We start from the raw sequence: 144,179 nt of genomic DNA on the forward strand, positions 1-144,179 counted from the left end.
ACCTATCCTGAACATGCTCAGGATTCACAACTCTAAATAAAAAAAAGAGAGATAACTTGCCTGGACTAGGCATTGACCTTGAAATGTAAAACCGGACTCAACAATTGTACTGACCATGATGACTGATTCGCATAGGGGAATGCCCCTAGTTCAAGGATTATGAGAGTGAACTCTGAAGGACTTAGCAAAATATTCTTGAAAAAGGCTGTCCTTAGAGGAGGAAGAGACCAAGGATACAAGCAAGATTGGATCATATGGACCAGGCATGATCAGATCATGAGATTGCATAATCGAAAAATTGTGAGATTCTGTTCCTGCCAGTTAGGGGATGGCATGAAGATACGATCGAATCGTATGACAGAAGAATGAAAGACGCACGATCAAGAAATTAGATGAGATAGCATAAGATTGCTTTCAACGGATAGATCATGAATGACTAATCCTATGAGATCTTTGGAAATGATGGGATTTATATCCTAACCCCAAAGGGAAAGTTTTTAATCTTCACACATTTTATCAGTGTTACCTGAAGGCATCAAACCCTAATCCTAATCTAGCGGAGTGGAGAGAGGATCTCGACTCATGACTTTGTTCGTGTATCTAAGGACCGATCGTAGCCATTGGAAGATGGACTACGGCCTAATCTAGACACAAATGGGTAGGATATCCTAAACTAGGCTCACACACGTGATGCACATGTGTTCGTATACTACATGCATGTGTGGGTTAATCTAGGGGTAAGGCCAAGAGTTCCCTTAGCGCGAATCCCTGTTCGATATACTGTACCAGTGTCCGGCGTATCAGTACGTGAACAAGAGATCCGTTTACGTACCATAAAGGTACTAGGCTAAGTGTGGAATGCTTCTCTAGCACAGAGGCACCAGGTGATGAAATCCCAGTCAACCATGCTAGATAACACTCCGGGTTCCTAAAATAGGACGTGTGTGCACGTGAGATGCAGAGTTTAGATGCAAGTGATGTAAGTGTGTGCAATATGTTTGCGCAATCTATGATGCCTTCAGGTTTTGTTAAATTAAGTTTGAGTAAAATGTGATGAGAAAATAAAACAAGACAAACTAATCTGACAAGTATACAAGAGATAGAGTTTTCATGAGCCAGTTAAAATAGATTCAAATGAGTTATCCTTTGGAATTGTGATGAAGTTAGGTGGTCCCCAGCAGAGTCGTCAGACTGTGGGAGCAGATCCCGCGAGAGGGGTGTGGGGCGCGAGCCGCCACGCGCTCTCTCTTGGTCTCTCGTACCCACGCGATTGGCGTGTGCCTTTTAGTATTGATTTCGTCTTTTATGTGAACTTGGGATCACTAAGGTAATCCGAATTCCACACGAAAGAGAGTGACAGAGTCGCCACCTAGATGTGGGATCTAGGACCCATAATCAACCAGAAATCTAGACTCGCTACCTGGTTACGAGAATGGAAGGTATGGGGAGTTATCCGCCACATGCACCATTCCTGCCCGATAATCGGTCTTCGATTCCAAAAGCTAATTCTTTTAAATTTATTTTAAATAGCTCATTCAACTCTATGTTAATGTGCGAACTAAGTGACATGCATCCTATGATCTAATTTTAATGTGAATCCTAGATGTGTATCTTGATTTATTAATTTGTCTGGATTCATTCTAAGTGAAAGTTCTCCTAGAATTCTAATTTCATGGAAAGCCCTAAGTGATTTGATTAAGCATTTACAAGAAAATTAATATCCAAAACACCACAATTTGTTGTGGTGCCGACTCGCGGGTGGTATGCCGTCAGACATCCAAGCTGCCTACGTACCCAAGCCTCACTGGGATCAGAGTCGACGTAGTTCGGTGCACCTAAGCTAAGTTACATATGCCTAACTCAACTAAGACACCGACCTTGACGGGATTGACTGTTTCAACAGTTTTAAGAGGAGTTGTTTAATTCAAGTTGAGGATTTTATTATCTTAGGATTTCATCTAAGATGCTATATGATTCTTATCTAAATGCAAGTTGTCCCTTAGACTAATGCAGGTTTGCCTACATCCTAGTTTACTAGGCATGTCCTAAGGAAAGATCGGGCGACTAGTGTAACTAGACCTATGGTACGGTTGCTATTCATAGCAAGCGTCCGTGATGAGGCTGGACTCCTAACTCTAGGACTCCTTAAAACCTAGGACACGGCACGACACCAGTGTTCCTAAATTGGGCTCTAATAGTTCTTAGATTGGAAACCATAATCCAATGGTTCCGGAAGACTCGAGACAAATTAATTCAAATTCTTGAAGTTAATTAATTTCAGATTTCATGGATTTTCGATTTATGGACACTTGAGGATTACCAATGGCTCTAGGGTTTACCAATTTCGGCCCAGAATGACATCCAAGGGAGGGAATCGTGCGCTCTTTCCTTGTGCAATTTAATACTTAGGTTATAGCATCTTATTGCCTGGCAGATCTCAGGATTTCCGTGGACAGTAACCTCGGAGCCAACAGCATGCTATAGCTTAAATATTCAAATTGTCAAAGATCGGTTGCAATTGGGATACGATTATGGATGCACTGGCCATTTTTCCAGGGAAATCTAAAGATCCTAAAATTTCTGTTTCAATGGATTAAGGAAGGAACATGTGACAGAATTTAAGGTTCTTTGGAAATTTTCACAATGACTTTTAATTAATTTCGAATTTTCAATGGATTTTATCAATTTTAAGCATATGAGTGATTTTACAAGTGAAATTATTGCAAACGAATTCGAAATGAGTTGAAATTTCAACAGCAGCAAGATGGGAATGTATGTAGCTTACTGGATGAGTTTTGTAGATTTTTACGTTAAATTCATATTTAATTTCGATTTAACAATTAATTGACCAGATTGCAAAATAACACAGAAACTACTAGCAATAGAAATCTAAATTCATGGAAATTTCTAAAGAAATAAGATATGAATAAAAACAGCATACTGTGAGAATTTCATGAATTTTGAAAACCATTTACTATCAATTTCGGATTTTTCAATTTTCAGACCAGATTATGAATTAACACTACATCCCATATGCAAACAGATCCAAATCACTTGAAAGTTTTACAGTAACAAGGAATATGGAATATAAGACTACTATAAAAATTTTAAGAATTTTAATGGTGATCTGGTGTCAGTAACAATTCTCACAAAATCTGATAATTTTCAAAGAAAAATAAAATAATATACCAAACAAAATCCAACAATTCTCAAAAATTCATGGTAGAATGTGTCAGTATCATATTATTTTTCCACGAAATTTCATTAATTTTGGAATCTGTTTAGTATATAATTCATTTTTCTTCGTCAAAAGAGGTTTTTTTTTGAAGAGTTTTCACGATTTTCGGAAAAATTCGAAAAAATTCGGAAAAATTCGAGAACAGTGTACCTACCTGTGGTGAAGATCTCCGCCCAATCCAAGAGTAAAAAAAATCTGAAAAATCCTGCCGCCGCCGATCCGCTCTGCCGTCTTTCGCTTTCTCTTTCTTTCTTTTTTTTCTTTTTTTTTGTTTCTCTCACTGTTGATAGAGGGAGTGATTAGAAGAGATAATGGAAGAAGAATATGTCTTAGAGGGAGTGATTTGAAGAGATAATGGAAGAAGAATATATTTTTTCCTCTCTTTTTTGATATGGATGGGAAGGAAGATATATATAGAGAGAGAAAGAGAGAGAGAGAGATATTAGTGGAGAGCCCATCATGTTGTCCTTCTTAGTGGAGAACCCATCATTGCTCTTAGTGGAGAGCTACCATCATTGCTCTTAGTGGAGAGCCCATCATTGCTCTTAGTGGAGAGCTACCATCATTGCTCTTAGTGGAGAGCTCATCATGTTGTCTTTCTTAGTGGAGAGCTACCATCATTGCTCTTAGTAGAGGGCCCATCATTGCTCTTAGTGGAGAACTACCATCATTGCTCTTAGTGGAGAGCTCATCATGTTGTCTTTCTTAGTGGAGAGCTACCATCATTGCTCTTAGTGGAGGGCCCATCATTGCTCTTAGTGGAGAGCTACCATCATTGCTCTTAGTGGAGAGCTCATCATGTTGTCTTTCTTAGTGGAGAGCTACCATCATTGCTCTTAGTGGAGGGCCCATCATGTTGTCTTTCTTAGTGGAGAGCTACCATCATTGCTCTTAGTGGGGGGCCCATCATGTTGATCCAAATTTAAGCAAATGCTCAATACGGGCCCACCGACGGGTCCAAATTCTCTCTGGCTCGGATTCTCGTGAATAATCACTCTCAACAATTATCAGGACGACGCAAAACATGACAGAAATAACCGAAAAGATTGAGAAAACAAGCGGACACGGGAATGGAAAACACTGACGGACTGACAGCGAAACCCTAATTTATTTATCGATTAAGGCAGAGCAAAATGGGGTGTCTACACTTATATATATGGAATAGTATATTAGGTGAATTATGTGAGTAAGCATATGTGTGAATATATACATGTGAGTATATGTATGTGCCCATAGCAGACTTCTCTATAACAGCTCTTATTTTGTTGAAAGTACATAACAGCCCTCGCAGCATTGAGAATTAGATTTGAATTGGTATCTTATTGAAAATGCATAACAGTTTATTCAAACTCTTAGTGGTGTGAAAAGACACAGGAAAAATTCTATTTCACTAAAGGTTTATACTGATATCATTGCTTCAAGGAACTGTGTTATCTTACACTATTCAGTTAAAATATTTTTTTAGTATGGATAGTTGCATAGAATTACCATATTTTGTTTCTATAGTTTTGAGTACATTTAGTTCTGATAATAGTGCAGTACAAATTCTATTGGTGGCGTATTATTTGTTAATAGTAGCAAGATTTGTTTGTACCTGAATGATTAATAATGGTAAATTTTGGTAATGTAGTACATAACTGATTATACTATTTTGTTGATATCATTGAAAAAAAGATAGCTACATAGTATTGCTACCGCTATGATAATCATTTGTTACCTAATTTTGATGAAAGCTTGATAATAATAGAAAAGGATTTAATCATGCCTTACTTTAATGACGGTGCTGCTAATTATTTAGACATTAGTAGCCTCATCGCTGCAAGGCGATGAAGGCGCTAGCTTAAGCCCGGCCTCAGGGGACTTGCTCAGTCTTGGTGGAGCTTCCCCTCTTTTATTTAGAGATTTCTCTAGTTTTTTAGAAGCCTTTTAGATGATAGTTTCTCTTTCTCATTTAGGAGACCATTGTGGTCTTATTAGTGAGTTTTATCATAGGAGACACGCTTTGTCTCGTTAGGCGGCTCTCCTCTGGGAGCAAGCCTCGTTGCTTAGAGTCCGCCTTTTCCCATTGGAGGCATACAGCGCCTCATTTGTAGAATCTCCCCTGGTTTCTCTCTCTTTTGAGTTAAAAGACATGCTATCTCTTATTTGTCCCCCCCTTATAGAGTGTTAGAGAGTCTACGACTCATTTATCCTTTTTAGTGGTAGTATTAGGGAGTCTTTGACTCATTCCTCCTTTAAGTTGTAGTATTAGAGAGCCTTTGGCTCACTCGTCCTTTGGATGACATTGTTAGAGAGTCTTTGATTCATTTGTTCTTATTAGGGAGTCTTTGATTCATTTTGTCCTTATTAGAGAGTCTTTGACTCATTTCCCCCTTTCCTTTAGTTGTCTTTAGGAGCTTCTCCTTAGTGTGGTCGTCGCTCTTATTCGCTAGAGACTTGCCCAGTCTGATTAGAGCTTTGCCTTTTGGGGTCTTAGACCATTTCATCATCCTTGTTTATTAGTTTATCTTGTATAGGGGTTTCCCCTATTTGCCCTAGGGTTTGGCCCTAGGGTTTTTGCTTTGTATGTTCCCTCCGGTCTTTGACCAAAAGGGTGAAATCAGAAATTTAAAATCCAAAAATATTGAAATACCTTAAAATTCAAAAACATGTTAAAACATATAAAACTCAAAAACATTAGAAATTTGAAATTCAAAAACATTTTGAAAATTATAAAAATATCAAAAACGTTTGAAAAACATTAAAAAACCTTAAATCAACTAAAGTGTTAGGTTTTAGTTAGGAGAGTTCGATTTTCGAACTACATTGGCTTGATCCTCTTCCACGAGGTACGTAGTGCAGCTTGGGATCCGTATCCCAAGTCCAGCCAAACTTTTTGTAAATAATATTTTAAACTTTCTTCAAAAACCTTTAAAACCTTGTTTTTCAAAAGATCTGCCTCTAGAGTTAGGAGTTTTTCCTAGATAGAGAGTTTTAAAGTTAGGTGTTTCTTTTGATAGGTTGTTTGTTTGTTTGTTTGTTGTGTGCTTGTTTTAGAGTTAGGGGTCTGTCCTAGAGTTATAGGAGCGCCTCCGTCCGGTCAGTTGGCGATTCACATCGCCGAGTGATGACTAAAGTAGGATACGTTAGTCCACCCTTGGTTTTCCTTAGGAAATACAGCCTAGTTACACATAGCTTGTAGGAACCACCTGCATTAGCCTAGGGCTAATCTGCATTTAGTTAGGGCATATAGGGTGTCCTAAAATCCACAATTCACTGGAATTTAAATAATCGTATAAGAAACTTTAATAACTGGTTCGGTCTTTTAGATCGAGTCTAGGATAGAGGTCTAGGTGTCTTAGGCATCCTAGCTTAGAATAGGCGCGAAGAACTACGTTGCCTTGATTCTCGTGGAGGCGGGGATACGTAGGCTTCTTTGGATGAATACCAGACCATCCGAGGACTCGGGCTAATAATTTAGAGTCTTAGGATTTGTTGTGTAGTTATTGTATGATTTGATATGTTTTCTTACTTTTTTGTACTAATCCTATACCTTTAGCTATAGCTTGCATGTGTTCGCACATTAGAACTTAGACATCTATTAGGCATGTCACTCATAACCTAGCTATGCTTAGGTGACACATCTTTCATTTTATTTTATATGTGTTTATTATTTTTATCCTCAGGAAATGCATGCTTAGGTAGACGACTCCTGAGGATTGTTCCCATTTCACATGATTTTTACCCAAACTTCTTTGGAGTTAATAATAAATGGCATAAGAGACCAAGTGCTTGCACTCGGACGAATCGGGGGTGCTCTCAGACCTTCCCCATTCGTAACCAGGCACGAACCCATATATATTTCTGGTTATCCATTGCACAGAGGATTTGATTTTAAGGTTCCATGGCATATCCATGGATGGCGACTCTGAGTTTATTTTAGGTATGTCTCGGTTTCGAGCCTTGGTTCCGGATCAGGACATATCTCTTTCTTTTTATATCGCCACTCGTGCTATGCTATGAGGGTGGCATCCATTTTGAGAGTTCCTTGGGAGAGCTCTCCATTCACGTGGATGATCCAGAGGGTGTTAGGGACCAGTTCCCTCACCGCCTTCCTCGGATCGGGGTCCACACATACTCCTAACTCTAAGACACCCCAAACATCTAGAACAGACTCCTAACTCTAGAGGAAGATCTTTTCAAAAACTGTTTGTTAGAAAACTTTAAAAGCTTTTTGTGCTTTTCAAAAGGTTTAAAATGATTTAATTTTTAAGGTTTGACTGGACCTGGGATAAGCATCCCAAGCTGCTTACGTATCCCATGGGAGGGGATCAAGCCAACGTAGTACGAAAACAGACTCTCCTAACTACTCTCATGATGACATTTAACTTTTCAGATGTTTTTGGATTTTCATGTCTTTCAAGTGTTTTTGTTGTTTTTTACTCAAGAGGACAGATTCCTATCATTATAAGGGTATGACAGATTTTTCATATATCGTAAAGGTTGGACAGAATCCTATACTTTGCGGCCGGGAGGGGGGAGGGTGGACAGAATCACGACTCTGCAAGGGTTAAACAGAATCCTATGCCTTGCAAGGATTTGACAGAATCTGAAAGGTAGGACAGAATCCTAACTCCCTATGATGGTAAGACTGATTCCTGAAAGACTGACTCTCTGGCTAAGAACATACTCCTATGCTAATGGATTGACTCTCTGGCTAATGACAGATTCTTATGCTAATGAACTACTGGTAACTCTAAGAGAGGGTGCTATCTAGACAAAGCATGTCTTCTAGAAGAAGGGGAGACAAATAAGGATGTTTATGAGACTAGGCAAGTCTCCTAAAAGAGAGAACACTATGACCGATGAGACAAAGCCTGTCTCCTATAGGAAGAACGACTAACTCTAATGAGACATTGAATGTCTCCTATAGAGGGCTCCAAGTAACCTTATCACTGCCCTTGCAATGACAAATAGGGTTAGGGTAACTACCAGACCAAATTGGTCTTTACCTAATAGGGGTACAACTTATAAGACTTGCGGTAGTCTCCTATGGGTTGACTCACTAATGGGACAAACCTTGTCTCCAAAATGTATAACTTTTCTATCAAGACATAGCTTATCTCCTAAAGGGGCTCTAGATATCTCTTTCATTGCCCTTGCAGTGATAGAGGGTATCTAATATCTAAGGGATATCTAAAGACTGGGCTAGTCTACTAAATAAAGAAGGGAATGCTATTTGGATCGAGCAAGTCCCCTAAGGATGGGCTTGGGCTAACACCTTCATCGCCTTTGAAGAGGAAGGGCTATCTAAGATTCAAAGGTACCTAAAAGGCTAGGAAGATCATTACCTAAAGAAAGAGAAAGAAGACAGAAGACAGCAGTACAACCATGACAAGATGAGTCCCTCTAAAGATGGGCTTGGGCTAACGCCTTCATCGCCTTTGAAGGAAGAATCAGTGTCTAAGAGGTGTTTAAAGGCTAAGAAGACTCTCTATGAAGAAGAAGGAAGAAAGAGGGTATACCATGACCATGTAAATTCCTCTAAAGAATGGGCTTGGGCTAACGCCTTCATCGTCCTTGCTACGATAAGGGCTTGCTAATGTTCAAGGGTATCTATAACGCCAAATACTTTCTCCTAAAGAAGAGAAAAGAAGACAGAGGGTACTACCATGATCCGGTATGTCCCTCCAAAAATGGGCTAGGGCTAACGCCTTCATCGCCAACTAAGCTAAGCATGAATCAAGCATCAAAAGCACACATTTGCATTCTACATGGAAGCTAAAAATTTGTATTGAAAATCACACTATCCAAATGAAAAAAATAGCAAAATTGATACACATCAAAGTCGTAGAAGACACATTAGGGAACATTTGATTAGTTATGTACTTTTGCTGGTTCTCGCCGAAAGTGGCCTAAAATGACAATTTCCGGGCAAATTTCAGATTTCAATTCTACAATTTTGCTTTTCAAAAGTTCTAATTTGGTTTTGCAAAATAGAGGATCAAAAATACATTTTCAAGAAAAGTGTTCGACTACAAAGTTTTTGAAAATTGATCAAATAGACTTTTATCCGTTGACAATTTCGGCTGGATCTTGCCGGAAAACGGCCATTCCCGATCAAATCCAAATCTGGAAATGTAGTATTTTTGGCTGACATCTTAAAAGTAGTATAATATTTTCATTTTTTGTCGTTATGAGGCCTGTAAGATGCCAAATCGAAGATCTCGGAAAGATCTACAACTTCCTTGTGTATCACTTTTGCTAGATCTAACAAGATGTTAGTGAAAAATTAAAAATTAAATCTGGACAGCATGTAATTCAACACAATTTCATGACATTTCACATCAAAACTTCATTCAAACACAAGATTTATGAGAATTTGACACAAATATAAGATAATACATGCTGATTAGGCTTAGATCTAACCATGTTAGTTTCAGTTTTGAAGATCTTTAAGGAATTCTCACAAAAAATGAATAGAATCACCATTTTAACATAAATTTTCAGCTGAAATCTTGAAATTGGCATAACTTCTTCGTTTCTTGGCCAATTTTGGACAATTATTCCAAATCAAAGATCTCAATAGCTCTACACCTCTGTGCGGGAAATTTTCATGAATTCCAACAGAGAATTGATGAAAAATGGTAAAAACGAGGCTGGATAACACCTAGTTTTACTATTTTTCACATCAAAATTCAACTAGAACTCAAAATTTGAGGTGAATTGCTTTAGATCTTTATATGAGACATATTTTTAAACATATCTTGGTAGATTTTAGCCCTAGGTTGCTAGATCTAACAATTTTGAAGCATTTTTTCACTTAGATTTCACATTTTAGACTAGATTTTCAAAGAAAACTCAAAATAAACTCAAAATCTACTAACCTTTGATGCAAAAAAATATAAAAACTCCATCTTTTGATGCGAATTCCCTTAACCTTGAGCTTCTCCTTTGATTTCCTCCATTGCTAGTTCTTTTTCTTCTTCTTTTTCTCTCTTGATCTCCTTCTTTCTCTCTCTAGATCTCATTATTTCTTTCTCTAAATCTCGTTATTTCTCTTGAATTCTCTCTCTCTATAAAGCTCTCTCTCTTTAGAATCTTCTCTCTCTCTATAGAAAGCTCTCTCTCTCTCTCTCTTTAGAAAGTTTTCTCTCTTAAGCATAAACCCTAGATTTAGAAGAGAGATTCGCAAATGAGGATCCTTGATCCTCTATTTATAGAGATTTTCAATAATTTTTGGCTCCATAAGTTTTCTTTGGACACCCTCCTTTGTTAAATTTTACACTTATTTTGTTTGATATTGGGTGGCCATTGGGAAAAAGTTTAATGAAAAATTAAATAAAAGAATTTTTTTTGCCCCTTAAGTTACCTTAGACAACCCCCTAGTCATGTATATGTTGTATTTTAACTAAATGATGGGTATTTTCAAATAAAGCTTTTCATGTGCGAGTTTACAGGGATAATGCACCCCCCCTTTCTGCTCTAGTGTAAAAACTGGCTTGCTTATAGGATATTTTGCTCCCCTTTTGCACTACAATTCTAACTCGGCTCGTCTTATTAGGCATTTTTGCTCGGTTTTCAATTAAATTTTGCAGGGACCTAGGGTGGAATTTGGGGCTCTAAATCACTGATTTGATGGGATTTTTATTTACAGTGTCAGATTTAGGATTCTGTCAAAATCGGATGTCTACAGATCCCAACGAACTGATCCTTTCCACCAACTCCTGCATCGAATCCCAACGAAGGGATTCTTTCCAAAATCTGAATTGGATCCCAACGAACGGATCCATCCCACCAACTCCTGGATTGAATCCCAACGAACAGATTTTTTCTAAAATCTGGATTAGAGCCCAATGAATGGATCCTTTCCACCAACTCCTGGATCGAGTCCCAACGAACAGATTCTTTCAAAAACTCAGATCGGATCCCAATGAACGGATCCCTTCCATCAACTCTTGGATCGAGTCCCAACGAATGGATTCCTTCCAAAATCTAGATCGGATCGCAACGAACGTATCCCTTCCTTCTACTCCTGGATTGAGTCCCAACGAACGGATCCCTTTATCCAACTCTTGGATCGAATCCCAACGAAGGTATTCCTTCTAAAATCCAGATCGGATCCCAACAAACAGACCCCTTACACCAACTCTTGGATTGAATCCCAACGAACAGATTCTTTCCAAAATTCGGATTGGATCCCAACGAACTGATTCCTTCCACCAAGTACACCTGGAATGAGTACCAACAAACGGATTCTTTCCAAATCTGGATTGGATCCTAACGAACGGATCCCTTCCACCAACTCTTGGATCGAATCCCAACGAACGAATTCCTTCCAAAATCCGGATTGGATCCCAATGAACAGATTCCTTGAAAAATCTGGATTGGATCCCAACGAGCAGATCCCTTCCATCAAATTCTGGATTAGATCCCAACGAACGGATCCCCACCTAAAACCTTGGAACCCGTCCTAACACGGTGCCTGTCTTTTGATCAACCCTTAAAGCACCATGCACTGGATGCTAGAAAAGCATCCCACCTTGTAGGTTGCTTGTATCCGTACGAAAACCGGTCTTTTGGTCAATCCTTAAGACAACAACCTTAGATGTCGGAAATGCATCTTCTCTGATCAAAGGCCCGTTAGAACACGATATCCCTTTTAATCAAATCCATTCAAATCCTGGATGAGATGCCAACGACGCATTTGCTTTATTCTATCAAATCTCATACATTATCCTTTATATCAAGCACTGGATGCCACAAAGGCATCCATTTCATAAACATTAGCACTGGATGTCAAAACGACATCCCTCGAGGTCGCTCCGCAAGTCAGGCAACAAACCTGACTTCAGATGACCATCCCGGCTGTTAAAAGCGACGTCCACCCAAGACTCGTTCAAGCAATCGCAATTTTTAAACTCAAAATTGTCAGACAGAGGTTTCCACTCAAGGACCAGACAACATGACTCCTCGGTAAAGGCCGTGTGCCTAAGGATCCGACGCGATTCTTGGAACCCTATCATTAGTCTCCACTGACAAAATTTTGTTGTCTTCTTTCTTTGGCATTCGCGTGCCATGCACCCTGATGCTGATGAAAGTCATGAAGATTGTTCCAGTCATTGGCATTAAACAAGTTTTTATATTTTAACTATTATTTTCGTCATTTTATTTGTAACCTACTTTTTAGGCATCAAATCTCATATGTTTGAAGTGTTTTTGGTATCTTTAGAAATGTTTTTCGATTACCTATCTAACGAGCCCAAGATCACATGATTTGGATGTGTTTTGAGCAAATTATGACTGTTTTTATGAAGGGGTATAGGTCAATTACGAGATTACTATTTTTGGTAAGTTTTTATCTTTATTTAGCTGGGGCATTTGTAGGCACCCAATTTTGTCAAGGTGATACTAATGATAGGTTGTCACGATGATGAGTCCTATGACGAGCCCAAGGCCCTATTATCTTTCTCTCGATCTCTCTCTAGTTTGCAAAACAGAAAATAATTCCCAAAAATAAATTTGTCCTTAAGTTAAAACCGAAAGCCCGTTTTCACACAACACCCGCTTTTTACGGCCTGGCCAAAAAACCCATTTTTACACGGCATTTAATGAAAAATTAACATTGAGTAAAAAATATACAAAAATTGCCTACACCAATTCAGAGCACGAAACTTGGCTCATTAGATTCTCCTTGACGCAAGGAGTCCAACGGATCTGACCGCGCGTGAACGAAGGATTTATGGCCTGTTGAAGTTCCAAGAACTCTAGAAAAACTGCCAAAAACCTCTCCCAACCTGACATTTGTCAGGGTAAAATCGCAATTTGTGATTTAAAATCATAATTTACGATTTAAAATTGCAAATTGCAAATTTTGCTCGAAAATCTATAAATAAAGGGGTAGAAGTAAAAACGAGATCAACATAAGTGAAAAATCAAATCTAAATCAGAGAAAATAACCAGTTTAGTAGATCAGGCCATTTCAATTCAAAAACCCTTTGAATATTTCTTAGTTTTCGACTTTGCCAAGAAAAATATCTTCCAAAATACCCAAATTCTTTCAAAAACCAAAGAGAATAAGTAGAGATAGAAATAATCGAAGATCTCTGGGTGTCGACATTCAACCGAATTTCCTAGGACTCGGAGCCACACCACTTTTTCAAGCGCGGTGGTTCTGCTGAATTTTTGAGAATTCGGAGCGACACCACTTTTTCCAGCGTCGTGGTTCTGCCGAATTTTCGAGAATTCGAAACAACAGCGTTCTACAAGCGTCGTTGTTCCGCTAAATTTCAAAAAATACACTACTCACATGGTAGGTATATTTACATTAATTTTCCAGCTTTCCGTATTTCAATTATAAAACCCGGTAGTGGGTAGTTATAGGGTTTAGGGATCCTTTTGCCCTAAACCCTATAACGTTAATCACTACCTCCTCTTTGTAAATAGAATTACGTTCACTCTTCTTATCCCACCACTCCGTCTCCGGTCCTACCATAGACAAAAGAGATAGAGATGAGAGCCTAGGTACATAAAATCATGCATTTTTTATAATTAGAGCGGTACTACTAAGGTAGTTTCTCGGTTTTTGGTGTTTCAGGGTTATTCTCGAAGTCCTATGGAAAATGGAGCTAAGAAGGTTGAAAAGTAAAGAATTTTCCATCATTTTCCTAGGGATTTTCCTTAGGCTCTGTTCACTTGTTTTCTAGCTGCAGGAAAAGAAAAGAAAGGAAAAGAATCTCACGTGGAAAACTGGAAAAGAAAGGAAAAGAATCTGTGAGAAAATTCCTTTTGTGAGAAAATTCCATTGTTCACTTGGCCGAGAAAGGAAAAGAAAGTATGCAGGCAAAGTGGTTTTCTCAGGAAAGTGATTTTCTCACCCTTTTGGTGAGAAAATTTAGAGGGAAAGTGCAAGAAAGTTGGTTTTCCACGTCATTATTTATATTTTCCACCTGTATAATTATGCTTTCCCGAGAAAACAAGTGAACAGCGGAAAATGTCAAATCATGTCAAATCACGGGAAAATTTGGCTTACTTTCTTCTCCTTTCCTTTCTCAAGAAGGCAAGTGAACAGAGCCTTATGGAAAAATTAGGCTCAAGAGATGGAATTCGGACAAATTGGTTTGGGGGCCTACCAATGAGAAATTGTGATAATTCTAAGATGGAGGTTTGACTAATTAAAAGTTTGGCCCACTAATTGGACATTTAGGACTATCCCCTGAAAAGAATTTGAGAGCGCAACCTGCAATCCGGCTTGACCAAGTCAGTGCACTCAATGTCCATGGTCAATACCCATATCCCATATATTTTTCTTCCTATATCCAATCGGCCATATCCCATCAAAGATTTAAATTAGCTCTTCCGACCTCATCATTGCGAATCTAACTTGGCCGAACATTGCTCCCAATTCTCGATCCCAATTTAATTACTCCATCAATCGAACGGTTCGGATGATTCCGATTCAATTTTGAACTTTCCATTTTTGCCCATTTCTAAGTTTCCAAATTAGATTATCTAATGGACGGCCAAGATCAGTTTATGGAGATGAATTAGAGGGACAATCCATTTATGTCGAAGCCCATCGTTTGAATGGATTGGATCATTCCGTGGAATTGAATTAATGGGCATAATAAAAATTGCAATCAGCCCACAATTTGGACTTTCTAGCGCAATCCATTCACATGTTGACCCATTAAGCGAACTGTTTTGATCATTTAGTTGGAGTAATTTTGGGGTGCAATCTACTGTTCCCATTATAGCTTAATCAAATGAACGGTTTAGATCATTCCATTGGACATGGCAAATTCACGTTTTGACCCCTCTAAATGAACAATTCGGATCATTTTTGGTAAGAACCCACCAATTTTGGCATCTTGCCAAAAAGTGCATGCATGCCATCATATGCCCTTTTAAAATTCTAATAATATGAGAACAGTACATGTGGAAATAGTCTATATGTGCATGATTTGGGAAACTTACTCCACCTCTATTTTCGTCCAGCATGCATAGAAAGTAGAAACCGTGATTTCTAATTACTTCTATATATGTGGGACCCACTTGGAAATACAATTGAATGAAATTTTGTTTTATACACTGCAGCCCACGTTTTCTGGTTTGGAAATAGCACTTTCTAATACCTGTATTGCAAACACATGCAATCATGTGGGGCCTAGTGTGTTATTTTTATGCTTTATATTTTGTTTCTAAATCCATGCATTGATACAGGAACCATTCCCACGTCTAAAGTAGAGAAAAATTGCAAAAAGTAAGTGCAAAGCTGCTGAAATTGTAAAGAAAAGATGAAGAAGTTGCTCAAATGGTGAAAGTTGCTTAAATTACCAAAACAAGGTGGGAGTTGCCAAAAATAAAAATAAAAATTGCCAAGTTTATCTTTTTGTGGACTTCCCTGGGAGCTGAAATTAGAAGTTTATTTTTTTATATTGAAGAAGACTCTCTCTCATTCTCTCTACGCTCTTGCACTCTCTCTTACTCTTTCTTGTTCTCCACTATCAAATTTTCATTCTTTTCTCTCTCTCAACCACGGACCAATCAACCATCATTCGAGGCTCAAGCAAGGATGATATCAAGGCATTGAAGGAGGGAGAATTGGTCATTGCAAGGAAGAGAAAAAGACAAAGTTTATCTTACTTTTGTTCTTTATTTCAATTTCAATTCCATGTATTTTTGTTTTCACATTAATTAAAGATGAGTTATTTTTGTTTCTTTTCCCTTTTTTAAGTTCTTCAATGGCTTTATTTTTCTTTATCTTTGTATCTTTCCCTTTCTCCATGAGTAACTAAACTCATCTACTTGGGGTTTAGATGAAATCATGGAGAATGAGAAATATTATTAATTAAAATCAATGGCATAGAATAACATCATATATAGGGGTTTATATTTGTTGGATCCCAATCACTCATGCCATTGGCTTTCCCCTTTCTTATGAGTAATTGCCTATAAACAAAAATAATTTCTTATATAATCTATAAAAATGAGTAGTATATTTGATTATACACACATGGGGTTAAATTACTCATCCAATCCAAACCCATGGTGAATTCTATCTCTAAGTAATCTTTTAATCGAATTAAGGTTTCAATTAAATTTCTAATCACTTTTATAATCGAATTTCAATTCACTTAGAATAGTTTTTAAATTGAAATGTCCAATCAATTTAGGCTTTAGATTTTGGTTTTATTATTAGGTTAGATAATTAATAGAATTCCTTTTGGTTCACTATGCTTAAATATAAGAGTTAAATTTGTAATCGTTTCTTTATTGTGTTCAACTCGTATCTATTTAGCGTATAAACTTAAACATATTGTTGGATCCGATGTTGTAGTCCACGGAAATCCTGAGTAAATTCCAGGCAACAATATATCATAAGTTTATTTTCTAAGTAGTATAAGGTTAGAAATTACAATAAGCTGTTCTCTAAGTCCGACCCGTATCTACACGCGATCCGTGTACTTGCGGTTATTAATAATATCACAATCATACGGGTTACGTTCCCTCTCCTTATCTCATCACTCCGTCTCCGGTCCTACTATAGACAAAAGAAATAGAGATGAGACCTAGTGCTCCAACGGTGTTGGACAAACGGAGGGAACTAATATCCACATTTTCTTTGTTTCATATATCCAGATTAAGGCGGTCGCTACGTGATTCAGGAGTAATCCCTTGAGGACCCAAATCACACAGTAAACACTCATACTTTGGATAATATTAACTGATTTTTCTCGTTAATTCATTTTTATTCAGAACAGGGACAAGATTAATTGTAATAAAGGCCTAGGTTTTGTTCTCCCGCCACATGGAGGGAGGAAACTACGTATATAGCTCAATTTCTTTCCCTCCCTTTATGATGTGGTATCTCACATGTTAATTTTAGGGACTTTCTAGGAAAATACCTACTTCTTATTGCTCATTATTTTCCTGCTAGAACAGTACTTCATAAGTCAATCTACACCGCTGTACAAATAACTTCAAGGTCCCTAATGTGGTTGGGAAAAGTTTCAAGAGAAGGACAACTTGTTCAACTAATAACTTCAGTGTCCTTAACATGGTTGGGATGTTATATATTTATTAACACGGTTGTTGACTTTCATAGATGCAGAGAATCTTAATTACAAATAGCGACATGGGGAGTCGATTTATCCAATTGGGAGTCGATTTATCACTGCCCTTACCAAAATGTGAATAAAGTTTACACTACATTGACAATTATATATGACAATTATATAGAAGGAAGAAGCGGAAGTAAAGGGCGCTGACATCTCCCCCCGCCTCGAGAATCTCACATACAGAGAATCTTAAATGCAGGTTTCCTATCTACATTTTACCGGTACGAAACTAGTCCGATACGGTCTCTCTCTCGAACATGCATGAACGGTTGGTGGGCTCAGTTAATTTGTTTTAATATGTGAGCAAGGTAGGCCACACCATAGGATGATCCAAACCATCCATTCAACGGCCCACAACGTAGATAGGTTGCACCTCAAAATATCATTTCCAAAGGATGATCCTAGCCCTCCGATCTAAAGAGAAACTGCAAGTTATAGAAACCTCTATAGATTGGAGGGTTGCGATCATCCCATGGAAATGATTTTGCGGGCACAACCTATTTACGTTGTGGCCCATCACATGGATGGTTTGGATCATCCTATGGTTCAGAACGTACAGTAACATTAAGGTCCAATTGAGGCCCTACTAATATTTTTCAAAATGAAGTGTACGGTCCACACAATAAGATGATCCAAGCTGTCCATTTAATGGACTGCAACGTAAATAAGTTGCACACCCAAAATCATTTCCACTGGATGATCGCAACCCTCCAATCTATAAGATTTAAACAAATTAGTTGTTGGGCCTACCAATCGTTCATGGTGAGAGACCAGCTGTAGAGTGGGGGGTGGGGGGAATATCACTGCCTTTTCTGTTTTCCTCAACATCTGTTCATTCTCTGTTGGGCCACAATGTAAATAGGTTGTGCTGCAAAAATCATTTTCATGGGATGCAAAAATCATTTTCATGGGATGATCGCAACCCTCCAATCTATAGAGGTTTCCATAACTTGCATTTTCTCTTTAGATCGGAGGGCTAGGATCATCCCTTGGAAATGATATTTTGGGATGCAACCTATTTACGTTGTGAGCCATCAAATGGATGGTTTGGATCAACCTATGGTGGGGCCTACCTTGCTTGATGTAGTGTTGTATGGCTGTAGAGTAGAAGGGGGTGATTTTATCCTAGAATTGGAGAGGAAAAGCGAGTGACTGCTTAATAGGTAGGAAACGTGCTTTATAGTTAGTGGGTCGTAAGGGGTATCAGCGTCCGAAATAATGGACGATGATAACTTGCATTTTCTCTTTAGATCGGAGGGCTAGGATCATCCGATGGAAATGATATTTTGGGGTGCAACCTTTTTACGTCGTGAGCCATCAAATGGGGGGTATCAGCGTCCGAAAAGTAAAATAAGCGCGAAACTAGAAAAAATATGGAGGATGAAATCAAGTCGATCTGTTGAAGGATTGGGTTTACGTAGTAGGATCTTTGAGTTACTGCCGCTTCCAGAAATTGACAGGTCGGTAACACCGTTAAACTAATAACATTAGGGTGTAACTATTGTGGTTGGGATACTTTTCCAGAGAATGACAAGTAACTAAAAGTCTAAAACTGTTCAACTAATAAAACAAGTGTGTAGTTATCGTGGTTGGGGATGGTATCTATTTATTCAGGTGGTTGCATAAATACCCAGAATCTTCTGTATAAATAAGCCACACTTACCCAAATTAACTTCACTAGTTTTCAGAGTGCATAGACAATTTAAAAGGAAGAAGAAGGAGTAAAAGAATGGAAACTAGAAATAAAATGGTCGATGATATCAAGGGTATGATGAAGGTTTGTTTTTTAGTAGGAGTATCATTGAGCTACTGCTATTTCCTGGTCACCAAATTTCCCAAAGGAAAGTCAAGGTTGTTTTCTCTCCTACCCACCTTCTATCTCTTCTACATCCTCCCTTGGAATTTCTCTTCCATCAATCTTAGAGCAATCTCAGCCTACTATATCACATGGATGTGCAGCTTCAAACTCCTCCTCTTCTGTTTCAACAAAGGCCCTCTTCCACTCCACCAAAAGTCTCTCATCAATTTCATCTCTATAGCTGCATTCCCCATCACATTAAAAGAAAACCCATCTCCCCAACACTTGATATCATCTCCATCTTCATCTCTAAATCTGAAAACACCACTATATATAGCGGTGAACTGCATCCTACTGGCCATAACAGTAAAAATCTTCACACTAGGCAAAGAAACTTATCACTGGAGAGTCATTTCAATCCTATGTTGCATCAACCTATTTTTAGCACTCTATATTGTGATTGTAAGCAATACAGCCCTAGCTCGGGCCGTGATCGGGTTCCAACTCGAGAATCCATTCAAGAATCCTTACCTATCAACATCTCTACAAGACCACTGGGGAAGGAGATGGAACATCGTCTCTTCAAATATTCTACGCTCAACCATATACAATCCGTTTGTACAAACCTTTAAGCATTTCGCAAATGAGGCAATAGTTAAAGAGGTGGCAGTAATTGTAACGTTCTTCGTATCAGGCCTCATGCACGAGCTCATGAACTACTACGTCACGGATGGAGAAGAACCTTCGTGGGATGCTACACGCTTCTTTCTTTTACAGGGGTTTTGTACTTCTCTGGAGAGAGTGTTAAAGAAAGCAATTAGAGGAAGGTTTTGGTTGCACCCCGCTGTTTCAGTGCCATTAACATTTGCGTTTGTTGTGGTGACTTTCGTGTTGCTATTCATGCCCTCTATCACTAGAAGTGGGCAGGCCGCTATAATGCTTGGCGAGTACAATGCGTTCGCCGAGTTTTGGCCTTTGGGTACATAAGCAATTGGATTTGAAGATGACGTTTGGGGATCTTGTGGCTTTGTTTAATTGGAGTTGATATTCATATCGGCCCCTTACTTTTATAAGACCAATCCCTCTAGACCCTACTGGATACATGACTAATGAACTTTATAGTTGATAATTGTGGAATGCTACTCTTGGCCACCCTTGTGGTATACTATGCATATGCAACATCCTCTATCAAGGGATACTTTATATATATATATATATAGTGAAGCTACACATACGTGTAGCTAACTTAGCTACACCGACGGCTTAAAATACAGTGGGCCCACATTATTTGGGTGATCCAAACTATTCATTTGATAGGACCTCACATTGATAGGGTGTGCCCAAAAAATCAGCTGCATTGGATGATCCCAACCATTCAAACTGTGGAGGAAAAAATGAACAGATTTGTGAAGGTTTTTACACATCCATTTTTCCCTCCACAAATCGTAGGGTTGAGATGATCCTATGGGGCTGATTTTTTGGGCACACCCTATCTATGTGAGGGCCCATCAAATGAACAGTTTGCATCACCCAAACAATATAGAGTAAAGTGTAGCTACACATACGTGTAGCTAGCTTAGCTACACCGACGCCTTAAAATACAATGGGCCCCACATTGTTTGGGTGATGCAAACCGTTCATTTGATGAGCCCTCACATAGATAGGGTGTGCCCAAAAAATCATCTTCATAGGATCATCCTAACCCTACGATTTGTGGAGGCAAAAATGGACGTGTAAAAACCTTCACAAATCTGTCCATTTTTGCCTCCACAGTTTGAATGGTTGGGATCATCCAATGTTGCTGATTTTTTGGGCACATCCTATCAATGTGAGGGCCTATCAAATGAATGGTTTGGATCACCCAAACAATGTGGGGCCACTGTATTTTAAGCCGTCAGTGTAGCAAAGTTAGCTACATGTATGTGTAGCTTCACTTAACTCATATATATATATATATATATATATATATATATATATGAGGAAAATGATTGTGAGCTTGAGAGCCCAAACACATGGGTCCCACATTTTTTGTGGTGATCCAAACCATTCGTTTGCAAGGCCCCATCATAGATAGGGTGTGTACCAAAAATCAGCTCCATTGGATCATCCTAACGTCTCGAGAAGCGGAGGGAAAAAATGTGCAGATTTGTGGCAAACGGTGTCTGTCTATTTTGCCATCCACTTTTGATTATATATATATTAATCAAAAGGCTGCAAAGCATTCATCGGATATAGCATGCGCATGTAGTGGCGGGGCCAGGAATTGACACTTAGGGGGGCCAGATTAATTTACACAATGCATGCATTGGTCTTTGGGGGGGGGGGGGGGGGGCAGCTTACTAAATTTTTGTAATAAAATGGATTTTTCAATACCCTCAAAAGGGATTTTGCAAGTCAATGGGGCCATGGCCTCCCTCAGGCTATATGGGCCTCCGCCCTGTGCGCATGAGGTGATAACAACCTCATCATGTAAACCAAGTCACACCATTTGAACAGGTTCATGAATAAAATATGATAGAAGATATGGATTTTTTTATACATATTCAGGAAGTAAAAAGAAAATCAATCAATGAGAAAACGAATGAATACATGAACCACCTACAATTAGTAAAATGAATGAGAGATGTACATACATCTAATATGAAGCAAAGAACCACAATTGGAGGAGGAGATCCTTTTTTAGGATCCTTTTTGAGGTCAGCTAATACTTGCAAGCCTTTTGGCTATTCCACCTGTTTATAAGCCCATAAAAGCCCATGAAGATCATCTAGATTTCAATTGCCTAAAACGAAAGGAAGGAAAATGAACTTAATGCAAACAGGAAAAGCAAAGCACAGTACATCCATTACCATGGAAACCCAGGTCCAAGGTCTGATTCTAAGTTCAGAAATAAGCTCTGAAGTGCATTTTGTAGATTATTGACGGAGATGAAACTACCGCGGCATATCCAAGAGATTCCCTTCGTTGTAGTAATGTTTCCTTTAAAGGTGATTTGAAATGCAGAGAAATTGCAAAAGCCAATGTGCAAATTAGTTTGAAGGAAAGTAGGTAAAAAAATTTCAAATGCAAAGTGATATTATCACTGGTAATCCATATGTTTAGGAATAAAAAAGTAAAAGGTAAATCTATCATAGGAATTTTATATGTTTGCAAAATAATAGACAAAAAGTAAATCTGTCACGGGCTTTTCACCAAATAGGTGAAATTCATAATATAAGAAACAATAAAAATGTGGGAATTGATTTCAAAGAAAGCAGAGAGAACATTGAAAGAAGAAGAGGGTTAAATTCCTGGTATTTTCTTCCCACCCATCTTTAAATTTGTAATTTTCTACAGAGAAGAAGAAACCCTAAATTCGTCACAGATCGTGTATGCATGGTTAGGTTGATTGGAACCAGCAGCTGTAGCTCCGATTCAAATAAAGATCTTCACGGAATCGAACTTTAGGCACTAAGGAAATCCCTAAATCCTCTCAAAAGAGAGAAAACTCTAAATCCGTTTGCAGAAAAACCCTAAATCTCTTGGAAGGCCTAAATCCCTTGGAAGAATTCTGTGACAAAGGTAGAGAAGGAGAGAAAGGGAGAAGGAGAGAAGGGGGAAATTTGCAAATCCCCTAGAACATGTGAGATAGAAGTCGTGAATGCCCTACCAAAAGAAGAAGAAGAAGAACAAAGTTGCATGACAAAAAATGAAATTAAAAATTTTTTTGGTAGGTAAGCTGAGATGTGTGTTTGAACCAAAGCCTCGAAGAACAAAGCCTTGACCATTGAAGAACCAAGCCTTGAAATTAAACTAATATTAAATATGACGAAAAGAAACAGTTAAACCTTTGGTAATGGCATTTTGCTTCGTTAAACTTTTCTTAATAATCAAAGATCCTTTGAAAATATGGGAAAAAAATGTAAAGAAGAAAAATACAACAGCTAAACTCATGCTAATAGCAGTCTGCTTCTGCTAAAATTTTCTAAATAATCAAAGAGCCTTTGAAACATATTGCATTCACGAAAAAAATGTAAAAAGGAACATACTATTCACAAACATGTCATGCTTTTTGTCTTCTGGAGTTGTTTAATTTGGTATTGATGATCTTAGCAGAAATTGGTATTGATGATCTTAGCAGAAATTTTTGGTCAATTTGTTGAAATGTTTAATTGTTTGAAAGTTTTTCTATATTCCACTTGAAAGGGTGCGAAAAAACATCTGTGATTCTTCCAATTTGCCATTAAAAAAATTCAAAAAGAAACATGAAAAAGGCTTCAAATTCATCAAAAACCTTCCTAAATGATCAAGAACAAAACAACCCATGCCTCTATTTTCTAAAGCACACCAAACAGATCAAATTTCTCCAAGAAATTAATAGAATAAAGGCTGAAAATTCCACCAAAATTTCCAACAACCTATGTAGAAGTTTCAAAATAGAAACAACCGTATAAATTTAGAATGAAAATCATACCCAAATGATCAAGAACTGAATTGATCATTTAATAGCCAGTAAATAATCACTTCCCTATTTAAAATACCCTAATATTCGTTTCTTTTTGGTAAAGTAATGAGGGGAGGGGTTAGGCAGACCCCAACCAGGGATCAGAAGAATAACCATCCCCGCAACATCCAAAATCAATACCCTAATAAATTCCTTTCTTATTTAAAATAGTAACCTTGAGAACTTCCCCTGGAAACTTCATGGGTATACCCCTGCATTCCCATCGCACAAAAAAATTACAAAAATTACACCCACAACGATACATGATAAAAGCCAACCAACTGGATAGCAAGAAATGCTACTGTACATATGAGTTTAGTAGCCCTAACCAACGCATACCCATATAAGCATTGTCTCTGTGTGTGATCATAGATAAAACGACAACAGAGGTAAAAGAGCTTATACACCCAAAAGAAATGTAAATGGATAATATTGCAACTTACAGAGGAAGAAATGAAATGAGAAAAAAGAATAAAAGGATTCATCTGTATATATACCATAGATTCTAGTCCCTGCAAGTGAGCAGTTGGAAAAGCAAGAGTGCCTCTTTAAGCCAATAAATTGGACATTGACGGACATGTCTACCCACTGTTAAACATCATATTTATTTACATAAACCTTGGGGATCCATTATATAGTTCCTGTAAGATCAGAGAACAAAAGATTAAGAACGGACAGTGTAATTTTCAATGTCATGTTTGCAGTTTGTTGATAGAGTCAAAATGGCAAAAACAGTTTGCAATAAATAGGGGAAATGAACCCCTAGAAAAAAGATGTAGCAAAATCGAGATTCCAAATAAATTTCAAAATAGAGCAATCAAAAGCTTAGTCATCCCAACTCTCTTTATGATGACGCATGAGCAGAACAAATTTAAAAAACTAAACTATTAATTGTAATATCACATAAAAAAAAGAAAAACAAAGCAAATTAAAAAGCATCAATTAATAAGCAGCCTTTTTAAGGCATTAATAATGGTCTTTGTTGTTTTAATATGCCTAATCAATTGCAAAAGATGGATACAATATTTGAAGTTGATCGAGATAAAAAAAGAACGGTTTGTAAGATATAGAGAAGGATGACTTCCAATGTCCAGGACATTTGAAATGCTTCTCTACAAAGGAGAAGGAAAAAATGAGCATGAATTATTTAAATTCTTCACAAACATTGGTAGGCTAAACTGTCCTCATTCAAATTCAGCCTCCATTAGGAATACGAAATTCTCCAATTGCGATAAGCATCTACCTCATAGAGGGAAGAATAGGAAATGGATGAAACAAAAATGGCATTTGACCATGTGAAATTACTAATAGGAAAATTTGTTAGAAAAATGCAAAGTTTTGGTTAAATTGTCAAGTAAGGGTACGTTCTCTTTTTTTGTGAAATAAAGGCTGTCAGGTGCTTCTAGAAATCCCAAAGGACAAGAATACCCTCCCTCCTCCTTTCCCTTCACCTTTTTAGCTCACTTCCCTATGCATTTTCACCTACCCTATCACCTTTTCCCTCCACCTTTTCACCCTCTTCTTCCCCAAACGTAAGAAACTCCATGGAAGCTTGCCATTGCCAAACGTTCTAAGCTCCATTTCCATTGGCTTTTAATAAAAACCTCCATTGTGAACACCCTCTTCTTCCTCAAATGTGAGATTTCTTCGTGTGCGCCGGTAGGTCCTCTCTTGATTAGGTTAAAGATGTTGTTTTCATGTTGTGTGATTTTTTGGTTTATTCTCATCCTCTCTTGCTTAGGTTTTAGATGAATCTTTTGACCTCTCCCTTTCTCTCTCTCAATGGTTCAATGGTTGTAAAGTTTTTAAATGTTTGTAAATCCAATATCAAACCCATTATCAATCCCATTATCAATCTTATTTGGTTGCTTTATGTACACAATCAATTTATACAATTGGAACCACAATTTAGTGGTTCCAAGAGTGTAAGTAGTGGTTCCAAGAGTGTAAATAGACTTTCATACACTTTATAAGTGATTATGAGTGTATTGATAGTGGTTAAGGTACTCATACTCAGTATGTATATAATCGGAACCATTATGAACCCCTCGGAACCACAATTTGTTGGTTCCAAGAGTGTAAATAGTGCTTCCAAGAGTGTAAAGTATGGTCCCAAGATAGTAAATAGGGGTTCATGCTTTGTAAAAGTGGTTTAATACACTGGGAACCATTATTTAGACCTTGGAACCATAATTTAGTGGTTCCAAGAGTGTAAGTAGTGGTTCCAAGAGTGTAAATAGACATCCATGCACTTTATAAGTGATCATGAGTGTATTGATAGTGGTTAAGGTAGTCATACTCAGTATGTATATAATCGGAACCATTATGAACACTTCGTAACCACAATTTATTGGTTCCAAGAGTGTAAATAGTGTTTCCAAGAGAGTAAATAGGAGGCCATGCTTTATAAAAGTGGTTTAATTAATATTAGTTATGAGGTATAAAATGTGGTTCCCTAGTGGTTCAGAGGTAAAAATTGTGGTTCCCTAGTGGTTCCGAGGTACAAAATGTGATTCCCAAGTGGTTCCGTGGTAGAAAATGTGGTTTCGTAGTGGTTCCAAGATATAAAATGTAGTTCCCTAGTGGATTCGGACTTCCGAACAAAGATTCAGACTTCCGAATGTTGTCCAGTAAAATACCTATTCTACTGGACTTCATTCGGAAGTCCGAACAAAGCTTCAGACTTCCGAATGGAGTCCAGTAAAATGGCCATTCTACTGGACTTCATTCGGAAGTCCGAAATTTGTTTCGGACTTCCGACCAATGTCCAGTAAAATGGCCATTGTACTAGACTTCATTCGGAAGTTCGAAATTTTTTTCGGCCTTCCGACTCGGACTTCCGAACAAGGATTCAGACTTCCGAATGGAGTCCAGTACAATGCCCAGTGTGCTGGGCTCTATTCGAAAATTTGAATCTTCGTTCGGACTTCCGAGTAGGGCTACATACACATTGTTGTCCACAGATGGAAGGGTTACGATGATCTGATGGAGCTGATTTTTTGGGCACACCCTATATATGTGAGGGCCCATCAAATGAACGCTTTGGATGATCCAAACAATGTGGGCCCACTGAGTTTTCGGTAGTGTTTAGATTCGGAGGGGTGTATGGGGTCTTCATTAGCATTGATTGTGTTTCAAAGAGGGGGCCTACCTCATACAAATTCAAGCTACAATAATTTAACTCTTCGAACCCCAATGATATTAGAATGTCCCGAACACAACATCCACTCTTGGAACCAATTTAATACTATTTAAGAGAGAGAGAGAGAGAGATAGAGATAAAGATAAAGAGATAGAGAGAGAGAGGTAAACATAAAATCAATGTACAGTTCTGACCAAATAGTGGCTACAATAGCGTTTAATTTCTACCAATTCCGTGTGAGTAAGTATCATGTGCAGTAACAAGTGTCCCAAAATCAATGCCACTTTGTAGAAAAAACCAACAACTCCATTCCCAAGCAAAGAAAGGAGGTGCGAAGGACACACCGGACCTACAAGAGAAACTTGCAACAATCAATAAAATAATGGGTTTTATACACCGGAACCAGTACGGAACCACATTTTATACCTTGGAACCACTACGAATCCACATTCTATACCCCGGACCCACTCGAGAACCACATTTTATACCCCGGAACCACTATGGAAGCACCATTTATACCTCGGAACCACTAGGGAACCCCATTTACATCCCGGAACCACCAGGGAATCACATTTTATACCTTGGAACCACTAGGGAACCACATTTTATTCCCCGGAACCACTAGGGAACCACATTTTATACCCCGGAACCACTACGGAACCACATTTTATACCCCAGAACCACTACGGAACCACATTTTATACCCCGTAACCACTACGGAACCACATTACCACAGAACCACTAGGGAACCACATTTTATGCCTCGGAACCACTAGGGAACCACAATTTCTACCCCGGAACCACTTCGAAACCACATTTTATACTAGGGAACCACTAGGGAACCACATTTTATACCTCGGAACCACTAGGGAACCACATTTTATACCCTGGAACCACTATGGAACCACCATTTATACCTCAGAACCACTAGGGAACCCCATTTACACCCCGGAACCACTAGGGAATCACATTTTATACCTTGGAATCATTAGGGAACAACATTTTATACCCCGGAACAACTACGGAACCACATTTTCTACCACGGAACCACTAGGGAACCACATTTTATATCTCGGAACCATTAGGGAACCACAATTTCTACCCCGGAACCACTTGGGAACCACATTTTATACCTCGGAACCACTATTAATTAAACCACTTTTACAAAGCCTGACCTCCTATTTACTCTCTTGGAAGCACTATTTACACTCTTGGAACCAATAAATTGTGGTTCCGAGGTGTTCATAATGGTTCCGATTATATACATACTGAGTATGACTACCTTAACCACTATCAATACACTCATGATCACTTATAAAGTGCATGGATGTCTATTTACACTCTTGAAACCACTACTTACTCTCTTGGAACCACTAAATTATGGTTCCAAGGGGTAAATAATGGTTCCCAGTGTATTAAACCACTTTTACAAAGCATGAACCCCTATTTACTCTTTTGGAACCATACTTTACACTCTTGGAAGCACTATTTACACTCTTTGAACTAATAAATTGTGGTTCCGATGTGTTCATAATGGTTCTTATTATGTACATATTGAGTATGAGTACCTTAACCACTATCAATACACTCATGATCACTTATAAAGTGCATGAAAGTCTATTTACACTCTTGGAACCACTACTTACACTCTTGGAACCACTAAATTGTGGTTCCAAGGTCTACATAATGGTTCCAATTGTATAAATTGATTGTGTACATAGAGCAACCAAATGGGATTGATATTGAGATTAATAATGTGTTTGATATTGGATTTACAAACACTGAACCATTTAAAAACTTTACAACCATTGAACCATTCAACCATTGAACCATTGAGAGAGAGAAAGAGAGAGGGGTCAAAAGAGTCATCTAAAACCTAAGCAAGAGAGAATGAGAATAAACCAAAAAATCACACAACATGAAAACAACATCTTTAACCTAATCAAGAGAGGACCTACCGGCGCACACAAAGAAATCTCACGTTTGGGGAAGAAGAGGGTGTTCACAATGGAGGTTTTTATCAAAAGCCAATGGAAGTGGAGCTTAGAACGTTTGGCAATGGCCAGCTTCCATGGGGTTTCATGGAGTTTCTTACGTTTGGGGAAGAAGAGGGTGAAAAGGTGGAGGGAAAAGGTGATAGGGTAGGTGAAAATGCATAGGGAAGTGAGCTAAAAAGGTGAAGGGAAAAAGAGAAGGGAGGGTATTCTTGTCCTTTGGGATTTCTAGAAGCACTGACAGCCCCTATTTCACAAAAAAAGAGAACGTACCCTTACTTGACAATTTAACCAAAACTTTGCATTTTTCTAACAATTTTTCCTGACTAATAAGATGCAAATTCGAGTCAAAGTTTCAACTTTCAACAACATGAGTTTAAATCCAAGAACATCATCAACTGAATGCATCAGTACTAACAAAAAAAGGAGGTTTAATGTGTTGAAAGCATTGCAAGTTGAGCTATAAAATTTAAAGCAACCTCTATAAAAATTCTTGCTATGTTTTTCATTTAAGAACAGGGATTGAGATCAAGAGAGAATACCTAGGACCGTGAAATGCGTTTATAAAAAGAAAGAAAGATGGAAGAAATAGTGGGAATAAATATCAAATGGAAGAAAGATTAAGAAATTACCTTTCCGTGATGTTCTTCAAACCCGAAATGCTTAATAGGAAGAAAAAGGGCAAAATATCAAATGGCCATTGGAGGTTCTCAAAAGCTCCTAGAAATTACCTTCTTGTAACATCATATTTTTTCAGTTTTTTTTTTTTTTTTTTTTTTTTGGGAAATCTAGGAAATACGTTAAGAAATCAGTGACCACCATTGACTCATAGAGTAGGAAACTAGGAGGAAGTGGCTGTTCTCGGTGCCAGAAACCGGCAGCAGCAGGGCAAAATCTAAATGTGAAAAAATAACCATGTCAGTGCAGATACGCTGCTACTAACTACTCTCGGATGGGGAATTGAAATCAAGTATGGCATGTAAGAAGATAAAAGGAAAAAAAATAGTGAAAACTAAATTGAGTAGAAATACCTGAAACCGGAAAGTCAGTAGTTTTAACCTGCATCCAAGCAAAGAACGATTCAGGAAAAACAAAAATTAGAGGAAAAAATCGAAAATTGATGAATGGAAAAACACCAGAAAACCCTAACAATACAATATCCGGAAAAGCACAGCCGAAAGTTGCGGCACCTTTACCTGCATCTAAGCCAAGAACAAATAAAAAAATAGCATAAAAATCCTACACCATGAGAAGGAGAAACCACTAACACTGAAATCTGTGGAAACCCAAGATCAGAAAAAAGATGAATTAGTTGGGTTTGGCAGAGAAGCAAAAAGCAAGATGGAAGAGAGAGAGAGAGAGAGAGAGAGAAACTAAATGGCTTGGGAAGGAGAAACGATACCTAACCCTCTTGGCAAAGGGCTATCAAGCGTCTGCGTCTGGAAGTTTCGTTTGGAAGAAAGATACGGAGAGAGTGTCTGTGATAAGACTGAAAATCTCCTGTGGAGATATTTCGTTTCCCATATGGCCCATAAAAGCAGCGAAAAAATCGCGATAGCTTCTCCTTATCGCGAGAAATTGGGGATCGTTCCTATTTTTACCTTTTTATAGGATTTTCTTTGTCGTAAATGCATAAAAAAAAGAGCAAAAATATAGCAGAAAAGTAAGGAGAGTTTGACACGCAAGCGTGAACAAGAAAACCCCCCTTCCTGCTATTGGATGCCTGAATTTTTTTGGTTCTTGGGATTTTTGTGGAATTTCCGCAGGAAACCCACGTTTGGTTGCTAGTTATATAGTGGGCAAAAAAGAATCCCACAAACCAAAATAATCCCGCACGAAACCCAAAGCTGGAAAAAAAAAATCCCTGGAACCAAAATAATCCCGCACGAAATCCGAGGAACCAAAATAACCAAAAGAAGAACTTTTTCTTCCCAACAGTTCAAGCAACCAAACAAAGCAGGGGATTTTTATTTTATCGGGATTTTTTTTTCCCCACCATAGTCCGGTCAACCAAACATGAGATTTTTATTTTACCGGGATACTTCCAAGGAGTTTTTTTCCCCACCAATCTCCTAGGAAGTTTTTTGTTCCACAAAAGTCCCAAGAACCAAAATAATTCTGGCATCCAAACGGAGCTGTGCACGGGGCGACAAAGAAAAAGTAAAGGATCAATAAAACCATGAGTTAAAAACATTCAAAAACGAAAAAATAAATAAGAGATATCATTGCAAATTTATTGCTACCAATATTTGTTGTTTAAAAGAGGAAGAATATGGATACCACTGGATTTTCCAAAATAATCAATTGTCCACTACAAATTTACAATAGGTAAAAAGTTTTAAGACCAAACACAGATAAAGGTAAACCCAGCAACATAATTGTGAGATCGGAACCAAACTTAAATAGGAAGATCATGGCGTGACAATGCACATGCTGCAATGTGACCAACCTACTAAACTGCTTCAATGAGTCATTCGTGCTATAGAACATAGCTGAAAATCTTAGCTGCTGGTCACCCACATTAATTATTGCAGCTCACGACTTCCAACAGAAGTGGTCACAACACTTTTTATTAGTGCTCTCATCTGGCCTTCCTAATTCAATCGAGCTCTTGAAAGATTGGTCTGAAAGTGGCACAAGTGTAAACATAGAAAAGGACAGAGATAACATTACAAACATTTCACAAATGTGGCATTGAATTTCTACATGATAAATTTTGCAGAGAGATCATATAATATAGAATCTAATTTAAGCTTATGGGCTATGCAGTATGAGTGGATGAAGGATGACAATTGTCGATGATAGTGGTGAGGGGTAAAGTGGCGAAGTTTGGATCTGTGTAGGTTAGTAGGAAGTAGTATTGGTAGATGGGGAAGGCATTAAATGCAGGTTTTGTAGGTGTTGTTGGAGGCTCTATAGGAGAACATGCAGTTGTGTCGGTGGCGTAGACCTTAGAAAAGAGAAATGAAGATATGGGTGCCCTCCCTTGTTTGCTCGGTCCACTTTTCATTTAATGGGGATTTCTAAACATAGACCCCTAAAGAGAAGAACCATCATATTATAGACACAGATCATCGGAAATGAAGGAGAATTAAGGAGAGGCTCAAACTAAACCTCCTTCGGAAGATTGAATTTCTTCCACATACTCTCAAAAAACACAAATAAAAAGCACTGAAACCAAGCCAGTTCCTCAAAGTAAATCTCTGATAAACATAACTTGAAGAAAAAGAATCTTATTTAAAAAGAAATCAAAGTGATTTTTAATAGGAATGGTTGTTGTCCGCCAAACCATATGCAGACTGTGTGCAAATCTGCACAACTTATTAGGAACGTTCTGAATCTGCAGACGATCTGCACACAGCTTATTAGGAGTGTTCTTAATCTAAAAATAGAGTTTATAAAGGAAATCCTGGTAATTGTTTGATGGGAAATATCCCCAAACTTCCTCTCAAGTCATCCATCTTCCAGAACAAAAGAAATTGAAAGAAGTTTTTTGGACCAATAGGGCTTATGATTGATAATGCTAACTACCAAGAGAGAACCTTCAAGGATATTCCCATAATGTGCAAACAGAATCAAATTTGTACAGCAGCGTGAACACCCACTGAATCTCTCAAAGATCTGATTTCAAAATGCTCTTGTAGTGCAAGACAGGGTATTCAAAGTTGAAACAAAAACTAACATACACTAATTGAACGGCACAACAACTAAATCTTACACTACTTCATGCTCAAAGTGAAGCATTTTTTCAGTATATAAACTTCAACAAAACAAAACAAACTCAGAAAAAACGAATCACATTTGGTGGGAAAAGTCTTAGCATAAGAAAATGACTATCAAGAAATTGAATGGAAAAACAATCCCTCCACGAAATGGTCTCAAAGATTAGTCAGCCACTTCCAAGAACAGGGAGCAATAGTATAACATAAGCAATTTTGGAGTCTAAAGCACCGAAGAATTGTGGTTATCCCCAACCCAGGACTACGATTAAGAGCTATTGAAGCTACTGTTCAGTGAGGTTTCCTCTAAGAAAAGTATCCAACCAATATTCCAAATTATTATTATAATAGAATTTCTTGTTTTCTGTGATACTATTTTCTAATCACACAAATTTGTAAAGAAAATACCAACATGAGATCCTTAATTTAGAAGTGGTTGTTGTTTTCCTGCAAATATTTGTCAAACAATTTCTTTACCTAGGAATATGAAAAAGGGGACAAAGGTTGAAGCTGAGATACCCAAAAAGATGCTATTTTCTTATCTGAAATGGGAAGCAGAACAACAACCACCTTGAGAAAATCTCAACAAAAAGAAGAGAAATTTGCTACAGTAACATAAAAATAGAAAATGTAGCAATGAAACCATCATATTTTTCTATTTTACATGCATAAAGTTTAAGTTTGCAATGTTCCCAGAACATTGACAAATATGAGAGCAGTTGGTCACTTAAATTAATTCAAACCTTTAATACACTGAGATGGAAAATGTCAATGCATCTAAATATGGAAGTCAAAGGTTAGAAAATCTCATACATAAATATCACAATAAAATTATTTCAAGAACTACAAAAAGTTGCACAACCAATTGATCAACTTCACATGTATAAAAAATCAATTTTAATGCCACATTTAGACTTCAAGTTCATCCTCAGGTTTGCGAGGGTCAATGAATGGAACGTGTAAGAAAACTAAAGTAAACAAATGTAGTATCCATGACCTGCTGATGCGTTAATGGCTTCTATATCTGGAGATGGTGGCTCTCAGCGTGTTCCTTTAGCCACAATTGAACCTGAAAAACTAAGAATAATTTGCTTAAGATATCCATGTAAGCCATGGTTAGAGGGTCTGTACTCAGATGAGGAAGAAGAACCAGCGACAACCAACAAATGCATTCACAATATTGCTGCTTGGTACAATGTACCTGTCATGTAAGCAGGAATCTTGACCCATGATAAACTCCACCTTGAAATTCTATTTGATTGGCACTGAAATTTTTTGGTTGTTAACAATCTAAGAGTTTGCATAGTTTGCATAGTTACGCTGAGAGGCAAATATGGAAGAAATCAAATCTCCAAAGAGCATATGAAAATCCAACTGTGTAGAAATAAGACTTACTTCCAAGAGGTCACATATGAAGACAACATCTTTGCCCTTCTCAACAGCATGCAATTCGCCCTCTGCAGCACAGTTACAAACTGTAATAAGGTTGAAATCAAAATTAGGTTAAGAATAAAGATAAAAATAGAATAGTAAATCAGTGATCCCTCTGCCATAATAAAATAGTAAATAATGTAACCTGGTCAGTTCGATCCCTCTGCCATAACCTCATCACAACCAACATCTTTAAGTATCTAGCCCAAAATGAAGATTTACAATAGATGACTGATGAAAAGAAAATATTCAATGAGAATGTTTAATGGAACGTTATCAATTAAGGACACCACATATGAAATCAAAGGTGGATCCAGAATTTTTTCAGGGAAAAAATATGCAATTGTGTTAAGATTTGTCAAATCTAGACCGTTGGATTATCTTGGTGTAGATTAGGCAAGTGGGTTGAATGGGATTAGGCAAGTGGGTTGAATGGGAAAGCTAGCTAGATTAGGTAGCTTAATTAAATTAGCAATTAAGCCAATCTTAGTAGGTAGGAATTGTATATTTATCTCTTGCCTCGATTATGCTTATCTCTTACTATGTTTAACCCTTTAAGTGCTCTATATAATAACTCATTGGGCTCTTTGTAAATTATCCAAGAATTAGCGAAATCTTCTCCTAATTTTTACATGGTATCAAAGCAATTCGATCCGACCGATCTTTGATCTCACAACGCACAGAGTTTTGTTCTCCGGCGGACGGCCGATATAGCCGTCCGCCGGGCCACTGTCATCACCATATGAATCTCCATAAACAGTAGAAAAGAGAGGACTCTTTGAGGCTTTTCATCAAGCACCTTCAATGCGGCAACCAATTTACCAACATTGATGGCCAGACGATCGCCAGTTTCTTTGAGCTTTGGTGGAATGGCTGCAGTGCCCTGTTTCTGAACCCCAAAAGTGTCAACTGACTTCTCCATATAACCTGGCTCCTTGAAACCTAAGCCGTTTTGGTTTATCTTATCATCTTTTTCTTCCTTCAAGGGCCAAAATTTGTCTAGTTTCTTTGATGTGCTACATGGGGTTTTGGGATGACGAGTGAGAATTAGGAAGGAGAAGGGTTTATGCAGCTTTTTAAGCTATAAAATCATGTCTTCTCTGTTTCTATTTCTTTGATTGCACGGCCTCTTCATCTTTATCCAAACATGCTAAAATTGACACTGTCTCCCTCTATTGTCTTATGTTAAATTCTTATCTCTTATTTGATAACAACACCCCTCCTTTGTAAATACTAATTTCTTTTAAAAGATTTCGAATGATTATTGATGTTTGCCAATAATCATTGTCATTAAGCCGCTAGTTGCTGTTCTTCTGTATCTTCTTGAAATTCCAAGGGTGGTCTCGAGTACGGCAACTATGAGGAGTGAATATTAATTAGGTTTCTAGCAAGTTTTAATCCTTTTAAAAACTCAAACCCAATTTAGAAATTAAGAGATAACAATGAAATTCAAGCACACAAGTTAAATCTAGAGGTGCAATGCAAAATAAAGAGCAAGAGTTCAAGAGAGAGTGCACCCGAGATTTAAAGTGGTTCAGTCCTCAAAACGCGAGGCCTACTCCACTCCACCAACCAAACCTGTTGATGGCTTCACGATGTGATCTTCCTAACTTCGACGAAGATCGGTGCCGATTACAAATTCTGATTACCTTTAACCTTGGTGGCAATCTTCACCACGGAGAGTGAGCTACGCTTCTCCGAACACTCGCCCAATACAAGTTCTTTGAGTAAGAAAGAAAGAACAAAAAATCCCTCACAAGGGTTTACAAAATGTAGAAGATGTACAAATTTAGCCTATGATCCAAATCCTAATCTTTAGAGGATGAGAGGCATAATCAAGTTTGATTCACTCTTTGGATGTTCAAATGGAGTTTAAGAGTGTTAGGATTGATCGTCTTGAAGTTTAGAATGCCCATATATATAGGAAAACCAAAATATGACCGTTCAGTGGCATTGTGGTAATTCCTGGAAAATTCCCAACGGCTAAAAATCCGACCGTTATAGTGTTCTCGGAGTTCCGAGAAAAAATATCGGAGTTCCGGGAATACAAACAGAAGTTGGAAAATGTCTACTGGACCATTTCTCGGAGCTCCGAGGAATGTCTCGGAGTTCCGAGAAGCCTATGTTGAGCAGATTTTCACTTCTTATTTTTGGGCTTCCAATTCTCAACCAAGTTGGGATTGCTATGAGGGTTCCAAGGTGTTGGAACACCACAAGGACAATCTCTTATACATTTAGGGTGTGTGAGATTAACTTAATTATGCCTCTAAAATCTAAATTAAGATTGGATCTTTTACAATCTAAATTGACTTCGATCTTCAATGCGATTCTTCAAGTCTTCAATCGTCTTGGACTTCGATGTCTTTGGCCTTCATGATGTGGTCCAATGAGATCTTCTTGACCTCAATCCAAGCAATGTTGTCTTAGCACCAATGTGATCTACAACTTAGACAATCAAACACATTAGTGATCATAAATCACTTGTGTATTGGAATCATCAAAATAAGATGGGAATGCCAAGGTGGAAACCATTGGGCTTACAATCTCCCCCTTTTTGATGATGACAAGCACAAGAGATTTTTCAATAAAAGCATACATATTTTCCTTACACTAGAATTCTCTCCCCTTTTGGCAGCAATAAAAAAGATTGGGGTAAAAGAGAAACAAATGGATGAAATATTCAATTTAAGGCTCCTCATTTTTCAAGAAAAAAGACAAACCTAGAACTCCCCCTTTTTAGAATTTTTATTCAACATAAGAGGGGATATTTTAATTATCCATAGAAAGATATTCAATTTTAGAGCAAGCCCCTAATCTAAGCACATATGATGAAAATCATATGGGGGCTTTGGGAACCCAAGCTTTCTTGGATCCACCGCTATCCCTAATCTTAGATGCACATTGGAATTAGTAATGACCATTTATTCCACAATAATGGCATCTAACATGAGAGTTAGATACGCTAGTCCTATCATATGCATGTTTAGATCTTTGACTAGTCTTCTTTAAAATTATGTCAATAATTTTGTCACCATTTAAGAATCCATGGAGACATAATCTTAACCTTTCATTTTCATTATGAAGATGTGTTATTTGATTTAGAAAATCATTAAATTCATCTTCATAAGATTTGGAAGAGCTTGCCACATCTTGGAGTTTTGCAATTTTGCAAGTTTTTTCATCCAAACAACCCTTAAGGGTTTCAATCTCAAGTTTAAAATTTTCAAGTTGAGCTTGAGATTTGGAAGAAGATTTATTTCTCAAAAAATTAAGTTCATTTTCTAATTTTGAAATAGATTTCTTTTGAACTTTATTTTTAAAAATTTGAGAATGCAAGGTTGAGCACAATTCATCATAGGATATTTTTTCACTATCACTACTTGATGAATTATAAGAGAGGTTAGAATTTACCTCGACTTCATGGGAGAGTGCCATGAGGCAAAGGTCATCTTTATTTTCTTCCCCTTCACTTGAGCTCTTTCCCGAGGTGCTAGTAGCATCCCATCCGACGGCAAGAGCCTTATGCTTCTTCCAATCCTTCTTTCCCTTGTACTTTGAGGAAGACGACTTGAGAAGTGGACAATCCGGTCTTTTGTGTCCAATCTTCTTGCAATTGTAGCATCTTAAAGCTCCCTCAACTTCACTTTCTTCTTTCTTCTTCTTTTTATCATTTTTATGTTTCTTTCTCCATAAGCTTTTAAATTTTCTTAAAGCTTCTTCTTCATCGCTATCTGCCTCGCTAGAGGATGATGAGTTCGCTTTGGAGGCTTTTAGAGCTAGAGATCGACTCTCTTTTTCTTTCTCTTTCGGCTTCTTCTCCTCTTGTCAGCTAGTGAGGAGCATCTCATGGGTGATGAGAGATCCTGCAAGCTCCTCCATGGTTAGCGTCTTGAGATTCTTTGATTCTTGTATGGCGGTTACCTTTGGATCCCAATATGGAGGAAGAGACCTACGCAACTTACTCACAAGCTCATCAGTAGGATAAGATTTACCAAGATTGGCTAATTCATTAGAAATTTTAGAAAATCGAGTATACATTTTGGAAATACTTTCATGTTGATCCATTCTAAACATTTCATATTTGCTTTTTAACAAGTTTATTTTGGAATCCTTGACTTGTGATGTTCCCTCATGGGTAACGGCAAGTGTATCCCAAATAATCTTGGCGGAATAAAAAAGAGCAACTCGATTAAACTCTTCCGTAGATAAGGCGCAAAACAAAGAATTTATAGCTTTGTAATTTAAATTTGCATGCCTTTTCTCTACCGCATTCCATTTTTCAAATGGTGTAGAAGGCAAAATGTATCCATTTTCAACAATATGCCAAAGTTCCACATCTATCGAAAGAAGATAGATGCGCATCCTTGTCTTCCAATGTCCATAATTGGACCCATCAAAGAAAGGACGGGTAGTTGTGGAATGGCCCTCCGAAAGTCCGGTTTTATTTCTATCCGTCATTTCACAATTAGAAAGTTGCCAAAGATCTTATGATCATTCCCTTGTTGAAAACAAAAAAAATTTTCCAAAGATTTTTAGAAAAGAAAATCTTTTAAGAGCCAAGGCTCTGATACCAAGTGAAATTCCAAGGGTGGTCCCGAGTACGGCAACTATGAGGAGTGAATATTAATTAGGTTTCTAGCAAGTTTTAATCCTTTTAAAAACTCAAACCCAATTTGGAAATTAAGAGATTAACAATGAAATTCAAGCACACAAGTTAAATCTAGAGGTGCAATGCAAAATAAAGAGCAAGAGTTCAAGAGAGAGTGCACCCGAGATTTAAAGTGGTTCGGTCCTCAAAACGCGAGGCCTACTCCACTCCACCAACCAAACCCGTTGATGGCTTCACTATGTGATCTTCTTAACTTCGGCTAAGATTGATGCCGATTACAAATTCCGATTACCTTTAACCTTGGTGGCAATCTTCACCACGGAGAGTGGGCTACGCTTCTCCGAACACTCGCCCAATACAAGTTCTTTGAGTAAGAAAGGAAGAACAAAAAATCCCTCACAAGGGTTTACAAAATGTAGAAGATGTACAAATTTAGCCTATGATCCAAATCCTAATCTTTAGAGGATGAGAGGCATAATCAAGTTTGATTCACTCTTTGGATGTTCAAATGGAGTTTAAGAGTGTTAGGATTGATCGTCTTGAAGTTTAGAATGCCCATATATATAGGAAAACCAAAATATGACCGTTCAGTGGCATTGTGGTAATTCCTGGAAAATTCCCAACGGCTAAAAATCCGACTGTTATAGTGTTCTCGGAGTTCCGAGAAAAAATCTCGGAGTTCCGGGAATACAAACAGAAGTTGGAAAATGTCTACTGGACCATTTCTCGGAGCTCCGTGGAATGTCTCGGAGTTCCGAGCTCGGAGTTCCGAGAAGCCTATGTTGAGCAGATTTTCACTTCTTATTTTTGGGCTTCCAATTCTCAACCAAGTTGGGATTGCTATGAGGGTTCCAAGGTGTTGGAACACCACAAGGACAATCTCTTATACATTTAGGGTGTGTGAGATTAACTTAATTATGCCTTTAAAATCTAAATTAAGATTGGATCTTTTACAATCTAAATTGACTTCGATCTTCAATGCGATTCTTCAAGTCTTCAATCGTCTTGGACTTCGATGTCTTTGGCCTTCATGATGTGGTCCAATGAGATCTTCTTGACCTCAATCCAAGCAATGTTGTCTTAGCACCAATGTGATCTACAACTTAGACAATCAAACACATTAGTGATCATAAATCACTTGTGTATTGGAATCATCAAAATAAGATGGGAATGCCAAGGTGGAAACCATTGGGCTTACACTTATTTTTGTTCCATTTTTTTCCAAACTATTTCAGTTGAAGTGCTTCAGTCCATTGAGGTATATGCCTCAGACCTTTGGGGTGCGTGCCTGAAATAGTAGATACTCTACTCAATTGAGGTACTTCAGTCTATTGAGGTAATATGCCTCAGACCTATGGAGTGTCTGCCTGAGAGAGTCTTCAACTTCTTTGTGGATCGTTCTCAAAAGTCGATCCATCTCTTTGCCCATTGTGGCATTGGTCCATTGTGACCCGTTTTATGTAGACTCGCTCATCGAGGCCTTGAGTCACATCTAGCCCATTGTGGCTTCCTTTCGGCAACCAGCTTTGGCAAGAAGCATCAATCAAGACATTCTTCATCTACGTGGTGTGCATTACACAAGAAGATTTGGCATTATGCCCACTAAATGTGTTGGGGACATTTTATTGTAATCAATTTGGGAATTTTTATTGTAAGCAAACGAATATTGATTTTCAATCAATATACGTTTGAGGGGGCGTGTTAAGATTTGTCAAATCTAGATCGTTGGATTATCTTGGTGTAGATTAGGCAAGTGGGTTGAATGGGATTAGGCAAGTGGGTTGAATGGGAAAGCTAGCTAGATTAGGTAGCTTAATTAAATTAGCAATTAGGCCAATCTTAGTAGGTAGGAATTTTATATTTATCTCTTGCCTCGGTTATGCTTATCTCTTACTATGTTTAACCCATTGAGTGCTCTATATAATAACTCATTGGGCTCTTTGTAAAGTATCCAAGTTTAATGAAATCTCTAGAATTTAACAAATTGTAATCTTGAATAGAAATTCTCTAAGAGAAAAACACCTAAAACATTCTAAGATTCTATTGAAGAATCAAATTAAAGAAAAGATAACATAGCAATAGAGTTGCGCACCATTTTCAATCCCTCTTGATTTTGGGAGAGAGAACTTCTGGTGCTAGGTTTCTAGGGTTTGGAGAATAAGGGGTTGGACCGGAAGGAAGGGATTTTCGATTTGACTGCAAGAGATGAAAGGGATATTAAGGTTTGGAGAAGTCGGTCCTGACTGAAATAGAGAGAGAGAGAGAGAGAGAGAGAGAGAGAGAGAGAGATGTGATGGTTCTTGGGGACAGATGGAAGAGAGGAGACACGTCTTTGGCTGAGAGAAATGGCTTAAGCAAGGAGAGGGATTTTATAAAAAAATCTCTGACGTTTGAGAGAGAGAGAGAGAGAGAGAGGGGACATGTATTAGGGAGACAAATAAAGAAACTGGGAGGACGATTTTACCCATGCACATAGGCATAGATATCTATAGCAGCTGAGGGGTAAATGGGGATTGTTGTACGTGATGAGAATCAAGGAGGACGTCTGCGGTGAAGAGTAAAAGCATAAGTGGAGAAGAAAAAAAATAAAAACGAAAGAATGATTACGGAATTACAATCGACGTGTTGAATCTACAGAGTTTGAAAAAAATTCAAAAACTTCTCTCCTTTTCTCTTCTGCTACTGGACAGCTGTAAGCTTTAAGGGAAAGTGAGGATCCATTATTGTGCTATGCTATAGATAGTACTATATACGTGGAAGAATGAGAGTGGGTGCGTTAAAAAGAGAGCCTTAAAGACATTCAATGGAAATATCAGGGTGGTTAGGTAAGTTCATTAAAAACCTTATGAATACAAATTTTCCAGGGTCTTAAGGGTAAAATCCTATGAGAGAGAATGCAGGAGAAAAATCCAGAGATAAAAAAAAAATTCCCTTTTTCCTCTTCCTATATTGTAGTAAATACTAGTAAAAAAACCCCGTCCGATGCACGGGCCGACAAAGAACTGTACGGACCACATCATAGGTTGATCCAAACTGTCCATGTGATGGAACACAACATAAATAGGTTGTGCCCAAAAAATCATTTCCATAGGCTGATCCTAGCCCTCCAATCTATAGAGGTTTCCATAGTATGTTGTTCCTCTTAAATCGGATGGTTAAGATCACCCTATAGATTTTTTTATTAAAAAAGCATAAAGGAGGGGGGTAGGATTGAAATTATGTGGCTTTAATGGGTGCCTTTGTTAAAAAGCATAAAGGAGGGGGTAGGATTGAGAATATGTGTGTTGAATGGGTGCCTTTGATAAAAAAAGTCAAAAAAAGTGATGTGTAATTCTCATATAAATTCAAAGAATTCTCTTATTTTCTCTTCTATTATATAGATACTAGCAAAAAACCTTGTTCAATGCACGGGCCGACAAAGAATTGTACAGACCACATCATAGGTTGATCTAAACCGTCCAGGTGATGGAACACAACATAATTAGGTTGTGCTCGTAAAATAATTTCCATAGGCTGATCCTAGCCCTCCAATCTATAGAGGTTTCCATAATATGTTGTTCCTCTTAAGGTGCCAAGAATTCGTCAATATTTTTACAAGTGTCCTGCATTCGTAATATCAAACTTTCTGTAATTTGACTTGCACATAGTGAATAAGGAAAAGTAGTTCCCGATTTCCAACCCGACTGGGTTTAACCCGACCCAACCCGATTTACAATTTCCTCAACCCGACCCAACCTGATTTCCAATTCGGGTTGGGTTGGGTCGGGTTGACCCGATTTGATATGGTACCAATTGTTGACCACCTCAACTCAAGCCAGGTTATTTTGGATTTTGAGAACCAATAGTGAGTCACCAATAATCAGTTTTTAACTAACAATCAATTCTCAAAATCCAAACCAAAAAGGGACTAACAATTAACAAAGGAAAATGTTATCCGCACTACTATATTTTGATGATCACACTCCTCACTTTATTAAAGTACGGTATGGCCCGCACCATAGGATTATCCAAACCGTCCATTGTGGACTGTGGAGACTATTTCAATGTTGAAAAAGAAAAACATATATACAGAACTTCTTCATATGGAACCCAAATTCGGGTTTCGGGTCGGGTCGGGTTGCCCGATAGCCCGACCCGATTTCCAATTCGGTTTGATTTTTCCCAACCCAACCCAACCAAACCCGATTTGCGAAAAAGCTTAACCCGACCCAACCTAAATTCAGGTTGAACCCGACCCGTGTGGGAACATCCAAGTAACAACAATGGTTTCAAATTATATATAGTGCTAATGTCCTCACTACCATATTTTATAATGGCACTATTCACCGTATTTTGATGATCGCACTCCTCACTTTATTAAAATGTACGGTATGGCCCGTAGCATAGGATGATCCAAACCGGCCATTAGATGGGCCACTGCCTACATAGGTTGTGCCCCAAAAATAATTTTCACAGGTTGATCCGAACCCTCCGATCTATAGCGGGTTATAGGTTGATCCAAACCGTCCATGTGATGGAACACATCATCAATCGGTTGTGCTCGTAAAATCATTTCCATAGGTTGATCCTAGCCCTCCAATCGATATAGGCTGATCCTAGCCCTCCAATCGATAGAGGTTTCCATAATTGTTGTTCCTCTTCAGGTGCCCGGAATCTGTCAATATTTTGCAAGTGTCCTGCATGAGTAATATAAAGTAGTTCTTTCATCATTGTCATATGTCTTTACCTATTTTTGGTAGTTTTTTTTGTAATTATTATAGACAGGTACCCGGGTCGGTACTTTTCGTATGTAGATTACGATTCTACCCTCAAATAATTTCTCAAAGAATTGTACAGACCACATCATAGGTTTATATAAACCGTCCATGTGATGGAACAATACATAAATAGGTTGCGCCCGTAAATTAATTTTCATAGGCTGATCCTAGCCTTCCAATCTATAGAGGTTTCCATAATTGTTGTTCCTCTTAAGGTGCCCAGAATTCGTCAATATTTTTATAAGTGTCTGCATTCGTAATATCAAACTTTTCGTAATTTGGCCCGTACATAGTGAATAGGGAAAAGTAGTTCCCGATTTCCAACCCGACTGGGTTCAACCTGACCAAACCCGATTTGCAATTTCCTCAACCCAACCCAACTTGATTTCCAATTCGGGATGGGTTGGGTCAGGTTGGGTCGGGTTGACCTGATTTCATATGGTACCAATTGTTGACCACCTCAACTCAAGCCGGGTTGTTTTGGATTTTGAGAACCAATAGTGAGTCCCCAATAATTAGTTTTTAACTCACAATCTGTTCTCAAAATCCAAACCAAACAGGGACTAACAATTAACAAAGGAAAATGTTATCCACACTACTATATTTTGATGATCACACTCCTTACTTTATTAAAGTACGGTATGGCCCACACCATAGGATTATCCAAACCGTCCATTGTGGACTGTGGAGACTATTTCAAAATTGAAAAAGAAAAACACATATACAGAACTTCTTCAAATGGAACCCAAATTCGGGTTTCGGGTTGGGTTGGGTTGCCCGACAGCCCAGCCCAACCTGTCCCGATTTCCATTTCGGGTTGATTTTTCCCAACCCAACCCGATTTGCGAAAATGCTTAACCCGACCCAACCCAAATTCGGGTTGAACTCGTCGAGTTCGGGTTGAACCCGACCCGCGCAGGAACATCCAAGTAACAACAATGGTTTCAAATTATATATAGTGCTAATGTCCTCACTACCATATTTTATAGTGGCACTACTCACCGTATCTTGATGATCACACTCCTCACTTTATTAAAATGTACGGTATGGCCCGTACCATAGGATGATCCAAACCGTCCATTAGATGGGCCACTGCCTACATAGGTTGTGCCCCAAAAATAATTTTCATAGGTTGATCCGAACCCTCCGATCTATAGAGGGTTATAGGTTGATCCAAACCGTCCTTGTGGTGGAACACAACATCAATCGGTTGTGCCCGTAAAATCATTTCCATAGGTTAATCCTAGCCCTCCAATCGATAGAGGTTTCCATAATTGTTGTTCCTCTTCAGGTGCCCGGTATCCGTCAATATTTTGCAAGTGTCCTGCATGAGCAATATAAAGTAGTTCTTTCGTCATTGTCATATGTCTTTACCTCTTCTTGGTAGTTTTTTTTCGTAATTGTCATAGATAGGTACCCGGGTCGGTACTTTTCGTATGTAGATTACGATTTTACACTCAAATAATTTCTCATAGAGATAGATGTTAGATATCAGCAAAGGGGTTAATGGTAAAAGAGTAATGCTGACGTGTAAATCTCACAGAAAAAGAAAAGAAATTCCTTTTTCTCTAGCTATATATATATATATATATATATATATATATATGAGGAATAAGATTGTACGCTCGACCGTACCTAAAGTTAGGTACGGTAGAGTGCCAAATCACATGGGTCCCACATTTTTGGTGAGCATCTAAACCATTCATTTGCAAGGCCCCATCATAGATAGGGTGCATACCAAAAATCAGCTCCATAGGATCATCCTAACCCATCCATTTGTGGAGGCCAAAATGGACAGATAGTGTTTGTCCACAAATCTGCCCATTTTGGCCTCCAGTTTTGGAGGGGTTAGGATGATTCAATGGTGCTGATTTTTGGTATGCACCCTATCCATGATGGGGCCTTGCAAATGAATGGTTTAGATGCCCACCAAAAATGGGGGACCCATGTGATTTGGCACTCTACCGTACCTAACTTTAGGTACGGTCGAGCGTACAATCCTTTTCCTATATATATATATATATATATATATATATATATATATATATATATATATATATATATATATACTACAATAAGCTCGGATGAAAAGAAGATAGTTTTTTTATTTTTTTGAAAATTACATGAGAATTACACATCATATTTTTTGACTTTTTTTCACAAATGCACCCATTCAACTCATATAATTTCAATCTTACCCCCCTCCTTTAGTATATTGCAGAAGAGAAAATGTTGGAATATTTTCATTTCTTTCTAAATGCTGTGGATTTAACAGGTCGCCCACTTTCGTAAGGGTAGTCCTTTTTTTTGTCTCGACTTTCCGGGTACATTCTCTCATCTGAAAGTACCGCTGCGTCCCTCGCATGGCACTCATTTGTCATTTGTAGTGGAGGAGAAAATCGGTAAAAAAAATTTCATTCCAATCTTTTTCTCAAAAGTAGATACCTATGCAGACAACTGTCTCGCTTTTTTTTTATAAGACGTGTCCACTTTTATAAGCGTACCTCTATGTCTCTCTCTCTCTCTCTCTCTCTCTTCTAATTTTTTTTTTTTTAATTTTCAGTTTTCTTCTTTTTCTTTTTCTTTTTCTCTCTTCCACTGAAAACCCATTTTTCAAGGTTGGTGAGAATGAGCTCTCTTCCACTGAATGGAGTTTTTCACTTCTGCGTCCGTTCATGGATTCTCTTTACAACAGGTGCATCAAAGCCTTTCTTTTTTTCTCTCTCTGGAGGCGATATGGTTTATTTTTCATTTTTCTCACTAAGATTTATTTCTCGGATTTCAGCATGGCCGCCAAAATTGGACCATTGACATTTTTTTGAAGAGCGTTTGTTTTCAGTTGGGGTTGGGCATGTAGTTCAATGGTTGAGGCTTTTTTCCTCAACCTTGAGCTCACAGGTTCGATCCCAGCTTGGCTATAAAAAGAATGTTTATTTCAGTTCTTTATGTTTTAGATTCTTCATTCTTCCCCTGTTTTTAGTTCTTCAATTTCAAAATACTACACTCCCTAAATTTGTTATATATATATATATATATATTTGTGTGGGATTTGTGGAATTTTTATTTACTGGATTTTTGTATTATTCTTTTTTATTTTAGGGTTTGATGTGATAGCATGGGATTGTTCTTACCATGTCACGGTTTTCTTGCCGTGAATGCTCTGTAAAATGAGCAGAAGCTGTATTTGCATTGTTTGTTCTTTTATGGGCTTAATGTGGGTATCGATTTGTTATATTTTGATTTATCCATATCTATGCTTTTTGTTTGTTTGTTAGTGTAAGCTCCGAAGCAATTACAATTTTTTAAGGTAATCTGTGATTGAACCTACGACCTTATGTGAATAATAGTTGGTATTCTAACTGCAATCATGCCAACTTAAAGAAGATAAAATATAAAATTATGTGGCCAACAAGTATTATTTTGGAAAAAGGACAGTACTGTTGATTTTATAATTGAAACTGATTCAACCATTGTTACAATTTATTCCAGAGAATATAAAGCCTTGGCAATGAATATGCTGCAAAAGTTAGATTATGAGTGACACCTTTTGATTCTCTTATTCAGCTTTTTGCATTGCAGATGTAAGTTCAAATGATTAATGGACATTTTGATTGTTAAAAGTATGTGAGTTTAAGTACTTAATAGACCTTTTGATCCTGTTATTGTGTTTTATGCAGCAATAGATTTTAATTCTATTATTAGCATTGAATATGTAAGCAAGATTGGAGGCACCCTCCAATCCCTCCAATCTTGCTTCCATTTTCTATCTGTTCTCATTTTAAAGTACAGGGAAAACTGTACTTTAAACCTGTTATTTGCCTAATGAAGTCGGTGCACTCAATTTGGTACTTTAAAAACTGTACAAGAAAACTAACCTCAAATGTGATTTAAACCAATGCTTTTGATAAAAACACTCCTTTCTTTCGTACACACTTTTTGCTTCTATGGTTACTGCTTTTGAGGATTGCTATAACCTCTAAAAGCTACAAAGAGAAACTTAATTGTCATGATCATATTTGTGAGTTCAAATAACATTTGCTTATGATTACTGTTGTTGTTATTATTCTTTCAGATGGATATCATTATTAGGTCGTCGTTAGTCTGCCGGATGACCTAGCTATTGGATGCACATATGCTATATTCTTTATCTTTTGAACCCTCATATCCGATACTTTGAAACTAGGTTTACAATTTACACGTGAGCAATCAATTATATCACCAATTTATACCATTCTTTTTAATCATTTAAGCCATATAATTTCAATCTTACCCCTCTCCTTTATGGTTTTTTAATAAAAAATCTATAGGGTAATCTTAACCATCCGATTTAAGAGGAATTATGGAAACATCTATAGATTGGAGGGCTAGGATCAGCCTATGGGAATGATTTTTGGGGCACAACCTATTTATGTTGTGTTCCATCACGTGGACGGTTTGGATCAACCTATGACGTGGCCCGTACAGTTCTTTGTCGGCCTGTGTATCGCACGGGTTTTTTACTAGTATATATATATATATATAGGAGAAGAGAAAAGAAGAGAATTTTTTGAATTTTTGGAAAATTTTATGAGAATTACATATCACTTTTTTTTGACTTTTTTTAACAAATGCACCAATTCAACTCACATATTTTCAATCCTGCCCCCTCCTTTATGCTTTTTAACAAATGCACCCATTAAAGCCACATAATTTCAATCTTACCCCCCTCATTTATGGTTTTTTAATAAAAAATCTATAGGGTGATCTTAACCGTCCGATTTAAGAGGAATTATGGAAACCTCTATAGATTGGACGGCTAGGATCAGCCTATGGAAATGATTTTGGGGCACAACCTATTTTGGGGCACAACCTATTTATGTTGTGTTCCATCACATGGACGGTTTGAATAAACCTATGACGTGGCCCGTACAGTTCTTTGTCGGCCCGTGCATCGCACATAGTTTTTACTAGTATATATCTATACTAGTAAGACACCCCGTGCGATGCACGGGCGAAAAAAAAAGTTTGGCTTAAAATTGTTTTAAAGACAGAAACATGCATTCGTTAAAAAGAGTAATGCTGACGTGTAAATCTCACAAAAAAAGAAAAGAAATTCCTTTTTTTCTAGCTATATATATCTCGGCTCGGTGAGAATCTCCGGGGGGGGGGGGGCGGGCGAATAAAACAAATGAAGAGAAAGAAGGGGATGGAGAGCTAACCTTCGAACAAAATCTCCTCTCGTTGTGTCTTTCTGAAAATTTTCACCATTTGAAATTCCACTCAGCCTAATCATTGGGATAACGGAAGAGAGGGAGGAGGTGGGGAAGGACCGAAAATCCGGTGCAGAGGATGCGGGGAGACCGGAGAGAGAGGGTTCCTAAGATTTTTTTTCCCAAAATCACGCGAGATTTTCTCCCGTATCGCTGAGCTGTGGTCAAGAAGCTATTTCAGGCGAGATTTTGGGGAGAAAGGGGAGGCGAGATTTCATACGTATCCTGATAAATTGGTAGTCAAAAGCAATTGTATTTTTTTGACCTTTTTCAGGATTATTCGGGACTTTATCCTTTTTTTTTAGATTTTCATGATTTTTTTTTGGAATTTACAAAATGCATTAGAAAAACGAAAAAAATATGTGAGCAGGAACGTGATACTGACACGTGGTGGGGAACAGTAAAACTCCCCTTCCTCTTTATTATAACTAGCAAAAAACCCCATGCGATGATGCACGGGTAGACAAAGAATTGTACATACCACATCATAGGTTGATCTAAACCATCCATATGATGGAACACAACATAAATAGGTTGTGCCCGTAAAATAATTTCCATAGGCTGATCCTAGCCCTCCAATCTATAGAGGTTTCCATAATTGTTGTTCCTTTTAAGGTGCCCAGAATTCGTCAATATTTTTACGGGAGCATTCGTAATATCAAACTTTTCGTAATTTGACCCGCACATAGTGAATAGGGAAAAGTAGTTTTTTCGTCATCGTTAGGAATGCAACTTGAGTCTCAACCCGACCCAACCTGAGGAACCCATATTTTCCAACCCAACCCGATTTTCCAACCCGACTGGGTTCAACCTGATTTGCAATTTCCTCAACCCGACCCAACCCGATTTCCAATTCGGGTTGGGTTGGGTCGGGTTGACCCAATTTGATATGGTACCAATTATTGACCACCTCAACTGAAGCCGTGTTGTTTTGGATTTTGACAACCAATAGTGAGTCACCAATAATCAATTTTTAACTCATAATCGGTTCTCAATATCCAAACCAAACAGGGACTAACAATTAACAAAGGGAAATGTTATCCGCACTACTATATTTTGATGATCACACTCCTCACTTTATTAAAGTACGGTATGGCCCGCACCCGTCCATTGTGAACTGTGGAGACTTTCAATGTTGAAAAAGAAAATCACATATACAGAACTTCTTCAGATGGAACTCAAATTCGGGTTTCGGGCCGGGTTGCTTGACAGTCCAACCCGACCTGATTTTCAATTCGGGTTGATTTTTCCCAACCCAACCGAACCCGATTTGCGAAAAAGCTTAACCCAACCCAACCCAAATTCGGGTTAAACCCGACCCGCGTGGGAACATCCAAGTAACAATGTGTGGACCCCGATCCGGAGGACGAGCGCCGAGAGGGACGCGAGGTCCCCACAGCAATCCTCAAAGATCTCCACAATGGAAGAGAGCTCTGCCAAGGAACTCTCGAAAACGGATGCCACCCTCACAGCATAGCATGAGTGGCGATATAAAAAGGAAAGAGATACATCCTGATCCGGAGCCAGGGCTCGAAACCAAGATATATCCGAAAATAACTCAGAGTCGCCATCCATGGACACGCCATGGAACCAAAACAAATGCTCTGTTTGCAATGGATAACCAGAGATACAGAAGGTCCGTGCCTGATGACGAATGGAGAAGGTCCGAAGAGCGCCCCCAATTCGCCCGAGTGCGAACACTTGGTCTCTTATGCCATTTATTATTAACCTTGAAGAGTTTTAGGCGAAAATCATGTGAAATGGGAACAATCCTCAGGAGTCGTCTACCTAAGCATGCATTTCCTGAGAATACAAATAATAAGCACACAAAATAAAATAAAAGATGTGTCGCCTAATGATTGCTAGGTTATGAGTGACATACCTAACTGGTGTCTAAGTTCTGGTGGACGAACACATGCATGCTACAGCTAAAGGTATAGTTCTGCACAAGAAAGTAAGAAAACACAGCAAAATATACAATATAACAAAACAACAAATCCTAAGACTCTAAACGATTTAGCCCGAGTCCTCGGATGGTCTGATATTCATCCAAAGAAGCCTACGTATCCCCGCCTCCACGAGAATCAAGGCAACGTAGTTCTTCGCGCCTATTCTAAACTATGATGTCTAAGACACCTAGACCTCTATCTTAGACTCGATCTAAAAGACCGGACTAGTTATTAAAGCTTCTTGAATGATTATTTAAATTCCAAATGGATTGTAGATTTTAAGACACCCTATATGTCCTAGCTAAATGCAGGTTAGCCCTAAGCTAATGCAGGTGGTTCCTACAACCTATGTGTAACTAGGCTGTGCGTCCTAAGGAAAACAATGGGATCACTAACGCATCTTAGACCTAGTCATCAGTCGGCGATGTGAATCGCCAACTGACCGGACGGAGGCGCTCCTAGCTAGGACAAACTCCTAACTCTAAAACAACACAAACAAGCACACAACAAATAAAAGACAAACTCCTAACTCTAAAACTCTCTATCTAGGACAAACTCCTAACTCTAGAGGAAGATCTTGTTGAAAACAAGGTTTTGAAGAAAAAGGGTTAAAGCATTTATTTACAAAGTTTGGCTGGACTTGAGATAAGAATCTCAAGCTGCACTACGTACCTCGTGGAAGAGGATCAAGCCAACGTAGTTCGAAACGAACTCTCAAACTACGCTTCTAAAAGAAACACTCAACACTTTATATTTTTTTAAGGTTTTTTATATTTTTAAATGTTTTTGATATTTTTAAAGTTTTCAAATGTTTTTGAGTTTTAAATTTCTAATGTTTTTGGATTTTAAAGCTTTTCCAATGCTCAGGACCTTTAAATGCTTTCAATCTTAAAGGGAACACGCAAGTAATACCACAAACTAGGGCAAAGCCCTAAAGCAAAAGGGGAAACCCCGGATAAGCAACTAGCGTCTCAAAGAGACAAACCACAACACGTAAAGAAGTGTCCCAAGAACAGAGAAAACAATCTAAGATCCCAAGCAGGGAAGGCTCTATATGACTGAGTTAGTCTCAAACAAGGATGAATGACAACAAATCTAAAGGCGAACTACTAACTAACACACTAAAAAAAGAAGAGCACAAATGAGTCAGAGACTCACTAAAAACACTACCAAGAAAGGGGTAAAAATGAGTCAAAGACTCGCCAGGAGGAAGGGTTATTCTAACATGAGGCTAGGTAAGCCTCCTAAAGGAGAAACTCTCTACAGGAGACAAGGCTTGTCTCCGAGACACAAATGACGTAAAAAGGAATAAGAGACCCTGTGCATATTTGGCAAAGGTAAAACACCCAACCGGGCCGGACAGCTACCTAGCCCTAGGGTGCAACAAATGTGCGACCCAATACCCATAAGGGTAGGGGTATGAAGCCAAGCCGAGTAGGATGTTCTCCCAAAACCAAACGGCGCACAAAGAGGAGGTTTAGCAAGAGAATGAGACCGGGCGGGTCTAAAAGGAATAAGAGACCTTGTGCATATTTGGCAAAGGTGAAACACCCAGCCGGGCCGGACAGCTACCTAGCCGTAGGGTGCAACAAATGTGCAACCCAATACCCATAAGGGTAGGGGTATGCTGCCAAGCCGAGTAGGGTGTTCTCCCAAAACCAAACGACACACAAAGAGGAGGTTAAGCAAGAGAATGAGACTGGACAAGTCTCCTATATACAAAGGAGGGGTATGCTACTTGGACTGAGCAAGTCCCCTAAGGATGGGCTTGGGCTAGCGCCTTCATCGCCCTCGCAATGAGAGGGGATTCTAGTATCTAAGGAAATTTAACAGAAAATCTGTAAGACTGTGTTAGTCTATCAAAGAGAGAAGAAAAGGCTACCAGATGATCGCAAACTCCATTCTATTCTTATAAAAAAAAATCAAGTGCTAAGCAAAGAAGAATTTTCAATAAAATAAAAAAATACACAATCTATAGCAATCATAAAATGATAAACAACATTAGTTAGTCCAGACCAGCCGCTGGATAGCCTAATAAAGTAAAAGAAAACAATATCAAACACTTCTATGCCCAACCACAAATACCACCCCAATATGGGGATGAAATCAGATGATGCTAAAGTAATCATCTGATATCATAATACACATGATAATATTTCTACAAACCGCCTTGAAATCAAACAGTACTCATGTCGATAACATCGAATAGAGTAGTCATTTGATTTCCTTCTTCAATTAAACAATTTATTCAACTAAAAAAAAAAGTATGATAAGCTTTCAAGATAGTCTCACCTGAACAGTCCATTCACCTTCAGAACCTAACTCAAAAACTTAACATAAAAGAAGAAGCTTAGATTTTTAACAAATTATACAAATGCATGCAATGATATTTCTGATTTTTATAAATTTTGGTGCATAACAGGGGGCATCAACTTGTGCAGTTTCAAGTGCAAGAATGGTGAGCCACAAAACACAAAGACGGGCTCCAAGTAACCTTATCATAGCCCAGAGAAGGGTTCTTTTTTTTTTAAATGGTTAAGAGAAATCCAAAAGGTTGGGTAGGCCTACTAAACAAAAGAGGGGAGCGCTACTTGGATTGAGCGAGTCCCCTGAAGATGGGCTTGGGCTATCGCCTTCATCGCCCAGACCCGAGGGTAGATTTCTGAATCCCAATAATAATGCCAAACCCTGACAATGACCTGATGAAGAGAATCCTTTCTAAGTTAAAAGAAATGATCATACCCGGGGTAGGTAATTGCCTCTGGCCCACTCACATTCGTACCATCAAACGGACATGAGACCAATAATTGGATCTAAAATGAAGTTGTTGGGTCCTCAAAACATTTTTCCTGGAAAGGTAACTACCTATGAATTCGGTAATTCAATGACAACAAGCTCATATACCCATAATCATGGGACTAAGAAATTGCCCATTGCTTCGCAATCTGACAGACAGACCCATGCATGCGGACATAGAACTAGAGAAAACTTGCAGATGGCCCCGAATTGAAGTGATCGAGATATATATAATGGGCTATAAGCTAACACTCCCACTGCCAAGTGGATTTACCAAAGGAAAATTCTCCATCTACGGGCTCAAACACAAAGCAAACACTCAGAAACTCCATTCGATACCCCTCGCATTTCTTCTTCAACTATAAATCTCAAAACTCAAATAAAATAGCTGAAATTATACTTGATAAACCGGCGAGCATGCGCTACCTTTCCTCTTAGATAAAATCAAAAGAATTAAGATCGAAAGAGAATCCTAAATTTTAATAGCATAACCATTTTTTTTTTTTCAAGAGGTGAAAACAACCAATCAATTCAACCGAGAAGCAAAAAATTCGGAATATAGTAAGATCAAACCTGTAAGTATATCAATCAGGAAATCAATTGAATCACCCTACTATATTTACGACCTGGGGCCAACTAACAAAATCAGAAGATTTGCCTTTTTCAGTTAATACAGCTGACTTGAGAATCCATTCATCAAGGAAAATTAAGCATTAGATTGGACTTAAAAACGAAATTAACACCAAACCCGTAAATTAATGCCATAATTCCGAGCAAAAAGGCGAACAACCGCTCAAATTTCCACAATACAAGTGGAGTGAAGAATATTACCTGAAGGCCCAAACAGGGATGAACGAGGCTCTGTATTTCGGACTCTTTCGTTGATATGGATCCCGATGACGCCGGCCGATCGTTGGGTTTTGCTGGAAAACACGCTTGTCTATAAGGTTGGGAGCTTCGGATATTGATGATGGGCACGATTGGATTCCGACAAGATTGCCGGAAGTTGCAGAGGATTTGGGATTGCCGGAGAGTACAGGGGACGTCGGAAAAACAGGTTGGGGGTACATATGTTCATAGAAAGAGTGAAATGGGTTTGGTTGCTGGGCTGCTAGACACGAGATAAGATTCGGAGGTGGGTTGTAGAGATGGGTTTCAAGGTGGGTTTGGAGGAATGGAAATGGCGGCAATGGATAGCTTGGGATGGGTTTGGGTGATTTCGAGAAGTGCAAACGGGGGAAGGCTGAGAATGGTGGAGATATAGAGGGTTTAATGGAGGAGCAATGGAGGAGGGTCTAATGGTGGTGGTGGAGGTTTTTAATGGAGGTGGTGGTGCCGGTGGAGGAGTAATCGGCCGGAGATGGGTTTGGGAGAAGAGAAGGGGTTTCGAGGGTGGGGATGGAGGTGGCTGTTGGAAGAAAAGAAGAAGAAAATGAGGAAGAAAAAAGGGGTGGTGCTAACCGGTGGTCGGATCTCCGATTGGAGTCGGTGGCTGGGAAAAGGTGGTGGAGGCAGCAACAGAGGTGGCTGACGGTGGCTCGCCGGAGATGGTGGAGATGATCGGCGGCTAGTGGAGATGGGTTTTCTCCACCCTCTTCTTCTTCGGTCTCTCTCTCCCTCTTGCGGCTGCTCAAAAATGGGTTTCCCCTCCTCTCAAAAAACCTAACTCGATGGGTTTTAAAGAAGAGAGGAAAAAGGTAAATTCGCCTCCCCCCTCTTTCCTAATGGACAACCCACTCTAGTGTAATTATGAATACCTTTTTCGCACAAAAAGGGGGGTCCAGGCAACACTGATGGCGAATAAGAAAAGGAATATATTCGCCCCCCCCCCCTTTCTAGTCTGGACAACTACCTATAGTATATTTATACTTTCTTTTTATACCAGCAGGGGGGGACCAAGCAGAAAATAGGGGTAAATATTTATGCGAAATATCTTCTTGAGAATTGATCTCAACCCTTCAAAATCCCTTTTCATTCAATGGCCAGGATTAAAACCCTAAAAATATCTAGGAAGCTTCCAAAGATTCCCCCCCCTAACCAATTTTGCTACACACTGATCAGTATACCCCTAATATCTCTCCGGACAACCCAAAATGGCTAATTTGAACTGCATTTTCAGATTCCAGCACAACCCCTTTTCTGGTTAAATCGCCACCCTTCTAAACTTGCACCCCGACATCGTCTTGGCTCGTTCGCTAAGCAAACGGGCTCGGATTGTGACGAAAATTTACAGGGACCCTGGTGGGACCCTAAGCTAACCTAGAGTGCAATTTGGGGTTCTAATACACTGATTTGAAGAAGTTAAGCATAAAACATGGAGGTGCAGGGCACGGTCAAAATGGGGTGTCTACACAATGATGATTTCAAATTATATATAGTGCTAATATCCTTACTACCATATTTTATAATGGCAATACTCACCGTATTTTGATGATCGCACTCCTCACTTTATTAAAATGAACGGTATGGCCCGTACCATAGGATGATCCAAACCGTCCATTAGATGGGCCACTGTCTACATAGGTTGTGGCCCAAAAATAATTTTCACAGGTTGATCCGAACCCTCCGATCTATAGCCGGTTATAGGTTGATCCAAACCGTCAATGTGATGGAACACAACATCAATCGGTCGTGCCCGTAAAATCATTTCCATAGGTTGATCCTAGCCCTCCAATCGATATAGGCTGATCCTAGCCCTCCAATCGATAAAAGTTTCCATAATTGTTGTTCCTCTTCAGGTGCCCGGAATCCGTCAATATTTTGCAAGTGTCCTGCATGAGTAATATAAAGTAGATCTTTCGTCATTGTCATATGTCTTTACCTTTTCTTGGTAGTTTTTTTTCGTAATTGTCATAGACAGGTACCCGGGTTGGTACTTTTTGTATGTAGATTAAGATTTTACCCTCAAATAATTTTTCAATAAGATAGATGTTAGATATCAACAAAGGGGTTAATGGTAAAAGAGTAATGCTGATGTGTAAATCTCAGAGAAAAAGAAAAGAAAATCCTTTTTTCCCTAGTTTTTTTCGTAATTGTCATAGACAGGTACCCTTGGTCAGTATGTAGATTAAGATTTTACCCTCAAATAATTTCTCAATGAGATAGAGGTTAGATATCAACAAAGGGGTTAATGGTAAAAGAGTAATGCTGATTGTGTAAATCTCAGAGAAATAGAAAAGAAAATCCTTTTTTCTCTCTCTCTCTCTTTCTCTCTCTCTCTCTCTCTCTATATATATATATATCTCTACACACTAGCTTAAAATACAGTGGGGCCCACATTATTTGGGTGATCCAAGCCATCCATTTTAAAGGCCCTCACATAGATAGGGTGTCTACAAAAAATCAGATCCATAGGATCATCCCAACCCTACGATTTGTGGAGGTAAAATGGATGTCTTTAAACCTTCACAAATTAGTCCATATTTTGCCTCCACAGTTCGAATGGTTAGGATGATCCTATGGATTTGATTTTTTGTGGACACCCTATCTATGTGAGGGCCTTAAAAATGAATGGTTTGGATCACCCAAATAATGTGGCCCCCACTGTATTTTAAGCTAGTGTGAGGAACCGTTTTCTCATATATATATATATATAGAGCTTGCAGTTCCTGCGGGTGCCCTCAGCTAAGCTTAGCTGCGGTGGCTCTTTAAAAACATAGGGGCCCCACATTGTTAGGATGATCTGAAGCATTCATTTGAAAGGCCACATCATAGATAGGGTGTGTACAAAAAATTAGCTCCATTGGATCATCCTAACCCCTCCAAAAGTGGGGGCAAAAATGGGCAGATTTGTGGACAAAATGTGTCTATCCATTTTTGCCCCTACTTTTGGAGGTGTTAGGATGATCCAATGGAGCTGATTTTTTGTACACACCATATCTATGATGTGGCCTTTCAAATGAATGCTTCGGATCATCCTAACAATGTGGGGCCCCTATGTTTTTAAAGAGCCACCTCATATAAGCTATATGAGGGCACCCTTAGGAACCCTTTTCTCATATATATATATATATATATATATATATATATATATATATATATATATATATGAGGTTAGTTTTTCTAGTCGGCCCTGTAGAGAAGTTTTTCTAGTCTGCCATTCTAAAAACCGTCAGATCTAAAGAGGTTTAATCTAAGCCCTTGAAATACAAAACCTAACGATTCTCTCCACTCCACAGAGAAAACAGAAATTCGTGCCTCTCCTCTCCACAGAGACCTCACCTCTCCTCTCCACTCTCTCGTGCCTCTCCTCTCCACTCTCTCTCGTGCGATTCTCTCCACTCCACAGAGAAAAGAGAACTTTCGTGCCTCACCTCTCCTCTCCACTCTCTCGTGCCTCTCCTCTCCACTCTCTCTCGTGCGATTCTCCCCCAACGGCTTAGAAGGGTTTTGAAAAAACCCAACCTCGCTGAATCTCTCTCTCTCTCTCTCGTGCGATTCTCCCCAACAGAGACCCGTACTCTCCACTCTCTCTCGCCGTCTCTCTCTCCCTCTCTTGCTCTCACAGTGAGACCTAGTTCTGGGTTTTCCCTACTTTGGGTAGCACAAATCAGAGGGTTTCAGAGACATCTCCCAATCAAAGGGTTTCAGAGACATCTCCAACCGAATCTTGTGAGTTTCTATCTTTTTAATCTTGGATATTTTTGGGGATTTTTTTGTGTGGTTATGGCTGAGATTTTTTAGGGTTTATAAAAGGGCGGATTTTTTTTTCTGATTATGGCAATTTCTAGGCTCGATTTCTGGGGCTATTTTGTGCAAAACTTCCTGAGAAAAACTCATTTAATGGTGGTAAAAATGGCTGGTTGGATATTTTTTGTGGTCATCTGCATATTTTTAGGGTTTATTGATGGCTGAGATTAAATGGAAATTGATCCATCTAATCTCACCCATCTAATCTGTGGATGGGCTCATTTTTTAGCAGATTTTTTCTCTCAATGTTTTCTGATGGATTTTCTCCTCACATTGAATCAATGAGCACATGAAAAACCCCTTCCTCTGTAAGTTTCTTCCTCACCTTCCTCTGCACATTTCTTAGGGTTTATAAATGGGTGGATTTTTTTGTAATTATGGCAATTTTTAGGCTCGAATTGTGGGGCTATTTTGTGCAAAAATTGTTGAAAAAAAAACTCATTTAAAGTTGGTAAAAATGGCTGGTTGGATATTTTTTGTGGTCATCTGCACATTTTTTGGGTTAATTGATGACTGAGATTAAATGGAAATTGATCCATCTAATCTCAGCCATCCAAATGAAAAACCCCTTCCTCTGTAAGTTTCTTCCTCACCTGCTAGCCATTTCATGATTTTGCCAAGACTGGTTGGATACTTCTGACTTACACTTGTAAAACCCTATTTATTTTTGTAAACTTGAATCAGTGTAATTCTACTATTGTGTTTGCCTTGCCCTGTATGATATATTTTCAGATATCCAAATTCTATCTGGTGACGAAGATTCTGAAATGCCCCATTAATTGTTGTTTTTCTTTTAGAATGGACTACTTGATAGATACTAACTTGGAGCAGACTGTTGGGCTATCAATTGATGACATCGATGCTAATAGGTTACTTTTTGATGAGGAGGGGGAAGCTTTTGGGTTAATAAACAATGAATCTATCGGCAATCAATTACGTTTGGATGAGGAAAGGGGAAATCTAAATGATGGTGCCTTACTTTCTATGGTCAACGAGGAGGGTTGTAGTGGTAACAGTAGTGAAGATGATGGTGAGAGTCATGTATTTAAGGAACCCTTTCTTAACCAGGAGTTTGAAAGTGTAGAAGCTGCGTATGAGTTTTATAATATTTATGGGTTGGCCACAGGTTTTGGTATAAGGAAATCCCAGACCGAAAAGTCGAAGGCAGATCATAAAGTTATAATGAGGAGATTTGTTTGTGCTAGAGAGGGGTTCAAAAATACTAAAGATAAGAGGCAATTAGGAAAAAAAGTGAAGTTGCATCGAAGTGTAAGAGATGGTTGTGGAGCGAAGTTGGAGATTAGAAAGAAAAATGAGAAGTGGGTTGTGTCTAAATTTGAAGCCAAACATTGTCATGAACTCACCTCTCCTGGCAAAAGACAAATGCATCGTTCACAGAATAACTTCATTAAGAATGTGGTCGCGAAAAATTTGATAGACACTCTCAGTGGACATGGGGTTCAATCTTCTAAAATTGCTAGGTTTCTTACTTCCACATCTAAAGCTAGTGCTGTCACAGCACATCAAGTTGTGTCCCACGTGAGAGTACGCAGACAGAACAATATGGGGAAAGAAGCATTCCTAGTAGTCCAACATTTTCATCAGAGACGAGCAGAAGATCCAAATTTCTATTTTGCCATGGAAATGGATAAGAAGGGGAATTTGCGATCCATGTTTTGGGCCGATTCACGGGCTAGGAATGCTTACTTGGTCTTCTCTGATGTCATTGTGTTTGATGTGACCTATAGGACGAATAGGTTTCAGATGCCTTTCGCACCATTTACTGGAGTTAACCATCATAGGCAATCTACCTTATTCGGATGTGCGTTGTTAGCAGATGAGAGAGAGGAGACATTTACATGGTTATTTGAACAATGGTTAAAATGCATGTTTGGTAAAGCTCCTGGTTGTATTATCACAGACATGGACATTGCTATGAGAAATGCTATTAGAACCGTTTTCCCAAACACACGTCATAGGTTTTGCTCGTGGCACATACAGAGGCACCTAGTTGAGCATATTGCACCCATGCGAGATTCTGATAGTGAGTTTAGTAAGGATTACAATAGGTGGTATTTCAAGAAAAACATACACGAATGTGAGGAAGAATGGGAAAAATTTGAGCAGAAATATGGGATTGAAGAAAACAGTTGGCTAGGTAACATGTGGCAGCTACGGAGTCATTGGGTGCCAGCTTATTTTAGGGACACTTTCACTGCTGGAATGTCATCTAGTTCACGTAGCGAAAGTATCAACTCATTCTTTGACGGATTTGTTAACCATAGCACTACTCTACAAGAATTCGTCGAACAATATGATAAGGCACTTGAAGATCGTCGAAAAAAAGAAGCTGAAGAAGATTTCAGGACAAAATCTTCAAACGCAATATTATTGTCTTCAAGGAACAAATTGGAAGCACAAGCTGGCAAATGTTATACAAGGTCAATTTTTACGCTATTCCAGATAGAGATCAAGGATAGCAATGATTGTTGGTTTGACTTATTGGGTGAGAATGGCAAAGTGACAGAATACAGTGTAGGATTGAGTGATGAAGAGACTTGGAGATGGTGCAAGGTTGTCTTTGAAGATTCTGAAGAAGGTGTGATGGTTACATGTGAGTGTGCGAAGTTCGAGATGGAGGGAATTTTATGCAAGCACATCCTTCGCATAATGTCCCTGAGGCGTTTAAGTAGCATTCCCGAGCGATATATATTGAGTAGATGGACAATTGAGGCAAGATTTGTTTTCCATGGTGGGATGTCTACGGCCGAAGAAGATAATGATGAGATTACACCTCTTCATAAATGGTTCCTAATTTCAAAGTATCAAAGATATTTAGATGATTATCAATGTCCGAAGAGCTTGTTCAAGAAGATGGATGAAACTCTTAATGAATGGATTGCGGATGGTGAACGACATAAGAAAGAGAAGCAAAATGCCTTGTCAACTAGCGGAAGCCAAGTATATTCTAACATTGTCATGGAAACCACAGAAATATCTATTCACGACCCCCAGCTTGTGAAAACCAAGGGTCGTCCGAGAAATGCTACACGGTTTAAATCTCCGATAGAGGTATCTGAAGCTGGATCCAAGAGACGGAGGTGTAAAAAATGTGGACAATTAGGCCATAATATGAGAACCTGTAACAAGAATTCAAAGGTATGGATTTCTACTTCCTTGTCTAGTTGTTTTAGGAGAGATAACATATATATCACTTTTTTCATTTACTATGTGTGCCAATAGATGTCGAGAAAAAATGATCAAGAGGAATCAAATGAGGACGGACAGGAAAAGGAAGCGGAAGAGGACCTAATGACAGATTGAACAACTACAACAGGTTTCTGTAACTTACATGTGCTTTACTATGTGTCTGCAAATTTAATGTGTCTGCTATATATAACTTACATGTGCTTTACTATGTGTCTGCTAAATTTAATGTGTCTGTTATATATAACTTACATGTGCTTTACTATTTACAGGTAAAATGGCAGAGCGTAGATGGTGTTGTGGACATCCCAAACATACCCTTCATCTGGATTATACCAGATATTGTCTTTTGCTTAGTGTTTTATTGAAGCAGTGTGTCACCTTGTATATTAAACAGAATGTTGAAATATTTCTGCAGGAACACCGGAAATGAGATCCAAAGGCTTGCTAAATCCATTAACAAGCTTGAATCCCAAGCAGCTGGTAAATATGCCTGTTTGTTTTCCTTTGCTAGTGTTATCTATCTATCTATCTTCTTGGTTAAGGTGTGTAAGCACTGTTGAATGGCTCAAGGCTTTACTTGGTTTTTGGCTAGTTTGCTGGGCCGTTGCTTATTTTGGCTACAGATGCTTGGTTATGCAATGCATCTTTTGATCTAATAGACTGTTTTTCTATGAGAATGCACTTTATATGTTAGGCTCCGTTTCTTTCGATGTAAAATGGGTGTAAAAACAAATTTTACGCTCATTTTTAGACTTAAAAATGGGCATAAAATTTGTTTAATGTCCATTGTGGACCATGTCTTTGAAAATAAAACTCCGAGCAGAGGCAAGTACAGTGTCTACTGTGGACCATGTCTTTGAAAATATTTTGTTTCCTTTCTGATATGTGAGCATCTATTTTACCATTCTGCATTATTTGATGTAATGGTTAATTTTGTGGTTTTTATTCTCAGGTTGCTTCGATAGCATCCCTTGCTAAACAACAAAAGAATACACTGGACAAAAGGATCCTGAAGATATCAGAATTAGGGATCTCAGTATGATGGTTTAGATCCTAAGGCTATTGAGGGAAGGTGGTTGTCCAATTCCCTTCTCCATGACAATGCCTCAACAGATATAATAAAAGTTATTTTTTCTCCTTTTTCTTATTCTTTTTTCTTGTTTTGTTTTTCAATATTGGAGTGTTACACACTTTTGCCAGAGGCTCTACTCTGCTTCAAACCATGTACTTTTTGCATAGATGGTAGCTGAGTGAGAAGGTTCCAATTAGCAAGTAGGTGTGCATTATGCGTGCTGGTGAAAGAAATACTAGATCAAGTGTCCCCTACCAAGGAAACTTTGGTGCTTCTCAGTGAGAAAGTCATTTTTGATTGGGGAGGCCCTTTCGGAAGTGTCGGAAAAGCCCTTTGGCGCCTGTTCTCTTTGTAGCAGTGTGACACATTTGAAAGGAAAGAAACAATAATATCTTCAATGACAGTTGAGAAGATAACCAAAAGGGGGGGCATTCTTTTGAAGAATATCACAATAGCCGAGGGGCGCTTGGACTTGTTCTAATAAAAAAAACTGAATTTTGATGGCAGCTCTGAGGGTAAAAAACCGGGACGTAGAGCTTGAAAAGTTTTGGAGTAGAACATGCAGAATCACTAGAGATAGATCTGTTACTCAAAAAAAAGGGGGGGCATTCTTTTGAAGAATATCACAATAGCCGGCATACTTAATAGTTTTGATAGCTTGGTTCTATTCCTCTGATCTGTAGTAGCAGAATTACCCATTCACTTCACATGAAGGGTTGAGAGCAATAAAAAAAAATTGAACATGGCTGATATTAGCCTCCAAAATCAGTTCATTTTTGCGCGAAGAAGCTAGACACAGATTTTAGATCACTTGTTTTTTCTTCTGTGATTCTTGAGCATGTTAAATTCTGTTGGGGATTCTGGAAGAAATAGAATTAACACCCACATGAGAATCAGCCCTCACTTTTCAGGAAGTAACAAGAAGACCCATTAACTAGAATTTCTTTCATTGCTTTTTTAGATGGCAGATTTCTTGTTGCAGAAACAGTCTAAATGTGATAATAAGGAAACATATTTGATCTAAGAACAACGTATACCACTAGTGGCCTACACTGCTCCACATATTTTTGGATTCAACTACAAGTTCTCGGAGTCCTTCGATGAGGTTTACTGCTAAAAAGTACTGTAACTGGTTCGCAGAGCATCATAGTAGAAAAATCAACATGTGCAGATAATGCTTCAGAAGGGATTACCTTTGATGACCATGCAGTAAATAAAAATCAACATGAGCAGCATAAGTTACAATGGAAAATGGCTATAGCCTATTGATTTACTGTCCATGTAACACAGAGTTAACACTGTATTACATATAAATCATATTTTTTGGGACTTAACACATAAAGATCACCGCTGCGATCAGTTAATCCCTGCTAAACTTCGCATAAACAGTTCTAAAATTTGAAGAGCTTTTTGTGAACCTTTAACACTAAGCGACATAAGTTACAATGGAAAATGGCTATAGCCTATTGATTTATTGTCCATGTAACACAGAGTTAACACTGTATTACATATAAATCATATTTTTTGGGACATAACACATAAAGATCACCGCTGCGATCAGTTAATCCCTGCTAAACTTTGCATAAACAGTTCTAAAATTTGAAAAGCTTGTTGAATGAGTGCAAAGATTAATACAGCCCCGAGTGTATGCGAATGAACTGGTAAATCAATGTTGGAAACACAACTAGGTAAGCTAGCGTAGGGAACTGGTAAATTAAAAGAACAACTATTGAAAGAAAGCTTCATTGTGCCATTGCTAAAACACTAATAAAGCATCATAGAATAGCAACCCAATTTACAATGAAGTGTCCATACAACAAACATAAACATAAAAAAAAATTAAAGGTTAAGTTCATCTAATCATAACAGCTTTAGGGTCATGGCAATCCAAGGTAACGGTCTGAAACTTTTGAAGAGATACAGTAGAAGAGGTACCAACAAATCAAGAAAAAAAGGGCAACAACTCCAACTGCTTTATTCCACCCCTTCTCATTCTCTATGACTTTAGAGCGTCGCACCAAGAGCTTCAATTCAACTACCGCTTCCTTCGTCTCTTGAACCAACACGTTCAATCTCGATACCTCATCTCCCAAGGTTCTCAGATGGTTATTGGATTCCCTCTGCCACCCAACCAAGCTAGATAACGCATCTCCCAAATCAGCTACCGCAAGGGCTGTCTCTTGCGTCGACATGTTCAATCTACCTATCTCTTCTCCCAACCTTCTCAGATGGTTATTGGATTGCCATTCGCCCATAAAATCTGGGTTGTTTAACACATCGTCCACCCATAGAAAATAATCGCACCTCCAAGTAATACCATCCTGGCATTATACAGATGTCAGTTCAACCTCTAAAATTGCCTACAAATAGAATATCACTTAAACCATCTTTACTTACGTTGAAATGACATGAGTAGAATACCCGTTCTTGATTACCATGCATATCAGTCTCGGCTATTTTCAGAGTAGCTTTCTTCTTACATTTACATTGAAGCACGGGGACTCTGAACAGGGTTGACCTTCCATCACTATTGAAAGATGAAGCCATCAATTTCTTTAACCTCCTTGCAAAAAATAAAGAAAATATTAGAAAATGAACCCTCATATAATAATTGTTCTGTACACATTTTCTTTAAAAAATGAACCCTCAATTTCAAACAAATACAACCACTAACAATTGTTTTGTACACATTTTCTTTAAAAAAAACTGGCAAAATCATGAAATGGCTAGCAGGTGAGGAAGAAACTTACAGAGGAAGGGGTTTTTCATTTGGATGGCTGAGATTAGATGGATCAATTTCCATTTAATCTCAGTCATCAATTAACCCAAAAAATGTGCAGATGACCACAAAAAATATCCAACCAGCCATTTTTACCAACTTTAAATGAGTTTTTTTTTCAACAATTTTTGCACAAAATAGCCCCACAATTCGAGCCTAAAAATTGCCATAATTACAAAAAAATCCACCCATTTATAAACCCTAAGAAATGTGCAGAGGAAGGTGAGGAAGAAACTTACAGAGGAAGGGGTTTTTCATGTGCTCATTGATTCAATGTGAGGAGAAAATCCATCAGAAAACATTGAGAGAAAAAATCTGCTAAAAAATGAGCCCATCCACATATTAGATGGGTGAGATTAGATGGATCAATTTCCATTTAATCTCAGCCATCAATAAACCCTAAAAATATGCAGATGACCACAAAAAATATCCAACCAGCCATTTTTACCACCATTAAATGAGTTTTTCTCAGGAAGTTTTGCACAAAATAGCCCCAGAAATCGAGCCTAGAAATTGCCATAATCAGAAAAAAAAATCCGCCCTTTTATAAACCCTAAAAAATCTCAGCCATAACCACACAAAAAAATCCCCAAAAAAATCCAAGATTAAAAAGATAGAAACTCACAAGATTCGGTTGGAGATGTCTCTGAAACCCTTTGATTGGGAGATGTCTCTGAAACCCTCTGATTTGTGCTACCCAAAGTAGGGAAAACCCAGAACTAGGTCTCACTGTGAGAGCAAGAGAGGGAGAGAGAGACGGCGAGAGAGAGTGGAGAGTACGGGTCTCTGTTGGGGAGAATCGCACGAGAGAGAGAGAGAGAGATTCAGCGAGGTTGGGTTTTTTCAAAACCCTTCTAAGCCGTTGGGGAAGAATCGCACGAGAGAGAGTGGAGAGGAGAGGCACGAGAGAGTGGAGAGGAGAGGTGAGGCACGAAAGTTCTCTTTTCTCTGTGGAGTGGAGAGAATCGCACGAGAGAGAGTGGAGAGGAGAGGCACGAGAGAGTGGAGAGGAGAGGTGAGGTCTCTGTGGAGAGGAGAGGCACGAATTTCTGTTTTCTCTGTGGAGTGGGGAGAATCGTTAGGTTTTGTATTTCAAGGGCTTAGATTAAACCTCTTTAGATCTGACGGTTTTTAGAATGGCAGACTAGAAAAACTTCTCTACAGGGCCGACTAGAAAAACTAACCTCATATATATATATATATATATATATATATAGACACACACACGTGTAGCTAACTTAGCTACACCAACGGCTTAAAATGCAGTGGGCCCACATTGTTTGGGTGATCCAAACTATTCATTTGATCTCATTGATAGTGTGTACCCAAAAAATCAGCTCCATTGGATGATCCCAACCCTTCAAACTGTAGAGGCAAAAATGGACAGATTTGTGAAGATTTTTACATGTCCATTTTTGCCTCCACAAAAGTGACATGAACCATGACAGTTCAAGTTCCATTCACAGGGAACTTTAATTTATAATGAGATATCCCAAAACTTTTATCATTTTCCGCTAAATTGTGGAAACAAAAAAGTTCCCTAAGAAAAACTTTTCCTCAAGAAATGTTTTTTACTGCAATCTGTAACTTCTGCAACCACAGGCAAATAGAGTTAGAAATAACAAATTCAGATTAGTTGTACCTGTGAATGCAAAGAATCACTTAACTTGACATGCCTCTCCAGAAATTCACTTGTTTGGAGAAAGAGTTCATTTAATTACTTGTAATCTTTTACATGGAGATGGAGATGGGGATTTGAGAACAACATTCATCTCCTCCAGAAGTGTAATAATATATCAGCCATGTCTGAACTTATTACAGAAAACGGCACTGGAGCTTTCCTTTTGTATGGAACTGGTTCAAAATTCTTTAAATACAGTGGCCCAAATATGGACATGGGTTACAGATAACTATAATTTCATACTGATTGGAGCCACATGGTGATTTGGCAGCTTTAATGTACTGTACAAAATGATACAGTCCCTCCTTTGAAGCGATCAAATGGGGCCCACAAGAATTGGATGTTTAGTTCTCAGTTAGGGTGAACCCCTTGAGGGGAACATGGCTGAACCAAGTGGGAAGAGCAGTTTCTCGTGAAACAAGATAAATAATAAATGCCACATATGCCACGGTTACAATGCCCACAGCAGAACTGAACCATATGCCGCTTACTTCAGAAGAGAAGAAGTCCACCAATAGATAACCATTGATCACCATCACCAGCAAAGCCACAGTCCATGCGACCGTCTACAAAATACATCGATGGAAAATATGAGAAAATAGAAGCTAACATAGATTTGCAACATAGGAACAGAAGTACAGTAAGATCAGTGAAGTTCACACAAAAAAAGAGTCAGTGAACTTCACACTGTCCACAAGGTGGGGATATGCAACAGGTAGCAAACAGAATCCAAAGAAACTGGTCTTCTACTTGAACAAATTTATATTAAAATGAAGAAAAGTAAATATGAACTATTGTAAAACTATTGAAAGCCATTCACATTCTGTCACTTTGCCAATTGCAAGCTTACAACATAACTTTTTATGGCCATTAAAAAAAAACATAATTTTTTAGGAAAATGATATGGAGACCGAAAGTACCACCGACCAAGGGACCTGCAATGAGAATGTGACATGTGTACACAAAAAAGTCTGCTTTTGTTGATTTTCATAAATTTAAGGGTTGGCACGCACACGTCACTAGTGATATTGTGGTGAGAACCCATTTGTTGGGTCCCCTTTCGGTGGTACTCTCGGTTTCCCTAGCATTACTCAACTTTTTATGTTTGTGTTACGTCAACTTCCATTGTACTGTATAATTTCAACCTTACGTATTCATCACAGTACCAATTGTAAATTCTCTGTCAAATTCTTAGAAGAGTCATAGAGTACTTTGTCGATTTGGATCTAATGATCTAATCTTACATAAAAAATTTAAATACATGGATGGGAAATGGATTGAATCTTCAAGTAGACTTAGAAGAAAAACTTTGAAAAATAACTAACTACAAGTTAAAGAATGTGAAATATATGGATGGGAAATGGATTGAATCTTGAAGTAGAAGAAAAACTTTGAAAAATAACTAACTACAAGTTAAAGAATGTGATCAACTGAAAAAAGTAATTATGGAAGATTTATTTTAACAGAACTAAAATAATAAACTTTAGTGATTATTCATCCAAATATATCAAGAGAGAGAGAAAAAAACAGAATTAGTTGTGAATGATGAAGCAACAGTGTACGGAATGAGAAAAATAGTGTATAAGAATCCATAACTCGAGAATCCTTACCCTCCCCCGAATAATATTGACAGATGCACCATGAGGATCACATTAACTGTTTTTCTAGTCTATCTGTAGCGGTCTTAGCCAATATAGCATAACTCTTGTTCCTTTCCCATAAAAACCTTCCAACTCCAACTCCATCAGCTGTTATCCTTCTGTGTTCCGAATATTTCTGCTAGTACACTTCTTTTTTTTTTTAAAGGTTCTGCTAGTACAATTCTATGTTCTGAATAATTTCTCCTTAGCCACCATCAACATGGGTATATATTCCCAAATGGTGCATCACATCATAACAGATGCCAGCTTTTAAGTCTTATGTTCAATATTGTTGCTAGTACCCAAATGTTAGTTTTTGCCTCCCGAGACTTTCTTTAGATGACATGCTAAATTATTCGTTGGTTGGTTCATTTGTAGGCAGATGGGTAATGAAAGATGTCAATGAAAGCCAAACGTAGACCACATGATTGATCCATAAAATAACACTAAGCATAGGGGCTTAAATTGAAATTATCTGGCATGGGGCAACTACATGATTGGGGTAAAAATAACTGCCCAACTAGGTCATACACTCTAGGGACAGAGGGGTAATTTCACAGTTCTCACGGGAGCCCTAGAAACCCTAAACCAAAAGCTGCGGCTCCAAAGCCAGCCGCAAGAAGTAATCTTGGAAACCTGCTACTCTAGGAAAGCTGGCAGTTGGAGGATATCTATGGAATCCCAAACTACAAGAAACTTACCCAATGTGGAAAGGTCTCCAGTCAATCAGGAAAGAGCCCTCCTAGAGGCAACTTTCCTCCTTACTCCAGGATCTTCATCCTATATAAACCCCTCAAAGGCGCTAAGGTACGGGTTCTACAACCATTCACCTTTCCTCTTTATGTATATGTTTCTTGTCGCTGACTTAAGCATCGGAGGGCCTTCCCGGAGGCCGGAGAACAAACTTCGGGTGGTCTTCTGACCGTTTGTTCGTGTACACAGGAAGCACTTCTTCGCCTTTAGAGCTGTCTCAACGTTCATTCAGATTTTGACTGCGAAGTAGAAGAGGGCTAACACGTCGGCTACGTCACATTGCCAAGCTCACCAAACAGCACACAACCACCCGTGGTTCCCCTCAGATTGGCCCACATGCATCGATTCGGCTAATCTGATCTAGGTATGCAGTTCCTCTCCCTTGATCCTCGGGGAAGAGTTGCAGAGAACGAATTTGGAGTTAGAATCAGTCAGGCTCGCTCAACTCCATCTCTTCGAACAACACTGTTGGGGATATTCACCCTTCATCTATCAGAGGACCCTGAATCTACAAAGGTGCAACTATTTCCTCAACTCGAACCGGCCTAAGGAAGTGGGGGGCATCAGATGGGGGTGAAAATAACTGCCCAACCAGGGGTGGACATGTGGAGAACGCGTATAAGCTTATACACACACCAGGGACAAAGGGGTAATTTCACAGTTCTCATGGGATCCCTAGAAACCCTAAACCAAAAGCTCCGCCTCCAAAGCTAGCCGCTAGAAGTAATCCTGGAAATCTGCTACTCAAGGAAAGCTGGCAGCCCGAGGATATCTATGGAATCCCAAACTCCAAGAAACTTACCCAACCTGGAAAGGTCTCTAGCCAATCAGGAAAGGGCCCTCCTAGAGGCAACTTTCCTCATTACTCCGGGATCTTCATCCTATATAAACCCCTCAAAGGCTCTAAGGTACGGGTTCTGCAACCATTCACCTTTCCTCTTTACGTATCTGTTGTTGGTCACTGACTTGAGCATGGGGGGCCTTCCTGGAGAACAAACACCAAGTGGTCTTCTGGCCGTTTGTGCGTGCACATAGGCAGCACTTCTTCTCCTTCGGAGCCGTTACAGCGTTCATCCAGATTTTGACCGCAACACTACTCTTAACACCCATTTCAAGAGCCACAACTCGCAAAACTTTAAGTTACACATTCAAAAGGGTCCACATGGCAAAGGGTAAAGACAACATCATGGGAAACTAAAGACAACAAGAAAACCCAAGAGGGCCACCACATGATTTATCCACTCAATAACACCTTTCACTTAAAATCCTTCAGCTTTGAACAAGATTATGGATCCCCAAAATCCTCAATGGAAGAGTGAAAACTTCAAACATCACAGAATAAGATACTTTTGAAGGGAATAAAGCACAGATCAAAACAATATTGCAAATAAACAACACAAAATGACAATGTAAATGTCCTTCAATCTAAATTCTTTCAGGTGGAGCAGAACTATGGATCGCCCTAAGCTCCATTTTAAGAGCAGCAATTTCAAAAATTTTGCATGCACATCTTTTAAACGGCCTGCATAACAAAGTGTCAAAAAAACATCACAGGAAACTGAAGACATCTTGAAAATTCAAGAGGACCACCATGGCAACTGCACCCATATGAATTTATACCTTTCTAGCCTAATAAGAGAAATAATGGAATTCCTTTTAAGATGCCAAGCATTAGAATCCACTTCTCAAGTTTTACTCACAGAAGGTAAGAGATCAAAAGATGAGAAGTGGTTTCCATGTCACTAGAATCCACTACTCAACTTTGAGTCATAGAAGGCACGTGATAAGAAAAAGAAGTGGATTTAGAAAGGTCAGTGAATCATACGTTTGGGGTAAGCCAAAATCTTGGAGTGATATATCATGGTCCGTCAGAGGAGTATCGGGATATGATTAGATTTTCTGAGATTAGAGATGCTGGAGGGGAGGACTATAAATCGAAATTTTCTCCAAACTCATATAAGAAGAAGGTGAAGGAGTTGGCTAGGTTAAAGTCTGAAGTGAATTATGGGGTGCTTCCAGTCGTAGAGGAATCATTGAGTCCTCTCTTTGGACGGAAGAAAAGCGCAAGGAAGGGGAGGAAATCTGTCAAATTTGTTTCCTTATGAAGATACTATCTTGGAATATAAATGGATTGGGATCTTTGGATAAGAGGGTTCATGTGAAAGTGAAAGTCAAAAATCTTAATCCGGAGCTTATTTGCATTCAAGAGACAAAGCTAGAGGTGATCGATAGGTATATTATGAATAGTCTCGGGGTTAGATCGGAGTGGGGATTCTCATTTGTTAGAGCTATTGGTGCCTCGGGGGGTATCTTAAGCTTGGGATGAATCTAAGTGGGTATTGGTGGAGGAATGGAAGGGTAGATTTTCAATTTCTATTGTTCTTCAGAGGGTGGATGATGCATCTTTGTTGTTATTCTCTGGTGTTTATGGTCCTTCTCTATGGGCTGACAAGAGATTGTTATGGGAGGAACTTAATAGAGCTAGGGGTAGATGCCCTATCCATGGTGTATTGGGGGGACTTCAATGAAATTAGGTATGTATGTGAGAGAAGTGGATGTCGGAGATCTAACCAGAATATGGTTGCCTTTGCTGATTTTATTTCAAATCACAATTTAATTGATCTTCCTTTGTCTGGGGCTAGGTTTTCTTGGAATAGAGGAGATAGTCATAGTAGAATTGATCGTTTCCTCATTTGTCCTGGCTGGATGAACTTGGCTCCTGAAGTTTACCAAAAGGCTATTATTCATTCTGTGTCTGACCATTGCCCCCTTCTCTTGATCCTAGATTGGAATCCTGGGGACCCCCTCCTTTTAGGTTTGAGATTGCGTGGCTTCAGATCTCGCATATGGAGAGCAGATTGGAAGATTGGTAGGAATCTCTCTTAGTTGAGGGTCCGACGGATGTGGTTACTGGGAAGAAACTTAGATATGTTAAGAAGAAGCTGAAGGAATGGGTATCAGAGAGAAGATTAGTTGACTTGAAAAGAAAGGTATGGCTGGAAAATAGAATAGAAGAGATAACAAGGTTGGAGGAATCTGATTTAGGAGATATTAATTTGAGGGAGGAATTGGGGAGAGTTAAAGAAGAACATCGAGGGGTAGTGCTCCATGAGGAAATTTCTTGGAGGCATAAATCGAGAGTGAAATGGTTAAAGGAGGGGGATAAAAATACGGCTTATTTCCATGCGATGGCCAGTGCCAGAAGAAGGAGGAATAGGATTGAATCATTGATGAATAATGGAGTGAGAGTGTCGGGGAAGGAAGAAGTTACTAAGGTGATCCAAAATTTTTATACATCTATGTATTCGTCTGAGAGCTCTACTAGACCTTTACCTGAGGGTTTGGTGTTTAGTGAATTAAGTTTGAGCCAACAAATGGCCCTGGAGTATCCATTCGATGAGGAGGAGATCAGAAAAGGGTTTTTTTCCCTGTGTGGTGATAAGGCCCCTGGTCTCGATGGTTTCTGTCTTCCTTTCTTTCAGTCGTGTTGAGAGTTCGTGAAAGGGGACATTATTATATTTTTTGAGGAATTCTATGATGGTTTGGTTTTGGACAAAGGGACTGGGGCAACGCTTATTACCCTTATCCCGAAAATTGCTGGTGCATCTAAAATAAACGAATACCGCCCTATAAGCCTAGTTGGATGCTTGTACAAAGTGCTGACAAAAGTGTTAGCGGAGCGTTTAAAGGTGGTTCTTCCAGATATTATATCTGATTGCCAGAGTGCTTTTGTTGCCAAGAGACATATTTTAGATTGCTCTCTTGTAGCCAATGAGGCTATTGATTCATATGTTAAGCTTGGCATGGGAGGAATATTGTGCAAGCTGGATATGGAAAAGGCATATGATAGGGTGGAATGGGATGGCTTGGATTACTTGCTAGGTAGAATGGGGTTTGGAAGTAGATGGAGAGGTTGGGTTAGGGGTTGTGTCTCGTCGGCTTGGTTCTCAATTCTGATTAATGGGTCTCCAAAAGGATTCTTTAAATCATCCCGTGGTCTTAGGCAGGGGGATCCATTATCACCTTTTTTGTTTCTTTTGGTGGCCGCGACTCTTAGTAGGTTGATGTCCAAAGGGATTGGGATGGGTTTATTTAATGGATTCAATATTGGAAGTGAGAAGGTAGTGATGTCTCATCTTCAATTTGCCGATGATACTCTTCTATTTTGCGAGCCGGATAGGAGTCGAGTGTTGATTTGAAATCCACTTTGAGATGTTATGAGTTAATTACTGGACAAAGATCCAATTTCCACAAGTGTAGAATGTATGCTGTTAACATTCTGCAGGATGATGCTATTAGATTGGCAAAAATTCTGGTATGTAAGTTGGATCATTTACCGTCCTCATATTTGGGTCTTCCTTTGGGGGTTAGTAGACCTAATAAATTTTTATGGGAACCAATTGTTGAAAGAATTGATAGGAGGTTGGACATGTGGAAAAGGAATCTGGTTTCTAGAGGGGGAAGGCTTGTGTTGGTCAATATCCCAATTTATTTTTTGTCTCTGTTCAAGTGCCCAATTAGTGTAGCATTGAGGATTGAACAAATTCAACGGAGACTTTTATGGGGAGGAAATGATGAGAAAAAAGGTATTCCATTAGTGAGTTCGAATAAAGTTTGCCTTCCCATTAAAAATGGTGGTTTGGGTATTAGGAGAGTTAAAGAATTTAACCATGCTCTGTTGGGTAAATGGTTATGGAGGTTTGGCGATGAACGCTCTCAATTGTGGGTTAGAGTGATTGGGAGTAAATATGGTTGGTTGCCGGGGTCATGGGAATCGGATGATTGCTTTAGGAAGAAAGGTTTGACAGTGTGGCGGGATATTTTGAAAATGGCTCATTCTTTTAATTTGAACATTAGATTTAGGGTCTATTCGGGGGATAGGATAAAATTTGGAATGATGTGTGGTGTGCGGAGAAGCCTCTTATGGATTTGTTCCCAGATTTGTATAGAGTTGCTTCCGATAAAGAGGCTTTAGTGGGGGACTGTTTTGCCCTTATTGGGGGTGTAGTTGTTTGGACACCGGTTTTCAGGAGGAATTTCTTTGATAGGGAGTTAGAGTCGGCAACCCGTTTTCTTGAGCTTCTTGATGGGTGTTACATTAAGAGGAGCGGTTTGGATAAAAGAATATGGACCGCGGAATCTTCGGGCATCTTCTCCGTCAAATCTTTCTATCTTATCTTAATGCCTAATGGTGTATCCTCCATCTCATCCAAGGTATGGAAATTTCAATGTCCACCACGAGTTTGTTTCTTCGGGTGGGCAGTAAGCCGCGATCGGATTCAAACAGTTAACTTCCTACGAAAGCGTGGTATGTTGCTTATTGACCATTGCCCTCTATGCTTGGAAGATGGGGAATCTGTAGCTCATCTTTTCATGCATTGTTCATTCACGCGTCAGATATGGGCTTTCCTATTTATGAGGTTTGGTATTGCTTGGGTGTTCCCATTCTCTATTCCAAGTTTGCTGCAGCAATGGGGTTGTGTGCCATGGAGTAAGAAAGGAAAAAACTTTGTGGAATATATGTTTGCTTGCGGTGTGGTGGGTGATTTGGAACGAAAGAAATTCTAGAGTTTTTGAAGGGATTGCTAAATCGCCTCATTGGCTTTACTTGAAAATTATTGCCCTATCGATATCTTGGGTGAAATGTCTTCCATCCTTCCGATTTGTATCGGCATTTGATCTATGGGAGGGATGGAGGGTAGTTTGCCTCAGTAGGGAAAATCGGCCTCGGATTATTCAGCGTTGGGAGGCTCCTCCTTTTGGGAAATGGAAATTGAATTTTGATGGTTCGAGTTTTGGAAATCCGGGTCCGGCTGGGGTTGGCGGGTTGCTTCGTAATGAAAGTGGTGGAGTTGTGTGGGCCTACTCCGGCCCTTTGAGGAGATGTGATGCCTTGGAGGCAGAAGTGATGGCGGCGTATCATGGTATTAAGAGATTAGATAGTGAGTGTTTGGATAATACCATTGTGGAGGGTGATTCCCTCAATGTGATTCGATAGTTGAAAAGAGTAGTGTTGCCTCCTTGGAGATTTTTATCCTTTTTTGATGAAATTGAGGATCTAATATCGGGTTGGGAGGAGTGCTAATGGGGAGGCGGATGGGTTGGCTAGAAGTGGGGTTGACCGTTTGGAGTTGGAGTGGTTTGATTTTCTCCCTCCGTAGTTGATTATGCTGTTTTCGTTTTTTTGTTATTTTGTTTCTTTTTTCTTTTTCTTTCCGTGTAATTTTGGGTGCGGTCCATCTCGGTCCCCTTCCCTTACATAATATACTTCTGCCATTTCAAAAAAAAAGAATCCACTTCTCAACTTTGAGTCACAGAAGGTAAGTGGCCAAAGGATGAGAAGAGGTTTCCATGTTTAGTTCATGTAAAACTCAATTATCAGATCATTCCACAAAAGAAACACACACACATCATCATCCTCCATCTTCCATAAAAAGATATTCTTTAGAAGAGACTTGTTATCTAACACAAACCATGGAAAGGGCACGACTCTTTAACAACAAAAAGGCTCCTAAATGGGAAAAGGATACCATCCCCCACCTCACCCTAATTTTTAAGCAAACCATACTTGACAACGTAACCAAAAAAGTGCACTAAGTTGGTAGGGATCTGGACAGGAAAGGCTAGCCTTCTTCTTCTTTTTTTCTTGAGATGGCAGAAAAGAAAATTTACAAGAGGCACAAAGATTGCCCCATAAATAGAAAATCACTATCGGCTCAGCAATTAGCAAGTTATTCACTACATCATTAGCTGATCTAGGAATGAGAGAAAAACTTAGATCTTTTCCCAAATGTAAATACGAAATCTGATGAATAAAGTGTGCCAAAGTCCATGGGCCCAATAATTGTTTGTTTGATCAAAAAATCACATTTTAAAGAACAACCCCCCCACCCCACACACGCGCGCGCACACACAAATGTAGTCCCAAGATCCGAAGCCCGATTAAAAGAGAGGAAACTTCCACTTCATTTGATCCCTCGTCCCAAACGGACCAGATAAGGATGGCGCAATCTTCCCCATGGGATTACAAGAAATGCCACCACTCCTTGGCCTGGGTTTCAAGAAGAGCACCCATCAAAGTTAAGCGTCCAAAAGTTTGCTATTGGGGGTTCCCATCTCTCCTTGTGCTTCTCTTTGCAATTGTTTAAAACGTTAAAATCACATCCCATTCCCTAAATATCTCTTGAAGGAATAGTTTTTTGAGCTCCTTTACAACCAATGCCCATCTAACAATAAGACTCTTCACCTCCCACAAAATTTTTGCTTTCGGTCTCTCAATGTTTTCAAAAGTTTACGATTTCTCACATTCCACAAAACGTGTATGATTGCAAAAAAGGCCGTATCCCAATGAATACGACCTTTTGAGCCCAAAAATTGGGCACATCATTGTTGGAGGGAGTGAAAAGAGCATGGAACACCCAATCCATCATAAACATCAAATGATACCTTTCCAACCAAAAACTCGGGCATGCCATTTGTGTGGAAACACCCGCTCTATTATAAATAAGTGGTTGGAGGACTCTTCGGTACTGAAGCAAAGGCTATCACTTATTGGCCAAGTGAAGATTCTTTCCTTTTAAGAACATCCAACCTGTTGACGTTTTGGAGGCTAGTGTCCATCCCAAACATGGGATCTTCAAAAGAATGCAAGCTTTTTAGACAAGGTCCCAAGATAGGGGGGAATTGACGCCCATAAATAAACAACATAAAAAGATTTAACTGAACAGGCCCTTAGGTTCGAGCCCCAACTTCTATGATCGCCAATATGGTCCAATGCATACACCTTCCCAAGGATGCCAAAAATTTCACAGGGATGCTTGAACTCCTCATTTTAGCACTATTATGGTGCCTTTCATTACCATTTATATGAGGAAAGGGAAATTCATTTGGTTCAAGTTAGCAACAAGGACCTTTGAAGAAATAAAGAAGATGAACGGAACACCGGTGCTTCAATTGTGAGATTTCAGCAAATTATCTGAAGTAGCTTGTGATGCTTCATAAGTTGGTTTCAGAGGGGTTCTGAGCCAAGGCCATCCCATGGCTTTCTCTAGTGAAAAGTTGAATGAACCAAAACAGAAACATTATGTTTAAGATAAAGAATTTTACGCGGTGGTTCAAGCTTTGGGATATTGGCGACATTAACTCATTTTCAAAGAGTTCATTCTATATTCAGCTCCAACCCACACAATCTCCACACATTCTCTTTTGGAACTGATTGACTAAACTCTATTATGCACTTCCCCCAAAGAACAAGCCAAAAGAATTACCGCCAATAGACCCACCTCCGTTAAGGCCAGGAGTCTCCCTTCTAGGATCCTCAACTCCCATGCCTATCATTGCATCGTTCTTCACCCAAATGCCGACCTGCTTACTTGAACATACCAAAAATTACCAATGGTCTTCTTGGGCACTCGTTGGTCACTTGAATCTTTGAGACCCTTCACCACACGTCTAGATCCATCGTAGCTCTCACACTACTAGCTGCCCAAGCCTTCCATCACTCGAATTGATTAGCCCTTTTAGTCTTCTCCACCACTAGTACCTCAAATTGGCAAGATCCTGTAGAGTTGCCCTTTGACAATATAAAAAGGGCGGCCCAGTGCACGAGGCTCCCGCCATTGCGGGGTCTGGGGAGGGCTAGATGTACGCCCTTTGACAAATATACCACACCAAATCATTATACCGCTGCATAGCTACCTTCTCTAATGTAAACTCAAGTCCATCCTATAATGAGTGAGCTCCTCCTTTGTCAATCATCAATATGACAGATATCCTTGCACTCAAAGCACAATGCACATCGGCTCATCCAACATCCCTCCATCTTAGTCTCCACCAATAGGGATACCCTAGTATCATCTCTCTAGTCCTCTTGCCACGTTAGGGTCCCCTCTACCACAAGGGTTCCCATCTCCTTTACTTATGTACATTTTCTTAGTGTTGACATGTTCAACACTCTATCTCTTAGGGAAAGACTTTGTCAGAAAGCCAACCCTCTATTATCTATAAGCCCTCTGGCCATATTATAATCCCATCATTTTTTTTATATTTTAATATAATCCCATCATTCAACTGTTCAAATACTGCAAAGGACTACATTCAACTTCCCCTCTGCCACCTCAGAACAATAATGGAACCTTAGGTTGCCTGGCACAAGCCACCCATCCTCTGATGGTAGCTGCTCTTTCAGATCTTCAAGTGTAAAGAAGACCCATTTAGGAATACTAGCACCATCTTTGATAGGAAAAACTCTGCTCATGCCACTTTAAGCAAGAAGTGCATTATGCACAGAGAACTATTCTCTCTCTAACACTAACACATTAGCCCTAGGAATTACTGCCACCGTGCCTCCACTATATCAACTCTGATAAGATAGAGCTTCATACCTCCAAGCTTCCGCTCTTTCCCGCCTTGCTCTCAGAGCTGCCCATGCCACATGCACAACTCAATGATGTCTCATACAACTCTAAGAAAGGTCCGCATCCACCTTTCGAAAGGAATCTCACATTAGCTCCACATGGTACACTTACCTTCTCTGGTGTCAATCAATTGACGTGTCTTCCACATTATCTTCAGTTCTGCATTATATTCAGTTTCAATGGGATTCTCTTCCACATTGCTACTGTTGTCATGCGTCTCCATGGCCTCTTTCCCACTATTTGATCTGTCTATTTTATCAAGGATAAGAGTATTATTCACCTTCTCTTTGCTGCAGTCCTCCACACCTTACTCTTAGGTGAGCTCCTCTGGTTGAGCTTCATCGATGAAAGCAATATCTTCTGTGCTTTCTATTGTTTCCTACTGTTTTTCCTCAATTCTGACCCACTTCTTAGTACTGTTCTGTTTTTACTCAACCTAGTTTTTTTTCCTCAAATTCTTGCATTCCTTAGTTCTGTTGTGCAGATGTCTTGTACTCTGGCATTATACAGGACCCTGACAGACTAATGTGCATGACGGACACATGGGTCGAGCTGTACGGTTAGCTCTCTGGGGTGCACCCCGGAATAATTTTTTTTTTCAGATTTTTGATAAAGGGTATTCCCGTAATATTCTTCATATATATATATATATATATATATCACATGTTAGGGTTACAAATAGCTAGGTTTTGTTTGTGTTTTCTTTGCCAAGAAGAAGAGTTCGTAACTCTAGACCGAAATAGTTGTTTGTGTTTTCTTTTCCAAGAAGAAGAGTTTGTAACTCTAGACCAAAATAGTAAAAATCTTCTCCCATGGATGTAGTCACAATGCCGACCCATGTAAATCTTAAGTGTCTTGTGTGATTGCGTTCTTTGCACCGTTTCTTGATGTTTTTATGCTGCACATCATGTTCGATCCTTGTTGAGAAGGCATTTCTCAGTTTTCTACAATTTCCATGTCTGGTTTCATACCACATGGAACATTGAATGCATAAACGAGCAGCATTCGATCTCGTTCCCAGTAAAGTGGGAAATGCAATCTTGATCACTCTCCCTAGCAGTCCACGTAGGGGTAGCAGGGGATCTTTATTATAAGAGAATAGGGGCAATGCTGGGAGGTTGATCCAGCAGGGAGCTAGGGGGGATTCATGGTCACCTTTGAAGAAGGGTGTCTACCTCAAGAACATGAATAGACGATCTTTGACATAAATGTTCTCCTTCAGCCAGACTGTGGTAAAATTGTTCTCATTCACAAATCTTAGCAGGAGTTGGCGATTATTCATAACACTTATCACAAAATCCTCCTTTAGATGATGGGATTTCAGGATGTGTCCTTTTGACATTGAAGAGGTGAGGTCTCCCATATGAGCACTTAGTCACAGTGGCAAACTTGAACGGCTCGCTTGAATTGTAAATCCGATTCATTGACATAAACAGCCGGCTCACCGGGAGTACTTGTAGATATCTTTTAAATCCAGAAGCAATATGCGTGTTGACAATATTTTTGGTTAACATGGTGGAAAAGTATATATATATATATATATATATATATATATAGAGAGAGAGAGAGAGAGAGAGAGAGGAAAATGATTGTAAGCTTGAGCGCACCAAGCTTAGGTGAGCTTGAGGGCCCAAAACTCATGTGGGCCCACATTGTTAGGATGATCTAAAGCATTCATTTGAAAGGCCCTTACATAGATAGGGTGTGTACAAAAAATAAGCTCCATAGGATCATTCTAACCCATCCAAAAGTGGAGTGCAAAATGGACAGACACCGTTTGCCACAAATCTGCCCATTTTTTCCCTCCGCTTTTGGAGGGGTTAGGATGATCCAATGGAGCTGATTTTTGGTACACCCCCTATCTATGATGGGGCCTTGCAAATGAATGGTTTGGATCACCACAAAAAATGTGGGACCCATGAATTTTGGGCCCTCAAGCTCACCTAAGCTTGGTGCGCTCAAGCTTACAATCATTTTCCTCATATATATATATATATATATATATGTATATATATGTTGCTTTGGATATATATATATATATATATATATATATATATATATATATATATATATATATATATATATATATATATGAGGAAAAGGATTGTGAGCTTGAGCGTTGGAACATATTCGTCAGCTTGAGCTCAAAAACCATTGAGGCCCACATTGTTAGGATGATCCAAAGCATTCACTAGAAAGGGCCTTACATAGATAGGGTGTGTACAAAAAATCAGCTCCATAGGATCATCCTAACCCATCCATTTGTGGAGGTCAAAATGGACAGACCACAAATCTGCCCATTTTTGCCCTCCACTTTTGGAGGGGTTAGGATGATTCAATGGAGCTGATTTTTGGTACACACCCTATCTATAATAGGCCCTTGCAAATGAATGGTTTGGATCCTCACAAAAATTGTGGGACCCATGTGATTGGTGCACTCAAGCGCACCATTCCTTAATAGAGCTTGAGCGCACGAACATATTCCTCTATATATATATATATATATATATATATATATATATGAGGAAACTGTTGGTGAGCTTAAGCTCACCAAACTTATGGTGAGCTAGCTTGCCCAATCACATGGGGGCCCACTTTGTTAGGATGATCCAAAGCATTCATTTGAAAGTCCCTTACATAGATGGGAGCTGATTTTTGGTACACCCCCCATCTATGTAAGGGACTTTCAAATGAATGCTTTGGATCATCCTAACAAAGTGGGCCCCCATGTGATTGGGCAAGCTAGCTCACCAACAGTTTCCTCTATATATATATATATATATATATATATATATGTTGCTTTGGATCTTGTCTAGTGACTTTCTCAGTCTCCTGAATTGAGGATTTGTTCAATGAATCTACACCATTTGGGATTTTCACAAAGCATGAAGATGAAGGAGCCTCCGCATTTGGAGGCTCCCCAAGGCCGGCCATGGCTGCATCAAATGATGAATCTTCCTACGGGTTCCTCACAAACCCTATTCCCTCCCGAAACTCAATCTTCTTGATTTACCCCTGATTTGGGGTTCTCTTTTTTAATAAGGAGAAGATTTCGGCTAAGAATGTCTCAAAGAATCAAAGAGCTCTGCAGACAATTCTGCATAGCTGCTCAGTTTGCAAATAATTTACATAATCCTTATGCTGAAATCGTTTTAATTGATATGTTACTATCTTTTCTTTAATGGATTCCCACCATTTGTAATGTTTGTGACTGAAATAGCTATGCAAGAGGGATCATTCGTCATGTGTGCTACAGTGCGTTATGTTTGTTGCAGATTAAGAATCACATTCTTATCTATATTGTATTACATGTCCCCAGTTCTTGGTAACAGCTCTAATGTTACTGTTAGTTATTGGTTATGGAAGTGAAACAAGGGATAATTACATCACAACGTAAGTTGAAAATGATCCACAGATGGCCATGGGATATTACTTGATATGCAGAAACAGAAACTAAAAAAATAATCACTTGGATCCAGAAAAGGGAAAATTGCAACTCACCTTCAGAGTAGAGCCGATCTTAAAAACACCCATGACTTGCTCCTTGGATACCAAACAAAGAAGTGGGATAACAGCAAATGGGATCTGAATTGATTGTAGCACATTAAGCCATTCATTTAAAACATCCAACGTGGAGTCAGAAGTGTCAAAAACAAGAGCAACGACTATCGTTGGCACAATTGCGAAACTTCTAGTGATTAACGACCTCATCCATTTCTTTAAACGAAGGTTTAGAAAACCTCCCATGATGAACTGCCCTGCATAAGTTCCCGTTATGGTGCTACTCTGCCCAGCCGCCAATAACCCAATTCCCCATATGTAAAGAATTGGAAAGACTCCTCCCCCATACTTCTCTTCAAGATACTGACCGGCATTTACAAGGCCTATGCTATCAGCTTCTTTTGTATTGTAAAACCCCTTTGCAAAGACAGTAGTCACAAACAAATTGATCAAGAAGGAGACAAAAAGGGCGGCAGCAGACTCGATGGAATAGTAATTGATGGCCTCTTGAACTCGGTTTTTCTTTTTGGTATCGATCTTTCTCGACTGTACAAGAGCGGAATGCAAGAATACATTGTGTGGCATAATGATGCAACCTACAACTCCCACAGCCTGCCGTATAGTCTTCGAGCTAAGCTTTGGAACTAAAACACCTAATCAAAGTGAATCCAACCACAATTCAGTTCTCATTCTCAAAGAAGAAGACACAAATAAAAGATGATTTAACTGAAAGGCATATCTACCTATTAGAAGTTCTTTCCCATTGGGCTTGGTTTCTCCAAACATCCAAGCGAACGAAAGCGCCATTGTCCCAATAAGAACTGCGAAAACAGCTTCCAATTTCCTCACACCATAGTTTTCAAGAAACAGAAAGATGAAACTGATTGCAAGAGAAGATAATCAAAACACAATTTAAGGAAAAAATAGAAGAAAGTATGAAACAACCAATTACTCCAAAAGCTTAAGCTGTTAGAGTTGGTGTTATTTAATTATTTGTACTTCAACAGAAAGAAGTAGACGAACCCAACTAGTGTCAGGATTAGACTTAGTCAATTTGAGCTGGGTAGATTCTTTCACCATCTTCATGAAAATTTTCTAAAGGATTCATTAGCCGACCCCAACTAGTTCGGGACAACGGCTTAGTTGAGTTGAGTAGTACTTCAACAGAAAGAAAGTCCTAATCTCCATCAAACAAAAAGACTCTAGTTTCTGTTTGGATCACCATAAGATCATTTTTGGAAAAAAAATCTTTTCTTGGGAAAATTATTACTGTCCATGATTTAGAGGGAAATGATATAATTATGGTTAATTTTAGAGAGATAAAATAATAAATTGAAGGTCCCACAAAATAAAAATTGCATAGAGTGGATTCAAATCATCTTCCTTTTAGTGTGTAAAAAGGTAAGAAATCTTAGAAATATTTTCCTTTCCAAACTTTTGATAAAATTCCTGCAATCCAAAACAAGGCCTAAAAGGTTTAAATTTTCCTTAACCAATTTCTTGCTCTAAAGCCTGTCCAACCTAAAAAAAGAATCAAAATAACCCAAAAAAAAAACAAAAAATGAAAATAATAACATAAAATTTATCAAAATTACCAATCTAGAGCAGTGATAATAACACCAGCCCAGAGAGGCAAAACACCATGACTGAGAATCTTAATAGCAATTGCACTTCCAATGACTTCCTGAATATCAGCCCCAATAAGAGCAAGCTCAGTCATGAACCAGAGCGCGAGGCGGGCCCACGCCGGATACTCCTCCCGGCAAAGCTCCGCCAGATGGCGGCCCGTCGCGACCCCGAGACGGGCCGAGAGTAGTTGAATCAATAAACCCATGATTGTAGCCCAAAATAGTAGCCAAAGAAGAGAGTACCCAGCTATTGCCCCTGCTTGGAGATCCCCTTCTAAGTTTCCTGGATCCAAAAAAGCAATACTCATCAAAAACCCAGGGCCTGTAAATAACCAAAGTTTTTTCCATGAAAAAGGAGGGACTGAATCTTCTTCTTCTTCTTCTTCTGAGTTTTCTTCTATTCTTACTACAATTTTCTCACTTGAATCATATGCTGTTTCTTCTTCTTCTTCTTCTTCTTCTGAGCTTTGTTGGATTTGGTTTATTAGTAAGGTATCTTCGTCTAGTTGTTCTTGGGGGGCCATGGAGAGGTTTGTTAGGTCTGTAATCAGACCCTGATCGGATTTTGGTGGGAGAGATGGAGAGATGAGTTTTGTATGGTTGCTTCTGTTGTACTACTTTATAATTTCTCGACAAGAGAGTGCTTCCAAAGCCACTACGAGAAAAGTTATGAACATAAGATAAAGAGGAAAAAGTCAGTTAATGGGTCCACCAACATGGTTTACGTCACGACCGTTGAACTTTCAATTTCATGTGGGAACCTGGTTGAACTTATTTTGGTGACCTTGCAAAAAAAAAATCAGGTTCAAGGGCACCCTTATTGGTTGTTTTCTGTAAAACGAACACGGTTTCCACTTTTTTAAGGCTCCATCCACTTTTTTAGGGCATACCTTTAATTCACTTTGAGAAATTAACCAACATGGGTGCCCTTCTTTCTATCATTCTTCCATATATATTGAGATTTTATATGGTATTTTTAAGAAAGTACTGTACTGCTTACACCATAGGATGATCCAAACCGTCCATTTGATGGGCCACAACGTAGATAGGTTGTGCTGAAAAAATCATGTTGATTGGATGGTCCTAGCCCTATGATCTATAGAGGTTTCCATATTATTTTTACACCTTACTCATCCAATACATATGATAAAGGGCTACAAAAAAAAGCGAAGGTTTAGGTTTTATTTGTGGAACCCTAATTTAGGTTAGATGTATCAAGGGCCTAGATCATCTGAACCAAAGTGGCCGTTTGGATATATGGATTTTATAATCTACGAGATAAAACCTGGATTTTATTAGTTAAAATTTGATTTTATAATCTAAAACCTGGATTTTAAAGTCCTAAAAATGTAAAATACAGGTTTTAGCATATAAAATCCAGGATCCAAAATTTTATAAGTTAAAATTTTTATTTTTTAAGCTAAAGCCTGGATGTCGCAATCTAGGTTTTAGCATATAAAATCCAGGTTTTAACTTGTAAAAATACAGGATTTTACAATCCTCGATTATAAATCCTTGCATCCAAACTGTACCAAACTGCTTGTTTGTTGGGCCACAACGTAAATAAGTTGTACCCTGAAAATCATATCCGTACAATGATCCTAACCCTCCCATCTGTGGAGGGACTGCACATTTTATAAACCCCATTGATCGGCAAGTTAGGATCATCCTAAGGATATGATGTGTGGGATACAGCCTATTTAGGTTGTGCCCAACAAATGAACAGTCTGGATGGGCCTCACTGTACTTTTTGAAAAAATAATGGACCTCACTTGCACACAACATATAAAATCTCATTGATACTTTAACACCCTTTATTCGATGATGTTTTTGGAACAAGAGCCACATGGTGGGATGCTTTTAAAGATGCTGATTTCTACATACCAAACATTTGTAGTAGAGAGCCATATTCGGCTTTATTTATTCTCTGTTGCCGTTTAGTGTGAAAAGGGTGGCGTGCAGACACTTTGCTAGTAGTTAGTTATGATAGGAAGGAAGAAGAGGGAGGAGTTGGGTACACATTATAAGGTTGATACTAACCCATCCATCAATAATGTAAGAAGAGCCATTTTATTTTGCACTTTTATTTGTTATATACATGGGATTTGCTAGACAATTTTGTGGAAAGCCATTCCGTGGCACAATTTTGCAGGAGAGAACTGCAGCCACCTCATGAGTTAAATAAAGAAGACAAAATCTGCTAAAAAGCCAACATGAGTGGCTGTTCTCTCCAGCTAAAGTGAGTCACAGAATGGCTTTCCGTGAAATTGCCTTACCAAATCCATTTGCTGGCCATTGATATGTTGAAAACAAGGATCAAAGGCACAAAGCTTTGATAGCACATGCAAAAACAAAGATCAAAGCAAGAAGAATCGAAACCCACAAAAGCATACGCCGTCCGTCCCCTCCAGCGTATGTGGAGAGTGGGCGATGACTCACAACATGATATTCGTACCACCCTGTTTTGATAACAGGTGAACTAACCTTGTCGTTTATTGTTTAATCAGCTGTCAATTGCTATTACATTTTCCAAAAATTTCTCAGAAGCTAATTAAAATAGAAAAGACAAGTGACTTTGGAGACATTGATAATTTGATTTATGCCCAGGCTGATTGTATTGACAGACAGGGATAAAAACAAACCGGCCTTTGGATTTTGAGAACCGATTGTGACTCCAAAACTGATTATTAGACTCAAACAGAGTCTAATTGCTAAGGTCCAGTTTGAGGACCAATTGTCAGTCCATAACTCCCTATTCACAACATGTGGGGTATGTTTGAATGCAGATCCCCCACAACTTAAAAATGAGATACAATGGCCACATATCTCAACTAATGGTATATCATAGTCAATTGGTCAATGTTTACAATTGCCTACCATTAAATCAAATGCACATATATGGACTGTGGTAGAGTTGGGTCCAATTAGACTTGGGACAGTTTGATATTAAGCATGTAGGCAGTTTTGAATGTTTAATTCTAAAACTTAGTAGGTTCTGGTCATTTAATTAATTGAGTGTGCGGATCGAGAAAACAAAAGCTTTAAAGACTATTCAATGTGGGAGTGTATTATTCTTAATCTGGACCTCACATGAGGCATCGGTATCAGGTTCAAAAAAGGACAAGAAAAAGGACATTTAACATGCTTTCTAGCTCTCTTCGTCGCTCCCAAGCATCCAGTGTTTTGTTCCATGTTTCTCTACGAGTCCCATTCTACTTAGGTGACGAATAAAATTGTATTTTCTTTAAATATATTTATATAATATTACAAATTTATTGTATTGAAAAAAAAAAACAAATTATAATATCTTCTACCTTTCCAAGGCTTTTTGGATTCTTCTACTATTCATTTACAAATAATGAAGTTACCTTAGATCAATATAAATGTTTATGTGAGTTCCCTCTCTATTGTTTTCCACTTGCCCATACTGGGTTTAGCGGGAGGCAAAGAATGGTTGTTACATAATAATCAATATTTTATTAAAAAGTCAAAAAAAATAAAAAGGGATTCATTTCTGCTTTGAAAATCTCAATAATTTCCAAGATTAATGTTGTGTGTGCATGTGAAGTCCTGTATTTTTCAAAAGGTGTTGTGGGGTCCATTTCATAGGATGATCCAAACCATTCATTTGTTCGGCCACCACGTAAATAGGCTACACCTATTAAATCAACTCAATAGGAGGATCCTAACCCTCCTGTAGAGGTTCCTATAACTGGCAGTCCCTTACAGATAGGAGGGTCATGATTATCCTGCCCTTATAGATCAGAGGTTAGGATCATCTTCTGCAGATGATTTATAGGTGCAGCAAAATTATCTTGTGGCCTAACAAATGAACGGTTTGGATCATTCTATGAAGGGGCCACTATTTAGCCTTTTTTGTTTTTCTTTCCCAAAAATTGTTTTTCATTTCTGCTCCATTCCTTTCGATGTAAAAATGGGTGTAAAATTTGTTTTATGTCGTAAAAATGAACATAAAACAAATTTTATGTACATTTTTACGTCCATAGAAACGGAACCTTCATGAAAATTCATTTAGGAAAAAGACAAACAAAAGAGGACAAATTATCAAGGATGTAGGATGTAAGAGAGAGAGAGAGATTGGGACTCGGTTGCCTAAAAAGCAATAATTGAGGGATTTTACGAAGAAAAATCTAACCAATCGACTTATGGAAACAAAACAACATAAAAATCAAAAGGACTTTATGGAAAAAGGTTAACTCACCTATCCACTAAGGCTTTATTCACTTGCTTTCTTTGAGGAGGAAAAGAAAATAAACGGACGTGGCAAAAAGGAAAAGAAACTGTAAAGAAAAATCTGTGATCTTGTTGTTCAGTTGCTTAGAAACCCACTGAAACTAAAAAAAATATAAAATGAGGTTTTCAATTGCATATAAATTCAACAGAAATTCTCCAACACTACTAAAATAGCCACTACAAAATTCATCAATAATCTGAAAACTAGCTGTGGACCCCGATCCCGTGAGGACAGAGTGCGACGAGGGACGCGAGATCCCCCTGCAGTCGTCAAAGATCTCCACATGTGAAGGAGAGCTCTACCAAGGAACTCTCAAAATAAGTGCCTCTCACAGCATAGCATGAGTGGCGATACATAACGAATGAGATACATCTTGATCCGGAGCCAAGGCTCGAAACCAAGATATACCTAAAAATAACTCAGAGTCGCCAACCATGGATACGCCATGGAACCAAAACAAATGCTCTGTTTGCAACGGATAACCATAGATACAAAAGGTCCATGCCTGATTACGAATGGAGAAGGTCTGAGGAGCACCCCCAATTCGTCCGAGTGCAAGCACTTGGTCTCTTGCGCCATTTATTATTAACTTCGAAGACCCCGCTGGCCATCGGGGACCGAGTGGTAAGGCCATGATCTGCAGGGGAACGGATCACTCATTCTTCCATTGGGGACAGGTGCACGAACGACAACTCCAAACGTCACACATCCGCCGCCTACCTACCGTTTAGGTGGCACCAGCGATTTGGACGAAAATCATGTGAAATGGGAACAGATGTCCCCGAGTAGACGTCTAACTAATCATGCATGACTCGGGGATAAAATAATAAGCATACACAATATAAATGAAAGAAGTGTGTCACCTAAGCATCACTAGGTTATGCGTGACATGCCTAATGGGTGTCTAAGTTCTGGTGGGCGAACACATGCATACTATAGCTACAGGTATAAGTCTGTACAGGAAAGGAAATCTAAAATTAGCAGTTAATCACGAATAGTAAATGAAATAAGGAACAAACAAAATACCAGGCAAATAACAGAATAATGAAATAAAACCTACGGCGAACACATAGCGCCTATCTACATTGGGGCGAATATGTACGCCTAATATAAAATCCTAACACATCCCATCTAGAAGCAGTAAATGACAGATAGAAAATACAGTAATAAAAACCTATGGTGTACACATAGCGCCTATCTACATTGGAGCGAATACATAACGCCTAATATAAAATCCTAACACATCCCATCTAGAAAGCAGTAAATGACAGATAAAAAAATGCAGTAAAGCAGTAAGTGCTACAGCTAAGAAGATAAACCTGAATTGAAGAGATTTGCTCACAGATGGTAATCGAGAGCAAGAACACCTTAAATCGCAAAATTCCTTCCCTTTCTTTTCACAAATTCTGAAGATCTCTCTCTTTTTCCTCTTCTCTGCTTTCTTTTGTGACTAGGGTTTTGCTCCCCACTGATTTTTCGAAGAGAAAGAGGGATCTTGGGTGAAACTGTGGGTTTGGGTGGTTGAATTAAGGATGAAAATGGGGATTTGAAGCGGGTTTCAAGGATTTGTGAGATGGAAGATGAAAGTGAAGAACAAGATGGTTTGAGAAGAGGGTTTGGATGACAAGGGTAGTGGTGGAGGAGAAGGGAGGGTGATTGGCCGATGGCTCTATGTGGTGGTGGCGATGGGTAGAGCTCGGCTGGGTTTTGGGGTTGAAGAAAACAAAAGGGTTTGGGGTATTGGGTTTTAGAGAAAAAAAAAGAAAAATGAAGAAGAGGATGGAGATGGGATTCGTAGGTTAGTAATGGTAGTTTGGGAGAAGAAGGAAAGATGAAAAATGGTTTGGGTGAGATGGGTCTTGGTGGGATATGGTTTGGGAGTGGATGAATCCGGCCGGATTTGATGGTGGCTGGCCGGATTCCGATTGGTTTCCCAGAGAATATGACCGGAAAATGGGGTTTGTGAGATGGGTTTTGATGGCAAGGAAGGTGGGGTCTGTGAAGGAGTGGCTAAGGGAATGGGGTTTCAGATTTTTTTTTTTGGGGGGGGGGGTTGGTGGCGTGGATGGGTCGGATTCCGGTAGGAGCCACCGGAGAAGATGAAATGGGTTTCGATCTCTCATCCTTTCTTCCCAATTTTCCAGCGAAGATATCAACCCCTTTTACAAACCCTATTTCGATGGGTTATAAAGGGCAAATGATATATATATATATATATATATATATATATATATATATATATATATATATATATATATATATATATATTCTATCCCCCTTTCTTTTCAGGGACAACCACCTTGCGGTGTATTAGCTTCCTAATATTCCCTCTCAACTAATCCTAGCCTTAAACATCATTAGCTCATGATTAGGCCTAATTGAGACTTGAAAAGGAATAAAAGAATCTTCCCTATTTATCAAACTGCCCTGCTCTCGGATAATGCACCTCCTAATCATGCTGCACATTAATCTGCACACCCATACATTCTCCCGGACAGCCCACCACAGCAAATTTGAACTGGCTTTTCAGGTTCCAGCGCACCCCCTGTTCTGGCTAAATCGCCACCCTTATTCCTACACTACACTACTCTACAAACTTCGCCCGTTTGCTAGGCAAACCGTGACGGATTCCGATAAAATTTTATGGGTACCTAAATAAGACCTTAAACTATTCTAGGAACAAATTAGGGACATTAAAACACTAGTGTGATAGGATTTCTATCCTTACGACGCTAAAAGGGTTCGGTCGAAATGGGGTGTCCACAGATGCCCCTCTTTGGCAGCGCGTGTGTAATGCTTGAATGGCAAAGCTGAACAGACAACACTTTTTGGCTGACCCGAAAACAAAAGGGAGATAACCTCCCACTGACCCTTAACTCAGCAATCATGACATTCCAATGAGATAGCCTCTCTCTAATACTCACGACTTAACTATCTAAACCAATACACAAGGACTCTATTAGAGTAAGGAGACACAAAACACAAAATACGCTTTTATCTTTAAAATAAAGTTTTATGAAAACGAACACAATGAAATTACTCAGAGAATTTAAACCATTACTAATGTAAATATAAATCAATCACTCAAACAAAAGTGAATCAATCACTCAAGGAGTCCGCAACACTCAAAGAGTCTGAAAACAATCACTCAAAGAGTCTGTCACACTCTGAGAGTCTAAAATAATCACTCACAGAGTCTGTAACACTCAGAGAGTCCAAAATAATCACTGAAAGAGTCAGTAACACTCTGAGAGTCTAAAACAATCACTCAAAGAGTCTGTAACACTCAAAGAGTCTAAAGCAATCACTAACAGAGTCTGTAACACTCAGAGAGTCCAAAATAATCACTCAAAGAGTCTGAAACACTCTGAGAATCTAAAATCATCTCTCAAAGAGTCTGTAACATTCAAAGAGTCTAAAACAATCACTCACAGAGTCTGCAACACTCTGAGAGTCTAAAATAATCACTCAAAGAGTCTGTAACACTCAAAGAGTCCAAAATAATCACTCAAAGAGTCTGTAACACTCTGAGAGTCTAAAACAATCACTCAAAGAGTCTGTAATACTCAGAGAGTCGAAAATAATCACTCAAAGAGTGTAACATTCTGAGAGTCTAAAACAAATAAAGGGATTGCTAAATTGTCCCAAACGAACTCAGATTTATATGCCCGTGATGTAACACGATTCCATATAAATCCAGATTTGTACGCCCGCCATGCAACACGGATTCGTACAAACCTCTTCGCAGATATGCCTGAATCCTAACTTGTTAGGTAGGGACACATTGCGATTCAATGAGTCTGTAACACTCGGAGAATCTCAAACCAAAATACTCAAAGGATAAGAATCAAGCAAGAACACTAATCAAATTCACCAATGGAAAAACCATTTCTTAAAGAGAATAATAAGAATGCATGATCTTTACCAAAGACCAGACTCAAGCAATTAACAGAATTTTTCAGGTTGCAACCCTTTTTCGAAAGATGTAAAGCAGTCTACAGAATTTTGAAGATGGCAGAAGTGAGCCTTAGACTCTGCTGGGGATAAGATTTTTGAAAACCTTATTTTAAAATAAACCACTCGACGGGAGAGCTTGAACTAAAGGATTGTGTTCAAACTTCTCTAGTCTTTATTTGAGGAGAATACCAATCTCTAGTATCAATGATTACTTGACATCTTTTATGACTTAAGTCATAAAAGATGCCCCTAGTATGATTACTTCCATAACAAAATTCTTTGGAGAGCGACACAAGAAAAACAGGGCAAAGGCTTTCATTAATGTACACTTGGGGTTACAAAGTTTTCTGATGAACACTTAGGCTTATAAAGCTTTTCAAAAGTACAAGAACATGGTTTAGCTCAAAATCTTCTGCTTCAGTTCTAACATCTGCTGATACTGGAACTGGGCTAAAAGCCTATTAACCTCTGAACTCTGTTCTGCCTTGCATTTGCTCACAGGAGCCACAAATTCTCTGCTTCTATGAGAGTTTTATTTATTTATTTTATCACCCCGGCTTTTGGAGGGATAACTAACTAAATAGGACTCCAAAAACTGATCTCGACTCGACAAAGGAAAGACTTTGACGAACAACAAACGAGGACATTGCGAACACCTGACTCAAATACCAAGATAGACTGGAATCTGCTTCTTAGTTTGATTAATTTTTTTAAATGGTTAAAAAGTCCACCACTCGTAGGGTCTTCTCAACACCGTGTTTAAAGGCGTTTCATTCATTTTTTCCGGTATTTCCGTCATGGTTATTATCCCTTTGGATTGCTTAGTTTCAAACTCCCTAACTCAAAGAGTAACAAAAGAAGCTTTGTTGACGCTCACTCAGACATTTAAAGAAGAACCAAAGAGAAAGCAAATGTTCAACCGGCTTCTAGAAAGCTCTGTCCTTCATGAAGTCCTTGCCATGACCAAATCACCCTTTTGGGTTTTCGATTTAGCGGACCGCACGCCTTAATTTTTGCCTGGACTGTCTGCCCTTGCAGATTTCTTATCCAGCAGGCTCAGCACCCTGATTTTTGCCTAAACCGCCCTTTCGGGTTTTCAGCTTAGCAGGTGAATGACCCTAACTTTTGCCTAGACCGCCCTTGCGGGTTTTCAGTCTAGCGGGTCTAAGACTCGATCATTTTTCTTTCTTTCTGCTTCTCTACAAATCGGGGGCCAAAATACACCAGAAGGACTTTCGGGTAGGCTTAGGTTCAAACAGGTTAGACTTTGGTATGTTTGCATGTATTTGGACCGAATCTAGACCCTCAAGATTGCCTACGTATCCTCAAAGAAATTGGGAATCAGGTCCCGCATAGTTCGGGTTTAAAATCTTTTATGACGAAAGTCACAAAAGATGCCCCTGATTTAAGTTTAACAAAGAAATTTTGTTTTTTGCTTTTGGCTCAAAGGTGCTTTTAGTAGAAAGGGTTTTCATCATTCATTTTTTTTAGGGTGGGCCAAAGGGTTTGCAAATGGTTTAAAACATTTGGGATACTGGCTTGAAGCTCAAATCATCCGAGGATGGCCTCGTGGTGTACTTAAGCATAATATTTCTTTAATTGATCCAGGTTTGTAGGTTCATTTAATTTTTCTCCATTTTCATTGAGGAGTCTTACGGCTTTTCTAGGCAGGGCTTCATCAACGATGTAAGGACCAGACCAGTTTGGCCTGAATTTTCCTCTTGGGTCAAATACCGGTACCCTATAGGACTTCAATACAAGATCTCCAGGCTTCAAATCTCGGACACAAATTTTCTTGTTGAAAGCTCTCTCAATCCGTCTCTGATATCCCTGGATATGATACAAGGCTCTCAACCTCATCTCATCTATCATCTGCAGCTCATCATGTCTGGCCTTCGCCCATTCTGACTCTGGCAGGTTAGCTTCCATCATCACCCTCAAAGATGGGATTCTCAATTCAACTGGTAGAACTGCTTCAATTCCGTACACCAAAGAATACGGAGTCACACCTGTCGAAGACCTGATCGATGTCCTATAAGCCCACAAGGCATAAGGAAGTTTGTTCGATCAGTCCTTGTAAATCTCAGTCATCTTACTGATAATGACCTTGATATTCTTATTTGTTGCCTCTACAGCCCCATTTGTCTGAGGTCTGTAAAGAGATGACTTATGATGCTTTATCTTAAACTCTTCACATAGGTGTAACACCTCTTTCTTGAAATGTGATCCATTATCTGAAATCAACTCATGAGGTACTCCGTATCTGCAAATTATATTGGTATGGATGAACTTCGTAACTGTGCTCGAAGTGATGGAAGCGTAAGATGCAGCTTCTATCCACTTCGTGAAATAATCAATAGCTACCAGGATGTACTCATGTCCGCTCGAGGATCTTGGATAAATCTTCCCAATGATGTCTATTCCCTATACTGAAAACGGTCATGGCAAAGTCAAAGAGTGCAACTCTGAAGGGGGAACATGAATAAGATTTGCATAGACTTGACACTTATGACATTTCTTTACAAATGCGAAGCAGTCTGCTTCCATTGTAGGCCAATAGAATCCGAGTCTAAGGATCTTTCTAGACAGCATCTTCCCATTCATATGAGGTCCACAAACACCTTCATGAGTCTGCTCAATAAATTCTGCAGCTTTATCTTCATCGACACAAAGGAGTTGTATGCCGTCGAATGACCTTCTGTACAGCTCTTCACCACAAATGATGAAGTTAGCAGCTAACTTCTGAAGAGTCTTCCTTTCCTTTCTCGAAGCATTCACATGCACAGGAGTCCATTGTAGTCTGATGACTAGCGGTTGAACTTCCATTGTAGCAGAAATATCTAACATCGAGGCCAGAGTAGCCAAAGCATCAGCAAAATGATTTCTAGTCCTTGACAAGTGAGTAAATGTGACGCTCCTGAATTTCTGGACTAGAGATTCCAAATACGCATTATAAGGGATCAATTTATCTTCTCGAGTTTTCCATTGTCCATTAATCTGGCAAATGATCAGAATGGAATCTCCAAACACATCGATGTCTTGAATCTGTAAAGCCAAGGCTGCTTCGAGTCCGGCAATACAAGCTTCATACTCTGCCATGTTGTTGGTGCACTCAAACTGCAACTTGATAGAGATAGGAATATACTCCTTCGAGGGGATACAAGCACAGCTCCTACTCCTTGTCCTCGATTATTGACAGCTCCATCAAAGTACATAAGCCACCTAGTGCTCAAAGTTTCTTCTTCAATATCTATTATCTCTTCATCAGGAAAATCTGCCATCAAGAATGCATTTTCTTCTACAGGAGCATCAACCAACTGCTCAGCAATAACCCGTCCCTTTACCGATTTCTGAGTGACATAGGTGATATCAAACTCGGACAATAACAACAACCACCTTGCAGTCCTTCCTGTAAGGACAGGTTTCTCGAACAAGTACTTTAAATGATCCATTCGCGAAAGCAGAAGAACCTTGTTTGACAGCAGATAATGTGTAAGCCTTTGGGTGGCCCAAATTAATGCTAGACAAGTCTTCTCCAAAACAGTGTACTTTAATTCATACTCTAGCATCTTCTTGCTGATGTAGTAAATATGCCTCTCCTTTTTAGTTTCTGGATCTTGCTGAGCAAGCATACAACCCATTGCTGTATCCGTGATAGAAAAGTACAACAACAACGGCTGGCCCGGAATGACAGGTGATAGAACAGGGGGTAAGGATAGGCACTGCTTAACTTTTTGAAATGCCTCCTGACATTCTGCATTCCACTTCTTCGAGGAATTCTTCTTCAGAAGCTTGAAAATGGGTTCACACGTCATCGTCAGATGAGATATGAACCTTCTTAGATACTGAACCTTGCGAAGGAAACCTCGGATCTGCTTTTCTGTCTTAGGTGGCTGCATTTCTTGGATCGCTTTGATCTTTTGCGGGTCTACCTCTATTCCTCTTTCGCTGACCATAAACCCTAAAAGCTTTCCTGATGTAACACCAAATACACATTTATTCGGGTTCAGACGAAGCTGATACTTCCTGATCCGCTCAAAGAACTTTCTTAGGGCAACAATGTGTTCATGCCGAGTCTTCCCCTTTACGATCATGTCATCTATGTAAACCTCGACCTCTTTGTGAATCATATTATGAAGAAGAGTCGTAGCGGCTCTCTGATATGTAGCACCAGCATTTTTCAAACCAAACGACGTCACCCTGTAGCAATAAGTACCCCACTGAGTAATGAACGCCATCTTTATCATGTCTTTAGGTGCCATCTTAATCTGCTTGTAACCTGAGAACCCATCCATAAAGGATAAAAGAGCATGTACAGCAGTGTTATCCACCAGGAGATCAATGTTTGGAAGAGGAAAGTCATCTTTAGGACTTGCCTTGTTCAGGTCTCGAAAATCAACACACATTCTGACTTTCCCATCCTTCTTGGGCACCGGTACAATATTTGCAAGCCACTCAGGATATTCCACCACTTGGATGAATTTTACTTCTAACAATTTCTTCACTTCTTCATAGACTTTCAACTCCCATTCTGTTTTGAGCTTTCATAGTTTTTGCTTCTTTGGTTTAGCACCAGAGATTAAGGGTAAGCGATGCAGAATAATTTCCTCGCTTAATCCTGGCATGTCATCGTATGACCAAGCAAAAACTTCCTTGAACTCTTTAAGCAGGGTGATCAATTCATCGCGCTCCTCAGGAGATAAAGTCTTGCCAATCCGAATTTTCCGAGCCGAGGATTCATCACCGATATTCACGGTCTCAATTCCTCTTCAAGCGGTTTTGCTCGGCAACTCTCTTCCAGTTGAATCATAAGTCTGATTTCAGGGGGAGTTTTGTCAGCATCCTCGTCAGAGGGGGAGTCTTGACTGTTATTAGTTATTATCAGATTTTAAAGCAGATTCAGTAAATGAAATAGAAATAGAGACAGGAATGTACACAGAAGAAGAATCCTTTATTTCATTGAAATTTGAATCAAGTACATCAGAAGATGAATTACCCTCATCGGGGTTTACAATGAACTTTGGACTCATTTTTACAGACTCGATGGATATGTTGACACCAGTGTCAACTGACTCAGAATTATGCGAGAAAACAGCATCAGATGCTTTATTATGAACAGTCTCCAGCTCAATATCGCCAGAAAAAGAAGAGCCGCTACCGACCTCAGGAGAATAGTCCTCTATGGTACCTGCATCAAAAGACTCATTAGAAGAAATAGACCCTGAATCAAACTCAGAGACCGACACATACTTACGGACAACTGACTCTTTTGAAGGGATGTGATTGTACTGAAAAATAACCTCGGGAAGAACTTGAGAAGTCCAGTTGGTCAGAGGTTCCTCAGCCGGGGTGATAAGGCGAGTTGGATCTAGTACTAGTGGGCTCCTACCAATCATGGCCACAGTCCGCGACCCTTCTTGGAAAAGTGAATTCAGAAGGCTTGGCTCCATGCGGTCAACCCAGTCGATCTCAGACTCCATCTCTGTAATCTGCGCACCCATCGGCTCATCTTCTAGCTCAAGATCAAAGAAAATCTCGAACCCCGGAAGCATCTGCCCTGTACTCTCATTCAACCAAATCTTAGTAAAGCCGCAGAAAGGAAAGCCTACGCCTTCTTTTCGGAATTAGCCGTTAATTGTCAAATCAAAAGGTGCCATTGGTAATCCCAACCCACAGCGACGGTTTTTTGCCCATTTCAGCATTAACTGCTTCATCTCTATGATTTCTTTCTTTGTAGGTTTGTATCCCAGCCCGAACAAACCATTGAATATTTTGAACACAGGAAACTCGGTCAAACCCTGATGATATTTTCCTAACCCAGCACCTGGTATATACCCCTGTTGGCGAATCATCCAGATGACATTCGAATTCGTGCTGGTTAGGAAACAAATTTCCTCATTCATAGCTTCTTCGAAAGTGATCGTAGTCACCTCTAATGAAAACCCAGTCAGACTCAGATCTTCAGATTTTCCCGCAGGAAAATCTGGAGTAATCTGCCCTATCTCTAGATCTGGATCTCCCTTTACGGTTATCACTCTGTTCCTGCGAATAAACTTCAGCTTTTGGTGAAGAGTAGACGGAACAACCCCGACCTTGTGCATCCACGGACGGCCAAGCAACAGTAAGAATGAAGCCTTAATATCTAAGACTTGGAATTCTATCTCAAAGTCCTCTCCGCCAATCTGTATCTCAGTGACCAAAGTCCCGATTAGATCTCTGCGAGTGCCATCATATGCCAGAATACCCTGTTCGGATGGAATAAAGTTCTCAGGACCGAACCCAAGGGTTGTTGCGTTGATTAAAGGGCAGACATTCAGTGCAGAGCCATTGTCTACCAACACCTCTGGCACCTTCTTCTTATTACAAATGACTGTAATTTTAAGAGGTTTGGTATGGTCTCGGCCCTCAGGAGGTAAATCGTCATCAGTAAATGACAAAGTCTTTGCTGCTCTAGCCATGGCTACGAGACTGACAAGCTCGTCGGGTGTGGTGTTAACAGAGACTTGTGCTGCATTAAGCTCTCGAAGGACTAGCTTTCTATGCTTTGATGAGGCCATGAGTAAACCCCATACTGAGATATTAGCCTGAGTCTTTTTCAGCTGCTTTAACAAGCTCTCATCTTCTTCGTCTGTGCTTGTCTTATTCTGCCTCTATTTTTCTGCGTTTCGCGCAACCTCTGTCGGATTTTCAACACTCAACTCCGGAGGTTTGAATACACGCCCACCTCTGGTCATGTGTCGCATCTCGTCACACTGATCGTCTAGCAACAACAGTTCATCTTCCTCCATTATGCAAACATATGGTGCATTACTGACATTTTCCTCTTCAAAGTCTTCCATCCTTAGAACATATGTGGCTTTCTTTGTTTTTTCCATACCATCATTCTGAAGTGCATAAGACTGGGATGAAGATGACTCAGCAAGTTCAGCGTCGTCAAACGACAGCACACAATGCTCTTTTTCTTTGAACTCTTTGAACTCCTCATCGTCAAACTTCAAAACATATTTATCTGACGTGATAGCGCAAATGAGAGTAGAGGGATCAAGGATGGGCTCATCTACAAAGATGCCATTAGCAGTAGGAGGAGCAACAACACGATGGTTGGGAAGAGGATTCTGATTAGTATTCGGCCTTTCAACTGCAAGTTCATCTTTATCGATCATGTTTTGAATCGCGTGCTTCAAAGCCAAACAGTTCTCAGTCAAATGCCTAGGGCCTCTGTGATATTCGCAGTACTGATCTCTTCTCCAGCTTGCAGGTAGGGGATTAGGTGCAGGTCTGATATCTGGAAGTCTGATCTTCTTATCTCTAATCAATTTCTTAAGTATCATGGGTAATGGATACGGTAATGGGTCAAACTGTCTGAACTGCTTCTTTACCACTGGTCTGACAACTTCTGCAACAGGTTTGGCTGCGGGTCTGGTATAATTGACCGCATGGACTTCTTTTGGTTGGATCATAGGCCTCTTCCCTTCTTGGACATCAGACAAAGTCTTGGCTCTAAGGCCCTTGGCAATATCATCCTCGGTCTGGGTGCCAGTCTTGATCAAATGATCGAAATTCTGGTAGTGCTGCGGTGCCAAGAAGTGAAAGTACTGTGGAGACAAGCTCTTGAGGACTAACTTTATCTGGTCATCTTCTGACATTCTCTGGCTCAGTTGGGCAGACTTGCGCCTCCAGCGCCTGATGAATGATGTAAAAGTCTCCTGAGGATTCTGCTTCAAGTGCTTCAGATCTCTTTTAGTAACCTCGATCCCTTCTTCCATAGAAAATTGCTCTACAAACCGGTTAGAGATTTCTTCCAGTGTCCTGATCTCTTCGAATTTCAACCTCAAAAACCATCTTTTGGCCACTCCTGTAAGATAATGGGAAATAACTGGGCCATTTGCTCCCGATTTAAACCATACTGCTGAGAAAGAGTGATAAACCACCTGACGTGGTTCCTCGGACATCTAGCTCCATCATACTTATCGTAGTCTGGTGCCTTGAACTTAGGTGGGAATATAGCACCGGGGGATATCAGGAATTCAGAAATATCGAATCCCTTGGACCCTTGAATCTTCATGCTCTCAATGTCACGAGCCATCTTCTCATACATATCAAACACCTATTTTTCTTTATTTATCTGAGGGACAAAATATTCCTCGGCATATTGCTCCTCCTCCAGATCGATCTCTACGAGAGGGATGACTGGTCTGGTGAGGTTAGGAGATATGGCCGGAGGAGGTTGCATGGCAGGATCTCTAGAAGTAGAGACTTTTTCAGTATTCTGATTTTTCAAATGAATCACTTCATCCTTCAGCCCTGCTATATCCCGACACATATTTATCAACATTTCTTGTATAGCTATCATTGGGTCCACTGGATCAGCCATTGTGCTAGGAGTAGGTTGAATAAGAGAAAGTGCTTCCCGAAAATTTGACAAAGGTAATATAGGAGAAGTAAATGAAACGGGTGACAAAGATTGTCTTCTCAGCCTGGAATCAGAACACTGACGGGACCAGGTTGGTTTTGAGATGATGGTTTTCTTGGGAGCTATGACTGCTCGCCTTTAGAATCCTGAGATGGAAGTATAAACACTAGATTAAAACATTGATAATTGGAACAAAATATTCTGGTGAAATAGAGCTAAGATAAAACTCAGACACATTTTCTTGATTCAAATTAAACTGTGGGTATAACTGTCAAAATTTTAATTTCTGATTACAATTGGATGAAAGTAACTATTTATATGAAATTTGAAGAAATTAAAATGACAATTTCATGAAAAAAGAATCTTCAAGGCTCTCCAATCCGAGCTCTCTTGCTCGCAAACTTTCCCGATAATTCCCCACATCGGACCTTAGATAGTAAGGCAAATATCTTTTCCACGACTTTATTTCTCCAAGCAGCTACAATGATCCTGACGAGATCATGAGACAGTTTTTCACAAGGAAGAGGTGTTACAGTTCCGGGAGAACATGAATGTCCCACGATCTGATGAAGCAAATGGGTTGGTGCATAAAAGGTTGACATTTCTAAACCCATGAGATACACAAATGGATATGGGTAAGTGCTAGTGATAACTTGTAAGCACGGATGACTCACACAGCGAAACTGATTTTCCTCAACGTGTTGTAACCAATTACATCACTCATCAATGGATTGCGGTTGGTTGGCCATTGGTTGCTAGGACGGAAAATGATTGTAAGCCCAAGGGTTCCCCATGGGTTCATTCACTGAACTTGTTTTGATGATTAACAAACGCAAATTGATTAGTTGTTTATGGACTGATCATTTGCCTTGAGTGTTGTGCTTTAGACAGGTCCTACACAAGTCAAACCATACTAGCACGCACCTTGTTGGCCTATGCTTGAAGATGAACCAAACACAATGGCAAAGGAGCTTGGAACATACTTGGACCAATCACACCTTGGAAGTACCAAGGAGAAGCTCATCATCAACCATCTCAAAGCATTGAACAAACAAAGAAAGTTCATGAAGCCCAAAGGTCGAGGATCAAGAACCTAATGCAAAGGACCAAGGAGCTTGTACCACAACTTGAAGATGTCAAGCATGGAAGCTCAACCATAGAAGATCCCAGCTCAAAAGAAGAGTTCAAGAGAGTGATAGAAAGGGTAGAATGTATTCCTATCTCTCTTGCATTTCCTCTTGTCAAGGCACATTGTTTAAACCCCTAAAAATATGTTTTTCAAAGAGACTAACACACCCTTTAAGGACTTAAATGGATAAGTGAATGGCCATGGTGGTGTACCAACATGTTGGGACCCATATGGCATTCAACACAAGAATGAACAAAACAGAGTTCCGAAGCAACAACCTGGACCAGCAACTAAATCCTATCAAAACTTATTTAAAACATTTTCAAATATTTTTGAAACTATTTTTAACAGATAGCTCTCATTTTTCTCATATCCGTAGAGTATAGGAACGTCAAAATCCGACGAGAAATGAGGGAGATATGAATTTTACAAGTTCGACACTGTTTGCTGGAAACCAGTCTCGGAACTCCGAGAATTGTTCTCGGAGCTCCGAGCTCCGAGAAATGCACCAGATTCTAAACTTAAAGGCTCTGTTTGAATTCTCGGAACTCCGAGAATTTGCTCGGAACTCCGAGAATTTCGCTCGGAACTCCGAGAAATGTTTTTCTTCAAAAAATATAGCCGTTGGGGTGCAACGGCTAGTTGATTTTTTGACCCAGTTTTGACTGTTTTACCCCCCAAACGGTCACATGGAGTTGGGACTTTATATATACCCATTCAAGGGTCCAAAACACAAGAGGAACATTGTCCAACTTCAACAAACCATAGAAAATCATTTGTGAACTATTTTTGGTTAAATTCTCTCACCAACCAAACTCTTTGTGCCTTGATTTGAGAAAATCTTTTGAGATTGGTTTAGGCTTAAACTTGTTTATTCTTGAGAGCATCCTTGGAGCTTCAACTTGCATTGTAGCCTACATAGAGGCAAAGCTTTTATCTTCTTCTTTATTCGATCGGTGGCAAGGGCATCCGTGTTTAATTCCCTTGGGAGAAAGCGCTTAGAACTCGGCGGAGAAGGAGAGTCATTGTAAAGGTGGAAGGGCATCCTTATCTAATTCCCTTGGAGTGTAAAAGCCTCGGAGCCGGGCGTCGTGGAGGTCTCAATAGTGGAAATCCTCAAGTGCGACCTTGAGTAGAGTGGAGTAGGCCGTTTGCCGAACCACTATAAATCTTTGTGTCACTTGTGTTGGTATTTCTCTATCTTTCTCTCCCTCTCACTTTCTTATTTATTTGTGCTTGCATTCTTACATATTTGGAATTGAGTGAGTAGTTAGCATTTTGGTTTTGATTGAATATTGGTACCTTGCTAACTAGGCTATAAATCACCAAATTAAGTTTGCTAATCAACAAGGGTTTTTGAACTTATATTAATTTGTAATATTGTTTAAGTTCAACTATTTCAAACTTAATTAAACAAGGGATAAGTCTTGGGTGAAATTTTAGTAAAAGTTTTCAAAAGGTAAAAGTTTTATAAACATCCTATTCACCCCCCCTCTAGGTTGCCAAACCAAGTCACTACTTGGATTTCAATTGGTATCAGAGCTTGGGCTCTTGATTAAGACCCTAACCGGTTAAGAGTTGAACGATCTAGTTTTTTTTGGCAACTTAAAAGATGGAATCTAGACTACCTATTTTGGATGGTTCGGATTATGGATCATGGTTGATCCATATGAAGACATACTTAAAAGGTCTAGATAAAGATATGGTAAAGATAATTGAAAATGGATTTATTTTAAATGCTAAATCTAAAGGATTAAATGAATATAAGAAAAAATTATCTTTATTAAATACGAAAGCCCTAATTGCAACATGTTGTGCATTACCACCACACATTTATGAGAAGGTATCCTCATGTACTAATGCTAAAGAGATTTTAAACAAACTTGAAAAATCTTGTCAAAGTGAAATCCTATGCTTAAGTGGAATAATTGAGAAATCTAATGAAAATGCTTTGGAAAATATTGATTTCACATTTGAAGAACTACATTGTGCTTTTCAAGATTTGAATAAGAAACTTGAGGATCAACTAACTAAGAATTCAAACTTGAAAAATAATTTAGCTAGTATTCACAAGGAGTTTAGGTCACTAGAAATAGACCATGCACATCTTAGTGAAGAGAATGAAATGTTTGAAAATAATTTTATCGAACTAAGTGAAACCATTAAATCACTAAGAGAAGAAAATGAACTCCTTAAAGAAGAAGAAGATAAAATCAAGAATTCCTCATCTCTTGAAACAAATAACTTCAAAATGGAAATCAATGATTTGAAATTCAAGAATAAGAAACTTGAGTTGGAAAATTACAAACTACAAGAAAGTGTAAAACATAATTGCCATCATGACCATTCTTGTAGATCATCATGTTCATCCCGTCCATCTACCTACTCATATATGTCTTGTGATTTTTGTGGTAGATTTGGACATTACAAATCTAAATGTATGTTTAGATTTGTAAAAAGCAGTAAGTTTGTTTGGGTTAAAAAGGACTTATCACCTAGAGCAAACTTGCTTGGAACCAAGATAGTTTGGGTTCCAAAAACCCCAACATGATATGTATTGTGTTTATCTTAGATTAGGGGATGTGCTTTAATTTTATATCATATGAAAATTTGTTTGGATACAATATACTTGTCTTGCTTGAATGCCATGTATCCATATCTTGTGCTTCAAATGATCATCCTTGAAAATCCAAAGTCTTTATGCTTGAAACTTGATAAGGCTTTGATATCTTGCACTAAAATGTTATATCTATTGGAAAAGGTCCCCTAGATATTTTATGTTTAATATCTAGTTGATATGTGCTTCATGATCAAATCATTTGTGACGAAACAACCTATATATACAATATACTTATATTGTTTGACTTGTATGTATCTATATGTATTTTTGCTAAGTGCACACACTATGACTTAAATCTTATCGCACTTAGAATATGTCTTTCATCCACATGACAACCACAATAGAGCATTAATGTGAAAACCATAAATTGTGCTTACAGGATATTCAACCACACCTTTGTGCCCTTGTGTTCAAATTGTACTCACAAGTATATCATCATATTTGAACATTATTTTGGTAGTTGCTAGAAGCTAGGTTATATGATCTATCACATCTCTCTAGCAAAACCAAAAGAAAAGAAACCCATAGGTTTTAAGGCTTGAACTTAAATGAAATTATTTTTGGCAATCAAATAGTATTTGAGCAAAAATTGAGAAAATGCCAAAGTACTATTCTTTGAACTTTATTTTGGACAAACATGGTACTTGCTAGACAATTGAGTATTTAATTATTTTAATATATCATTTCTAGCAAAACTAAGGTATTAGATGCTATGTCTAAGAATTCACTTCAAATCCCTTCTTAGACAACTTTTTGTGCCCTAGGTGAACGAACATGCACCTAGTTGTCCTATCAAAATCCATTTTATTACATGCTTAATGATTTTCATCAAATCTAATAAGAATCATAGATGGGTTAAAAATTAGTGTATTTTCAAAGAGCTTTAATTGGATAATCTCATGACTAAGATGAACCTTAATATGTACAGATATGTTATATGTATTTTGTTCAAGTAGTCATGAAAGTTCATAAATGGAATACATGTGTCCAAGGTAGTTTGCATCATTTGATACATATATATTATAAAATCCTTGGATCTTTCCCTAAGTTCATAAAAGGATATATATTATATAGGAAAGTTAAATCATGAATCTAGATTCAATGTATGACTTGAAATGAAAATATCATAGAAATCTAGAATCATATTTGGGCATTTACTCACTTGAGTAAAATTAAAATTCACTAAGGTGGTTGTATGTATTAGATTGTGATGGGAACATGTGCCTCCCACACATTTTTGGTTTTCAATGGGCTTATGCACTTTTGTGCCTAATGCCTTGTCATTTTACAAGTGGTTGTGGATGTAGATGTAATGTTTGGACCTTGTACTTCATTTGTCATGTTCACTTTGTCCAAACATAGTAGACTATCCATGAAGGCCTTGATATGGATCATATCCTTCTTGTAAGGTATACTCTCACCTTCATGATTCATGGATGTCTCTCTAAGACATGGTACTTTATTGACCATTTTCATTATGTCTTAGTCCTATAGAATTGAACTCAAATTGGTTTATATATATTCTACAGGTATCACCCCTTGTTTGATAATATCTACACGTATGAGATGTTAAACTTTAATCTTAAAAGTCACTCAATTGGTGCCCTTAGCCTTCTTAGATTCTAAGAGGGAGATGGTACATTCACATTAATTAAAATATCTAACAAATTGGCCTTGTGCCAACATCTCAAACATGAATAGGTATACATATATGTGTGATCTCCCTAGCTAGTTATGTATGTTACATACTTAAGGAAGTAAAGCGTGAATTTGAAAATATGATATCACATTTAGGGGGAGCATGAGCCAAAGATTGAAAATTTTTTGTGCTATGCATGTTTATCATGATGAGCTAAACTATGTCTATCATTTTATCATGATAAACCGACACTTGGAGAGTAAGTGTCATTGTAGCCCAAGGGTTGAGTTTAACTTGGTATCTTTTAGAAAATATATCCAAAAACCTTTGTAGTCTATGCAAGGACATCCCTTTGGATTCATGCATTGCATGATTCATTTTCAAAGGGGGAGCTTAAAGGTAAATTTGTCCTTAGTTACTTATCATATGATTCTTAATGTGGTTATCACCTCACATATGATAAGTACACTCATTTGGAGCATGATTGCTCCACATGAGTTGTTCGAGCTTGTCTTGTGCTTTTATGTGTGTTTTAGAGTTTAAGACAAGAAGCCCATAGCCTAGGTCTTAGAGTCATATCCTTCTAGGCTTGTAACTTATCTTGGATGATCAAATATGATATCATCTATTCCAAGAATAAGTTTTGGTGGCCAAGTATTCCATTGTCATATCATTGGCCTATGATGTCATGTCATGCCTTAAATCTTAGGTTTATCTAAGGCCATTGACAAATACTAAGGGGGAGAGCTAATTATTGCTATCTTTATGTTTATATGGATCATTGTAAGATGCTTACACTATCCATTCAAGCATTTTCTCACTAATTATGCTAAAAATTGCATATCATTAAATTTAAAAAAAAAAGAAAAAAGAAAAAGGGGGGGCTTATCATGCTAAACTTTAAACTTGCTTGTTTTCTTTCATGATAAGTAAAATATAAGCTTTAACTTGCTAATCTATTATTATATTATGGGTCATAGGGTAGAATTATATTGGATATATATATACTAAGATACACCCTAAAAATTTGTGCTAAAATTGAAATGTCTCTTTGTTTTGCCAACATAGGCTTGCTTTGTTTTGTGATTATTCATTGCCTATGTTGATTGTCTCTTATCATGCCATATATACTTTGGATTATACTTTGATTTTAATTGCTAACTCATGATAAGAAGTTAGGGGGAGCATCATATTTTCATTGAATATCTTTGATGCTTTATGTAATTGTGCTTAAATGCTTAATCATTCCTTTTTGCTAATGCCAAAAGGGGGAGAATTTGTATAATTGATTAGATCCATTACCATATGCATTCTTGTATTATAACTTGTTAAATATAACTCATGCATATGTTGAGGGGGAGTAGTAATGACTAATTTGACTATCTTATCCTCATAAGAGGTTCCTCCCACCTATCTAATCAATTTGGTTTGTCATCATCAAAAAGGGGGAGATTGTAAGCCCAAGGGTTCCCCATGGGTTCATTCACTGAACTTGTTTTGATGATTAACAAACGCAAATTGATTAGTTGTTTATGGACTGATCATTTGCCTTGAGTGTTGTGCTTTAGACAGGTCCTACACAAGTCAAACCATACTAGCACGCACCTTGTTGGCCTATGCTTGAAGATGAACCAAACACAATGGCAAAGGAGCTTGGAACATACTTGGACCAATCACACCTTGGAAGTACCAAGGAGAAGCTCATCATCAACCATCTCAAAGCATTGAACAAACAAAGAAAGTTCATGAAGCCCAAAGGTCGAGGATCAAGAACCTAATGCAAAGGACCAAGGAGCTTGTACCACAACTTGAAGATGTCAAGCATGGAAGCTCAACCATAGAAGATCCCAGCTCAAAAGAAGAGTTCAAGAGAGTGATAGAAAGGGTAGAATGTATTCCTATCTCTCTTGCATTTCCTCTTGTCAAGGCACATTGTTTAAACCCCTAAAAATATGTTTTTCAAAGAGACTAACACACCCTTTAAGGACTTAAATGGATAAGTGAATGGCCATGGTGGTGTACCAACATGTTGGGACCCATATGGCATTCAACACAAGAATGAACAAAACAGAGTTCCGAAGCAACAACCTGGACCAGCAACTAAATCCTATCAAAACTTATTTAAAACATTTTCAAATATTTTTGAAACTATTTTTAACAGATAGCTCTCATTTTTCTCATATCCGTAGAGTATAGGAACGTCAAAATCCGACGAGAAATGAGGGAGATATGAATTTTACAAGTTCGACACTGTTTGCTGGAAACCAGTCTCGGAACTCCGAGAATTGTTCTCGGAGCTCCGAGCTCGGAACTCCGAGAACATTCTCGGAGCTCCGAGAAATGCACCAGATTCTAAACTTAAAGGCTCTGTTTGAATTCTCGGAACTCCGAGAATTTGCTCGGAACTCCGAGAATTTCGCTCGGAACTTCGAGAATTTTTCTCGGAACTCCGAGAAATGTTTTTCTTCAAAAAATATAGCCGTTGGGGTGCAACGGCTAGTTGATTTTTTGACCCAGTTTTGACTGTTTTACCCCCCAAACGGTCACATGGAGTTGGGACTTTATATATACCCATTCAAGGGTCCAAAACACAAGAGGAACTGTCCAACTTCAACAAACCATAGAAAATCATTTGTGAACTATTTTTGGTTAAATTCTCTCACCAACCAAACTCTTTGTGCCTTGATTTGAGAAAATCTTTTGAGATTGGTTTAGGCTTAAACTTGTTTATTCTTGAGAGCATCCTTGGAGCTTCAACTTGCATTGTAGCCTACATAGAGGCAAAGCTTTTATCTTCTTCTTTATTCGATCGGTGGCAAGGGCATCCGTGTTTAATTCCCTTGGGAGAAAGCGCTTAGAACTCGGCGGAGAAGGAGAGTCATTGTAAAGGTGGAAGGGCATCCTTATCTAATTCCCTTGGAGTGTAAAAGCCTCGGAGCCGGGCGTCGTGGAGGTCTCAATAGTGGAAATCCTCAAGTGTGACCTTGAGTAGAGTGGAGTAGGCCGTTTGCCGAACCACTATAAATCTTTGTGTCACTTGTGTTGGTATTTCTCTATCTTTCTCTCCCTCTCACTTTCTTATTTATTTGTGCTTGCATTCTTACATATTTGGAATTGAGTGAGTAGTTAGCATTTTGGTTTTGATTGAATATTGGTACCTTGCTAACTAGGCTATAAATCACCAAATTAAGTTTGCTAATCAACAAGGGTTTTTGAACTTATATTAATTTGTAATATTGTTTAAGTTCAACTATTTCAAACTTAATTAAACAAGGGATAAGTCTTGGGTGAAATTTTAGTAAAAGTTTTCAAAAGGTAAAAGTTTTATAAACATCCTATTCACCCCCCCTCTAGGTTGCCAAACCAAGTCACTACTTGGATTTCAATGCTTCAGGGTGTACTTGTTGTGGCTTTTTGGCTGGAGGATAGTGAGTTTTTCACAAAGCCACACGTATAACAATTTGACACACCCATATAAACTATTTTGAACCTTTTGATGGTCAATGCGGTCTAGTCCAGAAAAGGTTTCTGCCAGCATAGTAGGAACATGATTCCTTCTTTCGTTAATTTGGTCTACTATACCAAGCAAAGCCAACGGGGCAACACGGGAGTCTCCACGAATGAAATGACGTGCAAGAACTCCAAAGATTAAGGCGCTACGCCGACAATTCTGAAAACGGGAGTTAGCAGGGTCGACGTTTTTGGAAAAGAGTTCAATGAGGTCATAAACTTCTACGTATGTGCCCTTGAAACAAGGTAGAGCATCAATAGTATCATTTTGAATAGCTCGCAGAAGAGGGAATTAGGGAAATCCATGCTCGAAGGTCGAATCCAGAGTCCTTCAGGTGGGATCTCTAACAAGGCGCACCAATCTTCGAAGATTGGACAGAGTTCAAAGGGACCGAATCGAAAAATGTGAAGGGTGGGATCCCAGAGTTTTGCAGCTGCTTGGAGAAATTTCCAATTTACACCAGATATGCTCAAATGATTAAATGCGTTTATAAATCGATCAACCACGCTCCTCTCATGCTCACGCGGGAGAGCTTTGGTAGCCTCACTTATCCAATCTTTCAATACATTGTTTGACATGATTAAACACTTGTCATAGAGACAGGATAAAATTGTGAGAAGATGGGGATAACTAGGTAAAAATAAATGGCAGAGATCAATTTAACGATTAATCATATGAGAAGGATACAATTGATGATACATAATTTTTCATCAAAGATCAAAGATGGTCAGCAGATCAGAAAGACAGACCACTGCCACAAAATGAGAGAAGTAGGTCATAGACCAGGTCTAAATTTGACGATGGATACCAACAACTACATACTCAAGGAGATTGGTATTTACAGACCATGACCATAAAGACAGCGGGTGAGCCATCGACCAGATTTGAGACAAATCAGACAAACAAACCAAAGTCTATCCTAAAGGGTAATATACACAATGTGGATATATGACACGACAATAGGATGGGTACACAATCGGAGAGTAATATATACATAACTCGAACCTATGACACAACAAGAGGATGTGTAATGTACACACGATATGGACCTATAACAAAAGAATGAGCACACAATTGAAGAGCAATATATATATTGTGTCCATGAGAGAGACAGGTACGGGCCATCAATCGGGTGAATCTGAAAGAATGTAAATACGATTGATTGAACTAGAAATCTCCCACTGGAAATGGGCTTTAGTCTAATCAACCGACAGAAAGGGATGTATATACAAAAGATCTGTATAACTTGAGAACTAAAGACGAGTTATGGTCACAACAATGGCAAAAGAAATGTCATCCACCATATAGATAGGATACATTAGACCAGGAATACCCATTGAAAATGGGTCCTAATCTAAACGATTGACTCAAAAAATAGGATATGCACAAGAAGATGATAAAACTCTATATCGACTTAGCAAATAAGACATGAGCAAAGGAATGACACAACTGTACACTCAAGAAACAGATCATAAATCATGGCTAAGATAACAACTGAGGAAAATTACTGACCAAGTTAGAGGACTGGAGAGTGAAAGAAAATAGCTAATAGTTAGACCCGAAGATTATAGTGATGGACAAGTCCTGGTCTAACAGCTATCACAAGGAGTGATTACGCTCACACATTTCGATTAAAACGATTAACGAGGAATCAAGAAATGGACCATGGTCATAAAATGTGGAGAACCAGAACCATTGGTCATATCCAAGACTGAAATAGTGAACAAACTTCAATCGATGATAATAGACCAGAAAATCTCAATAGAAAGTAGGCGCCGATCTGACAGCCGACAAAACGGATATAAATCAGAGATACTGAATCATATGATAAAGATGATATGGTGAACCATGATCTGGATGATGACCAAGCAAGAGCAAGGGTCATTGACTAGGTCCGAAAGAATGATATGACTAAAATAGATATAGAAACCTAGTCTAGAAGATAGACCCTAACCTAAGAATAATACATTATACACACATATATATACACCCTAACCAGGGGCACCAGCCCTAATTTAATCTAGCGGAGTCAAGAAAGCTTCGACTCGAGACAGACTAGTACGCATACTAGGACCGTGTTGTAGCCACGCAAGGTGAGCTACCCTAGTTTACAAATGGGACAAGGCTCCTAACTCTAGGCTTCACATGTATAAGCAACACATGTTCGTCCCTATGTGAATGCAATATAGATGTATATAAACAGTAGTACTTCCTAGCTGGATTTCACTAAGCTGGTAAGTATATACATATAATATAAAACAAAGTAGGGTTCCGGACTCAATCTACCGGGCACTATGCATATGATCCATACTCTAGATGTATAACACAAGTGCACCGAGTGTTATACATAGTATGCCTCATTGCTCATCGACTGCAGTAAACACAAGTGCACCGAGTATTTACGGGTGCAGTACTGGCGCATAGCTTGGAAATAGATACAACAACACCAATAGGGTAATGACATCCCACCTGGCACGCATTGTATCTATCCCGTGGAACCAATGATAATGAAAAATAATAAAAGAAATAAAGAATATAACAATCTATGCTGTGCAGTGTGTGATTCCCTCATTTTATTTACGCACCTATATGGTGCACCAGGATTCTAACGATAGAATCCCCATTTAAAATGATTTTGGCCTAAATTTTTCCAAACTTAGTAAAAATGGCATTTTAATAGAGTTATGCAATGTTTCAAGAACTCCCCAGCAGAGTCGCCAGCTTGTGGACCCCGATCCCGTGAGGACAGAGTGCGACGAGGGACGCGAGATCCCCCTGCAGTCCTCAAAGATCTCCACATGTGAAGGAGAGCTCTACCAAGGAACTCTCAAAATAAGTGCCTCTCACAGCATAACATGAGTGACGATACATAACGAATGAGATACATCTTGATCCGGAGCCAAGGCTCGAAACCAAGATCTACCTAAAAATAACTCAGAGTCGCCATCCAAGGAAACGCCATGGAACCAAAACAAATGCTCTGTCTGCAACGGATAACCAGAGATACAAAAGGTACGTGCCTGATTACGAATGGAGAAGGTCCGAGGAGCACCCCCAATTCGTCCGAGTGCAAGCACTTGGTCTCTTGCGCCATTTATTATTAACTTCGAAGAGTTTTGGACAAAAATATGTGAAATGGGAACAGATATCCCCGAGTAGACGTCTAACTAATCATGCATGACTCGGGGATAAAATAATAAGCATACACAACATAAATAAAAGAAGTGTGTCACCTAAGCATCGCTAGGTTATGCATGACATGCCTAATGGGTGTCTAAGTTCTTGTGGGCGAACACATGCATACTATAGCTACAGGTATAAGTCTGTACAGTAAAGAAAATATAAAATTAGCAGTTAATCACGAATAGTAAATGAAATAAGGAACAAACAAAATGCCAGGCAAATAACAGAATAATGAAATAAAACCTACGGCGAACACATAATGCCTATCTACATTAGGGCGAATATGTGCTCCTAATATAAAATCCTAACATATCCTATCTAGAAAGCAGTAAATGACAGATAGAAAATGCAGTAATAAAAACCTATGGCGTACACATAGCGCCTATCTACATTTGGGCGAATACATAGCGCCTAATATAAAATCCTAACACATCCCATCTAGAAAGCAGTAAATGACAGATAAAAAAATACAATAAGCAGTAAAGTGCTACAGCTAAGAAGGGAAACATGAATTGAAGAGATTTGCTCACAGATGGTAATCCAGAGCAAGAACACCTTAAATCGCAAAAATCCTCCCCTTTCTTTTCACAAATTCCGAAGATCTCTCTCTTTTTCCCCTTCTCTGCTTTCTTTTGTGACTAGGGTTTTGCTCCCCACTGATTTTTCGAAGAGAGAGGGATCTTGGGTGGGATGGTGACTGTGGGTTTGGGTGGTTGGATTAAGGATGAAAATGGGGATTTGAAGCGGGTTTTAAGGATTTGTGAGATGGAAGATGAAGGTGAAGAATAAGATGGTTTGAGAAGAGGGTTTGGATGACAAGGATAGTGGTGGAGGTGAAGGGAGGGTGATTGGTCGATGGCTCTATGTGGTGGTGGCGATCGGTAGAGCTTGGCTGGGTTTTAGGGTTGAAGAAAACAAAAGGGTTTGGGGTATTGGGTTTTAGAGAAAAAAAAAAGAAAACTGAAGAAGAAGAGGATGGAGATGAGATTCGTAAGTTAGTAATGATAGTTTGGGAGAAGAAGGAAAGATGAAAAATGGTTTGGGTGAGATGGGTCTTGGTGGGATATGGTTTGGGAGTGGATGAATCCGGCAGGATTTGATGCTGGCTGGCAGGATTCCGATTGGTTTCCCAGAGGATATGGCCTGAAAATGGGGTTTGTGAGATGGGTTTTAATGGCAAGGAAGGTGGGGTCTGTGAAGGAGTGGCTAAGGGAATGGGGTTTCAGATATTGGGGAGGGGGGGGGGGGGGGCGTTGGTGGTGTGGATGGGTCGGATTCCGGTAGGAGCCACCAGAGAAGATGAAATGGGTTTCGATCTCTCCTCCTTTCTTCCCAATTTTCCAACGAAGATATCAGCCCCTTTTACAAACCCTATTTCAATGGGTTATAAAGGGCAAATGATATATATATATATATATATTCTATCCCCCTTTCTTTTCAGGGACAACCACCTTGCGGTGTATTATGACTACCAATTAATTCTACAGCGCGGGGGGGGGGGGGGGGGGGTGCCTCGGGTAAGACAAACCCAAGCAAAAATAAAACGAATTAAACTCCCCCCCTCTCCTTCCATGGACAACCAACCCTAGTGTATTTATAACTACTTTTCATACCAGCAGGGGGGACCAAGTAGAAAATAAGGGGAAGAAAATTTGTGCAAAATATCTTCTCCCCCTTTTAATCTTAACCCTTCAAATCACCTTTTTATTCAAGGGTTTAGATCAAAGAAATCTTAACCACCTAGGAAGCTTCATAATATTCCCTCTCAACTAATCCTAGCCTTAAACATCATTAGCTCATTATTAGGCCTAATTGAGACTTGAAAAGGAAGAAAAGAATCTTCCCTATTTACCAAACTGCCCTGTTCTCGGATAATGCACCCCCTAATCATGCTGCACATTAATCTGCACACATCCTCCCGGACAGCCCACCACAGCAAATTTGAACTGGCTTTTCAGGTTCCAGCGCACCCCCTGTTCTGGCTAAATCGCCACCCTTATTCCTACACAACACTACTCTACAAACTTTGCCCGTTTGCTATGCAAACCGCGTCGGATTCTGATGAAATTTTATGGGTACCTAAATGAGACCCTAAACTATTCTAGGAACAAATTAGGGACACTAAAACACTACTGTGATAGGGTTTCTATCCTAACGACGCTAAAAGGGTTCGGTTGAAATGGGGTGTCTACACTAGCATGTTAAGTTAAGAGGATAATATCATCTTCTTCATCAAACCACAGATAAACAAAAAAAGAAAAACAGATAATAGTCTCTTTTGATTACACTCCTAAAGTTTTAGAACACTAAAATATGTCAACATAGGGAAAAAACAATACAGAAAATTCATAAACTCGTTACATAAAATCTCCCAAGCAACCTAAAATTACTCAGAAGAAGAATAAAAAATGAATCCAAAACTGTAATATACACTCCCTAAATATTTCTTGCGAGAATAAATAATCATATGAATTCAAAAACCCCAAACCATCATCAAATTTTATCAAAATTTCTGTAGGTTTGAGAAAGGAAAGAAAAACCAAAAGGCTATTATAGCCCTCATATGAAACCCCCAAATTTCATCAAACAATATTTACAAAACCATGGCTATTATGAAAACCCCAACTCTGAAACCCAAAAAAACCCATGGCTATTTAAGAAACACCTTTCCCTGAAACACATAGAAAACCCATGACTAAGAAACCTCTGTTTTGAAACTCGGCAGCAAACCATCTCTGAAAAATAAAAGAGAGTGTGTTTTGCATAAAAGGGGGTTTGAGAACCAAAACATCTGCCGGAGAGAGAGAGAGAGAGAGAGAGAGAGAGAGAGAGAGAGAGAGGGAATCTTACCTTGGGTCGCCGGAGAAGACGCACTTGCATCGCCGGAGAAGAGAGGTTTGTGCGAGAGAAGTCTTGAAATGTTTTCTCCAGAGTGAGAGAAACCCACTTCTCTCTTGTTTTCGAAGGAAATGGGTTTCGCGAAATCAAGTGAAACCCATTTTCTACGTAATTTTTTCGCATTTTCCACGTCATTTAACCGGAGAAAGCAAGTGAACACTGTTAAATCTAGTTTCCTGAGAAAAAAGAGCTACTTTGTTTTCCTTTCCACAGGAACGAAAGCAAGTGAACATACCCTTAGGGAAAAAAATTCCTATTTTTTGGAGGGACATAACATAAATGAAAAAGTAGATGATAAATTCCAACCCCTAGAGGATAATTCGCACCCTTTTATTGTGAATTGACGCCAAAAAGTGTCAAAAAAGATGTGGGGGGGGGGTGTGAATTTATCATTGCCCAATGAAAAACGACGACACAATACTTTCGGAAAAAATCCATATTTTGAGGGGGTTGAGTGGGCCCTTTACCTTTTTTTGAAGGTAAAATGGTTATGATTATCGATGATTCAACATTGGACTTGAGAGCACCGTACACTTACAACTATGATTGAGGATGTGAACGACAATTTGGTATCAGAGCTGGTTGCATTAATGGCGGAACAACAAGATGGAGCGCAGTGAGGAGGCATCTTTGCATCAGATCCTAGCTGAGATAAACCAACAATTACCAGTCATTGAAGCTAAGCAAGCTCAAAATGACAACAAGCTTTGTGAATTGGCAAGCTTTGTCTATAAGGGTAAAGCCGAGATGAATGAGACTCGTAGCGTCCAAACAGGCAACAGAGCAAGGCCATCACATTCTAGATCCACAAGTGCTATTCAATCTCGGACAATAAAGATCAATTTTCCAACATTTGAAAATGGAGATCCATCTAGGTGGATTTACTGGGCCGAGCAATTCTTTGCTTACCACCAAACGGACCCTGATGAGAAATTAACCATGGCTTCCTTCCATTTGCAAGGTAAAGCATTACAATGGTTCTGGTGGTATGAGAAGACACAGATCTTGGTGTCTTAGAGGGACTTTGTTACGGCCATAATTGATAGGTTTAGCCCATCCAAGTACGACGATCACGCTGGAGCTCTTGCAAAGTTTCACCAAACTTCCACTTTGTGGGATTATCAAGTGGAGTTTGAAAGACTGGCTAACAAAATGGAAGGGCTACCAGAATCATTTTTGGTTAGCTTTTTTATTTGCGGATTATGGGATGAAATTCGTTTGGATGTGTGGACCCCGATCTGAGAATGCTAGGATGAATCCCCTCATCCTCGATCATCCACACGATAGAGAGCTCCTGCTGAGGCTCTCTCGAAATAAAGCGCCCTCACAGCATGAGTCATGACGTTATATGAGATACCACTTGATTCAAAGACAAAGCCCTGAGCCAAGACGTACCTGAAACAAAGAAGAGTCACTATCAAGGGAAGTCGACCCTGGAACCCATAAGATACTCTGTCGCAACGGATAACCAGAGATACAAAGGTCTGTGCCTGATTACGAGTTAGGAAGGTGTTAGGCATCTAACTTGCCCGAGCGTACTCGGTCTCTTATGCCATCTTTATTAACTTTGAAGAATTTTGGGTGAAAATCATGTGAAATGGGAACGAGCATCCCCGAAAAAACGTCTACCTAATCATGCATAACCTGAGGATAGAAATAATAAGCACACACAAAATAAATGAAAGAAGTGTCACCTAAGCATAATTAGGTCATGAGTGTCATGCCTAATTGGTCTCTAAGTTCTGGTGGGCAAACACATGCATGCTACAGCTAAAGGTATAAGGTCTGTACAGGAAAGTAAGAAAATACAACAAAACACACAATACGACTCGACACCAAACACGATACGACACGACAAACCCTAGACTCTAATGTGAAGTTTGACTCGGACCAGGATGGCCATCCCGGCTGCTCTACGTATCCCGGCCTCGAGAAGAATCAGAATCAACATAGTTCGGTGGGCTATCCTAAGCTACGATACCTAAATGTGCTTAGACCACAATAGACTCGACACGACACGACTCGACTCATGTTTAAGTTGTTTAAGTATTTTAGACACGCCTATATGGTCCTAAACTAATGCAAATAAACATAGTCTAATGCAGGTGGACCCTACATCCTATGTGCAATTAGGCTGAGACCCTAAAAAGTGGGCTAACTAAGTGCATCATAATCTAACCATCGGCTCGACTAAGTGTCTAACCGACCACGACTCGAGGCTTCTTAGCTTTAGGGACACTCACACGACAAGACACAGCAAATAAAACCAAACAAGACTCTAGACAATCTAAAGCCCCTCTCACACCATCCTAGAATATAAGAGGAAGAGCTTTTTGAAAATATTCAATTTTTTAAGAGTTTTTCACTTTTTTAGGGTTTTGAATTTTATTAATGATTTTTAAGGATTTTTGGTTTATTTATTTACAAAATGGTGAGAAATATTTACAAAATGGTGACTGGACCAATGGTGACAACCTCAAGCTGCCTATGCACCCCGTGGAAGGGGATCAAGTCAACATAGTTCGGTTTGAACTATCAACGTTCGCTCAAACCGAAATCTAGGGCTACCCTAGGAGATCCCTCTGAATAGGGAAAACACATCAAACACATCAAGTTTATTAGGCATCTATTATTTTCAGTCTTTTAACTTCCTAAAGCGAAAGAGGACATGCCAAAGAAGACTCTCCCATCATGCACTGCATGAGAGTCCCTCGAGGAGGGAAGACACGACAAATGGATATCCCTTAAAGAAGGGAATAGATACCCGACCATGCAAGGCATGGTGGTTCCCTCACGGAGGTACGGAAGACTCGACAGGACATAATCGGACTCACATCTAAGAGAAGAGTCAAAGCAAACATGTGAATACATGTATATCCCAAGAAGTGGAGGGAATCACCAAACATGTAAGAACATGTAGGCTCCCTCACGGAGGGGGAACACTCTAGACAAAAATCCTAAGGGGAGTGATCAAACTAGCCCCAAGAAGATAAAATCGTGACCAACCAAATGAAAAAAAGAATCAAGGTGATCGATAAAGATAATCCGACAAGGCAAGACAACATGGGTGGAGAAATTCTCCATAAAGATATCAGCTTTGGTAGCCAAAGGAGAATGGATATACTCTTATAGAGTAGAATGAAATCAAAGAAGAGAGAAATGATGTCTTAAAGGAAGAAGAGACATGGTTTGTATCGGGAGTGGAAACTCATCTAGATGTGATTTGATTTTATTAAGCTTAAGACCCTATGTGACCATGAGATCTAAGTTATATAAACTCAATTTCAAGTCTCTATTGCAGCCTCCTAGCATCTTTTAGTTAATCATTTTCACATCTTTTATTTCAGTTTTGATTTTCACTTGCATGTATTTAACATTTTTCCATCACAAAGCATTACACAAAGCATGGAATTCAAGACACCCAAACATAGCAAGACTCAAAATAATTAACTTAAGCATGAGTGAAAGCATATGACATGTATAATATCAGAAACTAAACTCAAAATATTCAAAGCATTTTATTTCATCCATCACCAACTAGGCTAAGCATGAAATTAAGCATCAAAAGCATGCATTTGTATTCTACATGGAAGCTGAAAATTTGTATTGAAAATGGTAAAATAAGCAAAAGTAATACACATCAAAGTTGTCGGGGACACATCATGGAACATTTTATTAGTTATGTACTTTGTCCGGTTCTCACCGGAAGTGTTCGAAAAACTGCCATCCTTGGGCTGATTTCAGATTTCATTTATGCAGTTTTGTTTTGAAAAGTTCCAATTTTGTTTTGCTAAACAGAGAAACCAAAACACATTTTTAGGGAAAGTGTTCAATACCAACGTTTCAGAAAATTCATTGAGAAAAACTTTCTGAGTTGATAACTCCGGCTGAATTTGGCCGGAAGTGGCCTGAAAACAGCCATCTCCGGTCAAACCCCAAGCTGAAAATAGAGTGTTTTTGGCTGAAATCTTAAAAATGGCATATTTTTTTTTATTCCTTGGCCAAATTAGGGCCATAATATGTTAAATTGAAGGTCTTTGAATTCTCTACAACCCTACGTAGTCCATTCCTTTCAGATTTGACCGTAAATTATAAAAAATGGTGAAAAACAAATCTTGACAGCATGTAATTTTAAGATTTTTCAAGACATTTCAAAGCCAAAATTCACATATAAGAAGCCTAGCTCTAAACCTTTGCATTAAATTTGTTTCCAAACTTGAATTAATGAATATTAGACTTAAATTCCAAGCTTAAGATGATAGAAATGAGAAAATCAAGAAAATTTCCCGTTTAAGCCTTTAAAAATGGCTGAAATAGTAAAATCGTCATTACTTTTTCATTTCTAACCGAATTGTAGCTTAAAATATGTCAAATCGAAGGTCTTGAAAAGCTTTACAACTTTTACATATATCACTTTTGCAAATTCTAACAGGAATTTAGCGAAAAAGTAGAAATACAAATCTGGACAGCATGTATTTCAACATTTTTAACATCTTACAAGAGCATTTCACTTCAAAACCCTAGATCTATCATGGATTTCACTAGATATTCACATCACACTCATATTAACACATATTTTTGAGTTTCAAAGCCTAATACATTAGATCTAAATATTTTCATAAAAATCATCCAAGAATTCACATTTTAACCCAAATTTTCAGCTAAAATCTTAAAATTGGCATAAATTCTTCATTTTTCTGCCAATTTTGGGTCATAATATGTCAAATTAAAGATCTCGGAATTGTACGACCCTATATTACAGATTTCACTCAGATCTGGCCGAAAATTGATGAAAATGGGCAAAAATTATGCTGGACAACATGAAATTTTCATTTTTGCATCAAAATTCAGCAAAAACTTAAAATCCGTGGAGAATTCTCTTTGATCTTGTTATTAGACATGATTTTAGACATGTTTTGATGAATTTTAGCCCAAGGTTATTAGATCTAACCATTTTCATGCATATTTAGCCTAGATTTGTCATTTTTGGTCAATTTTCAAGAGAAAACTTAAAATAAACTCAAAATCTACTAACCTTGTGTGAGAAACTTTAAATTTCAGCAGCTTTTGAGTAGCTTTAAACCTCTTCTTGAAGGATTCCAGCAGCTCTTGAACTCTTCTCTTGGATCTTTCCTTAGAAGCTTCTTCTCCTCCTTTTTTCTCTCTCTAGATGTCCTTATTTCTCTCTCTAAAACTCTGTCTCACTCTAGAATTCTCTCTCATTCTAGAAAGCTCTCTCTCTCTCTCCCTCTAAGAATGTTTAGAAAATCCCTAATTATCTAAAAATGAGAGATTAAGTCTCTATTTATAGGAAGAACCTCTAATTTTTGGACCCCATAGTTGTCATGTGACATCCCCTTTTAGTTATATTTTAGTGTTAATTAGGGTGGTCCAAGAGGAAAAACTAACTAATATTTTTCGAAGATAAATCCACTCCCCTTCTAGAGGTAGCTTAAGATCTAAGCTAAGGTGCCTTTCATTCCTGGCGGAACTCACCCCCCTTTTCCCCTAGTGTAAAAGTTAGCTGGGTTACTGGCTAATACACCTCTTATTTACACTATCATTATTACTACACTTGTCTTATTAGGCAAACATTGACGGATTTTTCTTAAATTTTAAAGAGACCTACTCGGGATTCTAATCTACCCTAGGAAGAAATTTGGGACTCTAGCTCACAGATTTGATGGGATTTTTATTAGAACTTGACGGTTTAGGGTTCGGTCAAAATGGGGTGTCTACATGATGTCCAAATGTTCAGGCCAACATCTCCCACTGCTACTATTGAATTAGCTCGCCTATAAGAGGAAAAAGTTGCAACTCAATGTCGACTCAACCTAACTACGGAAACTAGTTTGGTCAAGCGTCTCACACTAATAGTAGCTAAGGAATGGAGAGAACTAGTTTTATGCTATAACTATGACTAAAGATTTCATCCCTGCCACGAATTTAAGAATCAAACGTTTTTCCTCATAGGATCCTGGCCCGATGAGATCAAGCACAATGAAGAATTAACATTAAGGTCTTGTTCGTTTAAGATTAGGATAACCTGACTGTGAGTCAACCAATTATTGGACTAAAAAGTAAATGTAATTTTGAGTCCAATAATTGGATGTAACCATTGTTAGTATCTTCACTGAAAGTAATGTTTGCAAAATCATTACACATAATGTATGCAAATCATATTGCATTGAAGTACAAGACCTATGCATGCGAAGTGGAGAATGTTAGAAAATTTACATTTTTCAGTGGCCTTTGCATTGGCCTTGTCCTTAGATTGACGAGTGCTTGCGTCTTTCATGTTTGGGAGAGCAATAGTATGCTGTTCAGTTTGCAACTTGTGGTAGCAGGTTTTTTCCTGTGCGCTGAGGGGGCGGTAGGAGATCACCACGTCGGGTTTTCTGGGAGTGTTTGTTGATCCGTGTTCTTGTGAACCCAGGATCGTGGTCTGGATTTCACAAGAAAGAGAAACTCAGGGTTACTACCGAAGTTAGGGTCTTTGACCTGTGTCTTCTCTTCTGATGAAACAGGTTTGGATACCTGTAGACACCCACATTTTGCTTTACTTTAACCAACAATAACCTAATATATTGATCCGTAGAATTTCATTGGTAAAGTATGCATCCTCAATTTTTTTGAAAAAAACAAAATGATAAAGAGATGTACCTGGTGAGATGATTAGATCCGAAAAATTGAAAAATACCCTGATTGGTGAATTTAGTGTGTTAAATCAATGTGAGAACCCCCTCTATAATTGATTTATATGTTTTAGGTCATTAATATCTTGATTTGACTTTACGGATCATCAATCGGGACAAAATAAGCTAGGGTCACTTCATAGCCCGAACCCTGATTCCATTCCGATACCCGATTTCCGTAAATCGTTAGATCAATGGCAGATCTTGACCTGGGTCTAACCATCCAAAACCACCTAACCTCTCCTCTCATCCTAACCATCCAAACCTCACCTAACCTCTCCTCTCATCCTAACCATCCAAACCTCACCTAACCTCACCTAACCTCACCTAACCTTACCTAACCTCCTATCCCATTCTCCTATAAATACCCTCTCATCCCACCATCCAAAAAAAAAAAAGGAGGAGAAGAAGGGGAGAACCCCTCTCTTAGAAAATTCAAACCCTTTCTCTAGACCGAATCCCTCTTCTCCATAAGTTTGCATGGAATATCGTCTACAAAAAGGTATGCCTTTTGGAATTTTATTTTCTTTTCTATATTTGTATGATTGAGTGTTGTTTTGCGTATATTTTGGTTGCTGTCATGTTTAATTTCGTACCGGTTTGGCCTTTGTCATGTTCTCACTTATGCTAAATATAATTAATGTGTTAGGGTCATTAGAACCTATTAGAGTGGGATCTTAAAATCATTAGCTTTTTTTTAGGAATTTCGGATTTGTTTTGGGAAAACAATTCATTAAAAATTTTGAATATTTACAAGAAAGAAAACTTGAATTTTACATGAATTATCAAAACCCATTTAATTTGGCTTACAAAACCTCCATCTTTCAATTGATAACAACAGCCCCCACTCCAATTTGATAACAACAGCCCCCACTCAATCTCAAGAACCCAATATCCATACCCCACCTTGCCAAGTAGATAAAAACAACCCCTTTTTCAAACATCCCATTTGAATCTAATCTCAGGCCCATTCAAGCCATTTTTCATATTCACCGTCTTTTAATCACTAAAAAAAATAAGAACTATCAAAAGAAAACATGGGGGTGCCAATATCATTCCCGTCATAGTGCTAGCTATTAGACTTTAAACAGATTTTTCGACCTCTAAACAACAGAATCGTGGGAAATGGTTAACTACAAAGTCGTAGATATTTTCGTGCCGTTTCCAACGAGTATTCGTGCTAGATCAGACGGCGAGCGGTTAAAAAGTTAAGTCCAAAATGGTTGCGGCACACCTTTAGGCATTTCCAGTTTAATGTTGCTGTCCTTTTGTTTGCAACACAAATTCGAACCTCTAAATCACAGATTTATAAACAATGGAGAACTACAAAGTTGTAGCCCTATAAAAGATCTTTCCAACGCATGTTTGTACGTTGAATTTGGCCAAGCGGTTAAAGAGTTACGACAGTTTTAGTGGGCTGCATTTGTTAGATCTTTTAATGGTCAATGATTTGTCGAATTTGTGCAATTGTCAAAACTTGGTTGTGTTAACGTCATTTTCCAAACCAAAATCGAAAGACATTAATCTAAAGTATATCCAACCTAAAATTAACAAAACTAAAATTCACCCATTTAAAATCCACTGATAAAAATCCATTGAAAGCCATTAACCAAAAGACCACTAAAAATTTCAAGTGAAACTAAAACCTTCTAAATAAACAACTTTAAAAGCTACCAAACACACTAAATACCTTCAGATAATAAAAGCTTCAAGAAAACTCTAAAAGTTTCCACAAACCCAAAAGAATTCGAGATTCCCAAGAGCCGGTGGATTAAAAATTCCTTTAGGAACCCTTAGAGCCCAATTTAGGAACACTGGTGTCGTGTCGTGTCATGTCCTAAGTTTTAGGGAATCTTAGGTTTTAGGGAGTCCTAGAGTCAGGAGTCCAGCCTCATCACAGACGCTTGCTATGTATAGCAACCGTGCCATAGGTCTAGTTACACTAGTCACCCACTCTTTCCCTAGGACAAGCCTAGTAAACTAGGATGTAGGCAAACCTGCATTAGTCTAAGGGACAACTTGCATTCAGATAAGAATCATATAGCATCTTAGATGAAATCCTAAGATAATAAAATCCTCAACTTGAATTAAATAACTTCTCTTAAAACTGTTGAAACAGTCAATCCCGTCTAGGTCGGTGTCCTAGTTGAGTTAGGCATATGTAGCTCAGCTTAGGTGCACCGAACTACGTCGACTCTGATCCCAGTGAGGCTTGGGTACGTAGGCAGCTTGGATGTCTGACGGCATACCACCCGCGAGTCGGCACCACAACAAATTGTGGTGTTTTGGATATTAATTTTCTTGTAAATGCTTAATCAAATCATTTAGGGCTTTCCATGAAATTAGAATTCTAGGAGAACTTTCACTTAGAATGAATCCAGACAAATTAATAAATCAAGATACACATCTAGGATTCACATTGAAATTAGATCATAGGATGCATGTCACTTAGTTCGCACATTAACATAGAGTTGAATGAGCCATTTAAAATAAATTTAAAAGAGTTAGCTTTTGGAATCGAGGACCGATTATCGGGCAGGAATGGTGCATGTGGCGGATAACTCCCCATACCTTCCATTCTCGTAACCAGGTAGCGAGTCTAGATTTCTGGTTAATTACGGGTCCTAGATCCCACATCTAGGTGGCGACTCTGTTAGTCTCTTTCGTGTGGAATTCGGATTGCCTTAGTGATCCCAAGTTCACAGGAAAGATTAATTCAAATCAACATTAAAATGCACACGCCAATCGCGTGGATACGAGAGACCAAGAGAGAGGCGCGGCGGCTCGCGCCCCACCCCTCTCGCGGGATCTGGGTACCACAGTCTGGCGACTCTGCTGGGGATCACCTAACTTCATTAAAATTTCAAAAGATAATTCATTTGAATTTAATTTAACTGGCTCATAAAAACTCTATACTTGTTAGATTAGTTTGTCTTGTTTATTTTCTCATCACACTTTACTCAAACTTAATTTAACAAAACCTGAAGGCATCATAGATTGCGAGAACATATTGCACACACCTACATCACTTGCATCTAAACCCTTGCATCTCACGTGCACACACGTCCTATTTTAGGAATCCGGAGTGTTATCTAGCATGGTTGACTGGGATTTCATCACCTGGTGCCTCTGTGTTAGAGAAGCATTCCACCCTTAACCTAGTACCTTTATGGTACGTAAACGGATCCCTTGTTCACGTACTGATACGCCGGACACTGGTACAGTATATCGAACAGGGATTCGCGCTAAGGGAACTCTTGGCCTTACCCCTAGATTAACCCACACATGCATGTAGTATACGAACACATGTGCATCACGTGTGTGAGCCTAGTTTAGGATATCCTACCTATTTGTGTCTAGATTAGGCCGTAGTCCATCTTCCAATGGCTACGATCGGTCCTAAGTACACAAACAAAGTCATGAGACGAGATTCTCTATCCACTCCGCTAGATTAGGATTAGGGTTGATGCCTTCAGGTAACACTGTTCAAATATGCGAAGATTAAAAACTTTCCCTTTGGGGTTAGGATATAAATCCCATCATTTCCAAAGATCTCATAGGATTAGTCATTCATGATCTATCCATTGAAAGCAATCTTAACCTATCTCATCTAATCTCTTGATCATGCATCTTTCATTCTTCTGTCATACGATTTGATCGTATCTTCATGCCATCCCCTAACTGGCAGGAGCAGAATCTCACAATCTTTCGATTATGCAATCTCATGATCTAATCATGCCTGGTCCAGATGATCTAATCTTGCTTGTATCCTTGGTCTTTTCCTCCTCTAGGGGCTACATTTTTCAAGATTATTTTGCTAAGTCCTTCAGAGTTCACTCTCATAATCCTTGAACTAGGGGCATTCCCCTATGCGAATCAGTCATCATGGTCAGTACAATTGTTGAGTCCGGTCTTACAGTTCAAGGTCAATGCCTAGTCCAGGCAAGTTATCTTCTGCTTCTCTTTTTTATTTAGAGTTGTGAATCCTGAGCATGTTCAGGATAGGTCGTGTCCAATAATTCACTTGTGTCTGTTTCTTAAGTTTGCTTCTGATCTTAAAGTAAGACTCCCTCCTCAAATGAGGACAAAATTGACGAAACTCCACTTGAGTCACAACAATTACTTGAATAAGAGGAGGAGCGCCAATCCCAGCTTTTCAAAGATGAAATTGAAGTGGTAAACACTGGCACTGAAACTTTGATTCAGTGAATGCCGATTGAAAATACATTACCCTCTGAAGAGTGTGAAGAATTGATAAAATTATTTCAAGAATAAGAAGATTGTCTAGAAAAGCTACAACCGATACCAGGGGCAAGACATAGATGGAAAGCTCAAAGAAAATGAAGAAAGTGAGAAGATATATGCTATACAAGGGGCATAGAGTGGAAACAACTTTCATATTTCCAATCAATGACCTTGGTTCTCAAATTCATAACATAAAGCCAACAAATTGAAGATAAGAAGTTCAAGAGCAAGCATTGAAAAGTGATCATCAGAACGAATCCATAGATGGAGGATGTCAAAGAACAAGTTTCGCTCTATGAAAGTCTACATCACGCATTAGAATCTTGGAAGAAGAAGATCCATTATCTCTTACCGGGAAATACCGTCAAACTCCGTGAAAAAAAAACAACAACAAAAAAACAAAAAAACAAAAGAAAAAAAATAATCAGTACGAGACGGACTCTAGTAACCTAGATCGATTCCCAATCTGAACATCGGAAGGCCTCCTTTGGCCGAATAAATCCCAAAATCAGAACCCAACGTCAAAAGAATACCGGTTTGCAAACCCTTCGAGCCTGAATAAAATTTTCTTGAAAACCCATCAAACTAGGGGCATTCGCCCCGAACTACGCGAGACCTGATCCCTATACTGGGGTACGTAGGCAACTCGGTTGAACCAAGTTCGGTCGATTCAAAAAAAAAGAAGAAAAGAAATTCAATCCTTTCAGAAAAAAAAAGATTGACAAGTTCCAAAAGAAGAGAAGTTAATTATTCCAGAAAGAAAAGAAAAAAGGAAAAAATCGACCTTTAAGCAATTTATCTTCAAACTAGGGGCATTCGCCCTGAACTACACACGACCCGATTCCTATCTTGGGATATGTAGGCAACCTGTTCATAGGTTCGGTCGAAATCTTTGTTGAGCCTTAAGCCATTCTTTGAAAAGCCCTATCCTACCTATAAAAGTCCTTCTGGTGTTCAGAACTAATGAGCTAGATGCCGAGACACAATAAAAAAAATGATGAATAAGAAAAAGAGCGGAATTTGAAGATCTGCTAGACTGAAAACCTGAAAGGGCGGTCTAGGCAAAATTTAAGATCATTCCCCTGCTAAGTTGAAAACCCGAAAGGGCGGCTTAGGCAAAAGCTAAGGGGATAGCCTGCTGGATCGAAAACCTAGAAAGGTGGTTCAGGCAAAAGTTAAGGCTAGCGCGGTCCGCCAAGTTAAAAATCCTGAAGAGGTAACTTGGTCACGGTAAGAGAATCAGTATAAGAAGGCTACAGCCGGTATCAAGACTGAAGATCAACTGAAATTCAAGCAAATTCAAGTGATATCCTCAAAACTGGGGGCATTGAAGCTAAGCAATCTTAGGGGGCGTAATTAAATCCTTGAGGCATTACTGTTTTAAGAAAAAAGTCCAGTGTTTACCAATTGAAAAACTATTCCTCGAAAGGATAGACTTACCAAACAAAATATTAACTAAGTCAGAAGCATCACTGTGTTTGTCAGTATAGTCAGTCAATCTTTGTTATTCTAAGTTCACTCCTTCGGGGCTGCTCAATCCTTTGAGTAGTGCCTTTCATCTAAGTTTTCTCTTTAGAAAGAGTCAATCGTCGTTCCTATGTCCAAATGATGTAACTGTCTTGGTGAAGGAGGCCCGGCCTAGGCAGCTCCCTGCAATTATACCTGAAAGGGTTCGAGAATCTAGTCAAACAGCTACATTTCAAAGAAGATCAACTCAGAAGAGTTCAGAAGTAGAAACATCAGAAAGCCCAGCTTCCGTAAAAAGATCATACCCCAGGAAGGCACCTTAAGCTTGGAAGAGCCCCAGATGCAATGGTGGTTGAGCCAATTTCTCAGAAAGATTAACCATTAAAATTCAGAATTTCCTTCCGGTTAGTTAAATACTATCCTGGTCAAGAAATGTTCATCTAAGCACCTGTCAAAAAACAGATCCCGCTTTTCCATGTTAGAGAGCCGTTGTTCTAAATTACCAATCTCAAATGTCTTGTTCAAGGTTTCAGTTATCAAAATCCCCAGAAGACAAGACCAACAGTCTCATTGAGAAAAATCTTGTTGAAGTTTCATAAAAGTGTTCCTAATCCATTCTTGTTACTAATGGTTCTTCGTTCATAAGGTTGGTCGTCTCATCATTCCTCAAAGTCTTGGTTTCCAATATCTTTACTGGGCACGATCTATAATGTCCCCGATTTCATTGAGTTCAAAAACAAAAAAAAAAAATCCAAAATTCATCAAATCCAATTCTACGTCAAATTCAAATTCATGAAAACCTCTAAATTCTTCGAGCCCGTTTGTGAACGGTGCCTCTTTTCTCGAGGCCATTTGTGAATGGTCTCGTCAGTTTGCGGACGGTACCTCATTTCCCAAAAATAAAAAATTCATCAAATACAATCCCCGATTCAAACAAATCCAATCTTACGTCAAATTCAAGTTCATGAAAAATCTCATGTCCTCTTTGAGCCCTTTTGTGAAAGGTGCCTCTTTTCTCGAGGCCATTTGGGAATGGTCTCGTCTTCTCCTTGAGCCCGTTTGTGAACGGTGCCTCATTTTTTGAGTCCATTTGTGAATGGTCTCGTCTTCTCCTTGAGCCCGTTTGTGAACGGTGCCTCATTTTTTTGAGTCCATTTGTGAATGGTCTCGTCTTCTCCTTGAACCCGTTTGTGAACGGTGTCTCATTCTCTGAGTCCATTTGTGAATGGTCTCATCTTCTCCTTGAGCCCGTTTGTGAACGGTGCCTCATTTTCTGAGTCCATTTGTGAATGGTCTCGTGTCCTCTTTGAGCCCGTTTGTGAACGGTGCCTCATTTCTCGAGTCCATTTGTGAATGGTCTCGTCTTCTCCTTGAGCCCGTTTGTGAACGGTGCCTCATTTCTCGAGTCCATTTGTGAATGGTCTCGTCTTCTCCTTGAGCCCGTTTGTGAATGGTGCCTCATTTCTCGAGTCCATTTGTGAATGGTCTTGTCTTATCCTTGAGCCCGTTTGTGAATGGTGCCTCTTTTCTCGAATCCATTTGTGAATGGTATCGTCCTCCTTGAGCCCGTTTATGAACGGTGCCTCATTTCTCGAGTCCATTTGTGAATGGTCTTGTCTTCTCCTTGAGCCCGTTTGTGAACAGTGCCTCTTTTCTCGAGTCCATTTGTGAATGGTTTTCTATCCTCTTCGAGCCCGTTTGAGAACGGTGCCTCTTTTCTTCGAGTCTATACAACTATGGTCTCTTATCCTCTTTGAACATCATACATCTATGATGTCTCATTTCCTTGAATCCGTACAAATAAGGTATTTCATTATCTTCGAGTCCGTACAACTATGGTCTCTTATCCCCTTTGAACATCATACAACTATGATGTCTCATTCCCATGGAATCCGTACAAATACGGTATTTCATTCTCTTCGAGTCCATACAACTATGGTCTCTTATCCCCTTTGAACATCATACAACTATGATGTCTCATTCCCTTGGAATCCGTACAAATACGGTATTTTATTCTCTCCGAGTCCATACGACTATGGTCTCTTATCCCCTTTGAACATCATACAATTATGATGTCTCATTTCCTTGGAATCCGTACAAATACGGTATTTCATTATCTTCGAGTCCGTACAACTATGGTCTCTTATCCCCTTTGAACATCATACAACTATGATATCTCATTCCCTTGGAATCCGTACAAATACGGTATTTCATTCTCTCTGAGTCCATACAACTATGGTCTCTTATCCCCTTTGAACATCATACAACTATGATGTCTCATTCCCTTGGAATCCGTACAAATACGGTATTTCATTCTCTTCAATTCCATACAACTATGGTCTCTTATCCCCTTTGAACATCATACAACTATGATGTCTCATTTCCTTGGAATCCGTACAAATACGGTATTTCATTCTCTTCGAGTCCATACAACTATGGTCTCTTATATCATACAACTATGATGTCTCATTCCCTTGGAATCCGTACAAATACGATATTTCATTCTCTTCGAGTCCATACAACTATGGTCTCTTATCCCCTTTAAACATCATACAACTATGATGTCTCATTTCCTTGGAATCCATACAAATACGGTATTTCATTCTCTTCGAGTCCATACAACTATGGTCTCTTATACCCTTTGAACATCATACAACTATGATGTCTCATTTCCTTGGAATCCGTATAAATATGGTATTTCATCTTACCCAAGCTCATTCAAAAATGATGCTGCGTTTTCATTAAGAATCTTTCAAAAGTCATCCATTATTCTCTCTGAGACCATTTGAAAATGACGTCTCATTTCCTCTGAAGCTGTTCAAAAGCGATATTCCTTTCCCTCCGAAAATCCATTTGAAAATGGTATCCCATTTCTCTCGTTGCCAGCGGCATCGCAGCGGGTTTGTTTTATTGCATTCCAATTCTAGGATTTCATCTAAGGTCTTGCATTATATTAGGTTGCATTGTGGTCCTTTGTCGATTAAAGCTACGCAAAATGGTTCTGTCATTTTGACTTTGGTATTCGATGACTACGTCGTCTCTACCAAAGAAGGGCATCTGTAGACACCCACATTTTGCTTTACTTTAACCAACAATAACCTAATATATTGATCCGTAGAATTTCATTGGTAAAGTATGCATCCTCAATTTTTTTGAAAAAAACAAAATGATAAAGAGATGTACCTGGTGAGATGATTAGATCCGAAAAATTGAAAAATACCCTGATTGGTGAATTTAGTGTGTTAAATCCATGTGAGAACCCCCTCTATAATTGATTTATATGTTTTAGGTCATTAATATCTTGATCTGACTTTACGGATCATCAATCGGGACAGAATAAGCTAGGGTCACTTCATAGCCCGAACCCTGATTCTATTCCGATACCCGATTTCCGTAAATCGTTAGATCAATGGCAGATCTTGACCTGGGTCTAACCATCCAAAACCACCTAACCTCTCCTCTCATCCTAACCATCCAAACCTCACCTAACCTCACCTAACCTCTTCTCTCATCCTAACCATCCAAACCTCACCTAACCTCACCTAACCTCACCTAACCACCTAACCTCACCTAACCTTACCTAACCTCCTATCCCATTCTCCTATAAATACCCTCTCATCCCACCATCCAAAAAAAAAAAAGGAGGAGAAGAAGGGGAGAACCCCTCTCTTAGAAAATTCAAACCCTTTCTCTAGACCGAATCCCTCTTCTCCATAAGTTTGCATGGAATATCGTCTACAAAAAGGTATGCCTTTTGGAATTTTATTTTCTTTTCTATATTTGTATGATTGAGTGTTGTTTTGCGTATATTTTGGTTGCTGTCATGTTTAATTTCGTACCGGTTTGGCCTTTGTCATGTTCTCACTTATGCTAAATATAATTAATGTGTTAGGGTCATTAGAACCTATTAGAGTGGGATCTTAAAATCATTAGCTTTTTTTTAGGAATTTCGGATTTGTTTTGGGAAAACAATTCATTAAAAATTTTGAATATTTACAAGAAAGAAAACTTGAATTTTACATGAATTATCAAAACCCATTTAATTTGGCTTACAAAACCTCCATCTTTCAATTGATAACAACAGCCCCCACTCCAATTTGATAACAACAGCCCCCACTCAATCTCAAGAACCGAATATCCATACCCCACCTTGCCAAGTAGATAAAAACAACCCCTTTTTCAAACATCCCATTTGAATCTAATCTCAGGCCCATTCAAGCCATTTTTCATATTCACCGTCTTTTAATCACTAAAAAAAATAAGAACTATCAAAAGAAAACATGGGGGTGCCAATATCATTCCCGTCATAGTGCTAGCTGTTAGACTTTAAACAGATTTTTCGACCTCTAAACAACAGAATCGTGGGAAATGGTTAACTACAAAGTCGTAGATATTTTCGTGCCGTTTCCAACGAGTATTCGTGCTAGATCAGACGGCGAGCGGTTAAAAAGTTAAGTCCAAAATGGTTGCGGCACACCTTTAGGCATTTCCAGTTTAATGTTGCTGTCCTTTTGTTTGCAACACAAATTCGAACCTCTAAATCACAGATTTATAAACAATGGAGAACTACAAAGTTGTAGCCCTATAAAAGATCTTTCCAACGCATGTTTGTACGTTGAATTTGGCCAAGCGGTTAAAGAGTTACGACAGTTTTAGTGGGCTGCATTTGTTAGATCTTTTAATGGTCAATGATTTGTCGAATTTGTGCAATTGTCAAAACTTGGTTCTGTTAACGTCATTTTCCAAACCAAAATCGAAAGACATTAATCTAAAGTACATCCAACCTAAAATTAACAAAACTAAAATTCACCCATTTAAAATCCACTGATAAAAATCCGTTGAAAGCCATTAACCAAAAGACCACTAAAAATTTCAAGTGAAACTAAAACCTTCTAAATAAACAACTTTAAAAGCTACCAAACACACTAAATACCTTCAGATAATAAAAGCTTCAAGAAAACTCTAAAAGTTTCCACAAACCCAAAAGAATTCGAGATTCCCAAGAGCCGGTGGATTAAAAATTCCTTTAGGAACCCTTAGAGCCCAATTTAGGAACACTGGTGTCGTGTCGTGTCATGTCCTAAGTTTTAGGGAATCTTAGGTTTTAGGGAGTCCTAGAGTCAGGAGTCCAGCCTCATCACAGACGCTTGCTATGTATAGCAACCGTGCCATAGGTCTAGTTACACTAGTCACCCACTCTTTCCCTAGGACAAGCCTAGTAAACTAGGATGTAGGCAAACCTGCATTAGTCTAAGGGACAACTTGCATTCAGATAAGAATCATATAGCATCTTAGATGAAATCCTAAGATAATAAAATCCTCAACTTGAATTAAATAACTTCTCTTAAAACTGTTGAAACAGTCAATCCCGTCTAGGTCGGTGTCCTAGTTGAGTTAGGCATATGTAGCTCAGCTTAGGTGCACCGAACTACGTCGACTCTGATCCCAGTGAGGCTTGGGTACGTAGGCAGCTTGGATGTCTGACGGCATACCACCCGCGAGTCGGCACCACAACAAATTGTGGTGTTTTGGATATTAATTTTCTTGTAAATGCTTAATCAAATCATTTAGGGCTTTCCATGAAATTAGAATTCTAGGAGAACTTTCACTTAGAATGAATCCAGACAAATTAATAAATCAAGATACACATCTAGGATTCACATTGAAATTAGATCATAGGATGCATGTCACTTAGTTCGCACATTAACATAGAGTTGAATGAGCCATTTAAAATAAATTTAAAAGAGTTAGCTTTTGGAATCGAGGACCGATTATCGGGCAGGAATGGTGCATGTGGCGGATAACTCCCCATACCTTCCATTCTCGTAACCAGGTAGCGAGTCTAGATTTCTGGTTAATTACGGGTCCTAGATCCCACATCTAGGTGGCGACTCTGTCAGTCTCTTTCGTGTGGAATTCGGATTGCCTTAGTGATCCCAAGTTCACAGGAAAGATTAATTCAAATCAACATTAAAATGCACACGCCAATCGCGTGGATACGAGAGACCAAGAGAGAGGCGCGGCGGCTCGCGCCCCACCCCTCTCGCGGGATCTGGGTACCACAATACCTGAGTTTCATTGGAGGGGCAGTAACCAAAGGGGTTCTTTTGCTCTGGCCTGGAACCCGTAATTTTGCTCTGTTTGTTAAGGTATGGTCCTTACAAATATCTGGGTAAGGGTTATGGTTACATTCAGGGAAGGTGTTAGGCACCCCTCATGCTTGGGTAAACCCGGTCTCTTGACTTGATTTGGCATTTTTGAAGAATTTAATGAGAAAGCTTCTCTTTTTATCCTTTATTTGGATTAGGCTTAGTTTCAGAATGTAAATTGAATGAATTTACAAAGAAAAGAAAATAAGCGGTTCGGGTCGTTATCTGGATTGAAGTCGTATGCTGTAGTATGAGTCCCGAAAGGATCTCACAGCTGACCACAATCAGGATAACTAAATCAAACGGAGAAGACAATACATAAGGGAAAGAAAAATTCTGGGTTTATGATTCCCTCCGTTTGTCCAACACTGTGGAGCACCAGGGTTCCCGTCTCTGTCTCTTTTGTCTATGGTAGGACCGAAGACAGAGTGACGAGATAAGGAGAGGGAATGTAGCCCTATTTACATAGAAAGGAGAGGAGTTTACGTTACAGGATCTAGGGTAACGGGTGCCCTAAATCCCATAACTACCCTGCATCGATTTTTTGTAACAAAAGTGCAGAAAGCAGAGAAATAAATATAATTTTACCAAAAAAGGAGTAACTATTTCTTCTGAGATATTGGCAGCGTAATGACGCAAGTTGGACTAAGTGGCCTCGAGTTTGCCGAGATTTCGGCAGAACAAAGGCGCTATCTGGACGAAGGGGATTTGAGTTTGCCGAGATTTCGGCAGAACAATGGTACTATCTGGACAAAGGGGCCTCGAGCTTACCGAGATTTTGGCAGAACAACGTGCTATCTGGACGAAGGGACCTCGAGCTTGCTGAGATTTCGGCAGAACAACAGCTCTATTCCGATAAAGGGGCTTTGGTTTCTCCGAAAATTCGACAGAACAACGACACTATTATGAAAAAATAGCCCAAAGTTCTGCAAAATTCGGCAGAACAACGACGCTATTTGAAGGATGTCGTTCCGAGTCTTCAAAAATTTGGCAGAGTGCAGACGCCCAATGTGAGCTACCTAAGAATTTCTCTACTTTCTCTCTTCTAAAGTACATAAACTAGGGTTTTCTGAAAGTCAGAAGGGGTTTTTTAACTAAAAACCAAATAAAAATTCCTCTGAAAATAACTTATGAAGTTATAATCTCATTTTACTCTTACCCCCCATATTTATAGGATTCAGGGGTGGAATTTGTGAAAACTTTCGCAACTTGCGAAATTGGAAAAATCCAATTTCGCAAATTGGACCAGGGCAACATTTTGGAAAATGTGATATGTTGTCTTTTTTGGTATTTTCGGGGGAATTTCGGAGGGCCGTAACTCCTCCGTTTGGACTCCGAATCGCACGGTGTCAAGTCCGTTTCAGTTGAATTCCTCGTTCCGGGAGATTCCAACGAGTCTACTATTGCTAGCTTTTGGGACATGAACTGTTTTTGGATAAAAACGAATGTTTTTGACTCAAAGTTAACTTCTTGGTTGAAATGCCGTGTGAAAACGGGCTCTTTGGGTGTGCCGTGAAAGGCGAGTGCTGTGTAAAGATAGGCTTTTGTCGCATCTTTGGGATAAAAATCATTTTTAAAAAGTGTTTTCCTGTTTCAATAACCTAGAGAGAGATTGAGAGAAAGGAATAGTGCTCTGGGACTCGTCATGAGACTCTTCCTCGAGACAACCTATCATTAGTTCCAACTTGACAAAATTGGGTGTCTACACAACTGTAAGAACTAAGTCATAGATATGTTTGTGTGTTCTCTCATGGAAAATTTGACCTCCCAACTGCCAAAATGACCATTATCAGTTCCATCTCATCTTTCTCTTTATTTTATGCATATTGACATGTCCGTGTGTTCTGTCATGGTCCATATTTCCATCCACATCTAATGTATTGACACGAATAACCCATACATACAAAATAGATTGGAAATACAATTTCTGGTTCTTTGATATATCATGAGGCTGAATTTAATTTCATTCCAAAATCTTGGGTTGGATTTTGGTGTTTTTTATTTACATCTGACTCGGCTTCAGATTGGGTTGGGGTTTTCAACATGAAAACCAACACAACCTAAGGCCCATGGTTTCTGAAACCGACCCCAGGTATTTTTTTTGATCGGTTGATGCAGGTCGGGTAAAACCCGGTCCTAGAGTATTTCTTGTAGTGGTTGTACAAAGTTAGGGCTTAGGGCTATGGAAAGGAAGAAGAAAGAAACCCGAGAGAGGAAAATCATCCTCAAAATGAAATAAAAAATAAAATAAAATATTATTTGTCAGCTTGACAGGTTTAATATAATTTAAAAATACCCCTCATGAGTAGACATAAATGAAGGAAAATATAAACGATATTTTCATACATTGGCGCTCTCCCTTTGGATCTAGGACACTATCGGATTTTGAAGCTATGCTCAAGTCATGATCCATGATGTTCTATCAGATTTTGTGGGCTTTTATGGCTATGTTCAAGTGACGATTCAAAATAATTCCTCTTGGGGATAAAAATTGAGCACCAATTACAAAGCTCCACCTGGCGCCTGAGCCCACTAGGGTCTCAAGGCTGCGTGGCGAGACACGTCATCCCCAGATACGATGACCCCTTATCAGCGCCCAATCTTCTCCCGCATGGCACCACCAGCAGGCCACGTGCCACTCCACAGCCCATCAAGAGCTATCGACCAACCTCGGAAAGAGGCACAACAGTTCTTATCATGGCCATCTTTGGAAAGGTCCCATCGATGGTCAGAGCCACCTTGAAAAGGCTGAGCAGACCGGCAACATCGACAAATGGACAAATGCCATCCCTCGCCGAGAACACACGGAAAATTCACTAACCAAGGGAACTTCATCTATAAAAGGGAACCCATACCTAGCGGCCAAGGGTGGAGGAAAAAAGAGAGAAAGGAGAGGTAAAAGCCCAAGGTACGCTTCAGCTCTTGTTTGAATCTTAATTCCATTTGTTACCTCCAAAGTTGACTTGAGTGTTGAAGGGTATCCCCAGAGTTCCAAAAGTCTGGGTAGCCTTAACTCTTTATCTTTGAGGACAGGTCTCACTTCCAGGACCACCTTGCAGGCCCTTCGAATCACGGAGCATTTGGGGGAAGGACCCATCAGGACACTTGATCAAATTTGGACCGCAACAATTCCTGATCTTAGCATATTAATCCAAGGCATTGTACATATTCAGTTATTGTCCCTAAATTCTTTGTAGCATTTGGACTTGTTTTCCTCACTTTAGAGAACAAGGGTTGACAGTCTTGAAATGTTATTCTGGAGGAGAAAAGTGGTAGACCCAGATACCTTATAGGAAGTTTTCCTTCATTTATCTGGAGCGCCCTACAAAGTCTTCGACGGTTTGAGCCTACCCCAGCAAAGAAAATATCGCATTTGTTGAGGTTAACATCCTAACCAGTGCAATCATGGAAATACTTCATACATCTGTTAACTTCCTTTACTGCTTCCATGGAAGCAGAGGAGAAAATCATAACATCGTCTGCAAACAGTAGGTGGGATATTCTGATATTCTTTCTGGCGAAGGGAGAGCATCTATCCGATGACAGGTGAGACCTTTCAAGAGTAATGGATAACATCTCCATCACTATGCCAAATAGGAGAGGTGATAAAGGGTCCCCTTGTCTGATACCATTTGAGGACCGAAAGTATCCTTTCGGAGAGCCATTTACTAACACAGAGAAGGTGGGAGTTGTGATGCACTGATGAACCCACCTACACCACACTTCATTGAAACCAATCTTCTTTAAGAATTCAAGGAGGGAGTCGTGCCTGATGCTATCAAACAGATCCCTCTCGAGAGCAGGTCTAACAGATCCCTCTCGAGATCTTCTTTACTCTTTGGTCCAACAGATCCCTCTCGAGAGCAGGTCGAATTGAATTAATCAAAATTGTGCTGAATTCCCTTCAACTGTACTGGTCTTCTGCTTTTTGTATCCCAATTGGTGTACTAAACTCTATTGAGAGAATATTTCGTGATTTCCTTTGGGCTGGATCCTCTCTACAAAAAAGATTCCACCCAATTGCTTGGGAAGCGCTATGTAAGCCAAAATCTGAAGGTGGAGTTGGCATCCGGAGGCTCACTGATATAAATAAGGCTGCTCAGCTCAAACTATTCTGGCACATTATTCAGCAAAGGAATACTCCTTGGGTGAAATGGTTCTTGGGAAGTATGTAAATAAGAAAAACATCTGGTTAATGAACATGCCCTCTAGACCATCGTGGGTTGCAAGAAGCCTCTTCAAAGTGAGAACTGAGGCAAAAAATCATATCTGTTATGCCATTGGCTCTGGGCAAGACATAAATTTCTGGGAACAACCCTGGCATCCAAATGGTCCCATTGATTACCAAATCCCTGTGGGGAGATCCCTCACCAACATTCCCAGACAGTCTGCCATTGCAGAACTGAGAAGCAACGACATCTGGGATCTTACCCTGATGGATCCTCCCTATAATCTCTCGGAAATTCTGAAAGAAGGAATATATCTCCAATCCTCCACAGAAAACTACCCCATGTGGAAACTGGAAAACAGTGGCATATTCTCTTTTCGCAGTGCTTGGGATCAAATTAGACCAAAATCTCCAAAAATTGTTTGGGCAAATACAATATGGTTCCTTGGCCATATCCCTAGACACAGCCTCATAGCTTGGCAAGCTCTGCAAGGTATGCTCAGCACATCTGATCGCTTGATTTTTCTTGGTACCAACAGAGATTCAAGATGTGTCCTATGTAAGCAAGTTCAGGAAACTCATGATCATCTATTCTTCCATTGTTCTTTTTCTTCTTAGATCTGGAGAACCATTCTCTAGAGGTTTTCCCACAGGAGGAACCCTGCAAGCACTCTTCTGGATGAGGAGGAATGGGTTAGATGCACTCATAGAGGAAGAGGGCAATCTGCAATAGCAATGAAAATTGTATTTTCTGCTACCATCTATTGCATCTGGCTGGAACGCAACACAAGAATTTTTGAGAAAAGAGAGACGCACAAGCAGATTATACTCAGGCATATCCTCTCCCTTATCAAAGTTAGAACGCTTAATCTGAATCTCAATGACATTGAATTTGATAGAAACAATCAGATTGCAATGAACCTGAATATCCCACTGTTTCAGAAAGAAGAGCTTATTCAAACTTGTAGCTGGGTTCCTCCTGAAGGGAACTCAGTTAAACTGAATACAGACGCATCCATCTCAGAAGACAGAGCTTCAATAGGGGGGATTTTCCGAGATTGCAGAGGGATCCCCTCAATCCTATACTCGCTACACATGAAAGCCTGCTCCATCAATGACCTTGAACTCGAAGCTATAGCTCATGGCCTCGAAATTGCTTCCTCCCAAGGGATCCAGCACCTCTGGATTGAAACAGACTCAAAAAATGCTGAGAATATGATTTTAGGAAATTCAACCCGCTCTTGGCTCAAAATTCAAACTCTTGAATTTATCAAAAAAGTCCTAGCCTCACTATCCTCTTGGAAATTATCCCACATCTGGCGTGAAGCAAATAGGGCCTCAGATTTTCTATCTAAAGTTGATTGCCCCTGTAAAGGTTCTTGCATGACCTCTGTGGATTGCCCTCCTCCCCTTCTGTCCTTTCTTGAGGAAGATAGGGGGGGACTTTGTATGCTCGTGTGTAATCCTTTTTTCTATTGATGTTACTGATGGGAAGTCTTATATTCGATTTTAAGTTAGCTGCTCGGAAGCCTGGTTTCTTCATTCCGGATCGGTCTAGCTGCTGCTCTGCTTTTCTAAGTAGTGTCCCATTCCTGTGGTTGCTGATTATTCTTGTGGACATCGCCCCTAGCTTTAGGGATAGTTTACTTTGGATGCTCTGCTCTATTTTCATGTTGTATTTTTTGGGTTTTTTTGTTAGGGGCCCTTCTTGGATTGCCCCCCTAAAATTGTTGGCTTTCGAGCCCCCTTAGTGTACTTTTTGCCATTTTTATGAATTCTGGTTGGGGTCTGCCTAACCCCTGCTTACCCATAAAAAAAAAAAAAAAAAGAAGCATTTGGACTCGTTGGAGTATTTGGTCCCGTTGACAACCCTATGGACCGTACCATTTGATACAAAAATAAAGATCCACCTTCCGCATGCCGGGTGGGATCCATGCACATATGTACCTAAAATCAAGACTATTGATATTGACACCGCCATGAGCCACCATTAGCTACGCAGATGATCCGAATGGACGTCCCATCCAAGAAATTAAGGTTGACAAAAAAAAATCAACGGCTTAACTTCTCTTGGCCGAAATGGAAATAAGTCATGATGGATAAAGGATCTAAGATCGTTCTGTCCAGTTGGGTTCAATGTAAAAAAAAAAAAAAAAAAGGTTGGGTTCAATGAAAATGACCCTTATGATCTATGGTCAGATCCACAGATCGGATTATTCCATGTGGCAGATGAGAAAGAACCCAATAGCCACCCCTTTTATAGCCTGTTTGTTTTAGATTATGACAACTGATCGTGGAGTCTCCGACCGATAATTGGACTCAAATTTAGTGCAATTTTCGGTCCAACAATCAGTCGGGGACTCCACAATCGTTATCATAATCTAAAACAAACAGGGCCTTAGCCATTTTTCATTTATGGTGTCAATACCAAATCCGACCAACCGTCCCTTTCCTCTCTTCACATGTTTTCCACCTAACATTCCAAATCTCCACTTACCTCTCAACTGAAGATTAGTAGTTTTAACTTTGTAGATTTTGAATAGTTCGTTAGCTGAATATGATGACAAGCTAAACCACATTCATCTACTAGTCTTCCTTGTAAGACTAGTAGCTTTTGCCCTCTCTTCCTCACCACCAATTCCTCCTTTTTCCACCCTCCTCACTGCAACCAAGCCATGCATAGACCATCATTTTCATCTTCATTATCTTATCCTACTTCAAGCTCTCGCCAAGTTATGGGGGCTAGAATTGTTGTTCCTCTTACACTATGGATATTTGGCATGTAATTTTGTCCTCTCTCCTTTCTCCTTCCAATTTTCCTCACTGAATCTCTCCTAAAACTCAATCTTCTTCTTGCTAATTTGCAGTTTCATTGAGTCTTCGATACGGGTATTATGGAAATTATCAGTTAGTTTTGGGTCCGAATTCTTCACGCCTTTTGAAGGCAAGTTCCCTCTTTGTAGATCAAATTCAAGTTAGAGACAAAGCTAAGAAAGGGCTCTTACTTTATGGGTTGTTAGACAAGCCAGAGCTGAGCTTGGAAACTCACTGGAACGTCTCCAACAATCTGTTTGTGGAATCATATTGCCGTCAGGTACTATGTAGTATAAATCGGGTTTATATATTTACTAATTTCTACACATGCTCTGACTAACTCAACCAAAAAAAATAAAAATAAAATCCCTAGATGTAATCTAGGATCCTGTTTGGATTGCAAGAAAAACATTTCTGACAAAAATTATTTTCTCGAGAAATTTTTTTCTTTCCATATTTTATAATAAAAATAATAAGATTAGGGATTTGCTAGGGTCCATCGCAAAAGGCTTTTCGAGGCTGGTCTGTCGCACGTCAGGCCAGCCACCTCGTGAATGGAGACATTTCCTTTTGCGATGGACGCTAGATGTAATCTAGGATTTGTTTGGATTGCAAGAAAAACATTTATCACAAAAATTGTTTTCTCGAGAAAATTCTTTCTTTCCATGTTTTATAATAAAAATAATATTAGAGATTTGCTAGGGTCCATGGCAAAAGGCTTTTCGCGGCTAGTCTGTCACACGTCAGACCAGCCACCTCATGAATGGAGACGTTTCCTTTTGCGATGGACGCTAGATGTAATCTAGGATCCTGTTTGGATTGCAAGAAAAACATTTCTGACAAAAATTGTTTTCTCGAGAAAATTCTTTCTTTCCATATTTTATAATAAAAATAATAAGATTAGGGATTTGCTAGGGTCCATCGCAAAAGGCTTTTTGCGGCTGGTCTGTCGCACGTCAGACCAGCACCTCGTGAATGGAGAAGTTTCCTTTTGCGATGGACGCTAGATGTAATCTAGGATCCTGTTTGGATTGCAAGAAAAACATTTATGACAAAAATTGTTTTCTCGAGAAAATTCGTTCTTTCCATATTTTATAATAAAAATAATAAGATTAGGGATTTGCTAGAGTCCATCGCAAAAGGCTTTTCGAGGCTGGTTTGTCGCACGTCAGACCAGCCACCTCGTGAATGGGGAGAAGTTTCCTTTTGCGATGGACGCTAGCAATTCCCATAAGATTATGGTTAACTCAGAGGTATGGCATTATAAACTAAAGGTCCCTCTAAATAAAAATTGAATAGGGTTGGTTCAATTTATCTATTTTCCTCGGTAAAAGTACAAAATTTTAGAAGGGAAAACTATTTCTGAGCTCGAGCTCAAATAAGCTTATCTGAACTCGAGCTCAAAAATATTGTGAGCCCACCTTTTTGGCGTGATCCAACGCATTCATTTGAAATGCCCTTACATAGATAGGGTGTCCACAAAAACTCTGGTGGTTAGGATCACCCTAACCCTTCCATTTCTGGAGGGAAAAAATGGGCAGATTTGTGGAGAAACAATATCTATCCATTTTTCCCTCCACAAATGGAAGGGTTAGGATGATCTTATAGACCTGATTTTTTGGTACACACCCTTACGTAAAGGCCTTTCAAATGGACGCTTTGAATCACCCAAAAAATGTGGGCCGATATGAGTTTTTGACGCTCGAGCTCAGATAAGCTATCTGAGCTTGAGCTCACAAACAGTTTTCCCATTTTAGAAATAGTTTTCCATTCCAAACTTTTCTAGAAAATTCCTGACATCAAAATAACGATTGATAGAGTCTACATAAAAAAATTTCAAGTCAATCCAACTTGATCTACTTAGTTTTTCTAGAACTTTTTTTTTTTATAGCTGTACAATGCATGAAATGAGCTTATTATGAACAACTTCAATTGCCATTGTTAGGGATTCTCCTTGTGGTTGAACCAAGGCTCAAGGATTCGGATAAAATGGGAAGTTCAAGGTAGCAGCTATGGCAACCTTGTTGTGGTTTTAATCAAAGGTATGGTAAAATAAGATTTTATATGGTGCGTCCGTGGGCCCACTTCATAGGATGATCCAAACCGTTCATTTATAAAATGCACAGTCCCTTTACAGATAGGGGGTTTAGGATCATCCTATGGAGATGATGAACGGGGTAAAAAATGGGCAGTTTGGATCATCCTATGAAGTGGGCCCAATGTACTATTATGTTTACTAGGCTTCCTCCCACTGGGCATAAACTTAAGCAGAATCTCAGTTTCTCGAATATATATTACAGGAGAGCACAATTTCGAAACTTTGCTGCCATATCCCACATATTCGCATTCAATCGGCTTCAAGATTCCAACAAATGGTAACAAATCTGCCCTTTAAGTAGAATTTCTTTTGTTAAGATCATAGTTCACCAACTTGAAAACTCGACTCAACTTGAAGTTGAGCCGAGTTAACTCAAACAATTCACTTGTGGCTCGCTAAAAACTCAAGTAGTATTTCTATAAAAGTTGAGTTCTCTCTTTTAATATCAAATAGTTATTATGAAAGCATTGTATGTTCTAGTGGCTGAAAAGGATTAAGACATTGGGAAAGGAACAAGCTTGCTCTGTGTTCCATTTTCACATACCCTTAATCACGCAAAGAGGACTGCTTCTTTACTCCACCAAATTTTTGCTAGAAACACCCTAGAAGCATAGAAATAGGTGCACGCCATCATAGTTTGGAACGCCAGTAGGTTAACTCTTGACTCACCAGAGTCGACTCAACCCGGTCGTCAATTTTGCTGTTCAATTTTCCGAGTTTCTCATGTCATATCCCGGTTGGAAAGACTTATTCAAGTGTGAGTTAACAACCCCCATCATTTGTTGTGTGACGGGTCATGAAAGCAGGCTGGATTTCACCCTTTGGCGTTTTGCCTTCCAGGGTGAACAAACCTGGTTGAAAGAACTATCCGGAGTAAACTTGACCCATTCATGGTAACTAGTGTCATGGGGAAACTAGTTGGCTTCCTGTGATAGGCACACACGCATGTCGTGGTGCCATCGAGAGTCATACTAAGTCCAAGGATAAGACTATTCTGCGGGCTAGGTGGCTGTTGAGGGGGAATTAGAGGTACGTGGTCAAGGCCCAGAGGAGCAAGAAAGGTTGCTTCATCCGCTTAGGCCTAGCAAGTTAATTCGAAATCTTCGTGGTGGCTGAAGAACTTTGCTGAGACTTGGTGAAGCAGCACTGTGAAGAAAAATTGAGGAAAGGGGAGAGAAATAGACGAAAGGGGATAGAATTAGAAGAATAGGGGACGAAAATAACTTGAAAAAGAGATAAAAATAACCAGAAGAATAGACGAATTTAGGGAGAGAAGAAAAGAAATTAGAAGAGAGAAGAAGAAAA

The 144,179-nt window shown here is 39.1% G+C and overlaps 3 protein-coding genes, 3 long non-coding RNA genes and 1 pseudogene across 11 annotated transcripts in view; 4 read left to right on the forward strand and 3 right to left on the reverse strand.

Annotated features, from left to right (window-relative positions):
• The first annotated feature begins 19,030 nt into the window (after window positions 1-19,030).
• LOC143851605 (acyl-CoA--sterol O-acyltransferase 1 pseudogene) lies at window positions 19,031-20,282 on the forward strand (annotated as a pseudogene).
• Window positions 20,283-21,449: 1,167 nt separating this feature from the next.
• On the reverse strand, window positions 21,450-30,418 carry LOC143850751 (uncharacterized). Of its 2 annotated transcripts, XR_013236045.1 has the most exons (8): window positions 30,157-30,415; window positions 29,951-30,030; window positions 29,786-29,813; window positions 29,387-29,649; window positions 24,116-24,259; window positions 23,794-23,830; window positions 21,985-22,114; window positions 21,450-21,867 (listed from the first exon to the last, which is right to left on the reverse strand). It is a non-coding gene; the product is annotated as an uncharacterized LOC143850751 (long non-coding RNA). The 2 variants fall into 2 exon arrangements; XR_013236046.1 differs by lacking the exon at window positions 23,794-23,830 and having other exon boundaries at window positions 30,157-30,418.
• A 606-nt stretch (window positions 30,419-31,024) lies between these two features.
• On the reverse strand, window positions 31,025-40,770 carry LOC143851641 (uncharacterized). Of its 5 annotated transcripts, none has more exons than XR_013236433.1 (6): window positions 40,606-40,770; window positions 34,050-34,104; window positions 33,869-33,930; window positions 33,675-33,793; window positions 33,471-33,542; window positions 31,025-31,378 (listed from the first exon to the last, which is right to left on the reverse strand). It is a non-coding gene; the product is annotated as an uncharacterized LOC143851641 (long non-coding RNA). The 5 variants fall into 5 exon arrangements; XR_013236435.1 differs by having other exon boundaries at window positions 33,675-33,738; window positions 34,050-34,135; XR_013236432.1 differs by having other exon boundaries at window positions 34,050-34,135.
• A 5,055-nt stretch (window positions 40,771-45,825) lies between these two features.
• On the forward strand, window positions 45,826-46,502 carry LOC143849299 (uncharacterized). Its single transcript, XR_013235638.1, has 2 exons — window positions 45,826-45,965; window positions 46,056-46,502. It is a non-coding gene; the product is annotated as an uncharacterized LOC143849299 (long non-coding RNA).
• Window positions 46,503-58,751: 12,249 nt separating this feature from the next.
• Window positions 58,752-61,528, forward strand: LOC143850194 (protein FAR1-RELATED SEQUENCE 5-like). Its single transcript, XM_077359461.1, has 2 exons — window positions 58,752-61,112; window positions 61,433-61,528. Exons 1-2 carry the CDS (start codon window positions 58,752-58,754, stop codon window positions 61,526-61,528), a joined length of 2,457 nt encoding a protein of 818 aa, XP_077215576.1.
• Window positions 61,529-66,693: 5,165 nt separating this feature from the next.
• LOC143850882 (metal transporter Nramp3.1-like) lies at window positions 66,694-84,289 on the reverse strand. The gene is made up of 4 exons (XM_077360160.1): window positions 83,601-84,289; window positions 82,749-82,885; window positions 82,006-82,658; window positions 66,694-67,261 (listed from the first exon to the last, which is right to left on the reverse strand). Exons 1-4 carry the CDS (start codon window positions 84,155-84,157, stop codon window positions 67,040-67,042), a joined length of 1,569 nt encoding a protein of 522 aa, XP_077216275.1. The 5' UTR covers window positions 84,158-84,289; the 3' UTR covers window positions 66,694-67,039.
• Window positions 84,290-140,623: 56,334 nt separating this feature from the next.
• Window positions 140,624-144,179, forward strand: part of LOC143849658 (E3 ubiquitin-protein ligase APD2-like) — a 12,808-nt gene continuing 9,252 nt past the window's right edge. The window contains exons 1-4 of the mRNA XM_077358769.1: window positions 140,624-140,740; window positions 140,830-141,056; window positions 142,722-142,818; window positions 143,077-143,151. Of these exons, the coding sequence (XP_077214884.1) occupies window positions 140,638-140,740; window positions 140,830-141,056; window positions 142,722-142,818; window positions 143,077-143,151 (502 nt within the window). The 5' untranslated portion in view covers window positions 140,624-140,637. The remainder of the gene's footprint in view (window positions 140,741-140,829; window positions 141,057-142,721; window positions 142,819-143,076; window positions 143,152-144,179) is intronic.

Source organism: Tasmannia lanceolata, unplaced genomic scaffold (assembly GCF_043159265.1).
Source record: "Tasmannia lanceolata isolate RefF3 unplaced genomic scaffold, GAP_Taslan_0.1 ptg000018l, whole genome shotgun sequence".
In the NCBI taxonomy this organism is placed as follows: domain Eukaryota; kingdom Viridiplantae; phylum Streptophyta; class Magnoliopsida; order Canellales; family Winteraceae; genus Tasmannia; species Tasmannia lanceolata.

Excerpts from the sequence above, each read along its gene's own strand:
- LOC143850194 (XM_077359461.1), top strand. The coding sequence starts at position 58,752 with ATGGACTACTTGATAGATACTAACTTGGAGCAGACTGTTGGGCTATCA. Across the intron at positions 61,113-61,432 it reads CCTGTAACAAGAATTCAAAG|GTAAAATGGCAGAGCGTAGA; the intron begins GTATGGATTTCT and ends TACTATTTACAG.
- LOC143850882 (XM_077360160.1), bottom strand. The coding sequence starts at position 84,157 with ATGGCCCCCCAAGAACAACTAGACGAAGATACCTTACTAATAAACCAA. Across the intron at positions 82,886-83,600 it reads ATTATCACTGCTCTAGATTG|TTTCATCTTTCTGTTTCTTG; the intron begins GTAATTTTGATA and ends TCTTGCAATCAG. Across the intron at positions 67,262-82,005 it reads AGATCGGCTCTACTCTGAAG|ACGGTCGCATGGACTGTGGC; the intron begins GTGAGTTGCAAT and ends TGTATTTTGTAG.